We start from the raw sequence: 129,096 nt of genomic DNA on the forward strand, positions 1-129,096 counted from the left end.
GCGGGGGACCCCTAAAATCACAGGCGCGGAGCCTGTGAACAAAGGAGATTCGGTGGGCACCTTTTGCGCCCCCCGGCACTGTGAAGGAGCCTTTTTAAAGGCTTCTGAGCGGCATCGGGGTAAGCGCGGTGCTGAGAGTCGTTACCCAGCTAGCGGAGTGAAGCCGCGTCGCCATGAACGGAGAGCGCCGATTCCTTCCTGCAATTGGAATTTGACCACAGCACCCATGAGTAAGACTGAAAAAGTAACGGGACATTAAATTAGAAATTTGGCTGAAAACGGGAAAGGCATAAATTAAGGAAGTCTGCCTTCCCGGAGCTGCATGAGAGACAAAGCAACGAAAACCAAGCTGCATTTGAAGGGAACATTTCTATTTTTTTTAAAGCTGTCAAACTGACATCGGACTTAAACTTCCCCCCAGATTGGCAGGAGAAGGGGGGAAGGGATTGGGACATTGTTAACCTGCTGGAAAATTACTGGAAAATTAAGACCTTCCATTGCCAAACCCCCCCAGGTCGGGCTGCCCAAATAAGACACCGGGATGTGGACTGTCAAATCTTGCAAAGTGGGGTTTTGTTCGTAACAAAGTTACTGGACCTCAGATTTACCCTGTTGTATTTTGGCAACATAGAAGATAGAGACGTTACGGTTTGGATATTGGAAACTACTGGCTACTGTTATACTTCCTTGCTTCTTTGTTTTTCTTTCTCCTTGCCACTTGGATACAATTGAATGCTCCCTCTAGAGGGTTTTAAGTGAAATTGTTGCACTTGGAAAAGTAACAGTGGGATTTTCCACTTGGAAATCAACTCTGTGAGAACGACCTTGAGGATATGAGTGCCCCTACAGAAGAGATAGTAACAAGGCAGAAAGCAAAACAATCCCACAAGAAAAGGGGCTCTATATCAGGAACTGTATCAGCTGCACAGGAAAAAACACCAGCTTCTATGGATCCTATGACTCAGGCACTACTTAAAATAAATCAATCCCTGGAAGCACTGACAAAGCTATCGACAGAGAATTCTAAAAAATTAACAGAGTTGACAACAAGACTGGATGTGAATACAGCCAGTGTAAAATCTAACACAGATTCTATAAATAGATTAATTCAGGAGAATTCAGAAACACGAAAGATTGCAGAAAGTGCAAAAACAACGGCTGAAGAGACAAGGGAAAAGTTTGGGCCTATTATTAAAAAAGTGAATGAGCATGATGCAGCCCTCTCCTTATTGGAACTTCAGCGTAAAGAGAAGAACCTAAAACTTAGATTGGTTCCTGAAGGGGAAGGGGACAACCTTGTGCAATTCCTTACAGAGAACATTATAGCTTTTTGGCAAGAGGAATGGGAGGAAGATGACGAATTTGAGATAACAACAGCCTTTTGACTGGGCAGAAAGCAGGATAAAAAACCAAGGGATTGTCTAATTACATTGAGATCAAAAGAAGAAAGAGATAAAATATTGAACTTGCATTATCAAAAGGCACTGGTGATCCAAAACTGTCAAATACAGATTTTTAAGGACATTCCCAAATATATTTTAGAGGTGAGAACATATTATAAAAGCCTAGCAGACCTGCTGAAGAAAAACACCATACCATTCAGATGGGAGTTTCCACAAGGATTGTCCTTTAACTTTAAAGGAAGGAAGATTAAAATAAAAACAATTCAGGACAAAGAACAATTTCTGGAGAGATACCTGGAGGATCTGCAGAAAGGAACTGTGGAGGAGGGGGAACCACCTGATATAGCAAATCTGTCATTTGGACTTTTACCACCACCATCGGAGGAAGAGCAGAAGCTTGGAGCAGTTGGAGGAACAGCTACTTAAATACAAAATGTCTCTGCAACTCCTTAGTTGGAATTGTAACGGCTTGAACCTTCCTCGGAAAAGACGACAAGTATTTCACATTTTGAAGAGAGAACAATTAGATATAATATGCTTGCAAGAAACCCATATTGCCAGGATACATAGGAAATTACTGATAAATAAGAGACTTGGTCAAGAATTTATCTCATCAGACAAAGTAAAGAAAAGAGGTGTGGTGATCTATGCAAAGGAAAAATTGGCTCCAAAATTGATATTTAAAGACGAACAAGGAAGATACCTGGCAATTGAAATACAAATTCAAGGAGAAAAGATTTTGATTGTTGGAGTATATGCCCCAAATGAGGGGAAGGCCGAATTCTTTAGGAAGTTGCATGAGACATTAGTTGACTTTTTAGACTATAAAATCCTAATGATGGGAGATATGAATGGAGTTGTCTCAACAAATATGGATAAAGCACAGAGACAAGTGATTTCAAAAGAAGGGAGACTACCAAAGACCTTTTTCGAAATGACTGAAACAATGGACTTGATTGATATTTGGAGAACAAGGAATCCTCTAGAGAGAGAGGGAACTTTCTTCTCTGAAGCAAAAATGACATGGACAAGAATAGACCAAATTTGGATTTCTAGCAGTCTGGCGTCAAGAACAAAAAAAGTAGAAATATGTCCAAAAACGTGCTCCGACCATAATGCGGTGAAGATGGAGATGAAACTAACAACAACTGGATCCTTTAGATGGAGGATGAATGACACCCTATTTAAGGATGAAGAGATCCACAAGAAGGCCCTTAAAACATTAAAAGATTACTTTGAGATCAACAGGAAAACAGATGTGGAAAAAAGAATAATTTGGGACGCAAGCAAAGCCGTGATGCGAGGTTTCCTAATTCAACAAAATTCTATAAAGAGGAAGCAACAAAATGAGAAGAAGGAAAAATTTTTAGAAAAAATAAAAGAAGGAGAGAAGAAGCTGAGATCCAAACCAAAGTCCCATGAGATTTTGAGAGAAATAAAGTTTTATCAGATGCAGTACATGGAGCTTATGAACCAACAAATAGAATGGAAGATAAAGCAAATGAGACAAAGAACTTTTGAATCAGCGGATAAATGTGGGAAACTTCTGTCATGGCAATTGAAAAAAAGGCAGAAAATGAACACTGTAACAAGTCTAGAAATGGATGGAAAAATTATCTACAAACCCAATGAGATAAACAATTGTTTTCAAAGTTTTTTTAAGAAATTGTATGCACAAGGGCCAATCAACGAACAAGAAATAGAAGAATTTATCAGAAAATACGGTCTACCAAAAATTCCAGAACAAAGTAAAAGGATCTTAAATGAGGAAATAACAGAACAAGAAATAGAGGGTGCCATCCAAAATATGAAATTGGGAAAATCACCAGGACCAGATGGCCTGACGGCCAAATACTACAAAATGCTGAAAGAATGGCTGATACAACCATTGAAGGAAGTTTGCAATGAAATTTTGAAGGGGAAAAAGGCACCTGAATCGTGGAAAGAGGCTTTCATCTCACTTATACCGAAAACAGAGACTGAGAAGAACCAGGTCAAAAACTACCGCCCTATATCTTTACTCAATGTGGATTACAAAATTTTTGCAGACATTTTGGCAAAAAGATTGAAAAGAGTGTTGATAGAAGAGATTCATAAGGACCAAACAGGCTTTCTCCCAGGTAGACATATGTCAGACAATGTGAGGAACATTATAGACATTTTGGAGTTGCTGGATGTTGACATTAACAGGAAAGCAGTTCTGATTTTTGTGGACGCGGAGAAAGCCTTTGACAATATCTGTTGGACTTTTATGAAAAAGAATCTCCAAGGGATGGGGGTAGGCCAAGGTTTTGAAAACGGTATAGGTGCAATATATTCTCAACAAAAGGCCAAGTTAATTGTAAACAATGTGGTAACAGAAGAAATACCTATAGAAAAAGGTACACGGCAGGGATGCCCAATATCCCCTTTGCTTTTTATATCAGTCCTGGAGGTTTTGTTAGACATGATTAGAAAGGACCAGTTGGTTAAAGGAGTTCAGGTCGGAGTTAGACATTACAAATTAAGAGCATTTGCAGATGATCTAGTATTGACTTTGCAACAGCCAGACACTAGTACTAAAAGAGTATTAGAACTAATTGAAATATTTGGTCGAGTAGCAGGTTTTAAATTGAATAAACAAAAAACGAAAGTGTTGGAAAAAAATTTAACAATGGAAGAAAGAGAGAGTTTTCAGAATGAAACAGGCTTGGAAATAACAAAAAGGGTAAAATACCTGGGGGTAAACTTAACATCTAAGAATGTGAACTTATTTAAGGATAATTATGAAAAATGTTGGTCAGAAGTTAAAAAGGATCTGGAAATATGGTCAAGGTTGAAACTTTCCTTGTTAGGCCGAATTGCTACTATTAAGATGAATGTATTGCCTAGAATGCTGTTTTTATTCCAGACGTTGCAGATTGTGGACAAGATGGACTGTTTCAAGAAGTGGCAGAAAGACATATCAAAATTTGTCTGGCAGGGCAAAAAGCCCAGAATTAAATTTAAGATTTTAACTGATGCAAAGGATAGAGGGGGGTTTGCCCTGCCGGACTTAAGACTTTATTATGAATCAGCAGCTTTCTGCTGGTTGAAACACTGGCTACTTCTTGAGAACACTGACATTTTGGATCTGGAAGGGTATGACAATAGCTTTGGTTGGCATGCATACTTATGGTACGACAAGGTAAAGGTGTATAAAAGCTTTAAAAACCATATTGTAAGGAAAGCATTGTATAACGTTTGGATTAGATATAAAGATTTGTTGGAAAGTAAAACCCCTAGGTGGGTGTCACCAATGGAAGCTAGGGAAGTAAAAAAGCTTAATATGGATTCTAAATGGCCAAAATATTATGAGATTTTAGAATATGATGGCGAAAGGGTGAAACTTCAGAGTTATGAGAAATTAAAGCCTAAGGTTCGAGACTGGTTGCACTACCATCAGATAAATGAGACGTTTAAACAGGACAGGAAAATAGGATTTCAGAAAGAGAAGTCAAAATTAGAAACAGAATTGTTGGAACCCAATACTAAGAACTTATCAAAAATGTATAACTTGCTGTTAAAATGGAATACACAGGATGAAATGGTGAAATCAGCTATGATTAAATGGGCACAAGATATCGGTCATGATATTATGTTTGCTGACTGGGAACAGTTATGGACCACCGGTATTAAATTTACTGCATGCAATGCCTTAAAAGAAAATATTAGGAAAATGATCTACCGGTGGTACATGACCCCAGTCAAGCTTGCAAAAATATATCATTTGCCTAGTAATAAGTGTTGGAAATGTAATGAGACTGAAGGCACTTTCTACCACCTTTGGTGGACCTGCCCAAAGGTTAAAGCTTTCTGGGAAATGATCTATAATGAAATTAAGAAGGTCCTTAAGTGGACTTTTCCTAAGAAACCAGAGGCTTTCCTTTTGGGCATGGTGGGCCAAGTGGTGTCAAGGAAGGATAGGATTTTCTTTATGTATGCCACTACAGCAGCAAGAATTCTACTGGCAAAGTATTGGAAGACGCAAGAACTACCTACTCTGGAAGAATGGCAAACAAAGGTGATTGACTTTATGGGACTGGCTGAGATGACGGGCAGAATCCGGGACCAGGGGAAAGAGACAATGGAAGAGGACTGGAAGAAATTCAAAATATATCTTAAAAATAATTGTAAAATTGAGGAGTGTTAAGATGTCAGGGGGTAAGAAGTAAAGAATTGCAGCAGTAAACAAAAAAACTTAAGAAATTTTTATGAAAGGGAATTAAGACAATGGACCTAAGGGTTGCTAAAGGATTATTAAACAAGGATGCAGGGATGGGGAGGTATGGGGAAGTCAAAGAAAGAAGGGTATGAACTGATGAGCTTGAAGTTGTATTGTTTTATACTGTTCTTTATTATTTGTGTGGAAAATTAATAAAAATTATTATAAAAAAAAAAAGAGACTTGGTGTCAAAGAGCTTTTATGTTGGAAAAAGTTCAGGAAACGCCCACTGACGGATTCTGCCAGTGATTGAGACAGCCACGGAGGAAGGGCTGTCCAGCCGGGGAAAAGTTTGACCAAACTACTCAGCTTGGAGCAGTTTGCGGCTTACGCACAAGCAACCCCACATCCCATTACAGCAGCCAAATTGATTTTTACTATTACTATTATCCTTACTATTACCGTATTTTTCGCTCTATAACACGCACCAGACCATAACACGCATGTAGTTTTTAGAGGAGGAAAACAAGAAAAAAAATATTCTAAACGAAACAGTGGATATATGATTTTTGTGGTTCATGCTGTGATCTGACAGTGAGTTTGGAGTATCCCAATGCAAAAATTCTGAGGATCCATGTGGATCCGTGCTTTGTAACCACGTTTTAAGTGGGGAAGGAAGGAAAAGCACTCAAGGAACAAGGAACACGCGTTGGGTGTGTGGCGAAGGATGCTGCTAATAATGCAGGAGAGAAGTTTAAGGGGAGAAGGAACACACGTGGGGTGGGTGGAGAAGGATGCTGCTAATAATGAAGAAGAGGGGTATAAGGGGAGAAGGCTCCTCTTCCCTCCCGCTTTGCTCCTTTAAAGAAGCAGGCACTCTGTCCCTCTCTCCTCCCCACTCTGTGGCTCTTCTCCCGCTTTGCTGTTTCAAAGCGAGCCACGGAGGAGGGAAGGAAGGGGAACCATGGATCCTCTGCTCACGACTGCAGCAGATCCCCTCCGCCACCCATAGGCATTCACTCCATAACACGCACAGACATTTCCCCTTACTTTCTAGGAGGAAAAAAGTGAGTGTTATGGTGCAAAAAATACGGTAATTCCTGGGTTTCATGCATTGATTAGTTTTCAAGCACTGCCTTTTAATGAGAAAGCTGGACAAAAATATTGTGCCTGTTTGAGTGGAGAGAAAGCAAAAATGTTTGCATGTCTCAGAATTCTCACATTAAAGAAAAATTGGAAGCAAAGTTTCCTGACTCCTCCTCAAGTGAAAAATCTGTGGGAGTTCAAGGGCAGCCAAGCAGAGACTCTAGAAGAACAATGCGGCATTTCCCCCTGGGACCACTGGCTGTCATAACTGTTTGCCTAAATTGAATTCAGAAATAAGGAATTGGCTTTGTAAAAGGTTGTTGTTGTTTAGTCGTGTCTGACTCTTCGTGACCCCATGGACCAGGGCATGCCAGGCACTTCTGTCTTCCACTGCCTCCCGCAGTTTGGTCAAACTCATGCTGGTAGCTTCGAGAACACTGTCCAACCATCTCGTCCTCTGTCATCCCCTTCTCCTTGTGCCCTCCATCTTTCCCAACATCAGGGTCTTTTCCAGGGAGTCTTCTCTTCTCATGAGGCGGCCAAAATATTGGAGCCTCAGCTTCAGGATCTGTCCTTCCAGTGAGCACTCAGGGCTGATTTCCTTCAGAATGGATAGGTTTGATCTTCTTGCAGTCCATGGGACTCTCAAGAGTCTCCTCCAGCACCAGAATTCAAAAGCATCAATTATTCAGCAACCAGCCTTCTTTATGGTCCAGCTCTCACTTCCATACATCACTACTGGGAAACTACCTTTTAAAAGGTAGGTAGAGAGAAAAGCAGACAGTTTAAGGAAAATGAAAGCCAAAAGGTAGAAGACAAGACAGGTTCACCTTCTCCAATATGCCCTCTACTTGAATATTGCCATATACTGATTGCCTGAAAAGGGATGGAAAGATCAGTCCATTTCAGTTACCTAGATTTTTCATTATTCCAATCCTACATTCAGTTCTCTACACTTCTGCAGCAATTTGAAACTCAGTTGTTTCTTATGCAATCTGTGTGCTGCTTCAAACTGTTTTGAATGTTGTGTTTCAGTTGCTGCAACGTGCCCTGGGACCACAGGTGACGGTTGGTATATTAATAACAGGACATGACTGTGAAATTCCCCCCAATAAACACATTTTTGTATGCCGTTTTGAACAATGTACACATTTTTGCAAGCAGTTTGCCCTACAGGATGCTATTTTCCAGGAATAGGTTCCTTTTTAGGCACATTTCCCCCAAATACATTGTTTGGTTGGAGAACGGCATTGCAAAATCCAGATAACTGCAAATTGTTTCCTTGTGCACATTTGATAGATTTATTTTTCGGGTGAACTGAATCGAATGTTCACCCATCTGCCTATATATCAGAGCTGATGGGAGATATAATCATTTCCTTACACTGGACACTTATTAGGGTTTACGGATAAATCCTAATGTCTACTACGAAACAGAATTCAATAGGACTCACACCCAGTCAGTTCACTCATCCTCACTCCCCCTTTTGTGAAATGGAACCAAGAGGAATTTTGACAGGCTTTGCACAATAAAAAAACACCACTATGTAAAAGAAGTAGTATTTTATTAATAATGATACTCAATGGCCCCTGGCAGGCTCAAAGTTTTTTGTTCCAGGAATTTCTCCTAAGGGACAGCTGAGTGATAAATTCATATTGAACAAAGGTACATCCAGACAGAATGAAATCAACCAAGGAAGACTCTTACACCGACAACAAATTGGCTCGGCAAAAGACACTATTGTGTATCCTTCGTTTAGATGGAAGTTATTACTTAGAATGATAAGAGTTGGGACCCCAAGGGCCATCTAAGTCCAGCCCCCTGCAGTGCAACTTGCTTATAGAAAGGGACCTACAATCAATTCTGATATAATTTTTGTTTTACGCTCCCATGGTCTGTTCCAGCAATTCCCTGCAGGCGAGGAGCTCTGATGCCCATGCGGAGCTCTTCAACTTGCCAGGGTTCTCTCGGTCATCTTTATGGGGGAGCTCCATGCACACTAGGATACATGCACGCAAGCAGCGAGGATCCATGCGCACAATCTGCTAGCCCAGACACCGTTGTGGGCTCCCCTGAGTTGTTTCACAAGAAGGAATGGAGTGGCCTGTAGTTATGGGAGGGATCGACACAGGTACGCGAAGCGTTGTCTTAACAAACCAGCTCCTCCATTAGACTGAGTGGGGACAGAACAGTGTGCATGCGGATAACCATAAAGACAAGATGACTCAATGGCATGGTGAGCATTAGTACTCCTTACTTCATCCCCCAATTTTTTTCCAGATTACACATGACCATCGAACCCCCTCTCGCTGTAGATCAAGAAATTATTGGCCACCAGAATGTTCATTGTGGGCTGATTCTAGCTTAGCACTGCCACTGGGGGCAACACCCACAAAATGCTTAGAAGCTGGGCGCAAGTTATCAAAAGAACTAGTGGGAGGCTCCTAGGTTTGGTCTGTGCAAGCATGCTCAAGCGCTTTTGCGCATGCGGCAGGGGAGTGCAAATTCCCTCTTCTGAGCAGCAGTCCCTCGTACCGCAGTGAACATTCAAGCACTCTTAACTGTCAAGGGTAATGAAGGCTGCCTACCAGTTCAGTCGCACCCCTTTCCCAGTGCGCAGCACTTTTCCAAGCCAAGGGTCGCGTTGCTTTCTGGCTAGCCTTCCAGGGAGCCACATGGCAGTGGCAGGCAGGGACAGAGGCACGGGTCACCAAGAGCAAATATCACCCTTGTACAGTAGGCAGCTTTCTACGTCCATTCACACAAACAAGGACACCTCTCTGCGCTTCATCCAAGCAAGCAACAGGCATTGTCAAGAGCTCAAGGACACATTCCAGCCAGGCCTATAAAGCTTGATGTGGTGAAGCAGAGACAGCGAGAAGTGTGTAGCCAGGACAGTGTCCCAAGGCTCAGAGATTCCTCTGCAAAAGCTTTCATTTATTAGTGTCCTGGGACTATTCTGTGCCTGTGTAAGAGTCAAAAAGAAAGCAGCCCTCTAGGCAACACGAACATCAGAGCAGCCACGGAATGGGGTTCCTTATATAATTTGTTGATTGCAAAGTGAAGGGCTAACATTATGTAAGCTGCCAACATTTCATTTCTACTTTATTTTTTACATTTCACTTGCCTTGTAATTATTCCTCCCCCCCCCCAAAAAAAAAGCAGCCCTTAAGGGCTGCTTTATTTCTCTAATACAGTTTGGGCTGAGGATGATCAAAGAGAGAAAAGCCAAGGATGGCAGTCTACAAAGATCGCAGTAAACGAAAGCAAAAAAGGAGGGGTGTTCCCGAGTGAGAGAGGAGAATAAAAATCTTCTTGGTTTGGAATACCAAAAACAAGGGAAAAAAGCATTTGGTCACCAGTTAGCACATCGTCTCTTGTGTTGCATCGTGGCATTAGTTACATTCAACAACACAGCTATGTACAGCTCTGGAAAATTTGGCCCAGTTCTCTCCTGAAAAACCACCCAGGGGTGATCCTAAACCATTCTCAGCCTTTTGTGGCATCATCCTGCCAGCATCTCCCATTTGCAATTCCCTACTTCCGGACTCAACAAGATCATCCAACAGTATGGTGAGCTGTGATCTTAGGGATGTGTGCAAATTATGGGCGAGATCCAAAGACTCCCTTCCTCTGGTGGAAGGAGGCTTTCTCCAACAGGAGCCCTTCTCCGTGAACATCTCACTTTTTGTGGACAGATGTGCTCCTTCTGCTGGAAGGAGGGGACCTTTAGATGCAACCTCCAAGCATGACCCTTCCCCAACTGGTTGAAGCCTGAAGCCTTTGCTTTCGTGGTGTGTACGCAAAACAATAACTAGGCCCACACCTGCACAACACCTTTAAATTACTATGATGGCACTTTGTCACGGCTTCCTTCAAAGGATCTTGGGACCTGTAATGTGTTAAGGGTGCTCCCCTCAAAGAACTACCATTCCCAGAGTTGTTTAACAATAATCCTTCTTCCCAGGAAACTCTGGGAATTGTAGCTTTGTAAGGGGAATAAAGAGATGCGGGTGGCACTGTGGTCTAAACTACAGAGCCTAGGGCTTGCCAATCAGGAGGTCAGCGGTTCGAATTCCTGCAACAGGATGAGCTCCCGTTGCTCAATCCCTGCTCCTGCCAACCTAGCAGTTTGAAAGCACATCAAAGTGCAAGTAGATAAATAGGTACTGCTCTGGCGGGAAGGTAAACGGTGTTTCCGTGAGCTGCTCTGGTTTCACCAGAAGCGGCTTAGTCATTCTGGCCACATGACCCGGAAAAACTGCCTGCGGACAAACATCGGCTCCCTCAGCCAGTAAAGCAAGATGAGCGCCACAACCCCAGAGTCGTTCGAGACTGGACTTAATGGTCAAGGGTCCTTTACCTTTACGGGGAATAAGGGTCTCTTAACAACTCTCAGTACCCTTACTGTTTTATTTGACATTTGGAGATACGTTTGTTCCTACATGTGTACACCAGCCATGTTTTTTGTGTGTGTGCAAACCCAACCACAAAAAAGTAAAAGAAAAGAAAGGTCCTCTACACTTCTAGGCTTAATTGGCACTTTACCAATTAGAGTTGCCCCCACCCCCCCAAAGCTCAGCACCCCAGAGACCATGCTATCTTAGAATGCAGACTGTGGCATCATCCAGCTCATAAGGAATGCAGAGCCAAACCATGGTTTAGTGTGGATGAGCAAATGTACAAGTTCCCGGAGCAAATGTCATTTTCATGAAGAATCTCACGTTCCCAGAGCAATGATCATGAACGCAGCAATTATCTGAGTTCTGGCTTTTGTTGTGCAGGCTTCCTCAAACTCGGCCCTCCGGACTACAATTCCCATCATCCCTGACCACTGGTCCTGCTCGCTAGGGATCATGGGAGTTGTAGGCCAAAAACATCTGGAGGGCCGAGGCTGAGGAAGCTTGCTGTTGTGCTACCCAGTGCTTAGCATGATGTGCTGATCCAGCCTTGTGGATCGCCTCCCCCAGGAAAAAAAAAGGGGTTTTGTAAACATGGGTTTTGTAAGCCTTGCTTACAACAAGTGTGTTGTCTGGAGCGAGACAAGCCATAAGCCAAGGTTTGAGCATAATGCTAAGCCACTGATAGCATTAGCAGAACCAGGGGCACTACCCGCCACATGCAATCTTTGGTTTGGCTAAGTGTTGTGTGTGGATAGTGTAGCATAACGCAGTTCCTCCCTCCACAAAACACCCTGTTCCTGGAAAGCTAGCAGACCAAGAGGTTCTAATACCTCCCTGATCTGCTGCCTTTGAATTTGCAGTGAGACATTGGGGCAACTATTCCCCTGCATTCTCAAGCAGAACAATATGAGGAGGTTGTATCGTGTCCTTTCTCTGAAGCTGTAGATTGGCACGGAGTATCTTCTCAAGCATGCACATGAACAGTAAGTGAAATTTAGGAATAAGAAAGCTAGGCGTTGCCACTTCATTCAGATGCTGACCATTCCACCACAATATCTGTATACTCAGGATCATTTCACACGTAACAGTAACAAACCCAGGCTTGCAACTTACTGCTCACTCAACAGGACCTGCATCCAAACCCAGGTCCCTAGCAAGTGTGCCTATAGGATAGAGACTTTTCCAAACACCGATTTGTCCTCTAAACATTATATGTCTTTAGGTATATGGTTAAAGGCAGAGGCGGGGACCTTAAAATGTTATTTATCTATTTCTTGGATTTATATACTGCTTCTTTGTGGCTTAGGGCCCTCGTATTTACGGGACCGCCTCTCCTGGTATACCCTGCAGAGGACCTTAAGGTCCATGAATAATCATAGTTTAGAGGTCCTGGGCCCTAAGGAAGTCAGATTATCCTCCACCAGGCCCAGGGCCTTCTCAGTGATGGCTCCGAACTGGTGGAATGCTCTGTCCCATGAGACCAGGGCCCTGCAGGATTTAACTTCCTTCCGCAGAGCCTGTAAGACGGAGCTATTCCACCTGACTTTCAATTTGAATTTAGCCTGATCTTTTATTCCCCTTCCTTCCCTCCCCCCTCCCCTTTTTATGAAGATTACCCGCTCTGGGTTCCCACAGCTAATTCTCCCCTGGTCTCCTCGCTGGCCCAGATAGGACTAATTTAGCTAGCTAGCCCTGGTGATCATCTAATGTTTTTTGGATTATTATTATTAACAATGCTGTCAAGGTGGTTTGAGTGAAAAGGTCCCACAATGGCCTGCTCATTTTTTTACCCACCCCTCATTTAAAAAAAGAACTGTTTAGATAAGTCAGCAAGCCATGGAATAGATGGGAGTGTAATACTGTACTGAAAATTCCCCAGTGGACATTTTTGCACACAAAAAAGGGGGGGGAGGTTCTGGGAACCAAAATTTCCCCACTCCCAAGTTAACTTTTTCACACCTGATCACTGATATTCAAAACACCTCTCAGCTGTTGCTGCAGCGCTTACTCCTTGGGACTGAAATTCCAACCAATCAGGATTCACGTTGCTATCAACATGTCATGTGGCAAATTGCATCACAAAGCCAATTGAGAGGGGGGGTGATCCTTCTTGTCCTCTCTCTGAAATGGGTTTGTGGTGGTGGCCACCTAGCCAATCAGATTCAGCTATGCAATGATGTGAAATAAGCCAGTTCCAAGGAAACTGCAGACAGCGTCATCCTCGCTGTTAGTAGGTGCTGGTGGGAAAGCCATGATCCAAACTCTTTTTGCAGCTTCCCTGAAAATCACTGAAAGGAGAGAGGCCTGCTTCATGGAGGGAAAATGCCCCTAAGATTTTCCCAATTTTGGCTCAGCATTATTCTGGTGTTCTCATATGAATAATTTCAGCGAGTAGTTATTGACCATGTAGCACTACAGATAAGCTCGTTATCACCAGATATGTGCAATATCGATAAACACAAAACCAAACACGTTGTTGCTTCTCACATTAGAAAATTACTCCAAAGTGGGAGCCACACTTGGGGTGGGGGAAAGGTTTATCCTGTCATATGTTGGCCACTGCAACTAGTAATGTAATTAAAAAGCGATGTTCCTCAAACTGGAATGAATGTAAACATTTTGAACTCACAATTTCCCAATTTCTCTTTCAAATCCTGAACATAAAAATCTCACACCTGAAAACTGAATCCACATTCTGTATGTAGAAGTTTCTACCTCCACATCTGAAACATGTGTGCTCCTCAAGTATCACATTTTGGCAAGCAGCACCTTCTGTGAAATCTCATATGCTGCCAAGCACTTAAAAGTGCCTGAAGCGCTTAAAAAACACCCCACCAACCATTCTGAACATGTCAACTATCAAACTCTGAAAAATATCAAATGTTCAAATCAACTATCATGGAAAGTCAAGTGCAGATATGTGTTAAGAGTCACAAGCTTTTAACTGAAGAACTGGCTAGGCTAAACTGATGTTGAACTGACTAAAAAGGCATCCCTGGTTAATTGGTCAACACTAATTTTTTTTAAAAAGTTAATTATTTTTGTTATAGCTACTTAGGAGAGGCATGCCTCTGTCACTTGAACACAGAGGACCATGCACACTAGAAAGAGTGTCAGAGTAGGACGTGGGAGAGCAGGGCTCAAAGCTCCGCTCAGCCTTAAAGCTCGCTGCGTGACCTTGGTCCAGTCACAGACTTTCAGCTTAACCTACCTCACAGGGTTATCGCGAGGATAAAAGTTGGGAAAAGCAGAACCACGTATGTCACCTTGAGCTCCTTGGCGGAATGTAGTAAGAAAATTAAAGAATAAAAACATCACTTCTAAGGTGGCACCTACTGTAGCATATGCCATCTTAAAATACACCCCTTTCGTCCAAAAGTAACGCTTTATTCATATGCAGATTTGGATCAAGTAAAACTAAATAAATGGTTGTTTAATTCTGCACATGAATAAAGCTTCTTCTTTTTTTTTACTGTGAGGGTGGGGAAGCATATGCTCTTTGTTTTTCTTTATCAGAGGCTGAATCCCTAATTAATATTCAGTGGAGATTCGGGAAATATGGGAGCATCCAGAGAATACTGGAAAGTATTCAACACCATAATTTGCAGGCGCAAAACTGAGAATTTTGGGGAGCAGTTTTCTTGCCCTGCTGTGCACCTGACTTACATGCGTTTCTGGGAATAAGCCCTTAGCTTTGTCTAACTGTCTGTTCACGCTCAGGGTCTTATTAGTTTGTTGAACCCTAGACGTGGCTGTTTCCCAGTATGAAGAAATCACCAAAACGCTTCCCCCTTCGCAAGCACCGCTGAAATGAATGGCAGGTATTCAAGGGCTGGAAATATGCAGGTGACATCATCATTGGCAGCTGGCGCCCATCTGACACTTAGGCAAAGCGTTGCAATGAGAAAACCATCAGTCTTGGCTTACGGCTCCTCACTGCAGCTACAAAATTCACATATATAGTTTTAAACTGAATCGATCAGCTCCGTCATTTTGCTGGCCAGGGATAAGGAATGAGATGGCTAATGTTTGGGTTAAGCACAAACCATGGTCAAAATAAAGACAGCATTGACATGAATCAAAGAAAGTTACAATCGCAAAAGTGAAGTTCGCATTATACATGGCCAGGCCACCATTGCGGGTTTCACGCAAGAAGGTCCTTTCCTACTGCGACCTAGGACCCTCTATTTCAGAGAGATTGATCCTGGGAGATTGAACCTGTGGTTCCTCCCCAAAGTCTGAACAGCAGTTCTGATTCTTAAGTACAACGCACCACCTTCTTGGTGGGCCTGGAATGCAAAGGAATGTAGGATGAAGCCCATACTGGAAACCCAGCACGCAACTTTCAGGCATTGCAAAATTGGCTTCCAGTTAAGTGTCTACAAAAACAGGAACTGACTGCCCAGGGTCTATCAACCAGGCCAGATTCTTGCTTCTCAAATGTGCAGGTACTCGGCATTTTGACAATGCGAGGCCAGCTCAGAATTGTGCCCAGTTCTGCAGCGTGGGATCAAATAGGTTTGGGTTTTATGACCAAGAGCAATCTGGACTGCTCAACAGCAACTATTACCTTACAGCAATAGGCCTGTGTGGAAAGACCGGGCAATTTGTTTCATCAAAAAATAAATTTTTTGCTTAAAAAACATTCACATTTCTTTTTAAAAAAAGGTTTCCCAGTTTATGCTACAAGGACTGGAGAATACTGCTATTGAAAGGAGTAACCTGTCATTTTCTTTAAAAACAAAACAAAACAAAAAAGGAGAGAAAAATTGGCACTGTCCTATGACTTGTTCAATACTCCCTGAAAGAAACAGGAACGGCAGACTCCAGGCACCTTTCAAAATCCAGCTTTGAAAACAAAAAAAGGAAACCAAAAGGAAACCATATCCCCAATTGAATGGGTTGCCAGTCTTAAATCTGAGCAATATGAAATACTCAGCAAAGCCCTTTGTTACCCCCTACCCCTCTTCAAACTGCTTGATGCTCTTGAGTCACAACGTTGGCAACACCCAGTCAAATCCCGCCATTTTGCTGAGATAACCACCAATCACCACATGAAACACTGCACGTGAGGACTCTGACTCCTCTGTCCATCTTCAAGTTATCAATGGAGCAATTGTTATTGTAGCATTCCATGCAAATCCCATTTTAAGGGTTGGGTTTTGAGTCCCCGCAGCCTTTCCCCAGTTTGTTCATTTGGCGAGACACACCAACTCCCTCGGACCCAGGTTCTCAGGCTTTGCAATGTTCCAGCTGCATTCGCAACACACCACTTTTGTGGAGAAACCATAGCTGTAGGAATTCCTCCGGCATAGCGTGAAACCACGAATCCGGCAAGATGTTGTCGTAGTAGTGGTGACTGATAAACTTCCCATGCAGGTCCATCGAAAAGGGCCAGAACCCATAAATCGTTACTTCTTCACACAAACCCAGAGCTGCACTGACCAGGAAGAGGCCTGTCGACAGCCGCTTTCCATGGATTCCTTTGTTCTTCCAGAACTTTCCGATGTTGCGCAAGAAGTTTGGGTTGGCGAAAATCACCTTTTGCCTGGCGCCAACGTCTGCTAGGGTGTAGTAGACCCTGAGAGAGGGCTCTGTCCCCGCTTTCATGGAGAAGGCCGGCATATAGATGTAGCTCTGGTTGTAGACTTTAACACTGTCCACAAAGGCTTTTCGGGACCAAAGAAGGTTCTGGAACCTGTTCAAAAACAGCAAGGGCAAGGGTGGGGAGAGAGGAATAACAAGTCAATGCCTTAAAATCAATTCAAAACAGTTTGAAAAGGCCTTGCGAGTACTGATGGAGAAGGCTTTTTGAGACCAAAGAAGATTTTGGACAAAAATATGTAATATTTACAAAAAAGCAAATGGTTTACACCTCAGATTCAAATGCTGATTTGGAAAGAAATTGAACATACTGATAGCTATGACTGAAATATTTCTGCTCTATCAAACAGGTTGGTGTTTCTGTTTTCCTTTTTAAAAATATATACCGTATATTTTGCACCATAACACTCACTTTTTTCCTCCTAGAAAGTAAGGGGAAATGTCTGTGCGTGTTATGGAGGGATTGCCTATGGGTGGCGGGGGGGATCTGCTGCAGTTGTGAGCAGAGGATCCATGGTTCCCCTTCCTTCCCTCCTCCATGGCATGCTTTGAAACAGCAAAGCGGGAGAAGAGCCGCTGAGTGGGGAGGACTTACACACAAGTGTAAGCGGCTCTTGTCCGGTTGGTTCCTTTAAAGCAAACAGGCTCTCTGTCCCTCTCTCCTCCCCACTCAGCTCGCTACATAGCAGCAAAGTTTTTCAGCTCGCTAAGCTGGGGATGAGCGGGGAGGAGGAAGAAAAGCAGAGCCTGCTTGCTTTAAAGGAGCAAAGTGGGAGAGGAGAGGAGCCTTCTCCCCTTATACCCCTCTTCTGCATTATTAGCAACATCCTTCTCCACCCACCCCACACGTGCTCCTTGTCCCTTGAGTGCTTTTCCTTCCCTCCCCACTTAAAACATGGTTACAAAGCACGGATCCACATGGATCCTCAGGATTTTTGCACTGGGTCACCCCAAATTCACCATCAGATCACATAGCATGTCCATGGCTACATCTTGCACCAAATAAATCATGCACCCACTGTTGCTTGGAGCCGCAGTGGTGCAAAAATGTGGTCACAAAGCATGGAGCCACATGGATCCTCAGGATTTTTGCACTGGGCTACTCCAAACTCACTGTCAGATCACATGTCTGTGGCCACAGCATGAACCACAAAAATCATACATCCACTGTTTCGTTTAGAATATTTTTTTTCTTGTTTTCCTCCTCTAAAAACTATGTGCGTGTTATGGTCGGGTGCGTGTTATAGAGCGAAAAATACGGTATATTTTATTTTCAAATTTTATAATCATAGTATTTTATAAATTCAAAAATACAATGTAGACCTCACCCCTCCCCTCCCCCGGTGTTTCTGTTTCCCCATTTCATCATGTTTACTAGGGCTGGGCAAGATGTATCAATATTTCATCCGAAACCAGATTGAAATCCATATTGTGATATCAATTTCATAATTCTTGAGCTGGCAATATATCGTGAATAATTATGTGTATGTGTGCGTGCGAGCTATGCAAAAATCACAATGTGGGTAAAAGCGTGAGGCCAGCCAATGCCTATACATAGCTCCATTCTGATATATCAGTATACAGTGGTACCTCGGGTTACAGATGCTTCAGGTTACAGACGCTTCAGGTTACAGACTCCACTAACCCAGAAATAGTACCTTGGGTTAAGAACTTTACCACAGGATGAGAACAGCAGGAGGCCCCATTAGCTATGGGGCTTACATTAACTTCAGGTTAAGAACAGTTTCAGGTTAAGAACAGACCTCCAGAACAAATTAAGTTCTTAACCTGAGGTACCACTGTGCTGCAATGTTTAGCCAGTGATATATGACGATGTTGAAAAGCAGACATCACCCCACCCTAATGTTTACCCTTTGCAGAAATGGAGAATGTGAGGACACAAGCAGAGCCCTGCTGGTTCAGACCAGCAGCCCAACAGGTCCAGCATCCCGTTCTCACAGCGGCCAACCAGATGCCTGTGGGAAGACGGCAAAGAGTGCTTTCGCCTCTCCTCCAGTTTCGCCTCTCCTCCAGTTTCTAGTACCTGGTATTCAGACACATGCTGCCTCCAACAGTGAAGGCACTGTGGCCAGGAGCCACTAATAACATAAGCCCCACGCATGCCTCTAATCTTCTTCTAAAGCCATCCCACTTGGTGGCCATCACTGGCTCCTGAGGGAGCAAATTCTATAAGTTAACACAGGAAGCCTATCCCTTTGTTCTCTTTCTTCCCCTGGCATTGGGCTTTGCATACTGACTTTCAGTGTGACAGGCTTTGGCATGAGCTGAATGCCCAGTGGATTACCATGGATTCTTGTCCTCGTCTCTTCACATCATTTGCCATCCTGGCAGAGGAATTGCAACAGATGCAACCAAGAGCTTGGAAGTGCCAGCAGGTCAGCAATGACACACAGAAGGGGCGTTTGCAAGTATCTTAGACAACAACGCTGGGAGCCAACTTTTCAACAGGCGCAGGGCCCAGTTCGGCAGATGGGAAGAAATACAGGCAGCCAAGAGGCCCCAGGGCTATGGGCCATCAGAAACTAAAAAGCCATGCAAACAAGGAAATATTAGCAGTCACCCGGTATTCTTGTTTTGTATTTTTCTGTTGTGAACCACCCTGGGAACTTCGAATGAAGGGCATTATACTACAACTACTACTACTACTACTAATAATAATAATAATAGGCCTTTCCACTTCATCCCTCTGATATAAAAAAATCATGGCGTTAAATATGATAAAGAACTACTTAGTAATGCCGTAGGTATGGCAACAGCAGAGCATACATGGCCTTGGATTTCCTCCAAGAGTTCCTGTAGTTCCCCACCCCTGCATCAAGGAAACTTCATATAACATGAGGGTGTTGTTGTTTTTACAACGCCTTACTAAGGAGAGACTCTTGAGAGTCCCATGGACTGCAAGAAGATCAAACCTCTCCATTCTTAAGGAAATCAGCCCTGAGTGCTCACTGGAAGGACAGATCGTGAAGCTGAGGCTCCACTACTTTGGCCACCTCATGAGAAGACTCCCTGGAAAAGACCCTGATGTTGGGAAAGATGGAGAGCACAAGGAGAAGGGGACGACAGAGGACGAGATGGTTGGATAGTGTTTTCGAAGCTACAAACATGAGTCTGACCAAACTGCGGGAGGCCATGGAAGACAGAAGCACCTGGCGTGCTCTGGTCCATGGGGTCACGAAGAGTCGGACACAACTAAACGACTAAACAACAACAACAACTAGGGAGAGAGGAGTAGGAGGAGACACAGTTTGATTTCTGCTCTTGCTGATAGCCCTGTCTTTCCAGTTTTGCTCCACGTTGTTACACATAGACCAATGGTTGTCTCCACGATTCGCCCAGTAGAAGATTTAAATCCGAATAGAGAGGAAGATGGCAGTTGGGTTGGCAGTTTTGTCGCAAAGTAATGTGGGGCAGCTTAATACAGTGGTACCTCTGGTTCCGAACTTAATTTGTTCCGGAGGTCTGTTCTTAACCTGAAACTGTTCTTAACCTGAGGTACCACTTTAGCTAATGGGGCCTCCCGGTGCCGGCGAGCGATTTCTGTTCTCATCCTGAGGTAAAGTTCTTAACTCAAGGTGCTACTTCTGGGTTAGCGGAGTCTGTAACCCGAAGTGTTTGTAACCCGAGGTGCTTGTAACCCGAGGTACCACTGTACAGGCTTTGCAAGAGATAATAACTGGCAGCAAATCTATGGACCTGACATTTTCTCTGTGTAAGCCAGTGGTAGCCAATGTGGCAGCTTCCAGATACGGGACACCTACTTCCATCAGCTGCAGACAGCATGGTCAATAGGGAGGATGGAAGTTGTGGTCTATTAACATCTGGAGGGCGTCCCGCAGGCTATCCCTGCTATAAGCAATAGAAAGTTGGGTGCTTTCCAAATATTCATTTAGGTTTCAACAAAACCAGCTGTGGCTTGCTTTGAGGCTGCTCATAGCTACCCTTTCCCTCCTACATCAACTCATCCTGTAATTAACTATATGAAATGCTGAAATAGCGACTTTGCGGGTCATGTGCGCCATCAGTCTGAGGAGGCATCATAAGCCCTGACATAAACATTATGTGAGGAAGATAAAAGAGAAGCTGAGCTTAATAAGAAAACATTGCTACTATTATTCCAAAAAAGCGAACCAGAATTAGAAACACATCTGGCTCAGGAGGGTGCATTTCTTGCTTCTATTTAAATGCAAATGTCATATTCTCGGAATAGCTGGGTTTAACACATATGAAGTGGGATTGGACTAATGCTAAATCCTTTTTTTGCGAATTAATTTTTATTCATTTTTCAAATTTATAACACGACAACTCCAATTAAAACTAATTTAATACACACACGAGAGGGACGTGGGTGGCACTGTGGGTTAAACCACAGAGCCTAGGACTTGTCGATCAGAAGGTCGGCGGTTCGAATCCCCGCGATGGGGTGAGCTCCCGTTGCTGGGTCCCTGCTCCTGCCAACCTAGCAGTTTGAGAGCATGTCAAAGTGCAAGTAGATAAATAGGTACTGCTCCGGCGGGAAGGTAAACAGCGTTTCCGTGCGCTGCTCTGGTTCGCCAGAAGCAGCTTAGTCATGCTGGCCACATGACCCAGAAGCTGTACACCGGCTCCCTCAGCCAATAAAGCAAGATGAGCACCGCAACCCCAGAGTCGGCCACGACTGGACCTAATGGTCAGAGGTCCCTTTACCTTTACTTTAATACACTCACACCAAAAAAAGACAAAAAAAACCTGGCTTCCCACTCTCTCAGGTATTTCCATTTCTTCCCACTTTACATGCTGCTTATTTTACAGATTTATCTCTAATTAGCATTTTTTGGGGGGAGACTACTGGTAAATCCAATCTAGTGTAGTATCTGGCTAGATACCCGTGGGTTCTCAAATCAAACCTGATAGAGATTGGCACCCTCAATGAACAGCTTCTGGATGTGAAGGCTGTGCTAAGTTGCCAGTTTGGTGGACCTTTCACCAAACCCAGTTTCTGGCACGCTCCAGTAGATATCCAATCTTTTGGATCCCACACAAGCAAGTACAGTGGTACCTCGGGTTACATATGCTTCAGGTTACATACGCTTCAGGTTACAGACTCTGCTAACCCAGAAATAGTACCTTGGGTTAAGAACTTTGCTTCAGAATGAGAACAGAAATCGTGCTCTGGCGGTGCGGCGGCAGCAGGAGGCCCCATTAGCTAAAGTGGTGCTTCAGGTTAAGAACAGTTTCAGGTTAAGAACGGAGCTCCGGAACGAATTAAGTACTTAACCCGAGGTACCACTGTATCAATATATTGCCCAGCCCTAGTCTCAGCTTTTTTAATAATAATAATAATAATAATAATAATAATAATAATAATAATAATAAAATTTATTTATATCCAGTCCTCCCCAGCCGAAGCCAGGCTCAGGGCGGCTAACAACAATAAAACAGTACAAAAGTACAGTACAAACAACACTCTAAAATCATTCATTATAAAATTAATTAATTCAAGCCACTGGCCACCATTGGGCCAGAGCTCCGCGAAGATTGCCGAAGGAGGGAGTCAGGCTGTGCCCTGGCCAACGGCCTGGCGGAACAGCTCTGTCTTGCAGGCCCTGCGGAAAGATGTCAAGTCCCGCAGGGCCCTAGTCTCTTGTGACAGAGTGTTCCACCAGGTCGGAGCCACAGCCGAAAAAGCCCTGGCTCTAGTTGAGGCCAGCCTAACTTCTCTTTGGCCTGGGACCTTCAAGATGTTTTTATTTGAAGACCGTAAGTTTCTCTGTGGGGCATACCAGGAGAGGCGGTCCCGTAGGTACGAGGGTCCTAGGCCGTATAGGGCTTTAAAGGTTAAAACCAGCACCTTAAACCTGATCCTGTACTCCACCGGGAGCCAGTGCAGCTGGTATAGCACCGGATGAATGTGATCTTGCAGCGAAGACCCCGTAAGGAGTCTCACTGCAGCATTCTGCACCTGCTGGAGTTTCTGGAGTTTCTTAATTGCCATGCCTACGGCTTTCAAAATCAAGAAGTGGTGTCTGCGATGGGCACACGTGTCGTTCAGTTGGGGATGTGAGATTGGGCCAATATCAACAGGCATTTCCTATCTCACCTCAACTGCAACACATTTCAGGGAAGTCTGTTTATTTAGTTCTCCTGACTTCCAGTGCTATATACGCATGTGAGGCTGAGGTTGTTGTAATGCTCAGGGTACAGACCAGAGCCAGCCAATGGGGCACCCTCCAGATCTCTTGGACTGGTTCCCCACATTTCTTCACTGCAACGTCAATTCACTGGTTGCTGCTTTTCTTTTTAAATAGGTGGAAAGGAAGGTGGAACACCATTATATCGTATCACATATCTCCTTTACCAGGCATCCACTGGAAGAGACTCAGGAGACAGAAGCAGCCCATTTGGGCCTCCTCCGTAGGCTGCGTTCAGACATCACACTAAACCATAGTTTAGCATGATGAGGATGAGCCACAGCAAACCACTGTCCTGTGCACACACACCCTTGCCCTCCTCTTTTGCAGCCACCAAGATTGAAAACATCTGCTTCTGAGTAACCACAGTTTAGCATGCTGTCATCTCCAAACTCTAAAATGTGGTTAGTATTAACTATGTTTTCCTTAAACAAGGTAAGCTAACAGGCCAAGGTTTGAATTTAAATTTCCAAATAAGCTCCATAATTAACATTAGCCAGTTGGCTGGGTTCGGATGACACGACCGGCTACAGTTAATCTAAACTCGAAATTAATGGTGCCATACTCCTCCCTGAAGCTGCGCTGGAGGACTTTCCAGGCTGAGTTTGACCCTTGGCATCTATAAGAAAGAAACCAGCCAGCAAGGTTGGCACAGAAACCTAGGATGCTGCCTTATTCTGAGGCAGACTGTCGGACCATATACCTCACTACCTGACACTAGCTGGCAGCAGCTTGCCAGACTTCGCACAGAAGAAGAAGAAGAGTTTGGATTTGATATCCCGCCTTTCACTCCCTTTAAGGAGTCTCAAAGCGGCTAACATTCTCCTTACCCTTCCTCCCCCACAACAAACACTCTGTGAGGTGAGTGGGGCTGAGAGACTTCAGAGAAGTGTGACTGGCCCAAGGTCACCCAGCAGCTGCATGTGGAGGAGCGGAGACGCGAACCCGGTTCCCCAGATTACGAGACTACTGCTCTTAACCACTACACCACACTGGCACAGAGTTCCCTGCCAGCCGCCCTACCTGGAGATACTGGGGATTGAACCTGGATTGAACCACAGCTTCTGCATGCAAAGCAGATGCTCTACCCCTGAGCTACAGGGCTTTCCTCATCAAATCCGCAATGGCCTCTGTTTGACAGCCACCAACTGTGTTGGCCTAGGTGGGCCAATGGTCTAATGCAGTATAAGTCAACCTCTTTCCTTGGAAAATGTTTACGGTGCATTCAGTCTTCCCCATGCAGTTCATCGTTACGATCCTCTCTCTTTTCCTCACTGTAAACTAATTTATCCAAGTAAGCACAAACAGTAGTTTATCCGTTTATCCACCCACATCTAGGCTCCTGCCTCTCCCAGTTGCTCTGTCTCAGGCTATTATCCCAGAATACTTATTTACTACAAAAAACGGATAACGCTGCGGTTACGTGGGTTCAGTTTCTACTTGTTTTGTCTGAGAGGAGGAACTCTTCCACCAGAACCACCTCCTCACTGTTCTAGCCTGCCTCTGTTCCTTTGGGCATCGTTAAGCACAGCAAAAAACAAGTTCTTTGCGAGTGGTTTCTGCTTTGATGAAAAATGAAAGCAGCTCTCTGGTGGGTTTCAAGGCTTCTTTGCTTCCCCTCCCTCCTTACAGAAGGCCTGGAAGCTGTGACCCTCCAGATGTTGTTGAACTCCAACTCCCAACAGCCACAGCCAACATGGCTAATGCAGCAACACCTGGAGGGCCACAGGTTCGTCACCCCTTGTTATAAATTAGGGATGTCCAACAAGTCGATCACGATCGACTGGTAGATCCCCAGGAGGTTTTGGTAGATCGCGGTCGATCGCTGAGTCCCTTGGTAAAATAGAATCCGGCCCCTCACCCTGCCCTCCAGAATGGAAGAGAGGCTGTTAGTTTCCCCAGCTATCTGTTGGTGAGTGTTTGTTCCCCTTTCTCTCTAAAAAAAGCTCAACAACTTTGCCCTGAACTCCCAAAATGGGGGTGGATTACTGCCATTTTTAATTCTGCAGCAGTAGGAGTACAATATGGGCATGTCTTTAACATCTAACATTAAAAACCTAACAGTACCAAATTATCGAAGGCTTTTCACCAAAGCCAGACTAAACGTCTTTCTTTCTGCAGTGTTGGATGGCAGGTTGAGAGGAGTCCCCTACCAGGACAGACTTTGCTCGTGTGCTCAAGACATCAATTCCATAAAACATATTTTGCTGCACTGTGCAAAATATGAGCAAGCCAGGGCTGAACTGATATTACCCTTGCTGGTACCTTTCCCGGGAAAATCAGAGGCTCACTATGTCAGGTTCCTATTGGAAGACCGGACAAATGCTAGAACATTAGCAGTGGCAAAGTTTTTATCCGTTTTTATTGCAAGAACCAACGATCCCTATCTTTTGAACAAAATGCTTGTTTAACCTGGAGGTAGGCTGTATGAATTGTGCATTGCTTTGTAACGATTTGTTGGGTCTCTGGACCATAATAAAGATTGACTGATTAATTCTGTGAGTAGATCGCAGTCTCTTGGGAGTTGGCCACCCCTGCTATAAATGAACATGCTAAACAAAACACGGAATGCCCCACTGACGTGGGAATTGGAAGGATGGATTCGTCTCAATTCCTGCTTTTGTTTCTCTTTCAGTCTAGGGACCAAAGAGACACTCAGATCTTTTAGGAATTTCCTGCCAGAAGGTCCTAACTCTATTTCCCAGCTGCTGTTTGATTTCCTCCCTAAATTGGTCTTCTTTGGCCTTACCTCTTTTGCTCATATGTTTATAAGGTCCATTGTTATCTTGGACAATTGTTGATAGCTACTTCCTCTTGTTCATCACTCACTTGACAGCTCTGTCTTCCGTTATTCCATCTGGGATGCTGCTACTCTTAACGACATTGCTTCCTTCCCCTTCTCATTTTTTTAATGGTCCCTTTTTATTTTATTAGAATAACAACAACAACGAATAATAAATAATGCATGGAGTAAAGAAATGTGTGTGTAGATATATAGCATAATCGAACTACTATTATATTACAATAAATTATATTGATATACATTGTCCTGCACGTTATTCATTCCAAAATGTAATTAAAAAAAATTCTACGGAAATTGCTAGGAGAACTGATGAAAACACTTTGAATTGTGCTCGGAAACGTACTAGGAGCCAGTGTAGGTCTTTCAAGACCGGTGTTATGTGGTCCCGGCGGCCACTTCTAGTCACCAGTCTAGCTGCCGCATTCTGGTTTACCGTATTTTTCGCACCATAGGGCGCACCGGACCATAGGGCGCACCCAGTTTTTTGGGGGGAAAATAAAGGGGGGGAAATTATTTTTCCCCCAGGCGTGGGGCTGGGACCCCAGGCCCGAAACAGGCAAGTCTCCGCAAGCCGTGGGAGCGCTCCCGCTGCTTGCGGAGAGGTCCGCGAAGCCTGGACGCGCTGAGCTCAGCGCGCGCAGGCTTCAGCCTGCAGGCAAGTCTCCGCAAGCAGCGGGAGCCCAGCGCTGTCCCCGGAGTCTGCGAGGCTGGCGACGGGGAGGAGCCGGCTTCTCCCCCCGCCAGCCTTCTAGCCAAGTCGGGGGACAGCGGGAAGGGCGTGCTGCGCCTCTCCCCTGTCCCCGGAGTCTGCGAGGCTGGCGACGGGGAGGAGCCGGCTTCTCCCCCCGCCAGCCTTCTAGCCAAGTCGGGGGACAGCGGGAAGGGCGCGCTGCGCCTCTCCCCTGTCCCCCGAGTTTGCGGGGCTGGCGACGGGGAGGAGCAGGCTTCTCCCCCCGCCAGCCTTCTAGCCAAGTCGGGGGACAGCGGGAAGGGCGCGCTGCGCCTCTCCCCTGTCCCCCGAGTTTGCGGGGCTGGCGACGGGGAGGAGCAGGCTTCTCCCCCCGCCAGCCTTCTAGCCAAGTCGGGGGACAGCGGGAAGGGCGCGCTGCGCCTCTCCCCTGTCCCCCGAGTTTGCGGGGCTGGCGACGGGGAGGAGCCGGCTTCTCCCCCCGCCAGCCTTCTAGCCAAGTCAGGGGACAGCGGGAAGGGCGCGCTGCGCCTCTCCCCTGTCCCCCGAGTTTGCGGGGCTGGCGACAGGGAGGAGCTGGCTTCTCCCCCCGCCAGCCTTCTAACCAAGTTGGGGGATAGCGGGGTGGCGGCATTCCGCCTCCCCGCTGTCCCCCAAGCTTGTGGGGCTGGCGGTGGGGCTCTCCTGAAGCCTGGAGAGCGAGAGGGGTAGGTGCGCACCGACCCCTCTCGCTCTCCAGGCTTCAGGAAAGCCTGCACTCGCACCATAGGACGCACACACATTTCCCCTTCATTTGTGGAGGGGAAAAAGTGCGTCCTATGGTGCGAAAAATACGGTAATTGCCGTTTCCGGGTCACCTTCAAAGGTGGTCCAAGCGGGTGATAACTAGAGCATGCAGCACTCTGGCAAGACAGTCTGCGGGCAGGTAGGATCTTAGCCTGCGTACCAGGTGGAGCTGGTAGACAGCTGCCCTGGACACAGAATTACAATGACAATGGATGGTCAGAGGGAGAGGAATGGCAGGGAGGGGAGCAGGAGGGGGAGACCCCCTGGCTTCTTCACAATCGCTGCCTCTTGGTCCCCTCCTCTCCTGCTTCCGCTTCTGATTCTGAACTTCTCTCTGCCACAGAGTCTCCCAGCTCACTAAACCCTGTTACCTCTTCAGCTGCAGACACCTCCTCCTCCTAGTCTTCTCCTTCTGACCACTCACCATTGTCCCACCACTTCCTGGGCTCTGAGCCTTCGTCCCATGGGGGTTCCTCAGTTGGTGCCTCTTACTACTCCTCTAGAATTCTATGACCCTATATGAATTTAGTAAATAAGTAATAAAATGGGGGGGGGGGGAGCCTGTTGCCAACAACCTGCTTGCAATATCAACAACACATTTGCAGGGGGGAAAGACTCCCCAGAGAAGAGGTAAACATTCCTGTTTGCAGACATTCCCCATCTGTTTCAATGTCACGGTGCAACGCCTAGGATCCTGTATGGCATTCAATACATCTAAAGTCTCCCCTTTTGCTTTTCGAAAAAATAAAATTCCTGGAAATCCTTCCTTTTCAATGGAAAGCCTGCTATGACTCCGTCGTTAATCATTTGGATCAGTCTGCTGGTGATAGGAGTCATTACAGAAATTCTGCATCTCCTGTGAGCAATGGTAGAATTTGTCGTGATGAGCTAAGCTGTGTTTGATTACTGTTATTATGTGGAAGAAGAGAGGAGGAGAGAGCAGCTCCTGGAAGCTTATAATAAGCATTGCATCAGCCGGCTCTTACCACTCTCTGAATCTCAGAACCCAACAGGGTCAACTCAGGGACAGGTTTAAAGACACACAAGCTTTGTGGCTCAGTGCTAGGGCACCTGCCTTGCCTACAGAAGGTCTCCAGTTTGATCCATGGCATCTCCAAGTAGGGATGGAAGAGATCTCTGCCTGACATTCTGGAGGGCCACTGCCAGTAGGCAGTACTGAGCTAGGTGGATCAATGATCTGAATCCATATAAGGCAGCTGTCATGGACTGGTTGGACACATAGGAATGGTGAGAGGAATCAGCTGGGGAAACTCCAAGGGAAGGCAGCTCAGAGCCAGCAGATTGGTGGTGGAATGACAAACAGTGGGCAAAGGGAGAAGAGGGAGAGGACAGGGAAGAGGAGGTGTCAGAAGCTGAAGAGGTAGCAAAATGTAGTGAGCTACAAGAGTCTGTGGCAGAGAGAATTCCAGAATCAGAGGCAGAGGCTGAAGTGGGAGAGTGGATGTGGGAGCCCAAGAGGAAGAGTTGAGACAGGCAGATGAAGAGTCACATGTGTTGCCCCCTCCTGCTGCGACAAGCTCTTCTTCCCGGTCCCAGAACAAGAAGAGGCATGAAAGGGACAGAGTAGAGATTGGATGCACACAGGCACAGTCTCTGATTGCTTGGGGAAAGCCCTGGTGGGGAGGCTAGGACTTTCAGCCCCAACAACTAGTTTTCATGGAGGAAGACCTCTGGGAATGAGTTGCCCTGCTCATTAGACCTGACACTCAACCAATTCTGAGGAGCTCATGTTTTTGCTAATAAAGAGTTAACTCCATTTTTGAGCTGTGCAATTACTGACTGAAGTCAGCTTTGTTTCTACGTGGTAATTTCACTTGAACAAACCTTGGGTTACCTCAGCACAATTCAGGTCTACAAGTTAAGCCATGAGTAGTGAAGATGGGGGAAGAAATCTATTTTGGGCCGCAGCTTAATGCAAACCTTCCTAATTTCTGCTTCCAAAAACAAGGCTTGAGCTGAATGCCACTGTTCTTCAAAAATTTGCACTTCTCAGAATTTTGTGATGCAGCTCCCAAACCAAAACATGTGTCTGGGGTGGGGATGGCTGGCATGGTCAGCGCATCAGACTAGGACCTGGGAGACCAGGGTTCAAATCTTCCACTAAGCCATGAAGCTCAGTAGGGTGACCTTGACTCAGTCACTGCCTCTCAGCCTAGCCTACGTCACAGGTTTGTTTTGAGGATAAAATGGAGTGGAAGAGAACTAACTACACCACTTTGAGCTCCTTCAAGAAAAGGTGGGATGTAACTGCAATTGATAAATAAAATATATGAACAGTGTGAAAGAGGGACCCCATGGCACCAATTTCAGGGTCCCTTTCTTAAGCATTCTCCCCCATTCAGTGCAGTCCAGAGGTAGATGCTGGTGGTCTGTTGCCTAATCCACTTAGGCACGAGAGCCAATGTGGTGTAGTGGTAAAGAGCGGTGGACTCGTAATCTGGTGAACCGGGTTCGCTTCCCCGCTCCTCCACATGCAGCTGCTGGGTGACCTTGGGCTAGTCACCCTTCTCTGAAGTCTCTCAGCCCCACTCACCTCACAGAGTGTTTGTTGTGGGGGAGGAAGGGAAAGGAGAATGTTAGCCGCTTTGAGACTCCTTCGGGTAGTGATAAAGCGGGATATCAAATCCAAACTCTTCTTCTTCCACTTCTGGGCAACAAAGGTCAAAATCAGCCTTCCTAAACTCACTGGCAGAGGAAGGCGGGTGTGGTGCACACCGGGTGTCAGCCGTGAGGGCAGGTGACATCTCTGTGCCACCCCCACCCACGCTCGCTGTGCAGGCAGCACCCCCGGACGATCACCGTGCGGGCGGCAGACCACTAGGGACAATGCTGCGGTGGGCAGCTAGTGGCGCCCCGGCGCTCGCCACACAGGTGGCTAGCAGCGCCCCTCTCGACACTCTCTGTGCAGGCAGCAGGCAGCTAGGGACACTCACTGTGCGGGCAGCTAGTGGCACCCCCCCACAATTGCTGTGTGGGTGGCTAGCCCCACCCCCACGCCGCCACAGGTGTTGGGGCAGGTAGCTCTGCCCCTGCCTAAACTCTCCTATTTCTGCTTCTATGAAACCTGCTGAGCAGCAGAATCCAATGAAAGGAGACCTCAGTTGGTAACATGAGATTCCTAATCCCTGGAGGGCCTTGGATTGCCCTCCGCTGATCTCAGGAATCAGCCCCTTCTCTCACAAGGAATCATAATCTCAGTAAGGGCCTTTCCTGCAAGATGTGGACGAAAAGGTTTATTCATCAACAGCACTGCGCTGCCCTTTCGAAAAAGCCACCCATGTATCCAGCAGATTACAAAGCGCTCAATTTATACAGGTGGGCTGGCATGTTTTCAGATGGAACAAACTGTACGTGTTTCATCACCGCTATTGATTTGAAATGCAGCTCCTGCTGTGATGCATAATTTTATTCATAGGGAAGGCTTGTCAGCACCAGTGGAAATAGTAATTATCGTGCACGCAAAATAACAATCTATCACAGCGCTGCAGTGGAGGCGCCGAATTGGAAATTCCGAAACGAACACATTTCCCTGAATAATTTTAAAGAAAGAGGAGCTATTGGAAAATGGGGGGTGGGGGTGGGGGATAGACCAAGTGGCAGAATGCTAACCCTTTTGCTTGCACCAAGTCTCTGGTCTTTGGTCTCCTGCATCTCCAGTTGGAACAAAATCTTGGGGGGGGAGTGGCCTCTTTCATGAGTTCCAGGCAGTGGCAAACCACAGTGGACAATGCTGGGCTAGATGGATGGACCAATGGTCTGATTCAATATAAGGCATGGGTTCAAATGCCATGATCTTCCTTGCACACACAAAAAAAACTAAAAACAGGGGTCATAGTTTAGTGGTAGTGCACTTGCATTTGTACATATAAAGTCCCAATCTTAAGCATCTCCTAACAGGGCTGAGGAAGGTGGTTATCTCAAACAGTAGCTGTGCCTCTTGAAATTCTCTAGCCTGTTTAATAATAATAATAATAATAATAATAATAATAATAATAGTACCCTGCCCGTCTGACTGGGTTGCCGCAACCACTCTGGGCAGCTTCCAACAGATATAGAAACATAATAAAACATCAAACGTTAAAACTTCCCAATACAGGGCTGCCTTCAGATGTCTTCTAGAGGTCAGGTAGCTGTTTATTTCCTTGACATCTGATGGGAGGGCGTTCCACAAGGTGGGCGTCACTACCGAGAAGGCCCTCTGCCCAGTTCCCTGTAACTTCACTTCTTGCAGTGAGGGAACCGCCAGAAGGCCCTCGGAGCTGGACCTCAGTGTGTGGGCTAAGCGATGGGGGTGGAGACTCTCCTTCAGGTATACTCGACCAAGGCTGTTTAGGTCAGAACCAACACCAACACTTTGAATTGTGCTTGGAAATGTACTCAGTTTGTGCACGGAGAACTTGGAGGAACCCTTCTGCTGGATTCCACCAGTGACATTTTCTCAAGAGGGGAAAAAAACAACCTCCAGCACCGAGGGCCTTCTGGCGGTTCCCTCACTGTGAGAAGCCTAGTTACATGGAACCAGGCAAAGGGCCTTCTCGATAGTGGCACCCGCCCTGTGGAACGCCCTCCCACCAGATGTCAAAGACATAAACAACTACCAAACTTTTAGAAGACATCCGAAGGCAGCCCTGTTTAGGGACACTATTAATGTTTAATAGGTTATTGTATTTTAATATTCTGTTGGAAGCTGCCCAGGGTTTCCCCAGCCAGATGGGCGGGGTATAAATAAATTATTATTATTATTATTATTATTATTATTATTATTATTATTATTATCATCATCATCATCATCTTCAAAATAATTTTGACTCAGCTCTGTTTGGAGCCACTTCCAGTCAGAATAGTAGACAACACTGACCATGGTTTAGTGGTCTGGCTTAGTATAAGGCACGTAGGGAGAAGTGGGCAGGTGTTCTGATGCACGCACTGAAAGAGGAAGGTCTGGGTCACGTGCATGGGCATAAATAGGTCCCTTGATCTGTTTAGCCTGCATCCCATTGGCCTGATTGAACCCTTCATCAAGGGACCTACCAATCGGGTGTTGTGGCTATCCATTCAAACCTACCTACACAGGGTTTGGTTGCCAGGTCTCACCACAAAACGTGCCCTCTTTAAGGGAGGACCCAATATACAAAATAAAACTGGGGAAGAAGAAAAAGGGGAGATGAGTGGCAAAACTTATATTCTTTTACTTAGTGTATATGTGAGGTCCATTTTGCTCAGTATTGTCTACTGTGGCTGGCAGGGTCCTTTCACCCCCACCTGCTACCTGACTCTTCTTTGAACTGGAGATGCAAACTGACCTTCTCCTTGTAAACCACATGTTCCATATCTGAGCTATGAAGCGGTTGTGTTCTTTTTTGGACCCGGCAATGTGTCAACTGGACCATTGATTCCCCAAGGATGTGAGAACCAAAATGCGCAGACTTCCCTTAATCAGCATTCTTTCCCACACTCCTTTTAATCTATGAATTGAAGGATGAATCGCATGCTCAGCCCCCGTCATTATTCAAACGGCCTTGCAAAACAGTGTGGTTAAGCTAATTAAGGCTGATTCTTCAGAGGGAGAATATCTCACTTTGCATTTGCTAGCAAACGTTGGAGAATAATTAGCAGTACCCTTTGCTTCCCCAGTTAGGGAAACAGACCTCTGAAAGGTGAAGCTTCTGGCTGGAGTTTGCCGAGTGAGGACGGAGCCTTGTGTTTTCAGAACAGAATACAGCGAAGAACGCTGATCTTTATTGAAAACAAATCTCGATGCAATAAATCGCTGTGTCTCAATTAACCTTTTCAAGGTTAATAAAATAAAACAACGCTAGAATACGTTATCTAAGGGAGAAATCTGTTTCCAAAAAGTGTATATTAGCCCAAAGGTGTTTGTTTATTAAGAGAAATTCACAGTAGAATGCTGCTGCATTTTCAAGAATTGCAAACTGCTGCAGAAAAGCGGAAAACTGAATGTGAGATGGGGAAGATGACAAACTGAGAAGACCAAAATTTACGGTTTCATCCAACTCTCTTCCAGTTGCTGGAATCTGAATTACATTGACTACTGAGGGGGCTGCCATCAACACCTCCCCACATGCCTGATTATATTGCCTTTTGGAAAGCCTCCTTGTGGCTGAAAAACAACCATGTTGCAGTGTGATGCATTCCTGTTCAAGATTCCAGACACGAAGGCAATTTCTCCCTTCTCTTTCTAATAGGCAAAGCCATCAACTTAGCCCACTCGAAATCTGCTTGCAATCTGGCCAAAGACCGTAGTCCTCCTTTCCTATATCTCCCCAAATTACCAGAAAATCTAATCAGCCCTGAAGTGACACAAATGGTTATTGTCAAAATCAGTCCATGTTGCTGTGTTCCTTAGTGTATTCAATTTGCTAATGTCTCTCTCTCTCTCTCTCTCTCTCTCTCTCTCTCTCTCTGTGTGTGTATTCTTACTGTGGGTGGGAGGGTAAAGCTGCACCTGTTAACGTGATTTCCTAAGACTGATTCAATATTGCTTCAGGTTGGCACAAGGTGCACAAATAACCCTCCATTTTTGTCTACGATGAAGCAGTTCACAAGAATGGAGACAACAAGGTATACAGGCACATCTTTGTTTGGGTTGTATGACCATAATGCAGTTTTATTTCTGTGTTGACCAGGGGATGAGCAGTAGAAACAAACCCCTAATTTTCTGTCTACCATTCCAAAAGATTCGTTCCCAACAGATGGCGAGAATAAAGATGAGGAGGCCCTTTGAAGCGTCTGCCTCAAAACTAATTTTTCCTGCCTGTCTTCTCAATGCCTCAGTCTCAAGGGGATCATTAAATGAGTCAAATAATAATAATAATAATAATAATAATAATAATAATATATTATTTATACCCCACCCATCTGGCTTGGGCTTCCCCAGACACCCTGGGCAGCTTCCAACAAAATACTAAAATACAGTAATCCATTAACATCAAAAGCTTCCCTAAACAGGGCTGATGTCAGATGTCTTCTAAAAATCTGGTAGTTGTTGTTCTCTTTGACATCTGGTGGGAGGGCGTTCCACAGGGCGGGTGCCACTACCGAGAAGGCCCTCTACTGAGCTGAAGGGCTCAGTCAGCCTGCTTATATAGAGCTCCAGTACCTTGTTACTGTAACAACTTTCTAAAACTATCCAATCACTGAATGTCACTTTCGATCCTTCATTTGCATAACTATCTACAGTATCTCCCTGCTGGCCCAGGGCGAGAACTTCAGTACATAACAAAAAATTTCCGAAGGTCCGAACTATATGGGTCACAGTGTTAGAAACTCAGATATATCAGCTAATCACCAAATGGCACCTTAAACCTGGGTTAGGGTTGCCACAACAGAATGTCTAAGTGCCATTTTGCTCCAATGTGGTAGCTCCCAATTAGCTAATTACTGAGGACCCCCTATTTTTCAAAAGCCAAGCCACAGGCCCCCTACTTTTGAAAACGTTGATTTCCCTATGGTAGTTATCTCTGCAAAGCATTTTTTAAGCAAAATTTGGGGTGGCCCCTAATAAGCAAAGGATTTTAGGTATACTAAAAAACATCAGACTAGGGCTGAGCGATATCTGGTTTTCAACATTGCGATATATCAGCAATTAAACATCACAAACAGGCATGTCCAAAGTCAGTTTCGGGGGCCTTTGGTTGGCCCTGTGGTTCACTTCATCAAACCTGGCCCTCTTTGAAAAAAATGTGGACACCACTGCTAGTCCAATATATCACGATGTCCGAAATTGGAAATCAGGTGTGGGGATGTGGGAAGGAGCAGTCATGGAGATCAGGAGGGTGGGGTTGGTGCCTTGAAATTGTCTGCCTCGCTCTCCCTCACGTGAGGAGCGATATATTGCTGCGTATTGCCAAATCAAATTGTTATTGCAGTGTGATTTGGACTGATAAATTGAAAAACAGCACAGTGCTAGAACAGTCCCTAAAATTTGTGGTGCAAAAATGACAAACATTTAGTTGGGGAGAGGCAAGGGATGGGGCCATGGACCCCCCCAGGTGCATTCCTTGGACCCCCAGGGTTCCTGGACCCCTAATTGGGAACTACTGTTCCAATGGATTCAGCCATAGTTTCGCCTTCTCCCAAGGCTTTATGGTCCCTTAGGGCAAGCAGTCCCCCTTCTGAATGCTGGGAAATGTTATTATGTGCTGATGTGCCTTATCTGCCTTCAGCTCCAACACATGGTAACTGCAGCACAGATGAATCATCACCAGATGGGAAAATATACTAGGGGGTCAGGGGGTCAGGTGACAAGTAGATTTAGCTGCTGCTAAATATAAGAAAGAAGAAGTAAAATTATGTTGGGAAGTAAATAAATCTCCAGCTTGCTGCAAGTTATTCAGTTTTCATCTCTTTCCCTCTCTCTTGCAGTTTGCCATCTGAAATTTGGAAATGAAAAATGCAAGGAGGGAGAGAAGAGGAAGGAAGTGGGTTTGGGTTGGGAGGCTGTTTTCTCAGCTCCAGGCTGTCAAAGAAGGGAAATGTGTGAGACAAATGGGAGAGGAAACCTGGAAATAAGCCCACCTCTTCCTTTAAATTTATGAATTAACAGACCAGGGTTGCGTCAAACTACCTAGTTGTAGTCAACTAATTTCTACTCAAAGTATGGTTAACTGAGGACCATTAATTGCAATGAGTTGAATACAACCCACAACTTAGATACCACTTTGTGTTTCAAAATGAAATCCTAAGGCAGTCCACAAACAAATAAAACGGCAAGAAAAGATCTCAAGAATATCATCCCCCCCTGGCCAAAGGCAGGACAATGCCAGGACAATGGCAGATGGTCCATTAGGACAAATGGGGCACTGTCTCACCACCTTCAATGCCATGGACTGGCTGCATGTAGAGAAGTGGCTGGAGGCAGTTGCTGGGGAACCCCCTGGGAAACCCCAGGGGAAGAAGGTTCAGAGGCAGGGGATTGGTGGTAGGGTGATGATGAGCGGTCAGAAGGAGCCCTCAGAATTGACCTGCACCTCCATGGACAGCTGTGAGTCCAAAATGACTCCCAGGCTGCACACCTGGTCCTTTGGGGGCACAGTTACCCCATTCAGGACCAGGGAGTCCTCCACACCAGCCTGCCCCCTGTCCCCCAAGAACAGTACTTCTGTCTTGTCAGGATTCAACATCAATCCATTAGCCACCATCCATCCTCCAACTGCCTCCAGGCACTCACACAGGACCTTCACCGCCTTCACTGGTTCTGATTTGAAAGAGAGGTAGAGCTGGGTATCGTCTGCATATTGATGGGACACCCAGTCCAAACCCCCTGATGATCACTCCTAGCGGCTTCATGTAGATATGCTCAAATGAGTATAATCTCAAGCCTTGAAATGAACAGCATAAGGAAAAATAATGTCTGATGGAACCACAATCCCTTGTTTGAAATCTAGCATCAACATCAAGGGTCAAGAATATCATATTTGTTTATTAATTGAGAACACCCACCAACTGCTTAATTAAACTATCGTTTGAAGATGAGCCTGAGAGATACGGCATGGAGATTAACTGAAACCAAATACTGCAAACAGATTAAATTGAGCCAAGCTATCATTGATCAAATTAAATAAGTGTGTCTAGGCATGAGTGTTTCAACCAGCAAATCACAATGTTTTTTCCTCCGGATCAAATTCAGCAAAGTATTATTAATTGTTGTTAAACGACACACAGTTATACTGAAGAGGAAATAAGATCTTATCCAAACTTAGTTGAAAGAAATACGTTTTTCATGGGTCTATGGACATTCAGCAAAGAGGAGGCTTAAAGACACACCATTATTCTTAATGTAAGTAGCTGGAACATCTTTCTTAACGCCTGAAATAATCTGTCTTCTTCCTCCTCTATGGTCATCTGTTCCTTTTTCAACATTACTAAGTATTTATTTAAGGAGCAGAGTGGAGAATCCATTTCATGCCTTCTTCCAGACAAGGGCTGCGCTTCTTTAATGTCACAGAATTTAAAGCTGTGCTGAATTGCCCGCTACGTTATCGCCAGGTAATTATTATTATTCTTCCTAATAAGAAATAAGGAATAATTCGTTCTGGCTTGGGAGGAGCACGGATCTCTACAGAGAACTGAGCTCTAACCCAAATTCATGGACAACTTATTAAGCCACTCTACGACTTGTGAAATTTCAGTTTGCCGTCAAACATATATTTGAAGCCATAAGGTCTAGAAACTTGTTTGAAAATCATATTTTTTAAAAAGCTGAGACTAGGGCTGGGCAATATATTGATACAGTGGTACCTCGGGTTAAGAACTTAATTTGTTCTGGAGGTCTGTTCTTAACCTGAAACTGTTCTTAACCTGAAGCACCACTTTAGTTAATGGGGCCTCCCACTGCCGCCACACCGCTGCCACACGATTTCTGTTCTCATCCTGAAGCAAAGTTCTTAACCCGAGGTACTATTTCTGGGTTAGCGGAGTCTGTAACCTGAAGCGTCTGTAACCCAAGGTACCACTGTATATTGTCCAAAACCGGTTTGAAGTCCATATCATGATACTGGTTTCATAATTTCTAATCTGGCAATATATTGTGAATCATGATGCGCGTTTCCGTGTGTGTGCAATGCAGAAATCACAATGTGGGGAAAATCGTGAATCCATCTAATGCTTCTCTCGATTCCTGCAGTCCCTGTTAACTCTGCCAACTCAGCTCTCCCCTGCCCCCAGCAGAGGGAAACGGATTAGTACAGGCACTGGCAAAAATCCCAAGGCAAGAAAAACCATGAAGCCAGCCATCTAACATAGCTCCATCCTTATTTCAGATATCGTGATATATTGGTATATCACAATGTTTGGATGGTGATATATCATGATGTTGAAAACCACATACCACCCAACCCTAGCTGAGATTCTAGGGGAATTAAGATACGGGTACTCATTTGCCTTGCACCTGATGCACCCTTGATATCCAGCAATGTATATGCTACCCTAACCATTCTGTCCTTGTGCCATAAACATGCCCGCCTACTTTTTGAGACACTTTGCTGCAAAGCAATTTAATGTTTGCTGGAGTGTGGCACAGCCATGCTAAGATTTATTAACTCATCAGATGAGAAATGGCTCTCGCCTTCAGTCTGCCAAGCTCTTCCAGCGCTGCCTGCAGAGGAATATAATTATTCTACTGCCAACACCGTGACCGTAAACGCCAACTCTCTCCCCACCAGCACCCTTTGCTCGGCATGCCAGTTCCTTTCAGAAGAAATAAACAATCTGTTTCCTACCTTTTCTTAATTATGCTGGGATTTGCAGTTACCAGCTGAGTTTTGGACCCAACGTCCTTGCTGTATTCACTGGTGAGAGGTGGAAGATTGCATCTGAAAGAAACAGAAACACACCATGTATTTTAACTTCTCTGCTGTCCCCCCCCCCCTCTTTCTTTCTTTCCTTTTTTATTTCCGCCGTTTGAAAAGAAAAGAAAAACTCCATCAAGCACCAAAGACTGGCACGACCAAGCAGTGGCTGGAGTCCAGTGTCACAGCAAATACTGTATTTTTTGCTCTATAAGACTCACTTTTTTCCCTCCTAAAAAGTAAGGGGAAATGTGTGTGCGTCTTATGGAACGAATGCAGGCTGTGCAGCTATCCCAGAAGCCAGAACAGCAAGAGGAATTGCTGCTTTCACTGCACAGCGATCCCTCTTGCTGTTCTGGCGTCTGAGATTCAGAATATTTTTTTTCTTGTTTATCTCCTCCAAAAACTAGGTGCGTCTTATGGTCTGGTGCGACTTATAGAGTGAAAAATACGGTTCACTGCATGCAGAATCACTGAATTGTAGAGTTAGAAGAGACACACGATGGTCATCTATTCCCAGGTGCAATTCTTGGCATCTCTAGTTAAAGGGCAACTACATGGGCAAGACTGCAGGGGCTTTCCTCAAAGGCCAGCAGAATTTGGCTCCTTTGAAATATTTCCACCCCAAGAGGTCATTACAAGAACTCTGGAACTAAGAAAGAGTGCCTGAGTTTCCTTCCTTCCTCCTCCCTCCCAGTCCCCTTTCCTCTTGCGCCTTTTGCATTGCCAAGCTGAGGGTACGGACCGTCTTCTCGATGACATTTCAGAGTCAGCACTCCTGTCTTTGCTCTTAACCTGTTCTAGGAGCTTATGGCTCCAGAGCAGGGTAAGAATGCTTTAAATAAATAACGTATAATAAATAAAGTGCCCTACCTGGCTGCAAAGAGTGAGGGGTCTGCAGGGTACCATGGCCCCCTGAGATACCATCCCAAGGATCACTGGATTGCACCAATGAATGCTTGTCATTGTTTCAGTTACAGTGGTGCCCCGCAAGACGAATGCCTCACTAAACGAAAAACCCGCAAGACGAAAGGGTTTTCCGATTTTTTAGCGGCTTCGCAAGACGAATTTCCCTATGGGCTTGCTTCGCAAGACGAAAGCCCATAGGGAAATCTCCGGGGACAGCGGGGAAGCGCAGCGCGCCTTCTCCTCTGTTCCCGGACCTGTCCTAAGGCTTGGGTGGGAGGTCCGGGAACAGAGGACAAGGCGCGAAGGGCTTCTCCTCTGTTCCCGGGGCTTGCGGTGGGAGGAGGATTTTTCCTCCCCACCGCCAACATTCAGAACAGCCTTCTGAATGTTGGCGGTGGGGAGGAAAGCCCTCCTCCCACTGCAAGCCTTCAGAAGAGTTTCCGCCTAGGCTGCGGATAGCAGCCTGCTGCCCCGCGCGAGGGGCGCTCTTAAGCAGAGCGCCCCTCGCGCGGGGCAGACATTCGCCGCTTGGGGAGCCCTGCAGGGGAAGTCCTGCAGGGCTCCCCAAGCTGCGAATGTCTGCCCCTCACGCGGGGCAGCAGGCTGCTATCCGCAGCTTGGAGAGCCCTCTGGACCTCTTCTGAAGGCTGGCGGGGGGCAAAAGTCTTTGTCCCCCCTGCCTGCCTTCCCGGGGGCTTTTAAATCGCCCCGGGACAGCGGAGAATTCATCCGCTGTCCCGGGGCGATTTTAAAATGCTGGCGGGCGGCAGCGCTGCCGCCCGCCAGCATTTTAAGATCGCCCCGGACAGCGGAGAAGTCCTCCACTGTCCCGGGGTTTTTTAAATGCTGGCGGGCGGCAGCGAAGGATTCGCTGCCGCCCGCCCGCATTTAAAAATTGCCCCGGGACAGCGGAGAAGTCTCCGCTGTCCTGGGGGCTTTTAAAATGCTGGGGGATGGCAGCGAAGCCTTCGCTGCCGCCTGCCAGCATTTTAAGATCGCCCCGGGACAGCGGAGAAGTCTCCGCTGTGCCGGGAAGGCAGGCGGGGGGAAGCAAAGACTTTCGCCCCCCCGCCGGCCTTCAGAAGAGGTCGGGGGACAGACTGTCCCCGGACCTGGTCTGAAGGCGGTTTCCATAGGAACGCATTGATTGATTTTCAATGCATTCCTATGGGAAACCGTGCTTCGCAAGACGAAAAACTCGCAAGACGAAAAGACTTGCGGAACGAATTAATTTCGTCTTGCGAGGCACCACTGTATTTAATGCACATGTATCTCTGCCTGATCAGAAGGTCACGGTTTGAATCCCCGTGACGGGGTGAGCTCCCGTTGCTTGGTCCCTGCTCCTGCCAACCTAGCAGTTCGAAAGCATGTCAAAGTGCAAGTAGATAAATAGGTACCGCTCCGGTGGGAAGGTAAACGGCATTTCTGTGCGCTGCTCTGGCTCGCCAGAAGCGGCTTAGTCATGCTGGCCACATGACCCGGAAGCTGTACGCCGGCTCCCTTGGCCAATAAAGCGAGATGAGCGCCACAACCCCAGAGTCGGCCACGACTGGACCTAATGGTCAGGGGTCCCTTTACCTTTTATCTCTGCCTTTGTTCAAATAACTTGGTGTCGCTAGTTCTCCTGTGATCTCCCGTGAAGACGATGTCACCATATAGTCACTAGGTGGCAGTAGACTTAGTTGCATCTGTGTGGAGTCCAGATTGGCCTATCTGTTTCTGTTCGTTTCGCAGAGAGGCAATCAAGTTTTTGTTTAGATTCTTGGCAGGTGCCTCATCTAAGCCTGCCATGTTTTCTCCCTTCCCAGCAAGATATAACAAGGTCTTGGCATCATCAGTAGAAGTGCGTCATCTGCCTTCCCTGACCGTTCTCTGACTCATTGTTCAAATGACTGTCCTTCCCCTTTATTTTATTATTTTATTGATGGATGAAATTTATATACTGCCCTCCATCTGAAGATCACAGGGTGGCTTGCAGTATAAAAACACAAAAATACATAACATAATAACAAACAAAACACGCAGCCCTCTACAGCGTTGTAAGCCATAGGTTGTATAATCAGCCAAAGGCCGGGGAGAAGAGGAATGTAATGGTACAGTGGTGCCTCACAAGACGAAAAGTATCCGTTCCGCGATTCTCTTCGTCTAGCGGTTTTTTCGTCTTGTGAAGCAACCCTATTAGCGTCTTAGCGGATTAGCGCTATTAGCGGCTTAGCGGCTTTTAGTGGCTTATCGGCTTAGCGGATCAGCTGATAAGCAGCTTAGCGGCTTAGAAAAGGGGGGGGGAAAAACCCGCAGGAACTCGCAAGACATTTTCGTCTTGCGAAGCAAGCCCATAGGGAAATTCGTTTTGCGAAGCACCTCCAAAACGGAAAACCCTTTCGTCTAGTGGGTTTTCTGTCTTGCAAGGCATTCATCTTGCGGGGCACCACTGTACCTGGCGAGTTTCCCTGGGGAGAGCATTCCACAAATGGGGAGCAACCACAGAAAAGGCTGTTTTTGTGTTGCCACCCTCTGCCCTTCATGACAAAGGGCCTCGGATGATGATTACAGGATCTGGGGTTAGTTCATATGGGAAGATATTGTGATCCTGAGCCATTTCAGGCTTTATAGGTCAAAACCAGCACTTTGAATTGGGACCAGAAACAAATTGGCATCCAGTGCAGTTGGCCCACCAGGACTGGTGATGCATGCTTAAACCATCTTGCCCCAATGAGCAACCTGGCCGCTGAATCCTGCACCAGCTGAAGTTTCCGAACCATCATCAGAGGCAGCCCCATGTATAACACCCTGCAGTAATCTAGCCTAGAGGTTACCAGAGCACAGACAATAGAAGCTAAGCTATCCCTGATAGGGGCGAAGCTGGACCACCAAAGCTGATGGAAGGTATTCTGCTCCACTGAGGTCACCTGAGCTTCAAGCAACAATGGACCCAGAAGAACCTCGAAGCTGCGTACCTGCTTCTTCAGAGGGAGTACAACCCTATCAAGAGCAGGCAACCTCTCATCCATCCGGTCTAGGGGACCACCCACTAACAGAGTCTCACTCTTATCTGGACTGAGCATCAGTTTGTTGGCCCTCATGCGGCCCACTACCAAGGCACGATAGCAGTCCAGCATATCCACTGCCACCTGCAGATGTAAAGGAGAAGTAGAGCTGTGTGTCGTCAGCATATTGCTGACAACATACTCCAAACCTCCAGATAACCCCACCCAGCGCTTACATGTAGATGTAAAACAGCATGGGAGATAAAATTGAACCCTAAAGAACTCCACGTTGAAGGCTCCACAGGATCAAAGAGCACTCCCCAAGCATCACCCTCTGGAAACGACCATCCAAGTAGGGCTGGAACCACCACTGCAGAAGGATACCATGGTTGATGGTATCAACAGCTACTGAGAGGTCAAGAGAAATGAACAGGGACACATTTCCCCAGCCTCTCCTGACAAAGGGCAACCAACACAGTTTCTGTGCCAAATCTGGGCCTAAATTCTGATTTGAATGGATCTAGAGAATCGGTTTCCTCCGAGAGTACTGAGATCTGATCCACGGCCACCCGCTCAAGAACCTTGTCCAAGAACTGGCCAGTAATTACACAGATTTGATATAATTACTTTATCTTGATACCGATCAGCCAAAAGATTCAAAGTATGTTCAAATCAGTCATGGATACTGTTCCTTTGGGAACTCAAGTTTACTCCATCCCAGTAGGAGCTGTGTTTTGTTTTTCTCACCAGCATAGCTTCATCAGACAATATTGCAGAAAACGAAGGATGTGGCTGAGTAGCCAGATGGAAACTCAGCAAGAACCCAGCTATTCCTGTGGCTTTTAGACAATGGAACAGGAGAAATATGCTGATTGGCTGCATGCATTTTAATGACACCAAACCCACCAAAAAAACAGCTGGAGACCCAAGTTTGGGAAACCCTGCATTAGACAATCTACTCTTCAAGAAGCATGCAGAATGTCATTCTTATCCAGGCTCCCCAGCCCTAGCAGGAATGTTCTGCAGGGTTCAAGGGAAGGATAAGACACCAGATCAGTCCTTCCCAAACCTGGTGGGAAAGCTGTAGTCCAAGTTGGTGGCCACCTTGTGGTTGCAAATTATGCAGGACTACATAGGCTTTTGGCCTGACCCAACAGAGCCTCTCTTATGTTCTCATGCTCAATTCCATAGTTTAAATGTGTGCCAAATGAAGGAGATGTTCCTTTTGTCTTTCATGAATCTTCCAACATCCAACTTCACCAAAATGACCGCTATATTTTGAGAGGAAGCGTCTCCCCACCCGCTTTCTCTACCGGACTATGTTTGACTGACATAGATAAAATGGGCCTGTAAAAAGCATTTCTTTTCAGAAAGATCCCCCCTCCCGTCCCTCAGATCTCCTCCTGCTAAGACGTGCTGTGAAATTTCACATTTCACTTCACCTTGATCCGTGGAACCCACAACTTGTCAGCTTGCTTGTACCCTCCTTTACACACATCACATCAATATCCTTTCCAGCACTGGGAACTGACAGAGAAGCCAAATGCAAGTCCCGGCTCTGCCGCCTTTGAAACCCTTTCAAAGCCTCAAAGTGACATTAGCGGTGCGAGGGCTGGGGGCCAAGTGAGCGCCAGTTTCTTCCTATCTGTGAGGGCTATTAAACTCTTCCATTTATGCCTAAGTGAGCAACAGTCCTCTGTGGCTCCAATATATCACACTGGCAGGAATTACAGGGCCAGAAATTGTACTGAATACTCCAGGATAAAACAGCCAATGCTCTAGGGATAAGGAGCCTTTTGTCAACATCCATGGTCAGCCACTAGCTTTCTTGGGAAGCCATTTTGAAAACAAGCCCGGAGCAGAAACTCCAAGACCCCAGACGGCATCCTCCAAAGGCCTGTTCACAATTCCTCATGCCACGGATTTTGCCGTTATTTTTGCCCAAGTTGGCAACTGGGCGGTCAGGTTACATAAGCAATGGCCTCATGGCATTCAGACCACTGGTCCATTCGACTCATTGTTGTCTACACTGACTGGTAGCAGCGCTCTGGGGTTTCTGACAGGGGTGTCTCCCAGCCCTATTTGGAGATGCCATCATAAGAGTGAACCCGAGGCCTACTACATGGGAAGGAGATGCTATGCCCCTTAGCTTCAGTCTTTTCCACTTAATTTTTCTTATCTTTATCAGATTTTATCCTAGGAGTGTATTTCAAAAAAGCAATAGTAAAAGCATCGGGACACCAGAAACTGCCTTATGCCAAGTCTGACTACTGGTTCATCTAATGCAGCATTGTATACACCAGGGTTTCCCAAACGTGGGTCTCCAGCTGTTGCTGGACTACAACTCCCATCATCCCTAGCTAGCAGGACCACTTGGTAGAGCATGATACTCTTAATCTCAGGGATGTGGGTTTGAGCCTCACGTTGGGGAAAAGATTCCTTGCTGGACTAGATGGTCCCAACTCTACAATTCTAACTTCACGGAGCTGTAGCTCTGTGAAGGGAATAGGGGTCGCCTAAGCACTCTCAGCGATGGGACGCAAGTGGCGCTGTGGGTTAAACCACAGAGCCTAGGACTTGCCGATCAGAAGGTCGGCGGTTCGAATCCCTGCGACGGGGTGAGCTCCCGTTGCTCGGTCCCTGCTCCTGCCCACCTAGCAGTTCGAAAGCACGTCAAAGTGCAAGTAGATAAATAGGTACCACTCTGGTGGGGAGGTAAACAGCATTTCCGTGCGCTGCTCTGGTTCGCCAGAAGCAGCTTAGTCCTGCTGTCCACATGACCCAGAAGCTGTACGCCAGCTCCCTCAGCCAATAAAGCGAGATGAGCGCCACAACCCCAGAGTCGGCCACGAATGGACCTAACGGTCAGGGGTCCCTTTACCTTTAAGCACTCTCAGCAGCCTGTACAAGCTACAGTTCCCAGGATCCATGGGGTGTGCGCAAGTGTTTCAAGTGGTATAGCGCTTTCAATGCATGGTGCAAATGGAGCCTTGAGACTCTTCTCTTTCTGAGAAAACAGAGTCCAAAGTTCTTCCGTGCAAGGAAGCCAGAAGGGACCTGAGGCTCTTCCATCTCTCTTAGTTTTCCATTTGATTAAAGCACCTTCACTCAGCTAACTTCCCCTGGTGCCTCTGAAGAGTGACAGGCACCTGCATTGTTAAGGGAGGGAAAAGCCCTATCTGCCATGGCTCTTTCCCACCCCTATAAATCACTCTGAGGGAGAAAAAGAGACCGTCTACGGTTAATTAAAGGTAAAAGGTAAAGGTACCCCTGCCCGTACGGGCCAGTCTTGACAGACTCTGGGGTTGTGCGCCCATCTCACTTAAGAGGCCAGGGGCCAGCGCTGTCCGGAGACACTTCCGGGTCACGTGGCCAGCGTGACATCGCTGCTCTGGCGAGCCAGAGCCGCACACGGAAACGCCGTTTACCTTCCCGCTGGTAAGCGGTCCCTATTTATCTACTTGCACCCGGAGGTGCTTTCGAACTGCTAGGTTGGCAGGCGCTGGGACCGAGCAGCGGGAGCGCACCCCGCCGCAGGGATTCGAACCGCCGACCTTTCGATCGGCAAGCCCTAGGTGCTGAGGCTTTAACCCACAGCGCCACCTGCGTCCCATCGCTGAGAGTGCTTAGGCGACCCCTATTCCCTTCTCTACGGTTAATTAAACACCAACAAAAGGGAAAAACCCATGTCTTTGGATGGTTGTGGGTGAGAAACAAGGGGGATGGAGGGAACAGGGATGCCATGCCACAGCGGGGCCACTGTCTTACCGCATGACAAAGTCCGCTTGGTCTATCTGTCTGCCGCAGCCGCTGTTCTTCAGAATCCCACCATTTCCTACCACAGAGCATTTCTTCAATGGCAGCTGGAATGGCGTTGCCTGGCAACAGAAAACAAGGCCTGTTTTTATGGATGACTTCACACAGGAGCTTCAGGTGGAGACCAGCTAAGCGGGAAGGGGTTTTAGGGAGAGGTTAGGCCAAGGCTAGGAGCCAAAAGCGGAGTCCTCCAGATGTTGTAGGACTACAACTCCCATCAGGCCCTCTCCATGTTCCACATTGGCCAGGGCAGAGGAGAGTTTAGAGGGCAACAACATCTAGAGGGACACGAGTTTCCTGCCACGGCAGTTTTGTTATCCGTCACAGAAGGGAAGGTTTCCAACTTTTTATGGTGGAAAAAACACACATCACATATAATCAGAGGAACAAACGGGACAAGAGCTAACCATCATAGCAGATCTAAGAAATTTTACATTTGAATACATTGCAACCTCTTCGGTATTGGGCTTATTAGACCTCTCAAGGAAAAATACTTGGAGGATTGACCAGGGAACTGCCTCACAAAGTCATAAATTATGGTCTCTCTGCTTATTTAATTGTGGTTTTCACTGCAGTTCACAGAATCATAGAATGATAGTGTTGGAAGGGACCTTGAGGGTTTAGTCTAGCTTTCTGCAATGCAGGAATCTCAACTAGAACATACATGTCATACATGGCTGTCCGTCCAACTTCTGCTCAAGAACCTCCAAGGAAGGAGAGTCCACTACATCTCGTGGGAATCTGTTCCATTGTCAAACACCTCCTACCACCAGAAAGTTCTTCCTGATATTTAGTCGGAATCTGCAGAAGAATTTGATGAGGGAATTGAGAGCTTATGTGACTCTTATGGTGAGAGTCGGAGATTCCTCAGTTCAAGCTCATACCTATTACGCGGCAGCAATTCTCCGTTGTTAATTATGCCAATTTCCCACAGAGACCGACAATATTGAATGAAAAATACAAACAATATTTATACTATTATAATCAAGGCTGAACAAAATTTGAAGCGCTTCGGTGCCTCGGGCAGTTGGATATTAATCCTGGCGCCCAGAAATGTAAATATCTTCTGGGTTCTTCAGCAAGCTGCTTTCTAAGAAACATCATGCAGGGGCCTGAGCATACAAATCATCCTTTCTAGCCTGGCAAATGATCAGCATGATATAATTATGTCTGCACTGTAATTGTTATACGGTGCCTTAATAAAAATAGAATGTTATTGTTAGCAGAGGTAAAGGAGTGCGGGCACAAATCTAGGGAGCTGTCTTCTGCTAAACCAGACCATGAGTCTCTTTAAGGGCGGGCAATCCAAGGTCTTGGAGTTGCTTGTGGCCCTCCAGACCTCTATCCGGCCCTCATTATCCTCCCAAGACCACACCACTTCTTCCCAGGATATATTCCTAGTTGGCTGTTCTGTATACCCTCATGTTTTTGCATGGCTGAAACTGGATAGCTCAGTCAGTAGAGCATGAGACGCTTAATATCAGGGTCTTGCGTTTGAGTCCCACTTTGGGCAAAAGATTCCTATATTGCAGGGGTTGGACTAGATGACCCTCATGGGCTCTTCCAACTTCACAATTCTATGAAATGTCCCATTTAACTTAGATATTGCCTCTTGGTTACTTGAATGGAAGGTAATAATAATAATAATAATAATAATAATAATAATAATAATAATTTATTATTTATACCCCGCCCATCTGGCTGGGCCTCCTCAGCCACTCTGGGTGGCTTCCATAGAAACCAAAAATACAGTAAAATATCACACGTTAAAAACTTCCCTGAACAGGGCTGCCTTAAGATGTCTTCTGAATGTCAGGTAGTTGTTTATCGCTTTGACATCTGCTGGAAGGGCGTTCCACAGGGCGGGTGCCACTACCGAGAAGGCCCTCTGCCTGGTTCCCTGTAGCTTTGCTTTTCGCAATGAGGGAACCGCCAGAAGGCCCTCGGCGCTGGACCTCAGCGTCCGGGCACAATGATGGGGGTGGAGACGCTCCTTCAGGTATACTGGACCGAGGCCGTTTAGGGCTTTAAAGGTCAGCACCAACACTTTGAATTGTGCTCGGAAACGTAGAGGGGTGTTTGTGTGTGCATGCAGAAACAACCGACTTCTGCCTGGCTGGAATGCAGCCTGCTGGACAAAAGCTAAAAGTCTGAATCTGGACTCAATCGCCACTGGTCTCTGGCCCTCGAAAAGCTCACCATAAGAAAATGGGACCTGGGGCTGCCATATTATCCACCCCTGCCATATTATCTACAAGGTCTTATCCCACCCCAGAACCTAAAAACCCTGGGAATTTCCGCATACAAAACTCTACCCCTAAACTAGCTCAGTCACTACAGCATGAAACTCATAATCTCAAGGTCGTGGGTTTGAGCCCCATGTTGGGCAAAAGATTCCTGCATTGCAGGGGCTAGACAAGATCACCCTCGTGCTTCCTTCCAACTCTACAAATTCTATGATTCTATGGTTGCTCCAAAAAGCCACTGTCTTGATCATGGGTAAGCAAACTAAGGCCCAGGGCCCAGATCTGGCCCAATCACCTTCTCAATCCGGCCCGCGGGCAGTCCAGGAATCAGTGTGTTTTTACATGAGTAGAATGTGTGCTTTTATTTAAAATGCATCTCTGGGTTATTTGTGGGGCATAGGAATTTGTTCATATTTTTTTTCAAAATACAGTGGTACCTCGGGTTACATACGCTTCAGGTTACATACGCTTCAGGTTACAGACTCCGCTAACCCAGAAATATTACTTAAGGGTTAAGAACTTTGCTTCAGGATGAGAACAGAAATCGTGTGGCGGCGGCGCAGCAGGCCCCATTAGCTTAAAATGGTGCTTCAGGTTAAGAACCGTTTCAGGTTAAGAACGGACTTCTGGAACGAATTAAGTACGTAACCAGAGGTACCACTGTACAGTCCGGCCATAGCTGTCAACTTTTCCCTTTTCTTAAGGGAAATTCCCTTATTCCGAATAGGATTCCTCACAAGAAAAGGGAAAAGTTGACAGCTATGAGTCCGGCCCCCCACAAGGTCTGAGGGACAGTGGACCGGCCCCCTGCTGAAAAAGTTTGCTGACCCCTGGTCTTGATTCAGGCCTGAATAAAGGGGATCAAATTTATTGGTAAGTCCTGCACTCCAAGCTGCCTTATAATAGGTCAGCTCCCCTCAGTGTTGTCTACTTTGACTGTGGTTCTTTGGGGTCTCGGGCAAAGGTGGTCCTTTTGCATCACTTGCTCTTTTAAACAGTTGACATCAGGTAGGGATCTGTAGTTGGCATCAGCATGTGATCTACCCCTGATATTTCACCTGGGACTCAAAATCTGAGAAAAAGGGAGCTTCTCCTTTTTAAACCTTCATGTATTTTCATCTTTATTAAAAGCACGCGGGATAAATAAGTAACTATCAGATCAGGATCTCCCTTTGGAGAATTTCCTTGGAGGAGGTTGGTGACTCCAAACCCTTCCTCTTTGCTCACATAAAAGATGGTCCCACGGGAACTCAATTGCTGGTTTTTGCTAGAAGCCTTAATCATGTCTCCCCAACATAGCACATTTCATCCCATTGGACAGTGATAATATACAATGCATGCAGTTGTACTTTAGATGTGCAAGCAGGCAGCCTTGACATCTTAATTTCTCAATACCCTGGACCGCCAAACAGTTAAAGCTTTAAAGGTCACCACCAGTAAACCAACTGGTCCCAGTAAACCAAGATAGTGCTGCTATACAGTGGTACCTTGGTTCTCAAACGCCGAAAACCTGGAAGTAAGTGTTCTGGTTTTTGAACATTTTTTGGAAGCCAAACGTCCGATGCAGCTGTTGGCTATTGTTTCCGGGGCGCCTGCACCAATCAGAAGCTGCGCCTTGGTTTTCCAACATTTTGGTCAAATGGACTTCCAGAACGGATTAAGTTTGGCGCTTTTGTTTTTGCTATTTGTTTTTGCAGCTTTTTCGGTTGATTTGTTTTTGTGACTGTATGGAACCCAGTTCAGCTACTGATTGATTGACTGTGTGACTGCGGAAATGGATAAAAGCCACCCCCCCCCCATCCAAACAATGACTATCATCAGTGCAGGTAAGGGAAAAATTAACTTTAATTTTTATCATCTACAATACTGTCTTATTTATTTTATAGTACAGTACATTGATTACTGGGACGCGGGTGGCGCTGTGGGTTAACCCAAAGAGCCTAGGGCTTGCCGATCAGAAGGTCGGCAGTTCGAATCCCCGCGACAGGGTGAGCTGCCGTTGTTCAGACCCAGCTCCCTCCCACCTAGCAGTTCAAAAAACATCAAAGTGCAAGTAGATAAATAGGTACCACTCCGGCGGGAAGGTAAACAGCGTTTCCATGTGCTGCTCTGGTTCGCCAGAAGCGGCTTAGTCATGCTGGCCACATGACCCGGAAGCTGTACGCTGGCTCCCTTGGCCAATAAAGTGAGATGAGCGCCACAACCCCAGAGGCAGGCACGACTGGACCTAATGATCAGGGGTCCCTTTACCTTTACCTTTACATTGATTACTGCTTTCATTTTATGGATCAATTGTGTCGTTAGATAGTAAAATTCATGTTAAATCGCTGTTTTAGGGGTTGTTTTTAAAAATCTGGAACGGATTAATCTGTTTTGCATTATTTTCTATGGGAAAGCACGCCTTGGTTTTGGAATGCTTTGGTTCTGGAAGGGACTTCTGGAACGGATTAAGTTTGAGAACCAAGGCACCTCTGTATGTTCAATCTGCCTCTTAAAATAACCTGTGCATCATGATGACAGCCTTTTGGCTAGTGGAAAACAAATGAAGCGCTGTCCGTGTATAATGCAACAGAAGGTGTCAGATCTAGAGATGGCCTTGGAAATATGATGAGGTTTGATGAAGTGGTCTGCCTCGCTTACAAGAACATGTCAGGCCACAGCACCAGAATAATATGGAAAGTGTCAAACCTTGAACAGGAAGCTCGCTTGGATAGTAGTGATACAAAAAGAGGTTTTCTATCTGCACTCATAAAACCATTTGTTAAACCTCAAGATCTTAAGTACTCTTCCACAGTTTATTGTTGTGTGATTCACAAAAAGACATAGCCTTAAATCAGAAGGATGCTTTGGAAAAGGCGTTTTGTATTAAAGACGTGTCTGGTGTTGGCCATAAAACCTTACAGGCTCTGACTAATCAAAAAGATGTTGGAGCGATGCTGTAATGGTTCTAGGGGTTGCTTGTGCATAAATCGGCACCACGCTTGGCTGGGTTACCTGGGTGAACCCTTTCTATCCAGACAGCCACCCATCCGTGGCTGTCTCAATCGCTGGCAGCATCCGTCAGTGGGCGCTTCTTGAACTTCTTCCAGCAAAGAAGCTCTTTGACGCCTAGTCTCCGCCTACTCTCCCTGCGCAGAAGCCTTCTGCGCAGGGAGGGTGTGGACAGCGGAGGACCCGTGCTCTTCCCGCTGGTCTCCGGCGAGGAGTCATGGAGCCCCCTCGCCGATTCCCCCATCTGCCCCCCTTCTCCACTGGTGCTACGCTGATTTCCTTCCCCAGAAGATGGGCTGCTTCTCTCCCTCCTGGGACACTCTCCGGAATCCCTCTGGAGCCCTCCCTCCCCCTCTGGCTCCGATGGCAGTTCCCTGACAGATGCTTTACAATAGCTAGAGGAGAATAATGGATTCCATTCTGCTTTCCCGCACCGCCAAAATTCTATAAAAATGAGCTGAGTGTATCTGAAGAAATGTCCATGCACACGAAAACATATACCAGAACAAACTTAGTTTGTCTATAAGGTGCTACTGGACAATTTTTTATTTTTAAAAAATGAGCTTTCGGGCCAGAAATGTGCTGCCGCTAAATGCCCCAAAGGGTTTCTGGCATGTATAGTTTCTCCAATGTTTATCCTGAAACTGCTCGTGGGAGTGGATTTTTTCTTCTTCTTTTTTCGCATCAGTAACACATCTTAGGAAGTGGTGACTAAGGTGAGGGCTTCTTGACACGCGATGAGAGCAAAGCGGAAGTTAACTTGGAAACAGCCACAAATCTGAAGATGCTCCATGCGCACGTTATGAATGGCTATCATGCAGTTAGAACTTGCAATGGAATGTCACAGTGTAGGGTGGCTCCTACTAAGGGTTCAAGGTGGCCATTTCCAGGATACTCCATTCCATACCCCTTCCCACCAGTTCTCCATTCTGTCACCAACTCAGAACTCCTTAACTCAGTCATCTTTGGGCTATTCTGGTTCGGTTCAGTTTCCCTCCTTAAAGCTTTTTGCACTTCCACAACCTTAGGGCTCCTCCTCCTTTTGCATGTACAGTGGTACCTCTAGATGCGAACGGGGTCCATTCCAGAGCCCCGTTCGCATCTAGAAGCAGACGTAACCAGTGATGGCATGTCTGCACACGTGCGCGTCGCTTTTCAACACTTCTGCGCATGTGTGTGACGTCATTTTGAGCATCTGCACATGCGCAAGTGGTGAAACCCGGAAGTAACGCGCTCTGTTACTTCCAGGTTGCCGTGGAGCGCAACTCGAACGCGCTCATCCCGAAGCACATTCAACCCATGGTATGACTGTAGATGGTGACCTTTTGCCTATGAGACTCTACTGCAACACATGGTTGCAGTTCCCCCCTGTAATTATTAAAAGACTGGTCTTTCAGCGCTCCACCTTGGGCAGATCCACAAAGCAAGGACGCCAGAGGAGGAGGGGGGGGGAGGACAAGGTCTGGGGGTTTAGTACTGTGAAGGCTGACTTCATTATGTGAATAAACAAGCGAATGGATGAGGCTGCATGAGATCACAGCAAGCTGTAAAGACCCCTGGATACACTCATTGTTTCCTGGAGCCAATTAATACAGCGACACATTTTCCAGCGGCATCCAGGGATACATCTGATTAAATGTTATCTCTTCTGTGTGACTGCAGCCCCAGGAAAAAAACAACCAGATCTTTCAGGGTTTGCTCAACCTCTGAGTCAGACCAGACACACAGTTTGCAACCTTTAAAAACGGTGTTTTCTTTCTTTCTAGATCAGTGGTACAAAGGGACAAGATTCAACTTTGAAGCATTTTAAAATTAAAATGTTTCATACATTAGCATGAAGTATCATTCACCATACACAGAACTTCTCAGCTATCATCCTTCTTAGCCCATGTTAAATCCAGCAAAGCGTTTGTATTTTGGGAGGAAAGTGGTTGGAAGGCACAACAGTCTCTAAAGACTGACTGAGTAACTACCTTGAAAGTACAATGCGCATGCTTTGGAAGCCAGCGATATGTGCTAGCAAAATGGAGAGTGTTTTGAAAACACACAGAGTTTTGGAAATACATTGGTACCTCTGGTTACATACTTAATTCGTTTTGGAGGTCCGTTCTTAACCTGAAACTGTTCTTAACCTGAAGCACCACTTTAGCTAATGGGGCCTCCCGCTGCCACCGCCGCATGATTTCTGTTCTCATCCTGAAGCAAAGTTCTTAACCCAAGGTACTATTTCTGGGTTAGCGGAAGCGTATGTAACCTAAAGCGTACAGTCACACCCCATGTTACATTCTTTCAGGTTATGTCCCACGGTGACCCAGAAGTACTGGAAAGGGTTACTTCCGGGTTTCGCTGCTCGCGCATGCATGCGCAGAAGTGCAAAATGACATTACACACATGCGCAGAATCGGCAAATCGCAACCTGTGTGTGCGCAGACGCGCCGCTGCAGGTTGCACTCTTTTCATGTTGTGAACGGGCCTCCGGAATAGATCCCGTTCGCAACCAGAGGTACCACTGTAGTTTTGAATAAGAGCAGGCCAATAGCTATCTAGTCTCAAAGGTTGGAAAAGAGGATTAGACAAATTCATAGAAGACAAGGCTATCAATGGAAGATGGAGCAAGCTTGCTTTCTGGAGGATAGGACTCGATCCAATGGATTCAAGTTACAAGGAAGGAGATTCCAACTAAACATCAGGATGAACTTTCTGACAGTAAGAGCTGTTTAGACGGTGAAACGGACTCCCTCAGGAAGTGGTGTTCTCCTTCCTTGGAGATTTTAAGCAGAGATTGGATGCCCAACTCTCATGGATGCTTGAGGTGAGATTCCTGCATTGCAGAGGGTTGGAACAGATGACTCTTGGGCAGTGTTCAAAATTCACCAGGCATGGCTGTAGCCAGGATTTTTGTTGGGGGGAGGACTTTTGTTAGAGGGGGAAGAACTGAGCCTTCTACGACTCAATTGGTCAGTAAGTTAAGTACAGTGGTGCCCCGCAAGACGAATGCCTCGCAAGACGGAAAACCCTCTAGACGAAAGGGTTTTCCGTTTTGGAGGCGCTTCGCAAAATGAATTTCCCTATGGGCTTGCTTCGCAAGACGAAAATGTTTTGCGAGTTCCTGCGGGTTTTTTCCCCTCTTTCCACCTTTTCCTAAGCCCTAAGCCGCTTATCAGCTGATCTGCTAAAAGCCGCTAAACTGCTAATAGCGCTAATCCGCTAAGCTGTCAATGGGCTTGCTTCGCAAGGCGAAAAAACCGCTATACGAAGAGCCTCACGGAAAGGATTAATTTCGTCTTGCGAGGCACCACTGTATTTTTATTTCTTTACGTGATCCGGGGAGCGGGGGAGCTGCCCCCTGGGCTTGCCGTCTCTGCCATCTGGAAGCACATGCCTGGGAATCCTTGGATCTTGGCTGTTTTCACACACCCTTTAGAAATCTACCCAGGATGGGACTATGCAGAATTAGATAATTTAACAGGAAGGATTCGAAACCTGCGGGATCATAATAATAATAATAATAATAATTTATTATTTATACCCCGCCCATCTGGCTGAGTTTCCCCAGCCACTCTGGGCGGCTCCCAATCAGTGTTAAAAACAGTACAGCATTACATATTAAAAACTTCCCTGAACAGGGCTGCCTTAAGATGTCTTCTGAATGTCAGGTAATTCTTTATCTCTTTGACATCTGATGGGAGGGCGTTCCACAGGGCGGGCGCCACTACCGAGAAGGCCCTCTGTCTGGTTCCCTGTAGCCTCACTTCTCACAATGAGGGAACCGCCAGAAGGCCCTCGGCGCTGGATCTCAGTGTCCGGGCTGAACGATGGGGGTGGAGATGCTCCTTCAGGTATACAGGACCGAGGCCGTTTAGGGCTTTAAAGGTCAGCATCAGAGATTCTTAGAAGACTGGAGTAAATATATGAACTATTTGAAAAGTAATAGTAATGAACAGATCACGCTAGTAGGACTGCAAGAAGTTTTGTAAGGTGGATTATTTGAAATACTGCAAGAAAGACTATGGTGAGAATTATTAGTTAAGGATATTTAAATGTAATATAGAAATTAAGAAATGCAGAATAAGTGATAAAGACCGGAAAATCATCAAAGGTGTTGATGGAAGTCTAAAACATTGAGAAGTTATGTTGTATGACTGTTGGAATGGATACGTTAAAAAATCAATAAAAATGTGTATATATAAAAAAGAAGATGTTGAAAAAAGAAATCTATCCAGGATGTTTTATCTGCACAATCGTGACGAATTTCAGGAACCTAAAAGCCGGATTGACTTTCGAGCTCTTTGGCCCCAAAATGGCGACTAGACATTCTGGTTTGGCGACTGTAGCCCATGTTTAAGGAGCCATTTGGCATCTCTATAAATTTGATGATGGCTGTTGGCTTTGGAGGCAGCAACGCTATTTTCTGGAAACCACAGACGGAGAGACGGCTTTTGTGTTTGGCTTCTACTTGCAGGTTTTCCACAGGCATCTGGGAGGCCACTCTGAGAAGAGGACTAGATGGGTCTTTGCCTGACCCAGCAGCCTTTTATTACGCTCTTAAAGTCGTCTGTGCTGAAAACTACAGCGAAGCCCAGGCGAGAGGAGAGGGTTGCATTCGCCACATCCTCTCCTCTCCTCGGCCTCAGACCTCCCCACAGAAATCGTGTCAAGGACAGCTAAGCAACCTTTCTTTCTTAGGGCTTAACCACACAGTGCATACAAATGCATGCAATCAAAAACTCCCAGCAGCCAATTATACTAATAAATAGTATTGGTGGCAAGAAGATCAAACCTCTCCATTCTGAAGGAAATCAGCCCTGAGTGCTCCCTGGAAGGACAGATCCTGAAGCTGAGGCTCCAATACTTTGGCCACTTCATGAGAAGAGAAGACTCCCTGGAAAAGACCCTGATGTTGGGAAAGATGGAGGGCACAAGGAGAAGGGGACGACAGAGGACGAGATGGTTGGACAGTGTTCTCGAAGCTACCAACTTGAGTTTGACCAAACTGCAGGAGGCAGTGGAAGACAGGAGTGCCTGGCATGCTCTGGTCCATGGGGTCACGAAGAGTCGGACACGACTAAACAACAACAATTGGTGGCAGCAGCAGCAGCAGCAGCAGCAGCAGCAGGGGAGTGGCATAATTTGGAACAGGGAAGGGCTTAACTCTTTCCCAAACCAAAGGTTCTCTGCTATAGTTCCTGGTGCCCAAACTAAGTACCCCAATCTTCCACACCATGGTGTTCCAAACACATGAATGCAAGATGCTGGATTATTATTTTTTAATGTTAATTTTGTTATTGGGGTGGGGAGAGCATTGAAACATGCCACCCACCCCACAGGCCAAAGTGGTTCTGTCTAGGACAGGCATAGGCAAACTCCGGCCCTCCAGATGTTTGGGACTACAATTCCCATCGTCCCTAACCAACAGGACCAGCGGTCAGGGATGATGGGAATTGTAGTCCCAAACATCTGGAGGGCCGGAGTTTGCCTATGCCTAGTCTAGGATCATTTTCACCACATCAGGGACATAGGAATCTGCCTTACACTGAGTCAGGCCATTGTTCCATCCATCTGAACATTGTCCACACTGGCTGGCAGCAGGTCTTCAGGGTTCCAGGCATTTGGAGATTGGATTTATGACTTTTTACAAGCAATGCAGATGCTCTATCACTGAGCTGCTGTGCATAAATTCAGGTTTGATGCTTCTGTGCATTCGAGACAAAAGGGGCAACTTTTTGCTGGTTTCATTTATCCACTACAATGAATCCCTCGAAAGCATCAAAGAGTTTCATATAAAGGCGATGAAAGTCGTGATTTCTTCTTCCCAGGTACAGTGGTACCTCGGTTTTCAAACGCAATCCATTCTGGAAGACCATTCGACTCCCAAAACGGCCAAAAACCAAAGCATTTACTTCCAGAAAACTCAAAACGGAAGTAACGTTTCCTGTTCAACTTCCGAGGCACGTTTGAAAACCAAAGCAGTTCCTTCCAGGTTTTCAGTGTTCAGAAGCCAAAATGTTCGACTTCTGAGACATTTGAAAACCAAGGTACCACTGTACCAATATTTCAGCCTCTCTCACACACGCACACACACACATGCACACACTTGGGAGAGCAGGAGCATCACGTCACAGCAGTGAAGCAACCTGAAAACTGGATTTGGGCCCCCTGAGCCGAAAATTACACGGTTTATAGACCTCACTGCTAATCACTTTGCCACTTGCTGCTGCTAGGTCAAAGCGGATGTCTGTTGCAAATCAATGATGGAAAGAAGCAGAGACAGAACAGTCTTCCCCAGGAGCAAGACAATGTGAAATCCATCTCACACCTTGGAAACCATACTAGACAGGAGTGGGGGGTGGACAGAATAGAAAGAGGCATGCTGGGAGGAAAGCAGAGAACAAACCCCAAATGTAGAGAACATGGAACTAACTGATGGTGTGCAGCCATATATTCAAAAGCAATTTCCTATGGAGGTGCAGTCAAATTACCATCACTCTCAATTTATTTTTCGCTCTATAAGACGCACCAGACCATAAGACGCACCTAGTTTTTGGAGGAGGAAAACAAGGGGGAAAAAATATTCTGAATCTCAGAAGCCAGAACAACAAGAGGGATCGCTGTGCAGCAAAAGCAGAGATCCCTCTTGCTGTTCTGACTTCTGGGATAGCTGCGCAGCCTGCATTCGCTCCATAAGATGCACACACATTTCCCCTTACTTTTTAGGAGGGAAAAAGTGAGTCTTATAGAGCAAAAAATACAGTACATAGAGTTAAGTTGTGGGTTGAAATAGCAGACGACAGAGCGATTTCTCCAAGTAGCTCTTTATTTTGTAAGCTGGAATAGAAACTGAACAGCAAACAGCTCAGCCGGCCTGCTTTTATAGGCAGCTGGCTGTCAAACATTGTAGCAAGAACAACCCAGGGTTTCCCGCCTAAAATAACTGACGTGGACCTGAGTGAAAACTACATACACAATACTCCTGGTGGCCTGAGTGAGAACTTCAATACATAACACATAGTACAGTGGACCCTCTGGTTACGTACCGCTCGGGATACATAACTTTCAAGTCACGAACACGGCAAACCCGGAAGTGTATTGTCAGGGAACTGCCATCAGCTCAGAGGCAATAAACATTGCCTAATAAACATTAGGAAGAACTTCCTGACAGTAAGAGCTGTTCGACAGTGGAATTTGCTGCCAAGGAGTGTGGTGGAGTCTCCTTCTTTGGAGGTCTTTAAGCAGAGGCTTGACAACCATATGTCAGGAGTGCTCTGATGGTGTTTCCTGCTTGGCAGGGGGTTGGACTCGATGGCCCTTGGGGTCTCTTCCAACTCTATGATTCTATGATTCTATGATTCTAAGAGGTGGAAGGGCACTTGGGTTAAAGGGAGCCCCCAGAGATCATGAGAAACAGCACTTCCTCCAATGGGGAAGGGATGCAGGGCTTAGAGGATGCAAGGGAGACCCACAGCACCAAGCATGAGCAAAGCAGGGGGGGAGGCAGGTCCCCCTTTGCCCAAGCCTTCCCTGCGCAGTCGGTTTACGCGCAGAGAGGGGAGGCGTCGGCTGGGGGTCAAGAAACTACTCTGCTGGGGAAAGTTTAAGGACCGCCCACGCCCAGATTCTGTTAGTGACTGAGCAAGACATGGAATTGAGACGTTCTGCACTGTGAATGTTTTTGCACCAATAATAAAGCCTTTGAAAAGACCAGTGGGGGTCTTGCCTGTTTGCTCTCGAGCAACCACGCCGGCACATATAACATGTGTTATTCCGGGTTTCGCCGCGCGTGCGTGCACAGAAGTGCTCTATCGTGTTTCATGCATGCGCAAAAGTGGTGCCTCTGGTTACGGTTTTTTGGGGTGCGCATGGACCCCTGGAACGAATTAAATCTGTAACCACTGTACATATCCACTTTTCTTTTCTTCCAGGATAAGGCTAGGACATGAAAATTAATTTTGGTTAGACAAGCCTATCCAGATACATAACTTTGCCATGAGTGTTATTTTAGAATGCTTTTCTTTTTTAAAAAATAATTCCATTTGTTTTGAACATCTGCTCTTATTGTTATTTTTATGCCTATATTTATCGCGTAAACTGCTTGCTTAGAGGTTTTGATTATGCGGTATATCAATCCAGTTACTTAATCAATCAAATAAGCAAACATTCAGTGACGGATCATACGGCAAAAGATGGGGGGGTGGAGTCCTTTTGAAAAATCCCATAAGATTGTAATTAAATCATATTTAATTCAACCGCTTCACTTTAGTTGTTGTCAAAGGACTCAGTTTTCAAGGAGGTTGAAAAGACTTTTTTTTAAAAATATATATATATTCAGCCAGCGGGAATCTTGCAAGTGCTTTTTAATTAGCCCTGGAGTTTTGCAAGGAGAGGTTTGTAATAGCATCCAAAATTGGATTTTGATCACGCTGAAGATCCTGGTGGTATTAGCAACAGCAGCACAAATGCTGCAACCGATGAGGTTATTTATCTTTTTCATTTTTTTGTGATCCTTCCCAAGGCTGGCTACCAAATCCCCTGAAATGAGGCCCATGAGAAGAAGAAGAAAAAAGTTCTGTTGGATTTTCCAGTGCCATCCTAGATTTTTATCGATGCTTGAACTGTGAGAAAATGCTGGATCGTTGCTAGATTAACAGCCATTTTACCTGTGTCTCCTGGGACCACTTCACACACTCTATTTTTACACGTACACCTAAACCCAAAGTGTGAATGCAAGAAGAAAATTGAGTGCAAATAAAATGCATCATGCAGATGGCACTCCTTGAGAAGCGGGGATTTGCTGCAAGCTCTTTGCTTTGTACACCTATTTATGTTTTTATTTTCCAGCCCTGTTTTTCAGTCCGATTTTTTCCCCAAGAAGCCTTTCAGGAAGCCCCTAAATATTTGTAACTGATTTGTCCTACTTTGCTCACAGAAAGATTACACGTAGGTTAGACTGCGCCCAGTCTTCACTGAGCATTCGCCCCGATTTGCTCCAGATGTTGGAGGACATCAGGTTGGCCAAGGCAGCTCTACTTGCTCATGGTTTTGGGGAACCTGGGGGTGGGGGAAGCTGTGGTCCTCCAGATATGGTTGGACTACAACTCCCATCATCCTTGAGCAATGACCAGGCTGGCTGGGGCTGATGGGAGCTGGGATGCTAGCACATGTAGAGGGCTGGTGCTCTATATAGCACTAGTGGGGGTATCCAAGGAAGCAGAAGATTCAGGATTCTACCTGAATCACGTCCCCTATCACTTGCCTTTTCTCTAAACAACCCCCCCCCAATAACCATTTTCCATAGGAGTCATTATGAATTGCAATTACAGTCGTACTTAGGAAGTCGAACGGAATCCGTTCTGGAAGTCCATCCAACTTCCGAAACATTCGGAAACCAAAGCACAGCTTCTAACTGGCTGCAGGAAGGTCCTACAGCCAATCAGAAGCCGCGGAAGCTCCGTCGGACGTTTGGCTTCCAAAAGAAGGTTCGAAAACTGTCCTTGTTGGGTCGAATTGCAGCTATAAAGATGAATGTATTGCCAAAAGTGTTATTTTTGTTTCAATCACTGCAAATTTTGGACAAGATGGACTGTTTCAAGAAGTGGCAGAGAGATATTTCTAGATTTGTCTGGCAGGGCAAGAAGCCCAGAATAAAATTTAAAATATTAACTGATGTAAAGGAAAGAGGCGGATTTGCCCTGCCAGACCTTAAACTTTACAATGAATCAGCAGCATTCTGCTGGTTGAAAGACTGGCTGCTTCTTGAGAACACAGACATTTTGGACTTAGAAGGTTTTAATAATGCTTTTGGGTGGCATGCATATTTGTGGTACGACAAGGTTAAGGCACATAAAGCATTTTAAAACCATATTGTCAGGAAAGCATTGTTTAATGTCTGGATAAGATATAAAGACTTACTGGAAAATAAAACCCCAAGGTGGTTGTCACCAATGGAAGCAAAGGAACAAGAAAGAGACAAATTGAAATTGCAGAGTTTTGAGAAATTACAAGATAAAGTGCGAGATTGGCTTCATTATTATCAAATAAGAGAGGCCTACAATTTGGATAAAAAAATTGGCTTTCAGGTGGAAAAATCAAAATTGGAAACAGAACTGTTAGACCCCAAAACTAAGATACTTTCAAGAATGTATAACTAGCTGTTAAAATGGAATACTCAGGATGAAACGGTCAAATCAGCTATGATTAAATGGGCACAAGATATTGGTCATAATATTATGTTTGCTGACTGGGAACAGTTGTGGACCACCGGTATGAAATTCACGGCATGCAATGCCTTAAGAGAGAATATTATGAAAATGATCTATAGGTGGTACATGACACCAGTCAAGCTTGCAAAAATATATCATTTGCCCGAGAACAAATGTTGGAAATGTAAGGGGAGTGAAGGTACATTCTTTCACCTTTGGTGGACGTGCCCAAAGATTAAGGCTTTCTGGGAGATGATTTATAATGATATGAAAAAGGTATTTAAGTATACCTTCCTGAAGAAATCAGAGGCCTTTCTCTTGGGCATGGTCGGTCAATTGGTGTTAAAGAAGGATAGAACTTTCTTTATGTATGCAACAACGGCAGCAAGAATACTTATTGCAAAGTATTGGAAGACACAAGATCTACCCACCCTGGAAGAGTGGCAGATGAAGGACTATATGGAATTAGCGGAAATGACTGGCAGAATCCGAGATCTGGGAGAAGAGTTGGTGGAAGAAGATTGGAAGAAATTTAAAGACTACCTGCAGAAACACTGTAAAATTAATGAATGTTAAAATGATGTTGGATTGAAAATAAGTGGTATTAGCAACAAAGTTAAAAAGAGTATGCAAAAGTGAATTGATAATGGGTGAAAATATAGAGTTTTAACATGTTAAGATATAGAGTTAAGATAAATGAAAGAGGGTAAGGATTTGCTGATTTGATTATATTAATGGGAATACAAAAACGGGAGGTGTGAGGAGGTCAAAGAAACAAGCTAGTGAGTTTAAAGTTATAAAAAAAGTGGATTTGTTTTAATTTCTTTTTTGTTCATTTTTCTTGTTTTTTGTATTTTGTATTTTTTCTTTTTTTTGCTTTGTTTTATTATGTATTTTTGTATTTATGACTTTGTAAAATCTTAATAAATATTCTTAAAAAAAAACAAAAACAAAAGAAGGTTCGAAAACTGGAACACACACTTCTGGTTCTCGATCGTTCAGTAGTCAGAATGTTCTGATTCCCAAGGCGTTTGGGAGCCAAGATACGACTGTACAGTGGTACCTCAGGTTAAGAACTTAATTCGTTATGGAGGTCCATTCTTAACCAGAAACTGTTCTTAACCTGAGGTACCACTTTAGCTAATGGGGCCTTCCGCAGCCACCACACCACGATTTCTGTTCTCATCTTGAAGCAAAGTTCTTAACCCGAAGTACTATTTCTGGGTTAGCAGAGTCTGTAACCTGAAGCATCTGTAACCTGAAGTGTCTGTAACCCGAGGTACCACTGTAGTTCCTTTTCGTACATCTTTTTATTATTATCAAATATTTTCTTGATTTACAAAAGTGTGTGCCATGTCTCTCTCTCATATTTTTTTTCCATGTAACATTTTTACAAATGAGTTTCATTTGTTGAGACATTAGGAAGAAAAGGAGGAAAGAGGTGGGGGGGGAGATGGGGGTGGGGTAGTGATGCTTCTATTTTGTTTTCGTACATCTTGAACACGAACTAGTTACTCCTCAAAATGAACTTTCCGAAGAGCCACTAAGGGCAGCCCCATGTGCAGCATTAGCAGTAGTCTAGCCTCAAGGCTACAACGGCATGAGTGACACCCATCACTCAGAGCAGAACCTGACATCAATAAACCCATTTGGCCCTGCTGCGTTCGAGGACATGCGCTGACAAACCTCCCCTGCAACAATGCTCCTGACTGAGATGACCGGCAGAATCCGGGACCAAGGAGAAGAGTTGGTGGAAGAAGATGGGAAAAAATTTAAAGTTTATATTCAAAAATATTGTAAAATTAAGGATTGCTAGAAAGATGTTGGGAAAAGAAAATTATGTGGTTTTGGCAGAAAGAACATAAAGGATTAAGTAAAAATGAATTGGTGAAAGAGAGAACGTAAAATTATAGTATATTAATACAAATTATTAAGATAAAAACAAGGTTGGAAGGATTTGCTGAAATAACAATTTGAATTAGAATACAAAAATGGGAGGTGTGAGGAGGTCAAGGAAATAAGTAAAGGAAAGAAAGCTATGTAAAGGTTCGATTTGTTCTTTTTTAATTGATTGTATTTTTTCTGTCTTTTTTATTTTTATTTTTTCTCTTTTTTCTTTTTGTAACTTTTAAAATTTGAATAAATATTATTAAAAAAACAACAACAATGCTCTTGCAAAGTAGCATTTATTTCTGTTAGGCAAACACTTAAAACCGACAGCTGACCTTTCCAAATGCCACCAAAGGGTGACGAGGCTTCAGCCGAGACAGGGGAGGAGGCAGGAATCTGCCTGGAAAGGGCCAGCTTTGCTCAAGGGGGTCAAACGGCTTCCTTCATCTGCTCTTGTGACAGAAGAAAACTGTCTTTTAACAGTGGAAGCATTGACGGGTAAGAACACAGGAAGAGCCGGCTGGATCAGGTCAACAGCCCGACTAGTCCAGCATCCTGTTTTCCCAGTGGCCAGGCAGATGCCTTTTGGAAACCAGTTAGCAGGATTCGAGCACAAGAGCGTTCTCCCTTCCTGTGGTTCCCCGAAAAGAGATGCACTGTTGCCTCCAACTGTAGAGGCAGAGAACAGCCATCATAGCTAGTAGAAATTGATAGCCTTCGGGTGGAGGAAGACTGGAAGAAATTCAAGGACTATCTACAAAAATATTGTAAATTGTATGATTGTTAAGAAAGATGTAAGATTAGCAAAAACATGGCTTCAACAAACTAGTTATAAAGAATATAAATTTAAATTCAATTGGAAGATGAAAAGATAAATTTGGGATAATTAATATTTTATGATTAAGCTTCAATAAGAGTATGTTAAATCCCAAAATTTGAGACATTAAATATTGGAAAATTATATTATATGAATTAAATCAAGTTAATAATTTGCTGGTAAAACTTATGTTTAGAAAGCAGGAACAAGAGATGTGAGGAAGTCCAAAGTTGAGAATGAAATGTGGACAATGGAAAATATTATGTTATTATGAATGTCTTTTATTGGTTATACAAAATTTAATAAATATTATTAAAAAAAAAAAAGAAAGAAATTGATAGCCTTCGCCTCCCTGAAATCCAGATTCCATAGTTTAACTACAGAGGTACCTCGGCTTAAGTACTTAATTCATTCCGGAGGTCCATTCTTAACCTGAAACTGTTCTTAACCTGATGCACCACTTTTGCTAATGGGGCCTCCTGCTACTGCTGCGCCGCCGGAGCCTGATTTCTGTTCTCATCCTGAAGCAAAGTTCTTAACCCGAGGTACTATTTCTGGGTTAGCGGAGTCTGCAACCTGAAGCGTCTGTAACCTGAAGCGTATATAACCCGAGGTACCACTGTATGTGTATAAGCACTCTCTCTTATCTGCCCTGAATCTTCCAGTTTCACCGGAAGGCCTCCCTCTTTTTAGATATGGGCTGCAATGGGCAGAACTTTAGAACAGGCAGCATCCTGGCAATTCTAAGATGTGAGTAACAGCTGGAGTGTTTTCTTGTTGGCTGTGAGATTGCTTGTCAAGCTTCACAGTATAACTTCCCTCTGTTTGGGCATCTATGTTCTGGGGGAAAGCTTTATAGTCTCTTGTTCCCCTTCTTTAAATCCTTTGTTCCCATTACAATGGTACCTCGGGTTAAGAACTTAATTCATTCTGGAAGTCCGTTCTTAACCTGAAACTGTTCTTAACCTGAGGTACCACTTTAGCTAATGGGGCCTCCTGCTGCCACCGTGCAATTTCTGTTCTCATCCTGGGGCAAAGTTCTTAACCTGAGGTACTATTTCTGGGTTAGCGGAGTCTGTAACCTGAAGCGTATGTAACCTGATGTGTATGTAACCCGAGGTACCACTGTACAGTATTTCCCAGGACACAGTTTGCCTCTTGGGATTATGTCGCATGTGACCCCCCCCAAAAAAAAAAATCTGGGGAGTAATGTTCAGAAAGGAAACAATGAACAATGATGAAAGGCAGACAAAAAAAAGACTTCTTCTCCCCTAGAGTGTGGTTCAACTATGGAACTCACTTCCACAAGAGGCATTGATTGATGGCCACCAACTTGGATGGCTTTAAAAGAAGATTAGACACATTCATGGAAGATAGGGCTTATCAATGGCTACTAGCCATGATGACTATACAGTGGTACCTCGGGTTACAGACGCTTCAGGTTACAGACTCCGCTAGAAATATTACCTCAGAAATATTACCTTGGGTTAAGAACTTTGCTTCAGGATGAGAACAGAAATCATGCAGCGGCAGCAGGAGGCCCCACTGGCTAAAGTGGTGCTTCAGCTTAAGAACAGTTTCAGGTTAAGAACGGACCTCCGGAACGAATTAAGTTCTTAACCCGAGGTACCACTGTATGTTCAAGAGGGAACAAGCTTGCTTTATCCTGCTCCGGAGGGCAGGACTCGAACCAATGGCTTCAAGTTGCAAGAAAGGAGATCCCGACTAAACATCAGGCAGAACTACTGAAGATGATGGGCTTTGCATACCAACAAAAGAAGAGTGGCAGATGAAGATGGTGGACTTTGCAGAACTGGAGAAGCTGACAGGAAAAACCCGAAACCAGCACGATCAAGTATTCCAAAAGGACTGGAGTAAATTTATGCGATATCTGAAAGCTCATTGTGAGCAATTAACATCACCAGCAGGGTTGTCTGAAGACTTGTAATGAGAAATTTTCCATCTTTCTATATTTATTTAAATTTTGAGTCATTCTGTAACGAGTGCAATTAGAATCGGAAAACGTATAAAGGTTAATTTTGAAAGCCATGAGACGGGAGGGAAGGCTTGGAATATTGTTTTTTGAATGATGATATTGGAAAACTGCTACATTCAGTTACAAGGAAATTCAGATGGAAGAGATTAGAGGAAGTCAAGTAATATGTTTATGAAGTTGGAAGTTTAACTAATTAATTAATTTTTATTGTATACGTAGTTGTGGTTGTATCTTTGGTTATTGTTTGTTATATCTGTTTTGTTTTGTTTTGTTTTTATTTTTCTTACTTTTGTTTTATTGATTTTATAGTATGTATTGTGTTTGTATGAAATCCAATAAATATTATTGGGGGGGGGGGAGAGAGAGAGAGACGGGAGGGAAGTAAGTAAGTTGATAGGCTCTAAGAGCCGGGGCAGTATAGTGGATAATGATGATGTGAATATATAATATTAAATGGAAAATTCACGCGCACACACACACACACACACACACACACAAGATTCCTGCATGGCAGGGGGGTTGGACTAGATGACCCTTAAGGTCCTTTGCAACTCTACAATTCTGTGATTCCTCCACTATGTGAGGCATTATGCTTCTGCGTACCAGTTGCTGGAAACCACAAGAGGAGAGAGTGCTCTTGCGCCCGGGTCCTGCTTGGGGTTTTCCACAGGCATCTGATAGGCCATTGTGAGAATAGGATACTGGACTAGATGGGCCATTGGCTAGCAATTCTTACTGCTTCGTTTTCCTTTTTTGCAGCTAAGTTAGATGTGAAAACTTCTGAACAGCTGCTCATCTGGGACACTAAAACATCCCCTCCAACCACACAGAACACATTTCCTATATTACAGCAGCAACAGCAAAACTGTTGTTTGGCCACAAATGGAAAATTTTAGTACTGGGAATATGGAAGATAATTACATTTTTTGCTAAAGAGCGAATAGAACAGGAGAGTGATAGATTTAGAAAAAAATATAGCTCCCTGTTACCCAATTTCCCCCAAAGGAGTTTTTTGCCTTCCAAATGCTCAATAAGGCTTTGATATATTTTAAGCAAAATGGTTATATTTATTGTACGTTTTCAGAATGCCATTATTTAACTTCATCAACCTGCTTCATCAATGTTACTACAATCACAGAAATGTGTGTGTGTGTGTGTGTGTGTGTCTGTCTGTCTGTCTGTCTGTCTATCTACCATAAATTCAATTTAAGTAATCTCAAGATACAGTGGTGCCCCGCAAGACGAATGCCTCGCAAGACGGAAAACCCGCTAGACGAAAGGGTTTTCCGTTTTGGAGGTGCTTCACAAAACGAATTTTCTATGGGCTTGCTTTGCAAGACGAAAATGTCTTGCGAGTTCCTGCGTTTTTTTTCCCTTCCCCCCTTTTTCTAAGCCGCTAAGCCGCTTATCAGCTGATCCACTAAGCCACTAAACAGCTGATCCGCTAAGCCGCTTATCAGCTGATCTGCTAAGCCACTTATCAGCTGATCCGCTAAGCCGCTTATCAGCTGATCCGCTAAGCCGCTTATCAGCTGATCCGCTAAGCCGCTTATCAACTGATCCGCTAAGCCGCTAATGGGCTTGCTTCGCAAGACGAAAAAACCGCAAGACAAAGAGACTCGCGGAACGGATTCTTTTCGTCTTGCAAGGCACCACTGTAATATTTTAATTCTAGATACATTTAGATGCTATTTTGAATCAAGATGGTGGACTAAATCGTCTTCTTTCTCTCTTTCTTTCTTTCTCTCTCTCTCTCTTTCTTTCTTTCTTTCTCAGAATTCCCAAGCAACCTTGGCTACAAGGCTGCTACTTAGGTATAAATCAGTCCTTTAAAAGTAGGAGAATAGCAAACTCTGAATGCATCAATGCCTCCTTGAGCTGGTGGTGAAGAAAAATTATTTATCTGCTGAAGAAATACTGCTCTGATTAAATCAGCAGAGCAACATTCCCTTCTGCAGCCTCGCCACATCCTCTGAGCATTTCAAAGCAGGAATTGTTTTTAGAAGAAGTTGCAAAGCTTTTGAAGACTTGCTGAAAGGAGTGTTTATCTTCCCCCAAATTCTCCGCTTATTGCTGGGAAGATAGCAGTAATAGGTGTCATTCTTCAGAGTCCTTAATCCACATTATTCTATGTTTGAAAAATGAAAAGGGAGCTACAGAAAACATAATAATTCAAGTTACAAATTCAGAGCCAACAAACTTTCCAAGGCCTTTCGGATCAAGGGTGGTTTCATCCGATAAAAACGTTAGGGCATTCCACAGAGGCAGAAAAAGATATTGGAATAGTTCTGAGGTCAGTTTCTCTCCCCCCCCCCCCGCACCTTGCCCCCCTCTGTGAGGCGAAATATCTGAATTTTGCAGAATACTCGTATTTCATATACCGTATATACTCGAGTATAAGCCGACCGGAATATAAGCCGAGGCACCTAATTTTAGCACAAAAAACTGGGAAAACTTATTGACTTGAGTATAAGCCGGTTTACCACACCACAAACCTGGTGGTGGCAGCAGCGGCGGAGGAAGAACAAGCATCCCAAAAGGGCTCCTATCGGGCCGCTCGCCCCTCCGCCACCCGCCTCGCTCGAGTGTAAGCCGAGGGGGGCTTTTTCAGCATAAAAAAACGTGCTGAGAAAGTCAGCTTATACTCGAGTATATACAGTAATCATTCAAGCTGGAAACCTACAGGATTTCTAATTGCCCACGGCTGCTTATCCGCCCCACAACCAGAACAGAAACCAATCCTTGCTGCTGCTATAGCTTTCAGTCCTCAAATAATGCTTAATTGATTACATATGGGGTGTTGGGGGGTGTAGTACCACTGGTGGGGGACAAATAATGCTCTTTCTAGGGTAGTTTGTCCCATCTGGGCCCCAACCTGCCCTCAACTCTCACCTGTGGCTCCTAGGAGGTGTCAGGATGTGACAGCAGCCACACCCTGGGAATCAGCTTCAACTGGCCAGGTAAACCAGGTGAGGGCATCTAATGGGATTAGACAAAATAGTGGATCCAATGGCCAAGACTGTGGCTTCTGCACCTGCTGCAGAGGGAAGTGAGTGGCAGGTGGGGCTCATTCACCTAGGAAGGGAGCTCATCTAGGAGAAGGAAAATTGATCCTAAATCTCTGCTGCCTTGCAGGACATCTTTGGGGGGTGGGTAAAGGCTCAGAATGAAACCCTACACAAGAACAACTAATGTTCTTCGATCAGCAGCATCAATAAAATTTATACGCCGCTTGGTTGGAGAAAACCTCAAAGCTGTTGACAAAAAGGCAAGGCAATAAAATCAAAAGAAATTTGCAACCCTGCTTTGAAACGTACAAAAGTCAAAATACTAAAACAGATTATAATTTCCTTAACAAAGGGAAGCTCTTTTAATTTCGCTGAGGCGGGGGGGGGGGTCTCGAGCAGAAGGCACAGATCACGGAAAGGTTATAGGGGAAAGAGAGCAGTGAAACTGACAAATGGGAAGTATGATGTGGGAATCTGCACTCCTTTCTGCCTCAGGGTGAAATTAGAGGAGAGAAAGATTCACCCAGAGCTCTTTGTCCAAGCCTCTACCTCCACCCCATCTGAACACTCCCTTGAAGATGGCAAAAGCTGCAGCGCCTTGGGAACCGAAGATGTACAGTGTCCACACTCCCAGTGCTTTCCCCAAAGCAGTTACAGAAAGCAGCAACCTAAAATGTGTCTTGTCCATAATCTTGCCGACATTTGTTGATACTGTATATATATAGAGAGAGAGTTCAATTGTAAAACCAAAAACCTCCAAGCAGCATGCAAATAGAATGCAATGTCTCCACCCCAAGTCAGATAGGAGAGGGGGCTATAGTTCCCATGGAATCATAGATTTGTAAGGGACCTGGGGATCATCTAGTCCAACCCCCCTGGCAAAGCAGGAATATGCAGCTGTTCCTTACAGGGATTGAACCTGCAACCTTACCCTTGTCAGCACCACACTCTAACCAGCTGAGCTATCCAGAATGATACAATAACAATTTTTGGTTTAAAAGAAACCAATTTAAAGACCAAAATTTTATCGAGGACTGGGGGAAACTTACAGATTATCTGAAAAGCATATGTGATGCACAGACAACACTTGTTGGTTTTGAAGAGTCTCTGTGAAAAATTAAGAAATATTGTAAAAAAGAAAGTAGGAGAAAGGAAGTAGGAGAAAGGAAGAGGAATGGTTAAAGGCAATAATAAGTTCAGAAATGCGTTAACAATAGAAATTTTAACGAAAGATTGGCAGAGAAACTGAGGGAAGTCAAAAAATGATGAATGTGAGAGTTAATATGAGTTGATTGTATAAAAATGTTTGGAAAATGAATAAAAAAAATTATTATAAAAAAAACCAATTTAAACATTCAAAAGGTAAAGATAAAATGAGCAACAGGCTGAGAGCGTATCAGTTCGAGGTATCTGGGTAAAGTTGTCTAAGCAAAAATGTTTTTAGCAAGTATTATAATAAGGAATGTATGTCTAAATTATAATACAAAAATTTATTAAGGAATTATAGACACTTCTGGAATGTATATATAGTAATCACGCTTAAGCAAGAGCAATGTAGAAAAGCCAGAAGAGGGGTGGAGGGAAGTTAATTAGGATAAGATATAGATTTAAAGAAGAATAATGACAAACCTAGACAGCATCTTAAAAAGCAGAGACATCGCCTTGCCAACAAAGGTCCATATAGTTAAAGCTATGGTTTTCCCAGTAGTGATGTATGGAAGTGAGAGCTGGACCATAAAGAATGCTGATGGCCAAAGAATGGATGCTTTTGAATTATGGTGCTGGAGGAGACTCTTGAGAGTCCCATGGACTGCAAGAAGATCAAACCTATCCATTCTTAAGGAAATCAGCCCTGAGTGCTCCCTGGAAGGACAGATCCTGAAGCTGAGGCTCCAATACTTTGGCCACCGCATGAGAAGAGAAGACTCCTTGGAAAAGACCCTGATGTTGGGAAAGATGGAGGGCACAAGGAGAAGGGGACGACAGAGGACCAGATGGTTAGACAGGGTTCTTGAAGCTACCAGCATGAGTTTGACCAGACTGCGGGAGCCAGTGGAAGACAGGAGTGCCTGGCGTGCTCTGGTCCATGGGGTCATGAAGAGTCGGACACGACTAAACGACTAAACAACAACAACAACAATATTGTTAAGCTGTATTGTGTTTAAGACATTTGGAAAAATTTAATAAAAATTATTGAGGGGTGGGAAGAAAAGAGTTCAAGGTATCTGGGTAAGGTTGTCTAAGCAAAAATGTTTTTAGTAAAGGTAAAGGGACCCCTGACCATTAGGTCCAGTCATGGCCGACTCTGGGGTTGCGGCGCTCATCTTGCTTTATTGGCTGAGTGAGCCGGCGTACAGCTTCCAGGTCATGTGGCCGGCATGACTAAGCTGCTTCTGGCGAACCAGAGCAGCGCATGGGAACGCCGTTTACCTTCCTGCCGGAGCAGTACCTATTTATCTACTTGCACTTTGACATGCTTTCAAACTGCTAGGTGGGCAGGAGCAGGGACCGAGCCACAGGAGCTCACCCCGTCGCGGGGATTCGAACCGCCGACTTTCTGATCGGCAAGTCCTAGGCTCCGTGGTTTAACCCACAGTGCAACCCGCATCCCAAAAATGTTTTTAGCAAGTGCCAAAAGGAGTACAGTAGAGGCACCTGCCTCGTCTCTCTCCAAAGTCCTAGTCCCACACTCTGATCCGTATGGGACGCTGGCTCTCTATCCAGCTCAATAGCACCACTTTATGTGTGCATTGATAAAAGATGTCATTGTCTGCAGGTGCTAGCCAGCAGCCTTTGGAGGGGGCAGGAAGGGGAAGAATGAAAATGCAGTCCTGGCAATGATTGTTTGGGTTTCGACACGTCTCTTCTCCCTTAGGCATCTGCAACACTGCGAGCTTCATTCATTAAACCGAAGGCAGATGTAACAATGGCAGTGGCTGAACGTGAGATGTCACAAAACGAGAATGACAAAGGCCATGACTATGCCTCAGGGCTGGACTCCTACGTGCAATTTATTTGAGAGCCAGCCTCACTCTTCATACTCTGGGCTTAATTCAGAATAAAAAGCATGTGGTTTGCCTGCACGTCCCCATTGTTTTCCCGTGCTTTGCCCCAACTGAAGAACAAACGGAAATTAAAAGAGCTTCTCTTTGTTAAGGCAATTTTAATCTGTTTTTTAGTATTTTGACTTTTGTATGTTTTATCTTAGATCTGAGTCCAACGCACTAGAAAAATTTTCTTGGGTTACTGGAAACAAAAATCCCCAGAAATTTTGCCAAATTTTACAAATCTACCTTGACAGAAGTTTTAATCCTGAAAAAGAGGACGTGTAGCGGGGAAAAGAGGACATATGGCAATCAGACCTGGAAAAGAGGATGTGTCCTGGAAAAGGAGGACATATGGCAACCCTGTGTGGCCCTCAGGATCCCTTCCAACTCTACAATTCTATGGTTCTCCAAGCATCTCAAGGTGGTGTATGTGGTTCTAGCCCACGAGAAACCTTGCAAGGTGGGTTAGGCTGAGAGGTGATGCCTGGCCCAAGGCCACGCAGTGAGCTTCAAGGCCAAGTGAGGATTCAAACCCTGGTCTCCCAGCCCTTAGCCTGACACTCTAACCACTGCACCACACTGTCTGTTGCTGTTTGTGGCGCTGCTACATCTGCAGAATCCCGGGGATTGTAATTTGTTCAGCATCTGGGTCTTTTCGTATCAGCAAAGGTGTTCCAGAAGAAATTAATAAATGCAAACAACAAAATAAACAAGAAGGTCACTGACCTTTGGGAAAAGGGAGAAGGTTTCGTTGTCAATGGTGAAGGAGTACAGAAATTCCCCGTCATACCACAGGTTCTTCCCCACCGGAGAGTTCTCTCTCGTCATGGCAAAGAACCGCCCAGGGTCACAGCAGTCTTTCAGCAGTTTCCTAACGGAGAAAGTTGAGTAGAGAAAAAGAAAACAAGACAACTGAACGAGACCAATTGATGAGAGCCCAACCGAGATATGCTAGGATTTGAACCCAGGGCCTTCAAAGCCAGTGCTCTAAGACTGAGCTACAGGCCTTCGGTGGACAGTCAGCATGGCCAAAGGGTGAAAAGGATGGGTGTTATGGTTCACCAGCAAATAGAGGGCCGCGGGATCTATACAAAAATAAATCAGTACAATCCACTAACATGTTTCAAATGCCTGCCAACTTTACTCATAATATGACTGCCACAAGACTGTCATTTACTAGCCTGCTGCTGGTTACAGACACCAGAATATCTGAAGTCCAATCTGGATAAGACTAGGGAACTATTAGATGGGCGGCTTCCTAAACCAGATGGACGGGGGGTGTCCTGCTCTGGGTGTGGTTACAGTTCCTCTGAAGGAGCAGGTATGCAGTTTCAGGGCACATCCCTCTGCAATCTACTCCCCCCCCCAAAAAAAGCCTTTTGGTGAAAAGCAGGTGTGCAGAACCTCTGCCCTGCCAGGCCTTGCTGAACTACAACTCCCATCATCCCTGGCCATTGGCCCTGCTTGCTGAAGTTGTAGCTTGGCAACACGTGGAGGACCAAACGTTCCCAACACCTGGAAAAGAGAAAAATATCCTGCTCATCAGCTCGACACGGAGAGGAGAGTATTCTGAGCATCCTGGTTCCTGGTATATACAGTGGTACCTCGGGTTAAGTACTTAATTCGTTCCGGAGGCCCATTCTTAACGTGAAACTGTTCTTAACCTGAAGCACCACTTTAGCTAATGGGGCCTCCTGCTGCCGGAGCACGATTGCTGTTCTCATCCTGAAGCAAAGTTCTTAACCCGAGGTACTATTTCTGGGTTAGCGGAGTCTGTAACCTGAAGTGAATGTAACCTGAAGCATCTGTAACCCGAGGTACCAGTGTTATCGACAGCGTTCTATATGGCAGAAGGTGCTTGCAACCACTTACAAAACTCAAGAGAGCATTTCCGCTTGATTCTATTCCGGTCTAAAACCTGCCCTGATGGTAACCTGCCGGGAACCCCAAAGCCAGCTTGCAGAGATGCCCGCTGGCTGCTGAACTTTCCCAGTTCCTGCCATCTGCTGCTACTGCCACACAAGCCCTTTGTCCTGCCCTCTTCCCTGCAGTTCTTCCCATACGTCTCTTTGTCACAAAGCCTGCCCTTTGAAACAGCCCTCCTGCAGATAATGGAATTACTTCTTCATCATGCAACAAAAAATTCCCCCCACCCCACTTTCTATTCTTGGTTCTCAGCTTCCTAGTGCTGCGACAGAAAAAATATAGATAAATGGATCTCTTTTAAAGCACCTGGAGATTTTAAAACCCCCAACAAAACCCTGCCGGTTAACACAGCAGTGGCGAATTGTGCCATGCTGCTAAATTCAAAACGAAGGCATCAGTACAAAATTATATTAACCTGTAAAAGGTAAAGGTAAAGGTACCCCTGCCCGTACGGGCCAGTCTTGACAGACTCTGGGGTTGTGCGCCCATCTCACTCAAGAGGCCGGGGGCCAGCGCTGTCCGGAGACACTTCCGGGTCACGTGGCCAGCGTGACAAAGCTGCATCTGGCGAGCCAGCGCAGCACACGGAAACGCCGTTTACCTTCCCACCAGTAAGTGGTCCCTATTTATCTACTTGCACCCGGGGGTGCTTTCGAACTGCTAGGTTGGCAGGCGCTGGGACCGAGCAGCGGGAGCGCACCCCGCCGCGGGGATTCGAACCGCCGACCTTTCGATCGGCAAGCCCTAGGCGCTGAGGCTTTTACCCACAGCGCCACCCGCGTCCCTATATTAACCTGTACCTTCGCCCAAAATAGTTATTGTTGAGCAGTATGTAATGCAGAATAAAAGCCCTTATCTGGATACTGTGATCTATTGAGCTGTTTCTCATACAATGGTAATCCAAAGCATGGCAAAGCGTGAACGAGTGAAGAGGAATATATGGAGTGAAAATCAAATCTATTTCACTCTTCCCCTGGTCGTCCTCCTCCTGCTGCACTACCCAGAGCTAAGACATGGACTAGCTTAGTGTTCTGCCCCAACTCAAGCTGATGGTTTGTCTCACTGCAGACAAACCATGGGTTGTAGCCAAGGTTTGTTCTTGGTTTGTTTGTTGTTAGGAGCCCTTGAACCACTGAGCCTCTTGGGCTTGCCGATCAGAAGGCTGGCAGTTCGAATCCCTGCAATGGGGTGAGCTCCCATTGCTCTGTCCCATCTCCTGCCAACCTAGCAGTTTGAAAGCACACCAGGGCAAGTAGATACACAGGTACCACTGCGGTGGGAAGGTAAACGGCATTTCCATGCGACCTGGCTTCTGTCACAGTGTTCTGTTGCGCCCACAACTGTTTAGTCATGCTGGCCACATGACCCAGAAAGCTGTCTGTGGACAAACGCCGGCTCCCTCAGCCAGAAAGCAAGATGAGCGCCACAACCCCATAGTCTCCTTTGCCTGGACTTAACCGTCCAGGGGTTCTTTACCTTTTTTTTTTTTTTTTTTAACCTTTACTAGTTAAGTACTGGTACTAGGTTAAGTTCACTTTTTGCAAATGCTTTAATAAAATTCCAACACTTAGCTATGTATATAAATTTATTGTAAATGAATTGAATAAAACCAAAACCCCAATTTTTAGCTGTTTATGTATAGTGAGGGGGGAAAGTATTTCATCCCCTGCTAAATTTGCCCATTTGCCCTCTGACGAAGAAATGACCAATCCATAATTTTAATGGTAGGTTTATTGTAGCTGTGAGATGTTTCTCCTTGCCGCTCTGACTTTTAATTTTCATGAAGCTAGGATTTTGCTGATAGCACAATGCATTCCCCACTTAAGTGATTGGGTGTTTAGGGGTCACCTCATTAATTTCTTGCAGGATGCAGATTCAGGATCGCGTGACAACAACGAGCTATTCTTTAATGGTTTCCAGTCACCTTTACCAGAGTGACCTGCAGCGGCACTTATGCGCCTGGAAACATGTGCAAGAGCTCAGCGCGGAAACTAGCAGGGTTCCCAAGTCATACAGAGTGCATGTCTAAAGTGCTGGGTGTTATAATAATTTACAAGTTGCCTTGGCAGATTCGCAGGGTTAAAATGCAGGAGAACCACTCCAATTGTCAACACCATCGTTTTCTCTTTGCACCTGACATTTCCCCATCTGGAAAACAGATTCTCTGGCAGTCTTAGATGTGCTTTCATGTATTATCTCCCTTCTCGCTTGCTTTTCTCGCCCTCTATGGTCAGCGCTGATTTGAATACTTTGTGATTCGGTTCTGCCCAGAGATGCATATGGATTCATTGGGCGTTACATCACAGCAGCTTCGATTAGCCTGGTGTTCTCAAGAGGTTTTGGACTACAACTCCCATCAGCCACTGGGAGATGAAGTCCAAAACATCTAAAGCAACCTTTCTCAACCTGTGGGTCCTAGATGTTGTTGAACTACAACTCCCATCACCCCTAGCTAGCAAGGCCAGAACTCAGGGATGATGGGAGTTGTAGTCCAACAACATCTGGGGACCCACAAGTTGAGAACCGCTGATCTAAAGGGACACCAGGTGGTCAATTGTCTCTACCTGCTTCACTGTTTTCTCTCGGCTTAAAACACTGATAAGGTTCTGAAGTTTTTAAAGAACAAACCATCGCGTTCCTTGCCACTACGTCCATATGATAGCCATTGTCAAAGATCTAGAGGGCTGGCACATGGAAAGTGGAGCAAGCATGTTTTCTCCTGCTCTGGACAGGTAGGACTCGAACCAATGGCTTCAAGTTACAAGAGATTCCAACTAAACACCAGGAAGAGCTGTTTGACAGTGGAACAATCTCCCTTGGGAGGTTGTGGACTCTCCTTCTTTGGAGGTTTCTAGGCCAAGGTTGGGTGGCCACCTGCCATAGATGCTTTAGTTGAGATTCCTGCATCACAGGGGGTTGGACTATAATAAAAATAAATATAATAATAGTAATAATTTATTATTTATACCCCACCCATTTGGCTGGGCTTCCCCAGCCACTCTGGGCGGCTTCCAACAGAATGTTAAAATACAACAACCTATTAAACATTAAAAGCTTCCCTAAACAGGGCTGTCTTCAGATGTCTTCTAAAAATCTGGTAGTTGTTTTTCTCTTTGACATCTGGTGGGAGGGCGTTCCACAGGGCAGGTGCCACCACCGAGAAGGCCCTCTACCTGGTTCCCTGTAACCTCACTTCTCGCAGCGAGGGAACCGCCAGAAGGCCCTCGGCACTGGACCTCAGTGTCCGGGCAGAATGATGGGGGTGGAGACGCTCCTTCAGGTATACTGGACCGAGGCCTACCTCACAAGGTTGTTGTGTTGATTAGATGAGGAGGGAGAGAACCACGTTTGCCACCCTGAGCATCTAGATGCCCCTGGGGTTCCTTTCCAACTCCTCAATTCTATGATTCTATGATATGTTTAGGGACGTGGGTAACGGTGTGGGTTAAACCACAGAGCCTAGGACTTGCCGATCAGAAAGTTGGTAGTTCGAATCCCTGCAACAAGGTGAGCTCCCGTTGTTCGGTCCCTGCTCCTGCCCACCTAGCAGTTCGAAAGCACGTCAAAGTGCAAGTAGATAAATAGGTACCACTCCGGCGGGAAGGTAAACGGCATTTCCGTGCGCTGCTCTGGTTCGCCAGAAACGGCTTAGTCATGCTGGCCACATGACCCGGAAGCTGTACGCCGGCTCCCTCGGCCAGTAAAGCGAGATGAGCGCTGCAACCCCAGAGTCGGCCATGACTGGATCTAATGGTCAGGGGTCCCTTTACCTTTATGATATGTTTGGATGGGAACAGCACCGATCTAGCAAGTTGGGAACTGTATGCCCCCTCCTACAAGAACAATGCAGATGACCAACTGGATGAACCACACCCTGCACATGGGCATTCGCTCACACAATGACTCACACAATGCAACTGCTAAGACTGATCACCCCTGAGCCAACTCTTCTTGGCGACTCTCCTCACGAGCAAGTGCTCCTGTCCCCACTTCACCTCTTGAGATGCAGTGAAATGGCAGGAAAACCCAGTTTTTGAAATACACACCACCAGCAGCTCACACGAAATATCAGAGGCGGTGTGCATAAGACACCATAAAGGCAGCGCAAAAGAACACTTAAAATGTTTAAACAGCTGCGCAGGACTGGAGGCACATGAACGTCTTCAAGATACGCCTGATAGCCAATAGCGAGAAAGCCTGCCAAACCTCTGATGGGAGAGCAATGCACAGCGTTGGACTGATGGCACTCAAGTTTTGTATGCGCTGTGCATTTAAAGCACACTCCCTCCTCCCCCCAAGAATCCTGGGAGCTGCGGTTTGTTGTGGGTGCTGGGAACTGCAGCGCCGTTCGCCTAAACGGCAGTTCCCAGGTTTCTCAGTGTTGGTGGGAATGTGCTTTAAATGTATGGTTAGGTAGGCAGACTGGATTTGCTTGAAACTTCTGCATCTAAGTTGTGCCAGAAGAGCAAGTCCACACAGCGGCTTTTGCAAACGAAAACCCTGGGCACGACTCTTGATTAAGAAACAGTCTGCTGCAGAATATTATTATCATCAATACTTCAAGCAGAATGCAAACTGCTCATCTAAACACAGTTTTAGGTGGAGAAACATTGGGAGCAGGGCAAAAAAAAAAGAGGCTTGTGTTAGAACCAGAGAATCATGGCCTCTGTTTTGAAATACAGTGGTACCTCGGGTTAAGTACTTAATTCGTTCCGGAGGTCCATTCTTAACGTGAAACTGTTCTTAACCTGAGGCACCACTTTAGCTAATGGGGCTTCCTGCTGCCACCGCGCCGCCAGAGCACGATTTCTGTTCTCATCCTAAAGCAAAGTTCATAACCTGAAGCACTATTTCTGGGTTAGCGGAGTCTGTAACCTGAAGGGTATGTAACCTGAAGCGTATGTAACCTGAGGTACCACTGTACATTTCTCAGGGTGTGTGTGAGATTCAGAAATCTACACCAGCTTCAGGGTTCTCAACAGGTAGAAGATAGGAACACAATGAGAGTCCACCAAAGGATGCTGGAAGCCAACATCCCGATTTCTGGACCGTGATAGTTGGTCCATGAGGATGAATGGAGCAGCTGCTCCACCAACCTCAGTTAAGCCTCCACCTGCCTGCCTTTCTTACAACCATTTTGGGGGCAGGACTTCCTGTCAGCTTCCTCGTCTTCTTCCTCCATCCCAGTGCTGTCCTAGAATCACAGAATTGTAGAGTTGGAAGGGACCACAAGGGTCATCTAGATCAATCCCCTGCAATGCAGGAAATTTTTTTTTGCCCGACATGGGGCTCAAACCCACAACCCTGAGATTAAGAGTCTTACGCTCTAAGGTGGATGGGACAAAACCAGAATTAGGCCACATCCACACATTACATTTAAAGCACTATGATACCACATTAACAGTCAAGCCCTCTCCCAAAGAATCCTGGGAACTGTAGTTTGTTGAGGGTGCTTTATTTATTCTTTATTCTTTACTTATTGCATTTGTTCTCCCACATTTTCTCCAAGTTGCTCAGGGTGGCATACGTGGTTCTCTCCCTCCCCATCAAATCCCCACAACAACCTTGTGAGGGAGGTTGGGTGGAGGGGCAGCACCTGGTCACCTGCATGGCCAAGTGGGAATTTGAACCCTGGTCTCCTGCGTCCTGGGACACGGGTGGCGCTGTGGGTTAAACCACAGAGCCTAGGACTTTCCGATCAGAAGGTCAGCAGTTCAAATCCCCGCGACGGGGTGAGCTCCCGTTGCTCGGTCCCTGCTCCTGCCAACCTAGCAGTTCAAAAGCACGTCAAAGTGCAAGTAGATAAATAGGTACCGCTCTGGCGGGAAGGTAAACGGCGTTTCCGTGCGCTGCTCTGGTTCGCCAGAAGCGGCTTAGTCATGCTGGCCACATGACCTGGAAGCTGTACGCCGGCTCCCTCAGCCAATAAAGCGAGATGAGCACCACAACCCCAGAGTCGGTCACGACTGGACCAAATGGTCAGGGGTCCCTTTACCTCTACTACTCCTGCGTCCAACACTCTAACCACTACAATTTCCGTCATGCTGAAATAGGAGGCTGCTGTTTTCCTCCCAGAGCAACAATTCCCAGAGTGGTTTAACAACCAATCTCTCCTTCCGGTGATCTCTGGGAATTTTGTTTACTATTTCACAAAATTTATACGCTGCTTGATTGTAAGAACCCCAAAGCGGTTTCCCAAAAGAATAAAACAATACAACTATCAGTAAAACAGCTAAAAAGAAAAGTTGTGAAGATTCAAAACATTAAGATCAGCAATAAACTAAACACAGATTAAAACACACAGCAATATTTAAGATATCTGGGCAGGTTTGCCTAAGTAACGATGTATTTAGCAGATGCCAAAAAGGGGACAGTGAAGGTCCCTGCCTGATATCAAATCAGCAGGATATCTTAGATTAGGGGTAGGCAACCTAAGGCCCAGGGGCCGGATCCAGCCCAATCGCCTTCTCAGTCCGGCCCACAGATGATCCAGGAATCAGCGTGTTTTTACATGAGTAGAATGTGTCCTTTGATTTCAAATGCATCTCTGGGTAATTTGTGGGGCCTGCCTGGTGTTTTTACATGAGTAGAATGTGTCCTTTTATTTAAAATGCATCTCTGGGTTATTTGTGGGGCATAGGAATTCATTCATTATTCTTTTTTCAAAATATAGTCCAGCCCACCACATGGTCTGAGGGACGGTGGACCGGCCCACAGCTGAAAAAGGTTGCTGACCCCTGTCTTAGATCTTTGAAGGGAACGGGCAATAAAAAGCATCGAGGTTAATTCCTTGAAATAATCTGATATATCTTCTGCAATTTAGCTTTTAGAAACATTTTGTTTGCTCAAATATCTTCCCTCAAAGCTATTGGTCTAGAGGAGCAGGAGGAAACAACCCAAAAAAAGACAGTCCTTGGGGAATCAAAACAGCACCAGCTCTGAGCTGGCCAAGTGATCTGCAGTGCGGCCGCAAGTTTACCTTGAAATGCATTGCGGGAAAGGTCTCTGTTATGTAACTGTCAGCGACTGCATCAGTCCAAAGTGAAACTTATGGATGGGAATGCAGAAAAACCTCTCTCTCTCTCTCTCTATGAGACACTCGCCCCTGACATTGTTACAGCAAGTTCTGAAAGAGGATGTCTGCTGGATGCTCTATGTTTAGCAAAGCCTGCAGTCAAAATCCGCTTGCATAACACTCTGTGTGTGTGAGGGAGAGAGAGAAAGAGAGAAAGAGAAGAAGGCTTAATATTCTGTAGGGAGAACTGCTTTAAAAATGGACTAGCTTCCAAAGAATGTCAAACTGTGGAGGGTGCACTGATGCCAACATCCTGGGCCAGAACTTGCATTTGGTTTGCAAGCACACAGAGATACACAACGGGGCTAAGATTTTCAGCAATTGACTACCAAACATCACAATATACTGATATACAGTGGTACCTCGGGTTACAGATGCTTCAGGTTACAGATGCTTCAGGTTACAGACTCCGCTAACCTAGAAATAGTACCTCGGGTTAAGAACTTTGCTTCAGTGGGGAGGGGGAAATGGGGGAGGAATGAGGATGATGTATTTTTGATAAACTGTTACTTTGAAATTCCTAATAATTTTTTTTTTTTTAAAAGAACTTTGCTTCAGGATGAGAACAGAAATCGCACGGCGGCAGCGGGAGGCCCCATTAGCTAAAGTGGTACCTCAGGTTAAGAACAGTTTCAAGTTAAGAATGGACCTCCGGAACGAATTAAGTTCTTAACCCGAGGTACCACTGTATCACCGCGTCTGAAATAAGGATGGAGCTATCTTAAGAGACATTGGCTGGTTTCACAGTTTTGCCCCACACTGTGATGTTTCCATAGTACACACACACGTATCACGATGCGCAATATATTGCCAGGTCAAAAATTATGAAACCAGTATCACGATATGGACTTTTAGATGATATATCGATATACTGCCCAGCCCTACCTGGGGAATGAGGCAATAGAAGCTCGGTGAGCACTTGTCAAGGCCTGCCTACTAAACAATCTACTCAATGGCAGAAACAAGTACAGTGGTACCTCGGGTTGCAGATGCTTCAGGTTACAGACTCCGCTAACCCAGAAATAGTACCTCGGCTTAAGAACTTTGCTTCAGGATGAGAACAGAAATCGTGCTCCGGTGGCGCAGTGGCAGCGGGAGTTGCCATTAGCTAAAGTGGTACCTCAGGTTAAGAACAATTTCAGACCTCCAGAACGAATTAAGTTCTTAACCTGAGGTACCACTGTAGTTTGATTTCTCATGTAAATTTAGCGCCACTTTGCTGCACAACAAACTCTTTCCTTCTTATTTCTGTTCCCAAGGGATACTCACAAGGCTTAGTTCTAGGTCAGGCTTCCTCAGCCTCGGCCCTCCAGATGTTTTTGGCCTACAACTCCCATGATCCCTAGCTAGCAGGACCAGTGGTCAGGGATGATGGGAACTGTAGTCTCAAAAACATCTTGAGGGCCGAGGTTGAGGAAGCCTGGTTTAGGTGCTGCTCTTGGCGCATTTAAGCAGAGGTTATGACGCCCATCTGCCAGGGAGGATGTGCCATATTTTTCCATGTATAACATGCCCCCTATTTTGGGAGACTAGAATTTAAGGAAATGGGGGGAGGTGGCCCAGAGTTGCTGAGATTTTTTTTAGGGGAAATGTCCAGAGTTACTGAGGTAATTGGGGGGGAGGGGCGGATGCCGAAAATCACTCACTTGACTAACAAACGCTACAAATCAAACACGTCAAAGAAGCAACCAAGCATCTGCCAGCAAGCGGCCACCAGCCCGCCCAATTGCCACTGCAGCAGCCAATCCACAACAACCCTTGCAGCAGACACCATTTCCCCTACCAATTGCCACCAACAAGTGCATAGTTCCCCATATGCACTACCCGTGTATAAGACTACCCCCCCCCTTTTGAACATTCTTTTCGAGTAGAAAAATTTAGTCTTATACACGGAAAAGCATGGTAGTTGCATCCTGCATTGTGCAGAATGCAGGGGAGCTAGGTGACCTCAGAAGGAATTCTGTGACTTGTGCATCAAAGCTGCGAAATGGGTGCAATTGCAACCCACAAGAATAAGGTATTCAAAACCTAAGCGGACAGACAAGGGGGTGGTGTGCCAGTGACAACACTCAGGTCAGGGTCAGAGTTGATCTAAGGCCAGCCCTAAGCATGTTCTACGACATGGGTAGGCAAACTAAGGCCCAGGGGCCACATCCGGCCCAATTGCCTTCTAAATCCAGCCCGCGGACGGTCCAGGAATCAGCGTGTTTTTACATGAGTAGAATGTGTCCTTTTATTTAAAATGCATCTCTGGGTTATTTGTGGGGCATAGGAATTCGTTCATTTTTTCTCTCAAAATATAGTCTGGCCCCCCACAAGGTCTGCAGGACAAAGGACTGGCCCCCTGCTGAAAAAGTTTGCTGACCCCCGCTCTATGAGAACTGAGATGAGATGGTGAAGTTGACATGTTTAATGAGAGAATAATCACTGCCACTATTTACTAAAAATTGGAAACCCCTTGTGGCCTTTTTGCATGAAAAAGAAAATGAACTTGTGATCATCTGGGTTTGAGAAAATATTGGAAGTATTGGGTATTATGCTGGAGTGGACACTTTGAATAATTTTCTATATATAGCTGAAAGAATCAAATGTTCCTCTCTTGTTCCTTTTTCTTTTCCTCTTTTTCATCATCATCATCATTTTTTATTTGTATACCGCCTTTCTATCTTACAATACCTGAGGCTGTTTACAAGATGAAGAAATAAAAAATGTATGTCTTGTAACAATCTAATGCAATACAAAAATGTGATAATAAAACAAAACTTTAAAATAAGCAACCTACATCAAATAAGGTAACATTCAACAAATATTAGAATAGTACAGAACAATAATATCAACATATAAAAGTTAAAGAGAAATCCACTCAACAGTTACAATAAATAGTTTCTAAACTGTAATCAATAAAACAATGGCAAGCCACAGTACATAAAATAATACAATACAAATTGAGAAGCAGAGACTTGAGGGTGGAGTAAGGCAGGTGGAAGAAGGCCTTGCCTTGGTTTGTGTTTTAACTTAGATTAGTTTCCTTTATCTTTGGTATTATAAAAAGATATTGGGTATTTGATATCAACTTTGGTATATATTTTCCCCCAAACTTTAATAAAATTTATTTGGGGGGGGGGGAGAGAAAGAGAACAAAGATTCTTCTTAGCCTAGCATACTTCTCCCCCCACCCAACAGTGAACAGCCGAAGTCTTCCAGAAAGTCATTTTATTTTTGATTTGATTTTACTTAGCTAGATTATTTTTGTGGCTCAATGCCTTGAGTACATTTGTTTTGTTCTAATGGATTTTTATCGCATGCATTGCAAATCGCTTCAGGACTATTTCTGTGTGAAGGGATACGTAAATCGAAAGAACTGGGGGAAATAGCAAATAACATGAATAGTCAAGTTTAGCCTCTCACATACCGATTAGATTAAAAACATCACAATTGCTGACCAATTTAACTGCATTCGTAGTATTTTTCAGCAAAATGCGCCTGTGTTTTGGACAGATGCCCTGTTCTGTCTGGGGAGGCTGATGAGTTTTGGCCACGGGAACCCTACCCCAGTGGAAAACAGCACAAACTATTATGAAATCCATTTTCTAAACGCAATTTAAAACTTCTGATTCCTGGTACAGACCACGTGTGCTGCTGACTCCTCACCCCTATCTCCTTGAAGCAGCTGCATTACGGAACTGGGACAGACGTTCTCATGCACACTTAAAACTTCCATTGTGCATTATGCTCTCACATGGGAGCTGTATGACTGGTGACGCCCTGGGCATTAGAGGTAAACATCACAGCTTCACCTCTCACCTTTTAAAACTAAAGAGCAAAGCTAGGCTGAATTTCAACTCCATCACCACACCAGAATTAAGAATTACCCTGCAATGCTTGCGGACACATGTCCTTCCACACAGCCACAAATTGGGAGAGTTGAAAGGGTCCCTGGGGTCATCTAGTCCAACCCTCCAAAATATAGGGTTCACAGCAAGATTTCACAGCAAGATTTGTACTACCAAAGAGACACACACATACTTATGTACACAGGCACTACTGGGGAAGAGAGCACACTCAATGCTCCTATCATGTACTAAGGAAGAGGAAAATAAAAGTATCCAGCTTTATACAGAACCTCCTAAAGGAAGAACAGTTTCCTAAGATAAGATAGGAAGAGAATCTGGGAGAGAATATTTTATAAGCATAGGGTTATTTCAGTTGATATAACCACTCAAATAAAGCAAGAGGTGGGGTAAACATTTGCACCCTTCATTCTCATTTTGTCTTATTTAGGACTGATAAGGTCCAGCATGGCATCCTTAGATTTAAATTTTGAAGCAAGCTTGCAGTTTAAACTATGCGCGCTTAAGAAAGGCAGTCTGTCAGAGACAGAAGGAAAAGACAACACACATAACAGACAACATGTAAACATACATATTCTCATATATGTATTAACACACAACACACATAACAGACAACATGTAAACATATATACTCTCATCCTTTAGTTGGTTATTGCAAGGAGTTGGGCTGCTTCCTTTAGCTTCATTAAGTGAAATTAGTAGGAAGGTCCCACATGGTTTTAAGAGCCTCCTTGCCTCTTCAAACACCACCAGTTAACCAAACTGGCAGGGCTCACCATGCTTAGTTGACTGGGTACCCCTTTATATAAGCATGCGTTGTTGTTGTTTTTTTGGGGGGGGGATAGAGAAGGGAGAAGGAGAGGGGTTGATTAGGATTTGGGTAACTTGTACAGGGGGTTATAGTAAAGAGGGGTCTTTCGTCGCTTGGCGACTTCCTTAGTGGGTTTTTAAAGAGCTCTAGCTATCCGGTATTTCCTTCCTATTTCCTTAGTCAATAACCTGGGGTCCCTTTTCCACTCTGCCGATCCTGCCCAATTCCTCATGGGCTATCCCTCCTGGCAACCTCCTACCTATCGCCACAATCTCAGGAAAAGGGGCCCTACTGAACGCCCGCGCCGTGCGGTGCCAGATCGGGTGATCCCTGGATAGAGTTTTGAACCGAAAATCCCCCTTGCTTTTGGAAGCGGGCTCACGCACGATAAACGTGTTACGTGGCACCGACCAGTGCGGCTGGGATTAGGATAGAAAGCAAGACCACCTCCTGCCCCCTAGAAAGGACGCTCGGGAAGTTCGGAAAAAGAACTCCAACCCCTTGCTTTCAACTGGGATACCCGTTGCGGAGAGTCGGCTATCTTTCAAGTCGGGTCTCTCCGTCTTACTTTCGGGCTCCCAATTGGTGCGGCTGGCTGGAGAAATATAGAGAAAGAGATAGAGCTCAGAACCCCCCTCTTGGGTCAAGCAGCAGTCTACGGTCTCTCTCACCAATTGGACCAAGAGACAGGCGAGAAGGAGCGATAGAGAGGAGGGCAGAGAATTCAGTTGCCAGGAGATTTCCACCCCTTTCCCACCAGTGCACTGGATTTTCCTTTTCCTTATACTCACGCGTCTTCTATGATGATCCCGGGATCGATGAATAAGCCGGCTGGATCCCTCTTTGCTCCCCGGCTGAACTCCTGGGGCTTTCGATTACCGCCTGGAAGATGGCCGGGGGTCCAAAGGATCTTCCCAGGCAAAATGGCCTGGTGCCAGCTGAAGATTTCGGGGCCCCCGGTCAGCAACGCGGGAGAACCGCATGCCCCACGTTGGGGCGCCAACTGTTACGGCAAAATCTGGGTGCGAGGCTGCTCTGCCACCCAGCTCATCGGACTAAGTCCGTGGGTCCCTGCGGAGGAAAATGAGCTCAGCCGGAGACAGGAGCAAACAGCAGAAGATCCAAGTTTATTGCGCAACAGGTTCAAGGCAAGATTGAACAGTGAGAAAGGGGTGACATGAGTTTTTGAAACTCCCTCCATGTCCCAGAATACAGTGCAGAAAACGTCACGAATACATCACAAGAGGTGGGATTACACAGATCAGCACTTCAGGAAAGTGGGTGGGGGTTTACACAGATCATCACTTCAGTAAGGTAGGGGTCGCGCAGATCAGCACTTCAGTAAGGTAGGGGTTGCATAGATCAGCACTTCAGTAAGGTAGGGGTTGCATAGATCAGCACTTCAGTAAGGTAGGGGTTGCACAGAGTAAAGAGATATGCATAAACGTTTCCTGAGTACAGGTGATGGCAAGACAATGGCACAGATATGCATCGCCCGTTACCTAGCATTGCCCAGAGGAAAGGCTGATCAGAGCAATTTGACAGGATTAGGGTCTTGACACCTTGAGGGATTATGGAGGACAGGGGAGGGGTGATGGAGTCCTAGAGAAATTGAGCAAATATATTGTAGCTAAGAAGGTGAAGAAGACATGCCCCCCCCTTCCGTAACAGTGGGAAGACGCTTTGCTTAGTGTTTGCTTAGATTTCAACATACTTCTGCTGTTTGTTGAGTCAAAAGATCGAGGCAGGGAGCAGACTAGATGGTTAGTTGTTTGAGGGCATTTATGAACCGCCTCTCTGCTTTGAAGGAGCGGCCAGGTTAAGGGGAAGGGACCCAAAGCAATACAAGATAAAAAAACACTGGAGTTGCATATATTTAGACTTGGTTTTTGTTCGCAGGAGCTGCTTTCCATCCACATCTCAGGCTGACAGACAGCTTAAATTGATGCCCTCACCCTCTCTCCTCAGGCAATGAGGTTATTTGATCTCTCTAGCAGTCTCAGGGCAAGACAGCTCTTCTTCAGCAGCCTCATAAAAGCCTCGGGGAGGGAGAAGGAGCTACCTTAGGAACAAAGCCAAGCCCAAAGTTCTCCATAGTCAATATTTAGCTCATAGATCCGAGCCTTGGGTCAATATTATTACTTATTTCATTTACATCCTGCCTTTACTCCAACAGACCTTCCAAACGTCCTTATTTTCCAGGGACATTCCTGGATTTACAGAAGCTGCCCTGGTTTCTGATTTGATCCCAGAATGTCCCGCTTTTCCTTAGGATGCCCTTGTTTTCATCGGAGAAATGTTGGAGGGTATGGAGTTATGGGACCTCAGAGCTATGGAGATAAGTAACTATGCAACCCTTTGAAGACATCTGAAGACATCCCTTGTATGGGGAAGTTTTTAATGTTTAACATTTTATTATGTTTTTATACATGTTGGAAGCCAGAGTGCCTGGCGCAACCCAGTCAGATAGGCCGAGTATTATATTATTATTATTATTATTATTATTATTATTATTATTAAATAGGCTGTCCCTATTTTCATTGGAGAAATGTTGGAGAGTATGCTTTAAGGAGCTCATGGTAGTGTACAAGATTCCCCCCTCCTCGTTTAATCCCCCACAACAATCCTGTGAGGTAGGTTAAGCTGAGAGGTAGTGAGTGGCCCAAGGTCACCCAGTGAGCTCTACGGCAGGAATTTGAACCCTGGTCTCCCAGGTCCTAGTCTGAAATTCTAACCACTACACCACACTGGCTCAATGTTCTCATTGTGTGGGAAAGCACCAGATTTGTGATTTTTTAAAAAAAATTAAAAAAAAACAATTGTGCCAACTGTTATGTATTAAGATTAGCTGCAGTTCTCACTCAGGGCCACCAGTATGCAAATGAAGGATTGAGAACTGTCACTCACTGATTGGTTAGATAGTTGGGAGTTGTTACTGCTACAAGTTGGGATGCGGGTGGCGCTGTGGGTTAAACCTTGCCGATCAGAAGGTCAGTGGTCCCTTTACCTTACTGTTACAAGTTAGTTAGTATTCTATAAAGCAGCCAGCTAGGCTGCAGTGTGTCTGACTCCAGGAGCAGTTCTAAATGCTGTAATAAAGAGCTGTTAATCTAACTGAGCTGGGTCCTTTGTCCATCTTTCCCACTATTTAACACCAACTACCAATGCCAGCTTTCATTTGATGGTGGTTTTGGGGGAGACTCTATGTAAAGTAATGCAAATTCCAGAGGATCTGTTTTAATTCTGCTGCACCAAACTGAAAAGCAAAGTGTGTGTGTGTGTGTGTGTGTGTGTGTGTGTGTACACACACTCTCTTTCTTTCTGTCTGCTGAAAGGGGATGGGAGCCCACAGCAGTCTCCGAATTCTAGACGGGCCCATAGCTCCCCAAAAGAGACAAGTAAGTTTTAAAATTTTAAACCCCCTTAAACTGCACCTTGGGAAGGGAGGAAGGAATAGAGGCAGAGAGAAAGAAACACAGACCGATGAAGGCTTTCCGCTCCAAGAATCTGGATAGCTTCTGGTCAGCTCTCCACAAAAATGGCAATTAATTGGTTGGGTTCTCCAGCATCCTTACAAAGGCCTCTTTATTTTGGTCTGCTTCTTCATAATATAGATATTATATGCCTGGCTCTCGTTTCACATGCCACTCTCCCACGAGAATTAGGCATTATGAGAAAGCGCCAGTGTATAATTTCTTTCGGAGCTGAATTGCCCCTTTCCTTGCAAAGCCCTTGCCTTTAATAAACAGAGAGGCAGTTCTGGGGTGGGGAGGCAGAAGGCGAGACTTGCTTCTCGAAGGCCGTTTGTGAAGGAGATGGCGTCTGAAGCAAGGCTGGAGCTGGACACTCAAACGTCTAGCCATTACGCTGCAGAGGATGCATGAGAGAGACATCAGTATGACTACTGCAGGCATGTGGGCTCCCTCACATGCACCTCCCTTTTGCTCGAGATGCGCCAAGGCACAGCTGGACCAGGTCAGAACAGCCACAGCTAGCAATGCTTACAGTGGTACCTCGGGTTAAGAACTTAATTCGTTCCGGAGGTCCGTTCTTCACCTGAAAATGTTCTTAACCTGAGGTACCACTTTAGCTAATGGGGCCTCCTGCTGCCACCCCACCGCCAGAGCACGATTTCTGTTCTCATCCTGAAGCAAAGTTCTTAACCCGAGGTGCTATTTCTGGGGTAGCGGAGTCTGTAACCTGAAGCGTCTGCAACCTGAAGCGTCTGTAACCTGAGGTACCACTGTATTTCTATTTCTCATTTTTCCAAGCTTATGTTCAGTTCTCCATATTTGCACATCTGTTTGTGACATAGCTCACAAGAGAGTGGGAAAACATCTAGCAATCCCAGGAGCCTTTGCAACTGCAATCCCATGACCCTTTCAGTTCCCATTATTGATGGACCAGTGGTACTGCTAGCAAGTGGTGGTGAGAGTTGTAGTCCAAAAACAGCTGGAGACCCACGCTTGGGAAACACTGGACTTCCTTGGGGGTCCCTTCCAACTCTACAGTTCTAAGCTTCTATGGATCATTACTGCACCCCAGAGCCCAGGTTCAGCAAGCTCTGCTGCAGGAGGTATTAAGAGCCATCCGCTCCCCTTCCCAAACTTGCCAGGGGCAGCATTCAGAGCATGGCATGGCTCCTGGCATTCCTAGATGTGGTCCCTGGCACGTTTGGCCTCATTCTTGTGATAGGAATTTTATGGTCTTAGATATATAGTAATGTTCATAACCGCACGTACATAGATCAGCACAGGAAGACCAACCTGGAACCATTTTGATTCCTAAACTGAGCCAATGTTTTCTCTGCAAGGTCAAAGTGGGAAACCTCCCATTGTCTTTTCCTTCACAAATCCTCTCTTAAGGGTATGTCTGTGTTTGAATAGGGTTGTGAGCCTGTGACCTGGCCCAGGAACTAAGTATTTATCACTACAAAAGAATGGCCAGGCTCCCCAGGCAATCCAATCAAGCAACCTGCCAGACAGGAGATAAACAACAACTGGAGAAAAACAACATTCAAATTTCTGTTTAGACCATCTTTTCTGTGATGTAGGTGTGATGTATCTGAGGGGTGGTCGTAGGTTACACCCCTTCTGTGATGTATGTATGATGTTTCTGGGAGTGGTCTTGAGCTACAGGGTGGCAATTTCAAAAGTCTTTATAAGGCCTTGCGTGCCATTTTTCTGGGTTCCTCCTCTCTCCTGGGTGTGAGGGGAGCACCCTGTTGCAACAGATCAATAAAGGCCAAGCTTACTAGCTGTTTTGCTTCTCAATATTCTCTGGTTGGCCTCTGTTATTCTCTCCTACCAATAGGGAACCTATGTAAGGACTCTATATGGGCTCTTGGATACCCCATAAGGGAAAAGGGCAATTTTTCTTTACAACACTCTGATGCTCCACCACAATGTTTCCTGGGACCTTACTGCCACATCTTGGCATGGGGCGTAGCAACGATGGCTCCCATACATCTGCTTTCACAGATGATTTAAGTCTGTCTTTCAGTGGCTAAGACTATGGGATGATTTGAGCTGTTGGAGCCGCATGCTTTGGTTTAAAAATCCCCAAATAAAGCAATCTTCCATAGGCCCCGAGGAAGGAAATCAGAACGGGTGCAATTTTGCAAGCACCCTGAGCAAAGCAGATTGGAAAAATAAGCTTTTCATTACGGTTTGCAGGCCCAGTCAAAACGGCTGAGGCACTAGAGCTGGAAAACATTATCAGGAAGCTTCCCTTACTTATCTTGGACAGGCATATTTTTCCTTAAATTTTCAAGCACAGGGATCGAAATGTGCAAGGTCTCCTTTTAAAGCAGGTTAACCGGAGCCTGCCTTTTAACGTTCACACCACATCAGAGGCTTGCAATTTTGTTCCTTGCTCGGGAGCAGAGGTTTGCTTCTTATTCAACTGATGCAGCTCATGGGCCAATCTAGATATTGAATCTTTGCCTTAAATGTGCAAGTATTTTTTTTTTAATGCAGCCTCAAAGGGCCTGAAAAAATGCAGAAGGTGTGCATGGGGGTGAGCGGAAAAGCGGGGAAGGATTTAACTCTTTACTTTCCTGCTGTGGACTTCACAAAGATCCTGTTCTCTGAAGCTGGCATTTGCTTTGGGAGGAAATCCCCACACTGGTGCCAGTGGGGATTTCTTCTCATGCAAACACCAGGCTTCAAAGGAATTTCCCCAGGAGCACAACTGGGAAAGGAATGGGTTAAAATCCACACACACAAACACAAACACCCTGAGTCTGAAAGTTTGGCCTTGCATCTCCTCCTTATTATAAAACATCACTTTGACAAGACAGGTTTGAAGGCTTCCTGTCGAAAACTATTTTTCACAAGGCTGCCAATTTTCTTTTCTGCTAAATCTCCTTGAAGAGCTGGGAGGGTGGTGGGACTCTAGACCCCTCCAGATTGGAGTTTCCCGGCAGGTGTCATCTTCGCCATGTCACCAAAGCAGTAATACTGCATTAGTGGTGGGTTTGTACTGAACCGTCCACACGTCATTCTGCTTTAATAGCTTCTCAGCGATGCTTCCCCAATGTTATTGCATTACAGTGGTACCTCTGGTTGCAAACGGGATCCATTTTGGAGCCCCATTTGCAACATGAGCAGAACACAACCCACGTCTGCACGTGCACAGGTCGCGATTCGCTGCTTCTGCACATGCACGAGCGGCAAAACCCAGAAGTAACCCTTTCTGGTACTTCCGGGTCACCGCGGGACGCAACCTGAAAAGATTTAACCCAAAGCAAATGTAACAAGAGGTATGACTGTATTGCCATTTGGAAGGGCAAGTTTTTGCTGTTGTTGTTATTCAGCAACTGGACAGTGGCAAATCAGCCATACATCTCTCCCGCCAACCCCGCTGCACAGCAAAGACCGGTGCCCGTTGGGTGCTCAGTAACTGCAAAATACTAGCAGTCACAGCAGGGTTGCTAACTCTTTAGCTGGGCTTTCAACAGTGGTTTGGGTAACACCAGTTTCTGGGCACAGAGATCCATGTTATCAGCTGGTCTTTGCAGCTGAAGCTGCGGTTAAGACACAAGAATCATGTGGCACAGCTGTCACATGGAAGGTGGATCAAGCTTGCTTTCTCCAGCTTGGAGGGTAGCACTCAAACCAATGGCTTCAAGTTACAATGAAGGAGATTCCGGCACAACATCAGGAAGAACTTTCTGACAGTTAGGGTTATTTGACAGTGGAACGGTCTCCCTCGGGAGGTGGTGGCCTCTCCTTCCATGGAGGTTTTTGAGCAAAGGTAGGAGGGCTATCTGTCAAGGATGCTTTAGCTGAGATTTGTGCTGTGATGGCCTGGGACTCGGACTCGGAACCAGGGGAGTCTCAGTCCGCACCAGATCCTTTGCCTCAGGCATCATCTGAACCAAGTCTGGGGCCTGATTCTGGAGGGCCCCAGTCTGCACAGGTTCCCCTGCAACAAACACCAGCTGGGCCAAGTCAGGGGCCTGAGCCTGCCCTGGATCCAGATGCGGGGATTACCTCGTTGCCTTCAGCTGGGCCATCACTTACAGCTGCTCCACTACCGGCTGAGTCAGGGGAGGCTGAGGCGGCCCCTGGGTCTAGTAACCCACCAACGTCTCCCGAGCTGCAGAGACTAAGGTCTGAGAGAAGGAGAGACCTGAGTACTCGCAGGATGAGTGCTCGCCTTTGGGCGAAATGGGGAGGTGAGTCGCTGAGGGATCAGGACCGGCCGTTACCCCATCAGAGATAAAAGGCTGTCGGACCCCGCCCCAGGTTGCAGGAGCAACATTGCTGTTTGCTAGAACCTGCCTGAGACCCTGTGCCTGACCTAGCCTGGTTTACTGCCTTCACCCTGTCGGACTGACTCCTCGTGGAAGCCTTGGATTCAGGACCGGACCTGGACCATGTTCCTCAGGTTAACCCCCGGGCCCAGCACACCTGCCTAGATGACCCTCAGGGTCCCTTCCAACTCTACAATTCTATGATTCTATGGTTTGACTTCACCCCCAGAGGCACACTCCACTGTCTCTCGAGACAGACAGATGCCAGCAAGGGATGACTCAGTCATTCTTTGGGAATGCAAGGCATGGAAACTCCAAGTGTTGCTGGACTACAACTCCCATCAACCCTGACCATTGGCCATGCTTCCTGGGGCTAGTGGGAGTTGTAGCCCCAGAATCTGGAGGGCCACAAGTTGCCCCAGCCCCATACATTGTCTCCCCAAAAGAAAACTTTAGCATAGCCAATGAGAGGAGATCAGAAAGAACCAAGGCGATGACAACAAACACATTCAGAAGAGGGTGAGCGTGAACTTAATTTTCACCATTCAGCCAGCCTTCCATCCTCCAGCCAGCAAGAGACTGTGCAAGTTTAAAGCACAGTTTAAAGGCAGTGTTAGAAACTGAGATATATAAGCTAGGCTCCAAATGGCACCTTAATCATACGTTACGGTCCCAGCAATGGAATGTCTATTTGCCAGGGGGGTTGGGGTCCTTTTCCAACCCTACAATTCTATGATCTCAACTACATTGCTTGACTATAGCTTGCTCTTACAACAAGTCTCTCGTCCCAGTACACAAGAAGGAGAAACACACACAAGGGAATTGGACATGCTATTTGGTTTGTAAACTATGGTTGCCAAGCTGGCACCCACAAATCTCCAAGTAATCGCAACTGGACCTGTGCCTGTAGCAAAACACGCCTGGATAGTTTTGAACAATGGCGAATGTGAGATGTGAGCAACATCCATAAAGTGCGCAGTTGGCAGAGGCTGGTCTGAAGGGGTTCAGAGGGATCTGGCTGAGGGAATTTGGAAACAAAAGTACAGGGCGCCACAGAAAACACACCAACACAGGCCGTGTGTCGCACCGTGCATTTAAAGTACTTTTGTGATACTGTGTGTGATACAGTGTGCTTTTATGGTATCATAGCCCTTTTAGTGGGACGCGGGTGGCGCTGTGGGTAAAACCTCAGCGCCTAGGGCTTGCCGATCGCATGGTCGGCAGTTCGAATCCCCGTGGCGGGGTGAGCTCCCGTCTTTCAGTCCCAGCTCCTGCCCACCTAGCAGTTCGAAAGCACCCTTAAGTGCAAGTAGATAAATAGGTACCGCTTTATAGTGGGAAGGTAAACGGCGTTTCCATGTGCTGCTGGTGCCGGCCCACCAGAGCAGCTTCGTCATGCTGGCCACGTGACCCGGAAGTGTCTCCGGACAGCGCTGGCCCCCGGCCTCTTAAGTGAGATGGGCGCACAACCCTAGAGTCGGACACGACTGGCCCGTACGGGCAGGGGTACCTTTACCTTTAGCCCTTTTAAGTATATGGTGTGATTATGGGCATAACATATAATCATAACATCTTACGCATTATAGCAAGTTGCGACTTGAATGCTTGGAAGCCAAGATTATATATAAATACATTGTTTCTTGGATGAAACCCTTAATGTTTTCTAAAAATAGAGTTTCAAAAAGAAGAATTATGGGATTATCCTTTTTCTCTCTTTTAAAGGAGGAGTGTGAAGAAAAGGCAGTTGAGGAGAGGTGAAAAAGAAAAGTTAGAAAAAGATAAAAAGAATTCTCTAAACTGTAGTTTGCAATGGGTGCTGGGAATTGTAGCTTTGTGGAGGGTGAACTATGGTATTATGTATTGTATTGTATTGTATTTTTTTACTGTAAGTTGCTTGGTGACCTTCGGGTGACAAGCAACTAATAAGTTTAATAAATCATCATCCTTAGTGACAGACTCAACCTGCATATAAGAGGTAGCCACTCCTCAGTTCTGTGCGTGTCCATCATGTGTTCTTGCAAGCACGCAGGAGATGCATAAGTTCCTACAAGAATCTGGTACCCACATCCAAGATGCGTTAAGTGCAAACAGCCCTTAAGAATCTCACCTTTCTGCATGCGTACGAATGACAAATTGTGCAGTGGAGTGGAAAGGTAAAGGGACCCCTGACCATTAGGTCCAGTCGTGACCGACTCTAGGGTTGCAGCGCTCATCTCGTCTATGGGCCGAGGGAGCCGGCGTTTGTCCACAGACAGCTTCCGGGTCATGTGGCCAGCATGACCAAGCCACTTCTGGTGAACCAGAGCAGCGCACAGAAACGCTGTTTACATTCCCACCAGAGCGGTACCTATTTATCTACTTGCACTTTGATGTGCTTTTGAACTGCTAGGTTGGCAGAAGCTGGGACCGAGCAACGGGAGCTCACCCCGTCACGGGGATTCAAACCGGGGATTCAAACTAGGCTCTGTGGTTTAACCCACAGCGCCACCCACGTCCCTATGGAAAACAATGCAATAATTAAAACATGCCCAAGATCAAGTGCCATAGATTTAAATCCCTTGTCATCTAGTTCAGTACTGTCTACTCCAGTGGTTTTCAACCAGTGTGCGGTAGCACCCTTGGGTGCCTTGGGTGACCCTGGTCTCTATCCCTCTTCCCTTTGCTCCCTTCCTCTGATGCCCTCTCATGTCTCTACCTCCCAGAGGCTTGCACAGCTGCTTGTTGCAGCAGTCCTTGCTATAAATAAGCTCCTCAGGCGAATGGTGCCTCTGGGGCTGGCCAGAGAGTGCTTCCCAGGCCTCTGTGGGCACCTCTTTGGGGCAGCGGGGACAATTCAGAGACCGGGGGGGGGGGCAGCAGCATCTGCCTGGAGGACTCCCAATGAGAAGGAAGAGGGGAGGAGGCTGGGGAAACACTCCACAAGTGGAGGGTATTCGAAAAAGGGTGAGGGGCTGCCGGCTCTGCAGGCAAGGGGTGGGATACCTGGGTTCCTGAGCCCCACAGGGGTGCCGCGGAAAGAATGTAGTTGGTCAAGGGAGCCGTGGACCCAAAAAGGTTGAAAACCTCTACCTTGGATAAAATGACAGGAAGGATTTGAAAGCTGTGGGACCAGAGATTTACAGAAGATTGGAAGAAATATACAAATAATTTGAAGAGCAACTGTAATCAACAAATTATGCTAGTAGGACTACAAGAAGTTTTGTAAGGAGGAATATATGAAATATTGCAAAGAAGAGAGACATTAGTTATGATATTTAAATGTAATAGTGAAAGTAAGAAATGTAAATTAAGTGAAAAGATTGGAAAATTTTCAGATGTGATTGATGGAAGTCAAAAAAAATCTGTATAAGATATAAAAGTATGTTTAATATTTGTTGAAAATGATATGAGGTGTGTGTGTGTGTGTGTGTAAAGGGACCCCTGACCATTAGGTCCAGTCGTGACTGACTCTGGGGTTGCAGCGCTCATCTCGCTCTATAGGCCGAAGGAGCCGGCGTACAGCTTCCGGGTCAGGTGGCCAGCATGACTAAGCTGCTTCTGGCGAACCAGAGCAGCACACGGAAACGCCGTTTACCTTCCTGCTGGAGTGGTGCCTATTTATCTACTTGCACTTTGACGTGCTTTCCAACTGCTGGGTTGGCAGGAGCTGGGACAGAGCAATGGGAGCTCACCCCGTTGTGGGGATTCGAACCACTGACCTTCTGATCGGCAAGTCCTAGGCTCTGTGGTTTAACCCACAGCGCCACCCGCGTCTATATACATATATATATATATATACACACACACACACATACACCTCTCATCTACTCCGACTATCACCGACTCTGGGGTCTCAGATAGCTTTCCCCAACCCTACCTGGAGACACCTGGGGCCTTCTGCATGCAGGGCAGAAGTTCTTCCATTGAGCTGTTTTTCTCTCCTTAACAGAAAATGCCTGTCCAAATAGAAATGGCCGAAGTTCGGGAAAACCTCCAGGTTTTTCCATAAATTGGATGTGACAGGTGAGGAATGCGTCATCATGGAGAGAATGCAGAAGGTGGAAGGCCTCTCTCCCTCACATAAAACTACGGCTTAGGGACTATCCAATAAACCTGAGTTGCAAAAAGTTTCAGGAATAAAACATAAAGATCCCAAAAAAACTCCCAAGGTACCAATTTATCATTTGTGGGCTGGAACATCTGGCTAGCCACTGTGAGAATAGGATGATGGGCGAGATGGGAGTCTGATTTGATCCAGCAGGTCTCTTTGAACGCTCTTGAGATACAGAATTCACTACCACAAGACACTGCAAGGTTAATCTAAGCTGTGATTCTGGTCTGAGAAGTTTCGTCTTAACAGGTCACTTATTCCCATTGTTTTAAACCAGAATAGATCAATGTTCTAACAGAAAGCCGGCGAAAAACCAGTATAGTCCCTTTTGCGATTGTGTAAAACTGATCGCCGGAAGGCCCTTGGTAAAATCCTTGAGTCTATTTAACACAGTGCCAGATTTATATAGGCGAAACTTCTGTGCCACATATAGATGGAAGCTTGAGTTTGTTCAAGTCAGTAGGATCTTAGTGCTGTTACTTTAGTGGATTCTGCCATGTACATTTAAGGTGTAAATTTGGTACCAATATTGCAGAAGAACATAGCAAGAGCCCTGCTGAATCAGGCCAAAGTCCCAATTAGTCCAACAGTTGCCTATGGAAAGCTTTGCAGCAGCATCACATACCCTCTGAAGAGTGGGCTTGCGAAAAGACGGCGTGCAAGCATGCAATGAAAAATTAAAAGATTTTATTAATTCCTTTTTAAAAGATTCGTGTTTACTAGCCTGGAGTATGAGTGCGTAATAAAAAAAATTAAAAGGTTTTATTAATTCTTTTTAAAGGATCCTAGTTAACTAGCTTGGAGTAGAAGTACACAATAAAAAAAAATTTAAAGATTTTATTAATTATTTTTAAAAAGATTCTAGTTTAGTAGCTTGGAGTACATAATAAAAAAGATATTTTTTTCAAGACTCTAGTTTACTAGCTCAGAGTATGAATACATGATAATAAACTGAAAGATTTTATTAATTCTTTAAGGAAGATTCTAGTTTACCAGCTTTTCAAAAAGACTGAACACATTCACAGAGGGTCTCGATGGTTTTTAGCTGTGATAGCTAAATGGGCCCTCCATAGCCACAAGTCTATCTCATAGGAAAATAGGAAGTTGCTTTATATAGAGTCAAACCATTAGCCCATCTAGCACAGTACTGTCTACCCAGGCTGGCAGCAGCCCTCCAGAGACTTTCCCAGCCCTGCCAGGGGATAGTGTGGGTTGAACCAGGACCGGGGGGGGGGGGGGTCAACCCTTTTGCCTTCGTAGTCAGGCAGGAGTGCAAACACCACCAGCAACGACCAGCTAATGTATCTTGGTACTGGATCCATTCCTCAGCCGTGATTTGACCACAAAAACCCTTCGGATTCCAAGTGTGTCCGAGCCAAGAGAGGCGATAAAGCCCCAGCACTAGGATCTGCGCTCATCTCCAAGGGTGATCCCTTGCCCTCCGATATTAACAATATCGTGCATGTGTGAAACCTGGACTTTGGGGCAGTTTGTGCCCATTTCAGCACAGCTCTCTGACCCTTAGATGAAAGAGTTTGGTCTGGGTGAGGGTTCGCCTATCCCCTCACCCCATGTCTGTGGGATTGGCCAGGAGGGAGGGAGGGAACCTTGAATCGGCTCCAAACAACAGAGTAAACGGCAAAGGGCAGGCCCCGCGATGCAGACTGCATGGATATTCGTCCAAGCCAAGGCTTCCCATGGAGCAGAGAGACAGGTGCTGGCTGGCCATGCTCCAAGAGCACACTGGTCGGTGCGTCAAGCAGGGAACATGTTTTTCCCAGTCCTCCCCTCCAGCCTTCCCCCATGGCTGACATTAAGCATCTCCCCATTTCTCCAGGAGTTTTTCTTAATTAAAAAGGGGGGAAGGCAAACCTTGAACTGATCAGGAGCTCATGGTTTTGCTTAGCCATTATCGAGTGTTGCGCTACGACCCGGGAATCCAGGGTTCGTGCATTCAATAAATATGAACCAGAGGTCAGGGAAATAAAGGCGGGGGCAGCAATAATCTTTGCATTCAGCTTGTGAAGGCAGCACGTGGCGGGCGGAAACCGGCCACACAATTGTAGGCCAGACAGAATAGATCAGAAATTCTTGCAACCAGCTTTCCCTTCCTCTTGCGCCCACCCACGCACCCCCCAGCAAAAAACAAAATCTCCAATAGTACTCTTTGTATCTCCGTTATTCAGACTTGGCACAAGGGCAATACAGGAAGATGACCGCGGCAAACAAAAGAGAGGGATTGCAGTCTCAAGGCAAAACATTTCGGCCTGTCTTCTCCAGCTGCTCTGATGTGTAATCAAAGGGTGCTGTGTGGCCAAGGTGGCCTTCCTGGCACCCTTGCATCAATCACCCTTTGATTGACAGCACAGCAGCACATTCTGTTCTTTATGGCTTTAATATCTTTGCTTTGTAAATAACAGCATTCTTGTCCGGCATGTCCTTTTCAATGCTTTGAAAACTACCTTTCCCGCACACAGCACAGGACTGCAGCCTGGAGAGTATTTCTAAAAGGTCACATGCTTTATCTCTCGCTCTGATACAGATAAGCCCATCATTTCCATCCGCTCAGGCTGCCATCCTGCGGGAGTTCGTTCTGCAAAGCTGCAGTGTCACAACTTGACTTCGCTTCTTAGGCCGACCAATTAGCTCGGGGTTACTGTTTTGGGGGAAGAGGGTCTCCAATAAAGGCGATGTAAAAATAAAACCATCCTACCCAAAAATTGACGCGCCCTTGCCTGTTTGGAAATCAGTATCCACTGAAGCCAGGAGGGAAGCTGGAAGGAAAGCTCTGCAGGGGGAAATGTCCTACGCTCCATCAAGTTTTTAATTTCTTCTTATCAATAAAGAAAGAGGAGGCAGGATTCATCCCGAGGGCTAGCCCCGGCCTCCTGCGAAGGAGCGGCAAGCGCGCCCTTCCCTGCTGCTGGGTGTCCCCGTGTGCCCTTGGGCTGCCCAGCTGCGCAGCTCGCCAGGGGTGCCCGGCTGGCACTCACTCACCTGAATCCGGCCACGGCGCTGCGGTTCCTCCGCCAGGCTCTGCCTTGCTGCAGCAGGACTCCCTGCACGACCTCCTTCTCGTCCGGCAGCCGGTAGACGGGGAAGATGTACAGCCAGCAGAGGACAAAGAAGCCCAGGGCGCTGGCGCCCACCGGCAGCCGGGTGCGGGGGCCTTTGCACGCCAGGAGACCCGCCGCCATCCTCCGATGCCGTTTCCCCGCCTTCCAGTCGCTCATCGGGAGCCAGCGGGCAGCTCCCGGCGCCGCAGGAGCCGCAGTCCCGACCACCACCTCATCCTCCGGGGGCGAAGAAGCGCCCCATGGCCAGGGCGCCGCCGCCGAAAACAGCAGCAGCAGCAGCAGCTGATCAGTTCAAGGTTTGCCTATCCCCTCACCCCATGTCTGTGGGATTGGCCAGGAGGGAGGGAGGGAACCTTGAATCGGCTCCAAACAACAGAGTAAACGGCAAAGGGCAGGCCCCGCGATGCAGACTGCATGGACATTCGTCCAAGCCAAGGCTTCCCATGGAGCAGAGAGACAGGTGCTGGCTGGCCATGCTCCAAGAGCACACTGGTCGGTGCGTCAAGCAGGGAACATGTTTTTCCCAGTCCTCCCCTCCAGCCTTCCCCCATGGCTGACATTAAGCATCTCCCCATTTCTCCAGGAGTTTTTCTTAATTAAAAAGGGGGGAAGGCAAACCTTGAACTGATCAGGAGCTCATGGTTTTGCTTAGCCAATTCCAAGGGCCTTGAAAAAAGAGTTGAATCTGTTCTTTGGGCCTGTTTTACTCAGCCCTAAATTGTTGATTTTCTTCCCAGTGACTCTGACAAAGATACTGCCAGAGCCAATGTAGTCATTCTTATTCACATGGAGAGGGTTCAGCTTTCCCAGCTGTCTAATTGCGCAACCTCTGGCAAGACACATTTTTATGCCGGCCTCAGTTTCTCATCTGTAAAATGGGAATGTTTGGGGCCTGCCTTGCAGATGGACTACAGGGTGTGAAAATGGAATGTTCTTGTAATACACTGCTTGCAAAGCACTTCATTGCTTTGCTGTTGTTTTGAAATGGGCCCACCCCATAAGAATCCTATGGTTTCTCTATTGCTCCCATTTTACAGGTAAGGGAACTGAGGATGAGAGTGGGAATGGGAATGTGACTCGCCTCAGGCCGCAGAATGACTCTGTGGCAAAGATGGGTCAGGAATCCTGGTGCCTCTATTCAACAGATCCTGATAGCTTTCACTTTAATTGAAAACACATGGGGTGAGGGTCCGTTCCTAATTAATGCAACATACCTGCTTTATAGGGACGCGGGTGGCACTGTGGGTTAAACCACAGAGCCTAGGACTTGCCGATCAGAAGGTCGGTGGTTCGAATCCCCGCGATGGGGTGAGCTCCCATTGCTCGGTCCCTGCTCCTGCCAACCTAGCAGTTCGAAAGCACGTCAAAGTGCAAGTAGATCAATAGGTACTGCTCCAGCGGGAAGGTAAACAGTGTTTCCGTGCGCTGCTCTGGTTCGCCAGAATCGGCTTAGTCATGCTGGCCACATGACCCGAAAGCTGTACGCCGGCTCCCTTGGCTAATAAAGCGAGATGAGTGCCCCAACCCCAGAGTCGGTCACGACTGGACCTAATGGTCAGGGGTCCCTTTACCTTTTTGCCTGCTTTAAAAGCTGTGCACATATGCTTTATAGTTTGCACTGCTGTTCTTGTGCCCTTTTTACAGAGTGATCCTGCACAGCCAAAGGCTGAATAGGAAGAATCTGTGGCAGAGGTGAGATCTGGACACAGGAGATTAAAAATCATAAATTTGATGTATTGAGGCTGGGTTGATGTATTGAGGCTGGGGTGGGGCAGGGGAGAGAGATCTTCCAGAAACATCTGGAGGAGGCCAATTGCAGAGGAAGCAGAAATGAAAGGAAAACAAAGTAGACTTGAATCAGCTCAGGACTGTTATTTCCTCTGGGCTGTGGGGCGGGGGGGGGGGGGAGAAGGGCTACTCTCTGGGGAGGAGGGAGTGAATGATTTGGAGAGAAGCAGGAGGGAAAGTAAAGGGAGATGTTAACAGAGACATTGAATGCACTTTTATTACTACTACTACTAATAATAATAATAAAAAAAATAATTATCAAAAAGGATATAGGGATAAATGAATGATACATGCAGATATGTATTTAGACATAGGGATAAATGTAAAAAGGTAAAGGTAAAGGACCCCTGGATGGTTAAGCCCAGTCAAAGGTGACTATGGGGTTGCAGCGCTCATCTCGCTTTCAGGCCAAGGGGGCCAGTGTTTGTCCACAGACAGCTTTTCGGGTCATGTGGCCAGCATGACCAAACCACTTCTGGCACAACGGGACACCGAAACCAGAGCAGTGCACGGAAATGCCGTTTACCTTCCTGCCACAGTGGTACCTATTTATCTACTCGCACTGGTATGCTTTCAAACTGCTAGGTTGGCAGGAGCTGGGACAGAGCAATTGGAGCTCACTCTGTTGCAGGGATTCGAACCGCCAACCTTCCGATTAGCAAGCCCAAGAGGCTCAGTGGTTTAGACCACAGCGCCACCCTATACATTTATAGAGATAAATGTATTTCGATATAGAAAACGTGCTATTGTTTATACGGACCATGAGTTGTGGGAGTGGCTGGGAGATAAATCCAACAACGTATATTTTATGAATTACTGAAAAAGGTGAAGGAGGGCAGCATTGCAAAACTCCAAAACCCCATCTGTTCCCTGGCCAAACCCTCTGCCAACAACCCAAGCAAGACCATTACACTTCAACCTCCCCCTTCCCCAGCAATTCTCTGCCACTTTCACACAACCGGGGCAGCAGACAGGGACAGCAGACAGGGACGTAATCCCTGCAGTTTTGCCAGTACTGAATGTGGCAAACTTTAGAGGTGGGTCCCAAGTAAGAAAATGTACATGTAGAGACAGTGACACAGACAAGAAAGGAGGGGGGGAGAGAGAACAAAAGAAGGGAGGTGTATCGAAGAAGGCGTATCCGAGCTCCAGTGCGGTATAGCCATTATCGAGTGTTGCGCTACGACCCGGGAATCCAGGGTTCGTGCATTCAATAAATATGAACCAGAGGTCAGGGAAATAAAGGCGGGGGCAGCAATAATCTTTGCATTCAGCTTGTGAAGGCAGCACGTGGCGGGTGGAAACCGGCCACACAATTGTAGGCCAGACAGAATAGATCAGAAATTCTTGCAACCAGCTTTCCCTTCCTCTTGCGCCCACCCACGCACCCCCCAGCAAAAAACAAAATCTCCAATAGTACTCTTTGTATCTCCGTTATTCAGACTTGGCACAAGGGCAATACAGGAAGATGACCGCGGCAAACAAAAGAGAGGGATTGCAGTCTCAAGGCAAAACATTTCGGCCTGTCTTCTCCAGCTGCTCTGATGTGTAATCAAAGGGTGCTGTGTGGCCAAGGTGGCCTTCCTGGCACCCTTGCATCACCCTTTGATTGACAGCACAGCAGCACATTCTGCTCTTTATGGCTTTAATATCTTTGCTTTGTAAATAACAGCATTCTAGCAGCCAGCGGCATCCTTCCACAAGGCTTCCGGAGCAAACTTGTCCGGCATGTCCTTTTCAATGCTTTGAAAACTACCTCTCCCGCACACAGCACAGGACTGCAGCCTGGAGAGTATTTCTAAAAGGTCACATGCTTTATCTCTCGCTCTGATACAGATAAGCCCATCATTTCCATCCGCTCAGGCTGCCATCCTGCGGGAGTTCGTTCTGCAAAGCTGCAGTGTCACAACTTGACTTCGCTTCTTAGGCCGACCAATTAGCTCGGGGTTACTGTTTTGGGGGAAGAGGGTCTCCAATAAAGGCGATGTAAAAATAAAACCATCCTACCCAAAAATTGACGCGCCCTTGCCTGTTTGGAAATCAGTATCCACTGAAGCCAGGAGGGAAGCTGGAAGGAAAGCTCTGCAGGGGGAAATGTCCTACGCTCCATCAAGTTTTTAATTTCTTCTTATCAATAAAGAAAGAGGAGGCAGGATTCATCCCGAGGGCTAGCCCCGGCCTCCTGCGAAGGAGCGGCAAGCGCGCCCTTCCCTGCTGCTGGGTGTCCCCGTGTGCCCTTGGGCTGCCCAGCTGCGCAGCTCGCCAGGGGTGCCCGGCTGGCACTCACTCACCTGAATCCGGCCACGGCGCTGCGGTTCCTCCGCCAGGCTCTGCCTTGCTGCAGCAGGACTCCCTGCACGACCTCCTTCTCGTCCGGCAGCCGGTAGACGGGGAAGATGTACAGCCAGCAGAGGACAAAGAAGCCCAGGGCGCTGGCGCCCACCGGCAGCCGGGTGCGGGGGCCTTTGCACGCCAGGAGACCCGCCGCCATCCTCCGATGCCGTTTCCCCGCCTTCCAGTCGCTCATCGGGAGCCAGCGGGCAGCTCCCGGCGCCGCAGGAGCCGCAGTCCCGACCACCACCTCATCCTCCGGGGGCGAAGAAGCGCCCCATGGCCAGGGCGCCGCCGCCGAAAACAGCAGCAGCAGCAGCAGCTGATCAGTTCAAGGTTTGCCTATCCCCTCACCCCATGTCTGTGGGATTGGCCAGGAGGGAGGGAGGGAACCTTGAATCGGCTCCAAACAACAGAGTAAACGGCAAAGGGCAGGCCCCGCGATGCAGACTGCATGGACATTCGTCCAAGCCAAGGCTTCCCATGGAGCAGAGAGACAGGTGCTGGCTGGCCATGCTCCAAGAGCACACTGGTCGGTGCGTCAAGCAGGGAACATGTTTTTCCCAGTCCTCCCCTCCAGCCTTCCCCCATGGCTGACATTAAGCATCTCCCCATTTCTCCAGGAGTTTTTCTTAATTAAAAAGGGGGGAAGGCAAACCTTGAACTGATCAGGAGCTCATGGTTTTGCTTAGCCAATTCCAAGGGCCTTGAAAAAAGAGTTGAATCTGTTCTTTGGGCCTGTTTTACTCAGCCCTAAATTGTTGATTTTCTTCCCAGTGACTCTGACAAAGATACTGCCAGAGCCAATGTAGTCATTCTTATTCACATGGAGAGGGTTCAGCTTTCCCAGCTGTCTAATTGCGCAACCTCTGGCAAGACACATTTTTATGCCGGCCTCAGTTTCTCATCTGTAAAATGGGAATGTTTGGGGCCTGCCTTGCAGATGGACTACAGGGTGTGAAAATGGAATGTTCTTGTAATACACTGCTTGCAAAGCACTTCATTGCTTTGCTGTTGTTTTGAAATGGGCCCACCCCATAAGAATCCTATGGTTTCTCTATTGCTCCCATTTTACAGGTAAGGGAACTGAGGATGAGAGTGGGAATGGGAATGTGACTCGCCTCAGGCCGCAGAATGACTCTGTGGCAAAGATGGGTCAGGAATCCTGGTGCCTCTATTCAACAGATCCTGATAGCTTTCACTTTAATTGAAAACACATGGGGTGAGGGTCCGTTCCTAATTAATGCAACATACCTGCTTTATAGGGACGCGGGTGGCACTGTGGGTTAAACCACAGAGCCTAGGACTTGCCGATCAGAAGGTCGGTGGTTCGAATCCCCGCGATGGGGTGAGCTCCCATTGCTCGGTCCCTGCTCCTGCCAACCTAGCAGTTCGAAAGCACGTCAAAGTGCAAGTAGATCAATAGGTACTGCTCCAGCGGGAAGGTAAACAGTGTTTCCGTGCGCTGCTCTGGTTCGCCAGAATCGGCTTAGTCATGCTGGCCACATGACCCGAAAGCTGTACGCCGGCTCCCTTGGCTAATAAAGCGAGATGAGTGCCCCAACCCCAGAGTCGGTCACGACTGGACCTAATGGTCAGGGGTCCCTTTACCTTTTTGCCTGCTTTAAAAGCTGTGCACATATGCTTTATAGTTTGCACTGCTGTTCTTGTGCCCTTTTTACAGAGTGATCCTGCACAGCCAAAGGCTGAATAGGAAGAATCTGTGGCAGAGGTGAGATCTGGACACAGGAGATTAAAAATCATAAATTTGATGTATTGAGGCTGGGTTGATGTATTGAGGCTGGGGTGGGGCAGGGGAGAGAGATCTTCCAGAAACATCTGGAGGAGGCCAATTGCAGAGGAAGCAGAAATGAAAGGAAAACAAAGTAGACTTGAATCAGCTCAGGACTGTTATTTCCTCTGGGCTGTGGGGCGGGGGGGGGGGGAGAAGGGCTACTCTCTGGGGAGGAGGGAGTGAATGATTTGGAGAGAAGCAGGAGGGAAAGTAAAGGGAGATGTTAACAGAGACATTGAATGCACTTTTATTACTACTACTACTAATAATAATAATAAAAAAAATAATTATCAAAAAGGATATAGGGATAAATGAATGATACATGCAGATATGTATTTAGACATAGGGATAAATGTAAAAAGGTAAAGGTAAAGGACCCCTGGATGGTTAAGCCCAGTCAAAGGTGACTATGGGGTTGCAGCGCTCATCTCGCTTTCAGGCCAAGGGGGCCAGTGTTTGTCCACAGACAGCTTTTCGGGTCATGTGGCCAGCATGACCAAACCACTTCTGGCACAACGGGACACCGAAACCAGAGCAGTGCACGGAAATGCCGTTTACCTTCCTGCCACAGTGGTACCTATTTATCTACTCGCACTGGTATGCTTTCAAACTGCTAGGTTGGCAGGAGCTGGGACAGAGCAATTGGAGCTCACTCTGTTGCAGGGATTCGAACCGCCAACCTTCCGATTAGCAAGCCCAAGAGGCTCAGTGGTTTAGACCACAGCGCCACCCTATACATTTATAGAGATAAATGTATTTCGATATAGAAAACGTGCTATTGTTTATACGGACCATGAGTTGTGGGAGTGGCTGGGAGATAAATCCAACAACGTATATTTTATGAATTACTGAAAAAGGTGAAGGAGGGCAGCATTGCAAAACTCCAAAACCCCATCTGTTCCCTGGCCAAACCCTCTGCCAACAACCCAAGCAAGACCATTACACTTCAACCTCCCCCTTCCCCAGCAATTCTCTGCCACTTTCACACAACCGGGGCAGCAGACAGGGACAGCAGACAGGGACGTAATCCCTGCAGTTTTGCCAGTACTGAATGTGGCAAACTTTAGAGGTGGGTCCCAAGTAAGAAAATGTACATGTAGAGACAGTGACACAGACAAGAAAGGAGGGGGGGAGAGAGAACAAAAGAAGGGAGGTGTATCGAAGAAGGCGTATCCGAGCTCCAGTGCGGTATAGCCATTATCGAGTGTTGCGCTACGACCCGGGAATCCAGGGTTCGTGCATTCAATAAATATGAACCAGAGGTCAGGGAAATAAAGGCGGGGGCAGCAATAATCTTTGCATTCAGCTTGTGAAGGCAGCACGTGGCGGGTGGAAACCGGCCACACAATTGTAGGCCAGACAGAATAGATCAGAAATTCTTGCAACCAGCTTTCCCTTCCTCTTGCGCCCACCCACGCACCCCCCAGCAAAAAACAAAATCTCCAATAGTACTCTTTGTATCTCCGTTATTCAGACTTGGCACAAGGGCAATACAGGAAGATGACCGCGGCAAACAAAAGAGAGGGATTGCAGTCTCAAGGCAAAACATTTCGGCCTGTCTTCTCCAGCTGCTCTGATGTGTAATCAAAGGGTGCTGTGTGGCCAAGGTGGCCTTCCTGGCACCCTTGCATCACCCTTTGATTGACAGCACAGCAGCACATTCTGCTCTTTATGGCTTTAATATCTTTGCTTTGTAAATAACAGCATTCTAGCAGCCAGCGGCATCCTTCCACAAGGCTTCCGGAGCAAACTTGTCCGGCATGTCCTTTTCAATGCTTTGAAAACTACCTCTCCCGCACACAGCACAGGACTGCAGCCTGGAGAGTATTTCTAAAAGGTCACATGCTTTATCTCTCGCTCTGATACAGATAAGCCCATCATTTCCATCCGCTCAGGCTGCCATCCTGCGGGAGTTCGTTCTGCAAAGCTGCAGTGTCACAACTTGACTTCGCTTCTTAGGCCGACCAATTAGCTCGGGGTTACTGTTTTGGGGGAAGAGGGTCTCCAATAAAGGCGATGTAAAAATAAAACCATCCTACCCAAAAATTGACGCGCCCTTGCCTGTTTGGATATCAGTATCCACTGAAGCCAGGAGGGAAGCTGGAAGGAAAGCTCTGCAGGGGGAAATGTCCTACGCTCCATCAAGTTTTTAATTTCTTCTTATCAATAAAGAAAGAGGAGGCAGGATTCATCCCGAGGGCTAGCCCCGGCCTCCTGCGAAGGAGCGGCAAGCGCGCCCTTCCCTGCTGCTGGGTGTCCCCGTGTGCCCTTGGGCTGCCCAGCTGCGCAGCTCGCCAGGGGTGCCCGGCTGGCACTCACTCACCTGAATCCGGCCACGGCGCTGCGGTTCCTCCGCCAGGCTCTGCCTTGCTGCAGCAGGACTCCCTGCACGACCTCCTTCTCGTCCGGCAGCCGGTAGATGGGGAAGATGTACAGCCAGCAGAGGACAAAGAAGCCCAGGGCGCTGGCGCCCACCGGCAGCCGGGTGCGGGGGCCTTTGCACGCCAGGAGACCCGCCGCCATCCTCCGATGCCGTTTCCCCGCCTTCCAGTCGCTCATCGGGAGCCAGCGGGCAGCTCCCGGCGCCGCAGGAGCCGCAGTCCCGACCACCACCTCATCCTCCGGGGGCGAAGAAGCGCCCCATGGCCAGGGCGCCGCCGCCGAAAACAGCAGCAGCAGCAGCAGCAGCAGCTGATCAGTTCAAGGTTTGCCTATCCCCTCACCCCATGTCTGTGGGATTGGCCAGGAGGGAGGGAGGGAACCTTGAATCGGCTCCAAACAACAGAGTAAACGGCAAAGGGCAGGCCCCGCGATGCAGACTGCATGGACATTCGTCCAAGCCAAGGCTTCCCATGGAGCAGAGAGACAGGTGCTGGCTGGCCATGCTCCAAGAGCACACTGGTCGGTGCGTCAAGCAGGGAACATGTTTTTCCCAGTCCTCCCCTCCAGCCTTCCCCCATGGCTGACATTAAGCATCTCCCCATTTCTCCAGGAGTTTTTCTTAATTAAAAAGGGGGGAAGGCAAACCTTGAACTGATCAGGAGCTCATGGTTTTGCTTAGCCAATTCCAAGGGCCTTGAAAAAAGAGTTGAATCTGTTCTTTGGGCCTGTTTTACTCAGCCCTAAATTGTTGATTTTCTTCCCAGTGACTCTGACAAAGATACTGCCAGAGCCAATGTAGTCATTCTTATTCACATGGAGAGGGTTCAGCTTTCCCAGCTGTCTAATTGCGCAACCTCTGGCAAGACACATTTTTATGCCGGCCTCAGTTTCTCATCTATCAAATGGGAATGTTTGGGGCCTGCCTTGCAGATGGACTACAGGGTGTGAAAATGGAATGTTCTTGTAATACACTGCTTGCAAAGCACTTCATTGCTTTGCTGTTGTTTTGAAATGGGCCCACCCCATAAGAATCCTATGGTTTCTCTATTGCTCCCATTTTACAGGTAAGGGAACTGAGGATGAGAGTGGGAATGGGAATGTGACTCGCCTCAGGCCGCAGAATGACTCTGTGGCAAAGATGGGTCAGGAATCCTGGTGCCTCTATTCAACAGATCCTGATAGCTTTCACTTTAATTGAAAACACATGGGGTGAGGGTCCGTTCCTAATTAATGCAACATACCTGCTTTATAGGGACGCGGGTGGCACTGTGGGTTAAACCACAGAGCCTAGGACTTGCCGATCAGAAGGTCGGTGGTTCGAATCCCCGCGATGGGGTGAGCTCCCATTGCTCGGTCCCTGCTCCTGCCAACCTAGCAGTTCGAAAGCACGTCAAAGTGCAAGTAGATCAATAGGTACTGCTCCAGCGGGAAGGTAAACAGCGTTTCCGTGCGCTGCTCTGGTTCGCCAGAATCGGCTTAGTCATGCTGGCCACATGACCCGAAAGCTGTACGCCGGCTCCCTTGGCTAATAAAGCGAGATGAGTGCCCCAACCCCAGAGTCGGTCACGACTGGACCTAATGGTCAGGGGTCCCCTTACCTTTTTGCCTGCTTTAAAAGTTGTGCACATATGCTTTATAGTTTGCACTGCTGTTCTTGTGCCCTTTTTACAGAGTGATCCTGCACAGCCAAAGGCTGAATAGGAAGAATCTGTGGCAGAGGTGAGATCTGGACACAGGAGATTAAAAATCATAAATTTGATGTATTGAGGCTGGGGTGGGGCAGGGGAGAGAGATCTTCCAGAAACATCTGGAGGAGGCCAATTGCAGAGGAAGCAGAAATGAAAGGAAAACAAAGTAGACTTGAATCAGCTCAGGACTGTCATTTCCTCTGGGCTGTGGGGCGGGGGGGGGGGAGAAGGGCTACTCTCTGGGGAGGAGGGAGTGAATGATGTGGAGAGAAGCAGGAGGGAAAGTAAAGGGAGATGTTAACAGAGACATTGAATGCACTTTTATTACTACTACTACTAATAATAATAATCAAAAAATAATAATCAAAAAGGATATAGGGATAAATGAATGATACATGCAGATATGTATTTAGACATAGGGATAAATGTAAAAAGGTAAAGGTAAAGGACCCCTGGATGGTTAAGCCCAGTCAAAGGTGACTATGGGGTTGCAGCGCTCATCTCGCTTTCAGGCCAAGGGGGCCAGTGTTTGTCCACAGACAGCTTTTCGGGTCATGTGGCCAGCATGACCAAACCACTTCTGGCACAACGGGACACCGAAACCAGAGCAGTGCACGGAAATGCCGTTTACCTTCCTGCCACAGTGGTACCTATTTATCTACTCGCACTGGTATGCTTTCAAACTGCTAGGTTGGCAGGAGCTGGGACAGAGCAATTGGAGCTCACTCTGTTGCAGGGATTCGAACCGCCAACCTTCCGATTAGCAAGCCCAAGAGGCTCAGTGGTTTAGACCACAGCGCCACCCTATACATTTATAGAGATAAATGTATTTCGATATAGAAAACGTGCTATTGTTTATACGGACCATGAGTTGTGGGAGTGGCTGGGAGATAAATCCAACAACGTATATTTTATGAATTACTGAAAAAGGTGAAGGAGGGCAGCATTGCAAAACTCCAAAACCCCATCTGTTCCCTGGCCAAACCCTCTGCCAACAACCCAAGCAAGACCATTACACTTCAACCTCCCCCTTCCCCAGCAATTCTCTGCCACTTTCACACAACCGGGGCAGCAGACAGGGACAGCAGACAGGGACGTAATCCCTGCAGTTTTGCCAGTACTGAATGTGGCAAACTTTAGAGGTGGGTCCCAAGTAAGAAAATGTACATGTAGAGACAGTGACACAGACAAGAAAGGAGGGGGGGAGAGAGAACAAAAGAAGGGAGGTGTATCGAAGAAGGCGTATCCGAGCTCCAGTGCGGTATAGCCATTATCGATTGTTGCGCTACGACCCGGGAGTCCAGGGTTCGTGCATTCAATAAATATGAACCAGAGGTCAGGGAAATAAAGGCGGGGGCAGCAATAATCTTTGCATTCAGCTTGTGAAGGCAGCACGTGGCGGGCGGAAACCGGCCACACAATTGTAGGCCAGACAGAATAGATCAGAAATTCTTGCAACCAGCTTTCCCTTCCTCTTGCGCCCACCCACGCACCCCCCAGCAAAAAACAAAATCTCCAATAGTACTCTTTGTATCTCCGTTATTCAGACTTGGCACAAGGGCAATACAGGAAGATGACCGTGGCAAACAAAAGAGAGGGATTGCAGTCTCAAGGCAAAACATTTCGGCCTGTCTTCTCCAGCTGCTCTGATGTGTAATCAAAGGGTGCTGTGTGGCCAAGGTGGCCTTCCTGGCACCCTTGCATCAATCACCCTTTGATTGACAGCACAGCAGCACATTCTGTTCTTTATGGCTTTAATATCTTTGCTTTGTAAATAACAGCATTCTAGCAGCCAGCGGCATCCTTCCACAAGGCTTCCGGAGCAAACTTGTCCGGCATGTCCTTTTCAGTGCTTTGAAAACTACCTCTCCCGCACACAGCACAGGACTGCAGCCTGGAGAGTATTTCTAAAAGGTCACATGCTTTATCTCTCGCTCTGATACAGATAAGCCCATCATTTCCATCCGCTCAGGCTGCCATCCTGCGGGAGTTCGTTCTGCAAAGCTGCAGTGTCACAACTTGACTTCGCTTCTTAGGCCGACCAATTAGCTCGGGGTTACTGTTTTGGGGGAAGAGGGTCTCCAATAAAGGCGATGTAAAAATAAAACCATCCTACCCAAAAATTGACGCGCCCTTGCCTGTTTGGAAATCAGTATCCACTGAAGCCAGGAGGGAAGCTGGAAGGAAAGCTCTGCAGGGAGAAATGTCCTACGCTCCATCAAGTTTTTAATTTCTTCTTATCAATAAAGAAAAAGGAGGCAGGATTCATCCCGAGGGCTAGCCCCGGCCTCCTGCGAAGGAGCGGCAAGCGCGCCCTTCCCTGCTGCTGGGTGTCCCCGTGTGCCCTTGGGCTGCCCAGCTGCGCAGCTCGCCAGGGGTGCCCGGCTGGCACTCACTCACCTGAATCCGGCCACGGCGCTGCGGTTCCTCCGCCAGGCTCTGCCTTGCTGCAGCAGGACTCCCTGCACGACCTCCTTCTCGTCCGGCAGCCGGTAGACGGGGAAGATGTACAGCCAGCAGAGGACAAAGAAGCCCAGGGCGCTGGCGCCCACCGGCAGCCGGGTGCGGGGGCCTTTGCACGCCAGGAGACCCGCCGCCATCCTCCGATGCCGTTTCCCCGCCTTCCAGTCGCTCATCGGGAGCCAGCGGGCAGCTCCCGGCGCCGCAGGAGCCGCAGTCCCGACCACCACCTCATCCTCCGGGGGCGAAGAAGCGCCCCATGGCCAGGGCGCCGCCGCCGAAAACAGCAGCAGCAGCAGCAGCAGCGCGGTCCTCTCCCTCGCCGATGCGCCCAGGCGCGCCGTTCCTTCTCCTCCTCCTCCTGCCGCTGCTGCTTAAAGACGCCGAGGAAAGGGGTGGGGGCTGCAAGGAGGAGGGAGGGCGGGCAAGCCCACGGGCCCCCCCATGGCTCGTCCGGCCTTGCAAAGCCTTCGCCGCCTCCCTCCGCGATTTCTAAAGAGGGAGGGAGATCCGAGAGAGAGAAAGAGAAAGCAGAGCGCAGCTCGCATGTGCTGCCCGGCTCGCTTGGCCAAAAGCTGTGCAAAGCGCAGCGGCGTCCCGACGGAGCGGCAACCCGCCCGGGTCCTCTCCTTGTCGGCTGCGAGTCTGGGGAGGGGAGGGGAGGGGTTGGGATCCTCGAGGCTGAAAAGCAGCAGAAGGAAAAGGGGGAGGGGGACAGAAGGGGGTGTGGCGGCGGCGGCGGCGGCGTCTGGCTACGACGCGCGGAGGGTCTGCTGGGTTCCTGCGCGCCACAAGCGCGCCCTAGCCAAGCTAAGAATGATCTTCTTTTCCCGTGCGCATTCACCCACAAATCACACCCACCCGCCCACATAGAAAGGGAACGGGAGAGGGGTGGGCTTGGCCACTTCGTCTCTCCGCTTTTCTCTTTCTTTTGTTGCTCTCGAGCTTTCTGCCGCAGGCAAAAAATGTAAAAATGAAAGATTTGGAGCAGCCAGCAGAGGAAGAAGAAAAGAGGCGAAGCGATGGGTATTATTCCTAAAGAAAGAAAACGGGGATTTCTAAGGGGGTGGGGGTGGAGTTGACAAAATCAAAAGCTTCCATTGTTTTCCAAAGATAAAGCGGTCAGGGGGGAAGCCGAGTTGATGTCTAACAATAAAGAAACGTCGAGGAGGGGTGGCGAGAAGATCGCGCCTTCTTGAGGATTTGGGGGGTTGAGAGGAGAAACGGGGCAGCTGGAAATCTTGGCCGAGGTGAGAGCGCTGCTGGGGAACACTAGCAGCCTTCTGCTGAATCAGATGCCTGCTCCGTCTAGCTCGGCATTGTCTACAAAGGGAGGGTCGCTGGTGGCGCTTCAGAGCGAGAGCAACATTCCCCTCTCTGCGTCCTTCCGCGGGCCGCATGCCAGGGCTGGGCGGCGTTAAAGTGCAAATTAATGTATGTAATGGAAGTGTTACCTTGGTGCAGTAGGCTAGTTTCTACACACCCCTGACCCCTGACCATTAGGTCCAGTCATGACCGACTCTGGGGTTGCGGCGCTCATCTCGCTTTATTGGCCAAGGGAGCCTGCGTACAGCTTCCGGGTCATGTGGCCAGCATGACTAAGCCGCTTCTGGCGAACCAGAGCAGCGCACGGAAATGCTGTTTACCTTCCCGCCAGAGTGGTACCTATTTATCTACTTGCACTTTGATGTGCTTTTGAACTGCTAGGTTGGCAGGAGCAGGGACCGAGCAAGGGGAGCTCACTCCGTTGCGGGGATTCAAACCACCGACCTTCTGATCAGCAAGCCCTAGGCTCTGTGGTTTAGACCACAGCACCACCCATGTCCCTTGTTTCTACACACACACACACACCCTCTATTCTTCAGAAAACACCAGGTAAGTTCAAGGACACTGTCCAGCCTGGGGAAAAGCACTCAAGGAAGGTATAGGGTAGGGTTGCTTAGGGGGTGTGACCTGGGTGTGGCTCGGGAAACATCATTTGGCCCCACCTGTGGTCTGCCTTGGCTGACAGTAGCTCTCTAGGATATCATTCAGGGGGTAATCCTAGCCCTACCTGAAGACACCGGGGATTGGATTTTCTGTTTATCTCAGTTACAAATGCCAGGTGTGCTGCAGACCTTGTACCAATGCAAGGCAGTCTGTGTGTTCCAGCAGTCTTTGGGGTTCCAACCCCACATTGGGGGAAAAGATTCCTGCATTGCAGGGGTTGGACTAGATGACCCCCATGGCCCCTTCCAACGCTACACTTCTATGATTCTATGCACCTGAAACCCACATAGCCCCCTAAAGGTAAAGGGACCGCTAACCATTAGGTCCAGTCGTTACCGACTCTGGGGTTGCAGCGCTCATCTCGCTTTATTGGCCGAGGGAGCCGGCGTACAGCTTCTGGGTCATGTGGCCAGCATGACTAAGCCGCTTCTAGCGAACCAGAGCAGCGCACGGAAACGCCGTTTACCTTCCCGCCGGAGCGGAACCTATTTATCTACTTGCACTTTGATGTACTTTCGAACTGCTAGGTGGGCAGGAGCAGGGACAGAACAACACCCCGTCGCGGGGATTCGAACCACCGACCTTCTGATCAGCAAGTCCTAGGCTCTGTGGTTTAACCCACAGCGCCACCCGCGTCCCTCACATAGCCCCTTAACAGACCCTAATTTAGTTAATTGTCTTCTACCTCCCTCCACACTCCATCTTGATACTCTGGGTGGTAGTCAACTGGGTGGTACCCAAAATAGAGCCATTGAAACTAATTCACAGGAGGCCCATTAATTTAAACAGGCTTAAAAGGTAAAGGTACCCCTGTCCGTACGGGCCAGTCTTGACAGACTCTGGGGTTGTGCGCCCATCTCACTTAAGAGGCCAGGGGCCAGCGCTGTCCGGAGACACTTCCGGGTCACGTGGCCAGCGTGACATCGCTGCTCTGGCGAGCCAGAGCCGCACACGGAAACGCCGTTTACCTTCCCGCTGGTAAGCGGTCCCTATTTATCTACTTGCACCCGGAGGTGCTTTCGAACTGCTAGGTTGGCAGGCGCTGGGACCGAGCAGCGGGAGCGCACCCCGCCGCAGGGATTCGAACCGCCGACCTTTCAATCGGCAAGCCCTAGGCGCTGAGGCTTTAACCCACAGCGCCACCTGCGTCCTATTTAAACAGGCTTACTACTGAGTAAAACAGCAGAATACCACTCTGGGTCATTCCACGCCAAATCACCTGATTTTAATACTCGACCGTGCTCTCACAACTCAGATTTTCTTCCCAAGAAATTTGTGGTTATTTTATAAACACAAAAAACACCCACCTTATTTTTAAAACATAACAAGTACATGGTTAGCCCAGTCTACAAAAAAAGTATGATACATGTATTAGTTGTGGTTTGTGCGCTATGGCTTATTGAACCTACTGGGAATAAAATAACAAAAATTCACTTTGGTCAGTGACCCTTTTCTGTGGCACTTAATACCATTTTTATACCTTAGTTTGAAAGAGCTTTATTTTGATACCCAAATAAGCCCAATTGGTTGAAAAACAAGTGGCAGAAATTGCATTAGTCTAAATCACACGAAAATTGAAATTTTTAAAACATTCTTCAAGACCCAATTTTGGACCAAAAATTTTTAAAAAAATTAATTTGAGGTTATGAGCTCCCATTGCTCGGTCCCTGCTCCTGCCAACCTAGCAGTTCGAAAGTACGTCAAAGTGCAAGTAGATAAATAGGTACCGCTCCGGTGGGAAGGTAAAAGGCATTTCCGTGCACTGCTCTGGTTCGCCAGAATCGGCTTAGTCATGCTGGCCACATGACCCAGAAGCTGTACGCCGGCTCCCTCGGCCAGTAAATCGAGATGAGCGCCACAACCCCAGAGTCAGTAACGACTGGACCTAATGGTCAGATACCTTTACCATAGGTATCTACACATAATTATTACTATTTTTGAAGAAAATCTTTGCATGAGAGCACATGGCACCAGGTGGTTTGGCATGGAATGACCCCCCTGGGACTCCATGACATAAGTCAGACTTTCCCCTTGCACACAAACATCTATGCTCTGTTTTAACCATTAATCTGATGAGCTATAGAGTACCTGAAAGCTTGCCAATTACTCTGTGATATTTTGGTTAGCCTAATAACAGCATTGCTGTACTGTGGATTTAGAATATTTTCTTAAAGGTTAGTAGCTTGGCTTCTGTTTTTTCTCTTCACCAGGTTTACAGTCTTCAAGACAACAGGAAAGAAGTGGAGAGGCAAGAAGTGAGCATGACTTTGTGGAACACCCAGGCAGGAAGATGGGACCCCACCTTTCATTATTATTATTATTATTATATTATTATTATTATTATTATTATTATTATTATTATTATTATTAAAACTTATACACTGCCCTATACCCGGAGTTCTCAGGGCAGTTATGTCACAAGCTATCAGGCTTTACCCCTTCCCCTTCAGAACAAGCAGGCATCTCACTTGAATCCTGCCTCCTCCCTGCCCTTTTTACTGTTTTCTCTGGTCATGAGGACTAGCGACTTGCAGAGCCCACTCCAACACAGGGAGATGCTAAGCCTTCAAAGCCACTGTTATAAGGGCAGGTGAAGATTTTATTGTGTCGGTGAGACTGAATCCAATAGTCCATTCACGCATGCAATGCAACAAAGAGGCCAGTGTTAACCAGTCCTGGTGTAGTGCGGGGAATGTTGGCACATGATAAAAAATATCCTTTATTGACGCTTGTTGCTTCCCATAGGCCCAGCAGCCTAACAAGCTTTTCTGTTTCAAGGCTGAAAAACCAGATTGCCCACTTGATCACAACACTGAGCCATCTTACACCTGCCGAGATTTTGTTTTACTTTGACTTTTGCCCCAACCGAACTTCATGGATAAACAGCTGCAGCCAGCTGAAAATCATTTCCCTCATGGCAAACACAGCTTATTCCCAATGATAAATTGAATGGGTGTGGATTTCAGCTTCAGTTGAATAATGGTATTTTAGAGGATTACGCAGTAAATAAAGACAAAAAGAGGGGCTTCTCATATATATATGCAGTGTTTTGTCATTCTGCTTTTATCTCCTCCAAACCCCCCCCCCCAAATATTCTGCTTCCATGACACACAAAAACAGGACTCTGTAGCTGTGCCTTCTTAGCCAGTAGGAATTAGTTTCTGAAGCTAGTTTTTAAAGGGTGCGAATTGTAAAATAAAACGAGTAGCTGCTAGTTGCTGCAGCTAGCAAAGCCTACTAGATAGGCGTGTGACCCTGTGGCTTATTCCCATGAAGGAATACTGTTTGGCTTACGCTCATCTAAGCATAACCTCCAGATAAACTCCCAGGACCTCGTTCAACCTCTTCTTGATTCATCCTTCACCTCCCAAGAAGAGCATTTATTGTACAGGTGCATCCTGGGACAGGCTCAGCACTCTACTTGCTCCCAAATATATGTCTAGACATCCACATACGTCATGGGCCAGTATTGCTGATCTATCCCCCTGGGGCTGCAGAATTTCCAGACGCAGATCGATAAAAGCCAAGCTGATCAGAAAGGAAAAGGGTGTGTGTGTTGTGCTAATCTTACTAGATCAGCATGGCATCAAACCAGGGTAAGGAGAATAGGGGCACATCTTGGATGTACAGATTTCAATGCAAAATCATCATCAAGCACAAGGCAAATGAGGGCCCACCTGTCTCCATGCCAGCTCTCTGGCGCACACTTGTGGCCAAGACAACTTAGTTCCCATCAAGGAGATGCGTGGTACCTCTATTGCAGGAGATGCTTTCAAGGCAGATGGGCTTTAGCAGCAGGGGAGATTTGCAGGAGTCAGCTAGTGGCAAAGATTTGCAGGGAAATGTATGTGTCTTTTTTATTCCCTTTCAACACCAGCAGAATTCATGCTGCAATTTGGGCATAGCACCTTTAAAGCCCACTCACATGACATTTCTTGGCTTCAACAATATTGATTTCCCTCCCACACTTTTTTGGCAGCTTGATTTTAATTAACACAGAGATCAAATGTCCGCTACATTCCATCCCAGAGAACTAAATGGCTCTGATTGTCACATGGAAAGCATCTGATGATGAGTTGTGTCTTATTGTGACCCCATCATAGATAGGTATGTTTTTCATGCATCCACATTACTGGCTGTCTGGGGTCATGGCAGACCCATTCCTGTGATCAGCTGCTTCCTGTCCTATCCCTTTTCCTTAACCATCTCCCCATTTAGTTTGTCTTCGTCTTTCCTGGCTGCCCAGAACCAGTGCCGCTGCCTCCTTCCCGTTAACAGCACACAGCTCTTCCTCCTCCTTGGTCCTTCCTTCTGCCGACTTAAAATTCTCCTTGCCCTCACAGAAACTGCATCTTGTCAGCATTCTGTTCATGGAACCTTCACCCTGAGAAGTCAGAGTGTTCATTAGCATTCCGTGTCTTCCTGCCAGAGCAGCAGCCAATAGCCAAAGATGTGGGCCACTGGAACAAAATGAACCTGTGTGCATTCATTATACATATATCATACATGCTGAAGAGTCACAAATTATGGCCTATGAGCTGTCTTTGGAGGCTGCTGGGAGCCTCTGATCTTTTCCTTTGATATTCATTTTCCTCTTCTTCTAGAAGCAGCCTTGCTGGGATTAAAGAAAACCACCCATTGACTTCCTCTCTGCCTCCAGGGTGGCATGACTGCTAATTTCCTCTCGCATATGGCAGAGCTGAACCATCGATTGTGACGGTCTGCATCACCTGCATCACGATGCCAGACTAGCTAGAAGAGTGCGAAGTGGCAAGACAGTACCAGGATAGCAGCAAGCCCAGTTTGTGCGCACAGCAATACCACTCAGGCCACAGGGACCCAACTTGCCTTGTCAATAAGGCCACCTGTGTGAGCAAGGATCAAACACGCGAGAAACAGACCACAAGTGTTAACAAGATGCGGCAAAAAAGGCAAGCTTCGGGAGTGCAATTTAACACCCACCTATCACGATCATACCCTTTAATAGAAAACTCAGGTAGAACGAGCTTGTTTTCTCCAGCTCTGGAGGGCAGGACTTGAACCAATGGCTTCAAGTTATAAGGAAGGAGATTCTGACGAAACATCAGGAAGAACTTTGACAGCAAGAGCTGTCAATAGTGGAACAGACTCCCTTGGGAAGTGGTGGTCTCTCCTCTTCCTTGGATGTATGATGGCCTGGGAATCCGATTCAGAGGCTGAACCGGAGGAATCCCAGCCTGCACAGGAGTCCCCGCCTCCAGGGCTGGCTGTGCTAGGGCAGGAGCTTGAACCTGAAGCGCCTACACCTGTGCCGGATCCTCAGGAGCAGGCACCAGGTGAATCCACTCTGGCTCCAGAGGTGGTTGAGGACTCAGTGCCTACAGGTGAGTCTCCCCCTGGGCCCAGTAACCCTTCAGCCTCTCCTGAACTGCAGAGGCTCAGGGCAGAGAGGTGGAGGGAACTGGTTTCTCCCAGGAGGAGTGCTCGCCTTAAGGCCAGGAGAGGCGGGTCTCCTGGGGGCCGGGACCGCCCCTGGCCTCAAAGATAAAGGCCAGTCAGCCCGGTCCCAGGTTGCGGGAGCAAGTCGTTGATGAGCTGTTTCAGCCAGCATCCAGTCCTGTTTCCCCCAGAGTTCCTGTCCTTGCCCGGCTTCCCTCTGTGGACCCCGCTTCGCCTGAGGAGGACTGTGCCGACCCTCAACTCAGGTCCTGGACCTCGCCCCACGGTAACCTCCCCCCCCCCGGACCAGCACAGGATGTTTTTAAGCAGAGGTTGGATTGCCGTCTGTCATGGATGGTTCAGTTGAGATTGCTGCATTGCAGGGGCTGGACTAGATGTCCCTTGTGGTCCCATCCAACTCTATGGTATGTGAAAATAGAAAGGGAGCCAAAATAGGATGGCTCAGAAACACGGGGGTTCCCAGAAGTACAAAAACATCTACATAGTTTAGCAGCAGAGCATCTGTCTCACAGGCAAAATGCCCCAGCTTCAATCTCAATGTGGAATTGGGCAAGATCATGAAACCCTGGTGAGCAATTGCCAGTTGGGGTGCAGTGTTGGGATAGAGGAACCAATTCAGCACAAGGTAGCTTCCTGTATTCCTACCTCAGCATGCTCAGTAGTCATGGACACCAGATGAAAAGGTAAACTGAGAAACTGGGCTAGGGAGAGAGAATCCTGAACAGAAATGGCTGAACAGGAACACTGAGGAACATGAGAATTCATTGCAACTTTATGATGAAGGTCCCGCTTGCTCCATCTAATAGCCAACTCGGGGTTTGAGGGCACATCACTTTGAAGTGAGCAGGTCTGTGTGTGTGGCATGTGTCCTGGCCTGCCAAAAGTGGCTGTCTCATCTAAGTATGGAGGTATCTCCAGGAGACCTCCCATGCTCCCGGGCTACAGCATTCATTTGGGTAGCTGCTGTCAACTGCCTGCTGCCCATAGGTGTGGTGGAGAACACTGCCAGAGTCTAAGTGAGATTCAACTGCTAGTTGGATCAGTTCTTGATACATGAAATGGGAGGCACCATCTTGTCCTTTACCTCAGGAAGCAAAATGTGCTTCATCCTTATAGTTCATATTTCTAAGATGTTCTGTTTTATTTCATTTGGGCTCCCAATGATTCAACCCTAGAGGGAAGGGAAGGGCAGATGGGGCTCATCAACCTGGGAAGGTGGCCTATGTAGTAGAAGGAAAACTCTGATCCTAAACCTTTCAGGATATATCTTCTGGAGAAGAAAAGGCTCAGGAGTAAGTCCTACGCAAATCCAGAGTGGAGTGGAGTCCCTAAGATGGCTGGATGGCACCTTGTATGCCTTCTTCTGACAACTCCTGTAGCCAAGCCAGTGTCAAACGTCTTGCTCTGCTTTCCTTTGGACCACATCAGCGAGGTCAAGAGAGAGGTCTTGTCGACTGGGCAGCCCAGGACCTACATATACACTGCACAGGCTTGTACCCTGGGGAGGTCACTTCAGTGCTGCTAATACAGTGTTTTGACTTCACCCCTGAAGGCAAACGCTATTGTCTCTCAAGACAGATGGATGCCAACAACAGATAATGTGAAGGGAGTCATAACCCAGAGACAGAGCACATGGTTTGCACTGCAGAAGGCCCCAGGTTCAATCCCCACCATCTCCAGAAAGGATGGCAGGATTCAGGAGAGCTGCTGCCAGTCAATGTAGACAGTGGAACAATGGCATGACTCTGTAATAAGGCTTACTATGTTCCTATGACAAGGAGTGGTCTAGAATGGGCTAAGCCTGGGATGGGGAACCTGTGGCCTTCCAGAGGTTGTTGGACTACGGCTCGCCCCAACATCCAAATGGGAAGCCGCTGTTCAGACGAGCTCTTTGATCACCAGAAGATGAGAATCTACCTTGTCTCACTACAAGCGCAACGACAAATGTTTTGCAACATGGTAGTGCTCATGTTTAGAGGAGGCAACTATTGCAAGTCATTAATTAGACCAGATGGCGGTGTTAAAACGTTTAACAGACAACATACGTTTACCGGGAAAATAAACACCAACAGATCTCTCCATAAATCATAACATACATTTTGATAGGCAGGCAACATTTATGGTGGCTCTTAATTTTTGGTAGAAGGAAGACATACTTCTGCTCTCAGAAATTACCTCCTGTTCAAGTGTCATGAAGGGAACCTGATGTGCATTATAGGCAGGACTGCAAGGTGCATGATTGCTGGATCTCAGATAGTGAGAAATTGGGTGAACTTGGGTTGTACCATATAGTCTGAGCAAAATCTGCCCATTCCCCTCTTTGACCCGATATCTGACCACTTTGGGCAGCCTACACATGAAGTCTATCAGGTTTGGAAAGCCGTCTTCCACAAAGTGATGATCTTGCATGTTTAAAAGCTGCTTCCAGTAAATATGAGAACGATTTATTTCTTTGCTTGCTTTAGCAGATGCAAGTGTGTCCCACTGGGATCCTAAGGGAATGAGTAGCATGTTCAACGAGGTTTTAAATCAAGTTGTGCATTCAAGAAGGGATTTTCATTACCATTTCAAAAAACAACTATTCTGAAAAACCAATACAACCGTAACTAAAAGATTAAATGATTGTGAAGACTCAGCCTTACTCCTGCCTTTCTCCCCTACATCTTCTATTGTTTCCATCTTATTTTTTTATATATAGATTTTGTAAGCCCTTTGGGCTAGAGACCTGTTCTTTGTAAAGTGTCATGTGCAGCATTATAAATACTTATAAATGGCTGCTACTCTTCCTGCTGCAATTGTTCCAAAACACAGAGGCTTGAGAATTCACTTCTTGGCCCAATTCAAGGTGCTCATGTTACAGTTTGAAGCCCTGAATGACTTAGGCCCCAAATATCTAAAATACTGCCTATGTCTGTACAGTCCCGCCTTCTTTTTGTGATTGTAAGTTGTTTTATTAAACTGCTTTAAACATTGTGCTTTCGTTGTTGTAACCAGGGCTCTTTCCTGGGACCTTAGGTGAAGGGCAGTATTAAAACAACAGCAGCAGCAGCAACTGACTAGCAGCAGTTGTGCCTTTAGGCATAAGAAATCTTTGACAAGCTTCAGAATCTCCTTTAAAAGGTGTGTTCTCTTAAAAGTTCACAACTGCATGCAACACTCTTATTGTCAATCTGCCTATCACAGTCCTCTCCCTCACGCTGCTGTTAAAGGCTTGAAGAGAGAGCATGTATTTAGCTGAGACTCAGGCTTGTTGTAATAGCAAGGAAAACCACTGTCTTCAGAAGCTACAGGGTTATCCAATAGTTGCTTTGCACTAGTGGAAAGCACTTCCCCCCTACATTGGGGGATGGGACACCTTTATCAGATCAAGGGCCACATTCCCTTCTGGACCTTTCAGGGGCCACATGCCAGTGGTGGACAGGGCAAGAGTCAAAAGTGCTCAGAGCCGTAAACATGAATTTTACCTATAAGGCTAAGTTTCTTCGCAGCCAAACACCCCTCTCTACCCTCTGTCCAGGCAAGCGGAAGACATCATCCGAGTTCAAGGACAGGTTCCAGTCAGGAAAAAACAGTGAAGGAGGATACAAAGTAAGAGGCATGACTAAGCAGGCCCGGAGAATGGCACAAGGGCCAGATAGAGAGGCCTGAAGGGCATTGGGTTTCCATATCCCTGCTCTATATCCTGGTGACCATCCCTTCCCTATCACCCTCTGTGACATATCTGAACATGTTTTGGAGGTTCCTCTAACCTTTCTGGGACGCGGGTGACGCTGTGGTCTAAACCAGTGAGCCAAGGGCTTGCAGATCAGAAGGTTGGTGGTTCGAATCCCTGCAGTGGGGTGAGCTCCCGTTGCTCGGTCCCAGCTCCTGCCAACCTAGCAGTTTGAAAGGACGTCAAACTGCAAGTAGATAAATAGGTACCACTCTGGTGGGAAGGTAAACAGCGTTTTCGGGCGCTGCTCTGGTTTCGCCAGAAGCGGTTTAGTCATGCTGGCCACATGACCCAGAAAAACTGCAGACAAACGCAGGCTCCCTCAGCCTGTAAAGCAAGATGAGCGCCACAACCCCAGTGTCGTTCGTGACTGGATTTAACTGTCAGGACTCCTTTACCTTTTTCTTATTTTTACTAACCTTTTCAGAGTAGACAAGGGGAGCTGAAGTGGGTAGAAGGGACTGGTGACAACTAGGTGAAAAAGTATTTTCTGCCAGTGCAAAGCCGGTATTGGATGCAGACCACAATAATTAAGTCTCAAATATTCTGCCATTAGCCAAGAGGTTAAGATGAATGGCCTGTGCTCTGCCTTTGGTTGAGCATTCATTTCTCCACAGCAACCAGTGGAGATGGAGGTCGCCATTCCTGTTTTTGTATGTTATCTAACACAGGCTGGTAAAAAGTTACCGCCGAGTATGGTGAATGTTAAAGCAAAGAAAACAATTTGTTAACTAAATGGAACTGGGGGTAATAATAATAATAATAATAATAATAATAATTATTATTATTATTATTATTATTATTATTATTATTTATTATTTATACCCTGCCCATCTGGCTGGGCCTCCCCAGCCACTCTGGGCGGCTTCCATAGAAACCAAAAATACAGTAAAATATCACACGTTAAAAACTTCCCTGAACAGGGCTGCCTTAAGATGTCTTCTGAATGTCAGGTAGTTGTTTATCGCTTTGACATCTGCTGGAAGGGCGTTCCACAGGGCGGGCGCCACTACCGAGAAGGCCCTCTGCCTGGTTCCCTGTAGCTTTGCTTCTCGTAATGAGGGAACCGCCAGAAGGCCCTCGGCGCTGGACCTCAGCGTCCGGGCAGAACGATGGGGGTGGAGACGCTCCTTCAGGTATACTGGACCGAGGCCGTTTAGGGCTTTAAAGGTCAGCACCAACACTTTGAATTGTGCTCAGAAATGTACTGGGAGCCAATGTAGGTCTTTCAAGACCGGTGTTATATGGTCTCGGCGGCCGCTCCCAGTCACCAGTCTAGCTGCTGCATTCTGGATTAGTTGTAGTTTCCAAATCACCTTCAAAGGTAGCCCCACGTAGAGTGCATTGCAGTAGTCCAAGCGGGAGATAACCAGAGCATGCACCACGCTGGCGAGACAGTCCACAGGCAGATAGGGTCTCAGCCTACATACCAGATGGAGCTGGTAAACAGCTGCCCTGGACACAGATTTGACCTGTGCCTCCATGGACAGCTGTGAGTCCAAAATGACTCCCAGGCTGCGCACCTGGTCCTTCAGGGGCACAGTTACCCCATTCAGGACCAGGGAATCCTCCACACCTGCCCGCCTCCTGTCCCCCAAAAACAGTACTTCTGTCTTGTCAGGATTCAACCTCAATCTGTTAGCCACCATCCATCCTCCAACCGCCTCCAGACACTCACACAGGACCTTCACCGCCTTCACTGGTTCTGATTTAAAAGAGAGGTAGAGCTGGGTATCATCCGCATACTGATGAACACCCAGCCCAAACCTCCTGATGATCTCTCCCAGCGGCTGCATGTAAATGTTGAAAAGCATGGGGGAGAGGACAGAACCCTGAGGCACCCCACAAGTGAGAGCCCTGGGGTCTGAACACTCATCCCCCACCACCACTTTCTGAACACGGCCCAGGAGGAAGGAGCAGAACCATTGTATGACAGTGCCCCCAGCTCCCAGCCCCTCAAGACGGTCCGGAAGGATGTTATGGTCGATGGTATCAAACGCCGCTGAGAGATCCAGCAGAACTAGGAAACAGCTCTCACCTTTGTCCCTAGCCCGCCGGAGATCATCAACCAGTGCGACCAAGGCAGTTTCAGTCCCATGATGAGGCCTGAATCCCGACTGGAAGGGATCTAAATGGTCCGCTTCTTCCAGGCGTGCCTGGAGTTGTTCAGCAACCGCTCGCTCAATCACCTTGCCCAAGAATGGAAGATTTGAGACTGGGCGATAGTTGACCATCATGGCCGCATCTAAAGATGGTTTTTTAAGAAGCGGTTTAATAACCGCCTCTTTCAGCGGGTCTGGGAAGGCTCCCTCACGGAGGGAAGCATTCACCACCCCACGAAGCCCATCGCCCAGTCCTTCCCGGCTAGCTTTTATAAGCCAGGATGGGCAAGGATCCAGGAGACAGGTGGTTGGTTTCACTCGTCCAAGCAGCCTGTCCACATCCTCGGAGGTAACAGATTGGAATTGATCCCACTCAACTTGACTAGACAAAACTCTAGCACTCTCCCGCCCCGGCCCTGCTCCCACAGTGGAGTCTACTTCTTCCCGAATCTGAGCGATTTTATCTGCAAAAAACTTTGCAAAATCATTGCAGGAGAACATGTGGCCCGTACTAGGCCCCGATGTCGCAGGTGGTTCCGCTAAATTGTGAACCACCTGAAAAAGTCTCCTGCTGCTGTTTTCTGCAGATGCAATAGAGGCGGTGAAGAAATTCTTCTTCACCGTCACTATTGCCACTTGGTAGGCTCGACGTTGAGCTCTAACCTGTGTCCGGTCAGATTCGGAATGAGTTATCCGCCACCGGCACTCTAGCCGTCTCAACGATTGTTTCATTGCCCTCAGATCCATGGAAAACCACGGGGCTGTCCGGGCTCCATGCAATCGGAGAGGGCGCTTCGGAACCAAACAGTCAATAGCCCTGGTTAACTCCACATTCCAGCGACCCACTAGGGAATCAGCTGAAAGGCCATCAACATGGGATAAAGCATCCCCTACCACTCTCTGGAAACCATTTGGATCCATTAAGTGGCAGGGGCGGACCATCCAAATTGGTCCCACCTCCCTGCAGAGGGGATGGGTCACAGAGAAGTCCAGTTGCACCAGGAAGTGATCTGACCATGGCACTTCTTTCGTTTCGCTTTTACTTAGTGTCAGATCACCAACATCCATAGAGGTAAACACCAGGTCCAAGGCATGTCCGCAGCTATGGGTTGGGCCAGACTTATTCAGGGACAGCCCCATGGAGGCCATGCTTTCCACGAAGTCCCAAGCAGCCCCTTGTAAGGTTGTGTCGGCATGGATGTTAAAATCCCCTAGGACGACCAAGCTAGGTGTCTCCAGGAGAACATCCGCCACGACCTGAAGCAGCTCGGGCAGGGAACCCTTGGTGCAGCGGGGAGGTCGGTACACCAAAAGGAATCCTGTACTGCCCCTATTGCCCAACTTCCAGAACATGCACTCGGAAAACTGGGTCTTCCCAATAGGACGCCTGGTGCAAACTAATGACTTCCTAAAAATCACTGCAACCCCCCCTCCCCGCCCACATGACCTGGGTTGCTGTGCGTAAGAGAAACCTGGTGGACAAGCAGCGGCAAGGACAGGCCCATCTGCTTCATCCAACCAAGTCTCTGTTACACATGCCAGGTCAAGTCCTCCATCCATGATCAAGTCATGGATGGCAGTGGTCTTATGAATCATTGACCTGGCATTGCACAGCAGCACCTTCAGGTCATGTGGGTATCCCTTGCTGATTCTAGTATCCATCCGGTCAGGACCAGACCCGGAGGCAGGAAGAGTCCTCAGACAACGACTAAACCTGCCCCCTCTGTAATGACATGGTCTGGTCTTAGCGTAACTCCTCCTCCTCACTGAGATCGGTTGTCCCAGTGCATCCCCCCCTGTGGAACATGCCCCAGCCATTTTGTGGGCTGGGGCCCACTCCCCATAGGACTAGAATGAAAAATAGCTTTCATCTGTCAGGCTATTTCCCCTATTTCCTGGCAGAACTTCAACAATTGAAAAAATAAAATAGGCAAGTGGTATGACAACAGTACACAACATCGATTTTTAGGAGTTAGAAATGAATTAAGATAAAAGAAACAAGAAAACTGCCTCTGTGTCAGCTTTCAAGAAGTCACCAACTCCATCTAGTATGCCAGCTGAGACCCTACTTCCTGGACGTCACTAACAGAACTTTTTCTGTTAGTGCACCTGTTAGTTACCTTCTACAACCTGTGAGAATCTAGAAGTCAGTATGTCCTCAACATATCTTTGCAAAGCAGCTCCAAGGATTGTGTTCCACAATTGCTTCTAGCTATTTCTACAACAAAGCCAATAGATACTGAGAGATGTGGTTATAGACCCATTGTAATTAAGGGGCCTAAATTCATTAATTTCAGTGGGTATTCTCTGAGCATGACTAATGCAAAATATACAACTGATATAACCCACCCAAAAATCGTTGCATGCTTACCTCCTCACCACCTCTCCCAAATAGCAAATCAGGATTATCTTTTTTTTTTTTAAGAAAGAAGCTTTATTAT

General features: G+C 46.7%; 3 protein-coding genes across 3 annotated transcripts; all 3 read right to left on the reverse strand.

The window, feature by feature from the left end:
* Positions 1 to 8,225: 8,225 nt before the first annotated feature.
* Positions 8,226 to 101,237, reverse strand: LOC307225147 (alpha-N-acetylneuraminide alpha-2,8-sialyltransferase-like). Its single transcript, XM_079992973.1, has 5 exons — positions 100,890 to 101,237; positions 73,107 to 73,251; positions 46,142 to 46,251; positions 38,409 to 38,501; positions 8,226 to 16,773 (listed from the first exon to the last, which is right to left on the reverse strand). Exons 1-5 carry the CDS (start codon positions 101,123 to 101,125, stop codon positions 16,308 to 16,310), a joined length of 1,050 nt encoding a protein of 349 aa, XP_079849099.1. The 5' UTR covers positions 101,126 to 101,237; the 3' UTR covers positions 8,226 to 16,307.
* Positions 101,238 to 104,192: 2,955 nt separating this feature from the next.
* LOC307225284 (alpha-N-acetylneuraminide alpha-2,8-sialyltransferase-like) lies at positions 104,193 to 105,396 on the reverse strand. The gene is made up of 2 exons (XM_079993220.1): positions 105,049 to 105,396; positions 104,193 to 104,707 (listed from the first exon to the last, which is right to left on the reverse strand). Exons 1-2 carry the CDS (start codon positions 105,282 to 105,284, stop codon positions 104,617 to 104,619), a joined length of 327 nt encoding a protein of 108 aa, XP_079849346.1. The 5' UTR covers positions 105,285 to 105,396; the 3' UTR covers positions 104,193 to 104,616.
* Positions 105,397 to 112,826: 7,430 nt separating this feature from the next.
* Positions 112,827 to 114,061, reverse strand: LOC307225283 (alpha-N-acetylneuraminide alpha-2,8-sialyltransferase-like). The gene is made up of 2 exons (XM_079993219.1): positions 113,354 to 114,061; positions 112,827 to 113,012 (listed from the first exon to the last, which is right to left on the reverse strand). The coding sequence occupies exons 1-2, from the start codon at positions 113,587 to 113,589 to the stop codon at positions 112,922 to 112,924; spliced, it is 327 nt and encodes a 108-aa protein (XP_079849345.1). The 5' UTR covers positions 113,590 to 114,061; the 3' UTR covers positions 112,827 to 112,921.
* Positions 114,062 to 129,096: the final 15,035 nt, after the last annotated feature.

The sequence above is a fragment of the Podarcis cretensis genome (genome assembly GCF_951804945.1).
Source record: "Podarcis cretensis genome assembly, chromosome: 10".
NCBI lineage: Eukaryota > Metazoa > Chordata > Lepidosauria > Squamata > Lacertidae > Podarcis > Podarcis cretensis.

Excerpts from the sequence above, each read along its gene's own strand:
- LOC307225284 (XM_079993220.1), bottom strand. The coding sequence starts at position 105,284 with ATGAGCGACTGGAAGGCGGGGAAACGGCATCGGAGGATGGCGGCGGGT. Across the intron at positions 104,708-105,048 it reads AGCGCCGTGGCCGGATTCAG|TAACCCCGAGCTAATTGGTC; the intron begins GTGAGTGAGTGC and ends CCCCCAAAACAG.
- LOC307225283 (XM_079993219.1), bottom strand. The coding sequence starts at position 113,589 with ATGAGCGACTGGAAGGCGGGGAAACGGCATCGGAGGATGGCGGCGGGT. Across the intron at positions 113,013-113,353 it reads AGCGCCGTGGCCGGATTCAG|TAACCCCGAGCTAATTGGTC; the intron begins GTGAGTGAGTGC and ends CCCCCAAAACAG.
- LOC307225147 (XM_079992973.1), bottom strand. The coding sequence starts at position 101,125 with ATGAGCGACTGGAAGGCGGGGAAACGGCATCGGAGGATGGCGGCGGGT. Across the intron at positions 73,252-100,889 it reads AGCGCCGTGGCCGGATTCAG|GAAACTGCTGAAAGACTGCT; the intron begins GTGAGTGAGTGC and ends TTTCTCCGTTAG. Across the intron at positions 38,502-46,141 it reads CAAGCGGACTTTGTCATGCG|ATGCAATCTTCCACCTCTCA; the intron begins GTAAGACAGTGG and ends TGTTTCTTTCAG.